The sequence below is a fragment of the Carettochelys insculpta genome, chromosome 15 (assembly GCF_033958435.1).
Source record: "Carettochelys insculpta isolate YL-2023 chromosome 15, ASM3395843v1, whole genome shotgun sequence".
Taxonomy (NCBI): Eukaryota; Metazoa; Chordata; order Testudines; family Carettochelyidae; genus Carettochelys; species Carettochelys insculpta.
Window position 1 is genome coordinate 15,258,995 of NC_134151.1, and position 121,896 is coordinate 15,380,890.

A 121,896-nucleotide genomic window follows, 5' to 3' on the forward strand; every position below is an offset into this window, starting at 1 on the left:
GGTTGCTGCAGCCCAGGATCCACCCATTTCTATTTCTCCTACTAGTTTTTCCCTGTTTGTGAGCAGCAGGTCAAATTGTGCATGGCCCCTGGTCAGTTCCTTCAGCACTTGTACCAAGAAGTTATCCCCAGCATTCTCTAAAAACTTCCTGGATTGTGTGTGTGCTGCTGTATTGGTCTCCCAACAAATGTCCAGATGATTAAAGTCTCCCATTAGAACCAGGGCCTGATTTGGAGCTTCACTTAGCTAACTGAAGAAATCCTCATCTACCTCATCATCCTGATCTGGAGGTCTGCACTTCATGCCTCTAAGCTTAACCCAAAGACAGGCAACTGGATTTTCTCCCTCCTTATACTGGAGCTCTGAGCAATCATACTGCTTCCTCACATAGAGCACAACTCCTCCTCCTTTTCTCCCCTGTCTGTCCCTACTAAACAGTTCATAACCCTCCATGACCGTGCTCCAGTTATGCGAATTATCCCACCAAGTCTCCATTATTCCAATCACACCATACTACTTTGACTGTGCCAGGGCCTCTAATTCCTCCTCTTTGTTCCCTAGGCTTCTGGCATTTGTGTACAAGCATCTTAGAGGAGCGGCTGCTTGGCCCACTTTCTCCTCTTCACCCAGGAAACCTGCTTGATTGTTTCCTCCTCCTTCCCCACTTACCTCAGGGATTGTGTCATCACCCCCCAACGATCCTAGTTTAAAGCCCTTCTCACTAGGTTTGCAAGCTTGCCTGCAAAGATGCTCTTTCCTGTGTTCTTTAGGTGGATCCCTTCTCTTCCCAGCAATCCCTGCTCATGAAAGAGAATCTCATGGTCAAAGAAACCAAATCCTTCCCTGCTACGCCACCTATGCAACGACGCATTTACCTCTGTGATTCAACGATCCTTACGCGGACCCCTTCCTTCCACAGGGAGGATAGACTAGAACGCCACTTGTGCTCCGTATTTCTTGATCTTCCTTCCTCGGGTTACGTAATCCACCGTGATCTCGTCAAAGTTGCTCTTAGCTGCATCATTGGTTCCTAAATGGTTTAGGCAGGTGCAACCTCTACTCTTGTAGGCATACTAGCAGAGCCACAGTTTATACTGGCAAAAGAATGCTTCTGCTCCTCTTCTCCACATAAAATCATCTATGCCAGCCAAAGAACTTCTATGCTACTATATCGTGGTATGGATGTGTTTAAAAATCAAACCCCTATACTGGCAAAAGTTTCTAAACCTAGTCCAGGGCTGGCATTTGCCCCAGCAAGAATTCTTCTATCACAGAGCAGTTGGCTTCATGTCTGAGGGGTGTGAGCAGCATAGCTGGTCTGCCATTCGTTGTTGGTGAAGGACCAGAGTAGAGTGTCAGAGAGTGCATAACAAAGTTCTGTCTCGTGCAGATGGTTTGTTAACTGCCAACAGCCATTGCAGAAGAATGGCCAGTGGACCAGAATAAAAGAGGAAGATGCGAACAGAGGGTTGGAAAGAAAACAACTTCAAGATTTTCAGAAGAGGAGGTAGGCAAAAAACTGGAAACACGGCAGAATCCCCCACTACTGCTCAAGTGAGACTTGGGGCTGACACAAACATTTCCACTTCCAATAATCATGCAAGGCATTCAGGAAAATTGGTACGATGGAGCTGACCACCACATTTCATTTGTCTGAGCCAAATCCTGAAAAGAAGTAAATAACTGCAAAGCACTTGCATCCTTCACTGATATCAAAGAGCTGAGAGTGTTCAGGATTTCACCTCTCCCTTTTTCCATTGAAGGGATTATAATGATATGTCCAGTTTTAACTTTTGAGTATGATTACTTCCTAGCATCTCCAGGACTCCTATGAGGACAAAAGAATTTTCATATAAAGGGTGATGCACTGGCCTAACCTTTCTGAAGAAAAAGGCCAATGGATTAATTCAAATTTGGGAACCAATTACATAAACCCAGCCCTTTTACTTTATAAGATTAATCATTTGTTGCTACAAAAAAAAAAAACAGACAAAAGAATCAAATTTGGGAAAATTTTAGTCACACTTAAAGATGTTTTAATAAGAGATAATGGGCTAGTTTTGTACTAGGAAACTACAGATAATCACAGAAATGCTGAAAGCCTTTTAAAATAGTATGAAGATGTTTACCTCAGTGTCAGAGAACTATGTGAAAAACATTCTGTTTTTTCCTTGCCCCCTCCTAGCCATAAACCAGAGATAGGTATCATTTCATTTTTTTAAATAATTTTGATACATAATATCAATGTTACTCTTTAAGCATTCTTTATATTTTAACAATTTAAATAATCAAACAGAGGCCAAAATATGGACAGGTGAGAAAATAATTATTTAATTTCAGTAGCCATTGAGATTAAAAGTTAAAACTTTCTAACTGTTAAAATTATCAACATCCCATCAAAATAGACAAATTAAATGTTCTTAAATCAAACGGATAATGTCTCAGGCAGCATTTTGCTTACTTTGCGTATCTGTAAATTTCTCGTTAGAAATATTTTCTCAGCCATTCATGTGAAATCAATGTTAACAATAAAAACCTAGTCCTTCCAAACCAAACCACCAAGAATCTTTGACATACAGAAAACAATTAAGGCAGTACATTAAACATCTACGACTCAAAGAAATAATTAGCATAATTCATATGTATTTTTGGTAAGAACTGAAAAGCCTTTTCTGTGTCACTGCAACACAACAATCAATTACCATTCTGCAGGTTTAGAGTCTCAGGAAGGACCATACTTAATGTATTATTTTAATCGATAGAACTAAGCAAAAGTGGACCTTTCAGCACTTGCATAATATCACAAGAAAGGACTTGAGAGTGGAGTCAGTAGACCTGGAGTTGTTGGTACTTCCCTATTCTTGCACAATGATCACTCTGACTTTAGCTAGCTCAAGGCTGCAGCAGAAAAACAAACAGTAGGCAATGTTCAGATTCTCACATTGCATTCCTGCTTTACCATGTAAATACCTCTGAAAAGGTAAACAGGGCTGGATTCACCCAAAACATAGGGTAGACACAGCCAAAGAGTGGCAGCTACTGCAAAGGCCCCAAGAGACAGATCTTTTGGGATGACCCTGGAAAACCCAAATGAGAAACAACAAAGTATAGAAACAATAACTACATCATTTTCACCTTCTTCCTAGAGAGATGAGCCAGGGAGGAATCTGGCTTATCAACTGAATTGTGTCAGCTAAAGTGAATAATATGCCAATATTTATGGGACTTGCAAACCAGCCAAATAAACAAATAAACAAAAAGTCCTCCAGACTGAGTATTTTCAGTTCTGGCTGTTTTACTTCTTGCTGTACAATGTTTCTACATTTGCAGACAATCACAAAGTAAATATTTAAAGGTTAGGCATTTAGTTTCCATCTGTTACTTCCTTCAACAGCTCAGTGTGCTATCAGGTCCTATAATTAATATACCTGTGTGTTAAGAGGACTCTTTTGTCATAGGGAAGGTGTGGTTACTTTTCTTACATCCTAGTGCCATGCAGCTATGATCATCAGTACATCATTCACTTCAGTGAGGTGCAGCAGCCTGCAGCCTGCTGGGCTTCTGCCTGGGGCCCTGAAGCACTCCTGCCTAAGCTCCGCCCCCACTCACCTCTCACGCCCTCCTGCTGCACCCCAGCACTTTCAGAGTGCGTGAATCAGGTGATTTGTGGCTTCTCCAAAAGTGCTTGGAGAGCAGGGCAGGCATACAAAGCGCTGGGCTCTGGTGCCCCAGTGTGTGACAGACACATGGGGGAGGGGGATAAATAGGGGTCTGTGGACCCTCCTGTGGAACCCCAGTGGGCTGTGGGCAGCTGCATCCCACTGAGGGGAAAGAGGGTCATTTATGCAGCACATTCGCCATTTATGGTTACCCGTCTGTGCCCTCTGTGGGGGACTCAAAATGCCAAGGCTGTTTCCCACCTGTTTTGCCAGCCCAGCATGATGGGTGAGTTTCAGGTGGTCCAAAGGTTTATTTTGGAATGCGTGTTATTCAGTGCTCATATTTCAGAACCTCTTGGTTCTGGACCTTGGGTCTTTCTTATGGAAGCTCTGTCTTGGCTGGGGCCCAGGTCCTTTGGAAATAGCCTTTTTCATAGGATTTTGGCATGTCCATTTGTGGTAACAGATTCCAGAAAGTGAAGAAGTACATAGGCATTTTAAAACAGAGTGAAGATATAGTGTGAGGTCACAGGAAAACTACAGGCCTGGGCTCTATGCAGCTTATTTTATCTGAAGTGGCTCCCTAATCTCTATGTACCACAAGGGTGGAGCATAACAACAGGCACTGGGCTCTGCTATAAAATGAGGGAGTGTTTCTGCTTACAATATTTACTACTGATGACTCTTGGGTTTTGGACTGGAAGACGCCTTTCCATCCCTGAATGGCAAGGAACTGGTGGCAGTGGGGTACCTTGAAACATACAGCGGCGCGCACAGTTCCAGTTTCTGATCTCAATAAATGGCTATTTGGATCTCAGTCAGGGGATCTGAGAAATCAAAATTCCTGCAAGGCTTAAGCAAAAGGCATCCTTTCTAACCTTTCAGGAATTAGCGAATTGGGTGCATCGTCGGTGAAGAGATGTTATCCTCTGGGTGCAGGCTAACCACCCCTCCTGATTTCCCCTGTCACCCTGCAGGGTTTTACTGAGACCTTTTGACTCTCTATCAGCCTCTTCAGCCTTGCGCCCATCTTGGGCTGGAGTTTGCTCCTTAAAAGTGTCTGTGCTGTGCTGTCTCTGGAGAAGATCGGGGACGGAGCTGGAATCCTCACAGTTCCTCCTCCAGTTCTGCCATGCTCCATAGGAAAGCAACCACCAGGCTATTTTGTGTTTCTATGCTAGTAGCAGCTTACTTCACTGTCAGAACCCGCTAAGCTGGTCCGGCAAGTGAACTGGGGACTAGGGAATCAAAGTGCTGCTCACCTGCACAGGCAGGCAGGCAAGTAGTAACGGCTGTTCTCCCCTTAGAAGTGTGACCTGTGAAGTGCACAAAGGAAGGGGGTCACTTTGCACCTTTTTACTTTCCTGCTAATGGGTCAGCGCCCTGACTTCTTAGCAGCAACTTATTTATGCCTTTAATTGTAAAGAACAACAAGAAGTCCTGTAGCACCTTATAGACAAACAGATTATATTATGTTATATTACATTATATTATATGTTCGTCTATAAGGTGCCACAGGACTTCTTGTTGTTCTCAAAAGATACAGACTAACATGGCTACCTCTCTGATATTTAATTGTAAATGCAGCTGCACCTTCTTAATCTTGATGCAATGCCTGGTGGAAGCAGCAAATTTGCCATCCTATCAGCTTCTCCTCCCTCCACTCTAGAAAAATCCATTAATGAGCGGGAAAATAAGAAACAGAAATTAAGAAGATGGAGGAATAGGAATGAGATGGAGCATAAGGAATGAATACAGGTGCAGTAAGTCAGAGCCACGGAAATATCAAAATTAAACAGGCTCTGAGCATGCATCAGGAATGCATAGCTCACAGATCAACTCCTATAATCAGGCCTCACTGACAGAAAGCTCAGTCCATAAATATCTATCTAAAATTGCTATAATCTGAGTTTACAGTATGATGCACGACTGGGGCCTAGAATCAATACTAAAACAGATCTTAAAATTCTCATAGGATTGAAATATTACTTAAATAATCATTGGGTGCACATATATCTCCTCATTTCCTCTTTATCAAATCATCTTCATCCTTCCCTCTTCCCCCAAGGCATAAATAGGGGCAGTAGAAATACGAGCAGTCTCAAAGTCATATTTTCCCATTTAAAAGAGACAAAATATGACCTAAAAATAAAACTACATCATCAGCTCAGCATCCGCTTCATAAAAATCTGTATTCCTCCATATTAATTTTCACTTGTGAATGTCTTTCCCCTCAGGCAGTGTTGGGGAATCTGGATATCCAGTTCACCTGAAATGAAATCATTTGGTTTTGCCATAAAGCAGAAATGATAAAATTTTGATCTCCCTGAAACACAGCTAATGTGGGAAGATAACAAAGATGGGAAGGTCCCACCTAGGTTATTACCCTCTCACCTTTGCTCACTGTAGCACAATAATCTCAGGTTTCAGCTCTTTAAACTATCTCTAAGTGTTTTAGCTGCGTAATGAGAGATTGTATTTTTAGGGTGATTATACCTCCCACTTTGTGTGGGACATTTTGGGCACCAGAAAGATGTCCAAATTTACTGATACAAAGGGGCTAAGTGCCCCGTATTCAGGCCCCCTACTGGCTGAATCAATTTACCTGGGCATCCTCACAGAGGGAGGTTGATGGGAGAAGCTGTCCTGTCAACCTCCCTTACTCCTCACGATACTGAGTGGAACAGGGGTCAAATGCCAACCCTAGGTAGTTCAGTTCTGCGCATCCCTACCAGGTGAGTGAAATCCAACTCTGACTGGATTGATCTTCTGGGTAATTAGACATACCCTCTGATTGTTCTGTCAAGGTTACTAGTTTGAATCCTCACACTAGGCGTACATTGAGTACTGCAAGTGATAGAAGAGAATGGTAGCATCTCACCATTCCAAAGATGCTCTCAATATACAGTGTTTAAACCACTACGAAAACAGCAGCAGAATTCCAGACAGGTAATGTTTGAAAATAAGAGTGTGTCTGTTGGATGCTCCCTATGCTGTGCACTGTGACCTTGACATTGGGACAGGGCCATGCATCCCTTCTGAATACAAGTTTCTAGCTGATCATCCCCAGGAGAGAAGGAGGAAATCAAAGCAATGGAACCAATGAAAAGCAAAGCTCTGGGCTTTACACAGGCAGTAATGCTATGGTTATAATAGTAGCTCATCAAGAAGACCAGATGCTTTTACTGATTTCTTTCCCCTGGTCTTTCAAGCAATGAACAGTGAATTTTATTTCTAATGTGCCCAGCTGTGTTTTCTTTATCCCAAAGGGGTTTTTTTTTCCCCTACATGATACACACAATACTAGATTGCTAGGGAGCTCGTTTGTTCAGCTGAGGGTTTGCCAACCAATTTTCTCTTTGTTGCCTATTTTATTTGCCTGAAGATGGCATTTGTGGATCCCTTAGAGATGCAGCTGAGGCTGGGTACTTGGTACCAGGCTAAGAATAGATTAATTTAGAAGTGATCCCTGGATCATCAATGAACAAAACCTTACTACAGTTATCCCCACCCCCCAATTGTTCAGGGGTGACAATGGGCTGGGAGGAGCCCTGCATTGGCTGGAGTGGAAAAGCTGGACTAATTGCACTGAGTGATACCTTCTGGACAGTTTTTGCAGAAGCTTACAAGAAGTCTGGAAGGAGACTAACCCAGGCTTTTTTAGGCAGAGACAGGGCTCTGTGCTGCATTGCACAGCGGACAAATACAGGAACATAGGTTGGAAGGTCCCACGACACTCCTATTCCCCTCTCCTAAAAGATGTGTGATGATGTGACCTATAGTCAGAGAATGAGTCAGGGGCCTCACACAGTGGCAAAGCCTTCACATCACAAAATCCATCATCAGCTTGTCACAAATTGTTTCCCTGTTCGGCAGTCTAAGCAGAGAAGCTAAGGACAGAATAGGTCAGAGATGCCTCTCTCTTTTAGGTGGTTTTTTAAGGGCATGTCACAGTCATATTGATGGAATAGTGTATTATCTTTCAAGGCAGCTGTACGTGTTCCTAGGAGTTGCCAGATCTGCACTTTCCCCCAGCTTTAAATTATCTGTTAGTAAAGTTAAAAAATAAGGGACAACTAAGAGGAAGTCAGGCTAGGTGGAGGATTTATGAATTTCTTTGCACCTTAGCAAAATCTGACTGAGCCCCCTGCAATTTACAGGGCTGCAATTGAGGCCATCTGTTTGTTTCCTACCATTTGCAGTGCTATTTTGACTTTATGTAGGCCCTGCCTCGGCACAAGGAGGGTTATCACTAAAGGGACAAAAGGGACAGGAGGGCTCACGTGAGCAATAAACCTGCAGAGGAGCACATGAAGAAAGGCGGTAGGTGTCGGCCTGAGCACAGGACAGGGAGCCAGGAACCAGAGCGTTCTCATCTCAGATCTAGCAGTGACTCTTGTAAAGTGGGAATAATCCTTATCTACAGACCACAACCTATCCTGATGACCAATATTGTCTCAGTGTTCCCTTGTAATCACCAGCCAGCCTGTCTTCTGCCTCCATCTAGTGTTTTATATTTAACTGTGAACCGCTTGAGGCAGGGACTGTGTTTGTGTTCTGGGTGCATACAGCATCTAGTGCAAGAGACCCTAGGCTATGGTAGGGCCTCTAAACACTACAGTAGTGCCCCTATCAAACAATATCTGCCTCACAGGCATGGTGTGAGCTTTATTTCTGTGTGGCTCTTTTTAACGCTGCTTATGACAACACAACACTGAGATAGCATTTCCCATGGTGCAGGCGGAAGTACAAATATGGCCAAAATGATCACAATCCTGAGGGAGGTAGGACAGTATCACCACCCCCCATTTAAGGTGGGGAAACTCCTGCATGAGTTGTTGGTTTGCAATCTCAGTTTTATTAAGACAACTGCTCCAGTGATAGAGAAATCCATAGCTGTGGGCCTGCTCGCTGAATCTGAGCCTTTACTCTCAACTTGCTCAAGAACGTGGCCTGCTGAGTCCAGAGCAAGAGGTGAACGGAGCTGACGGTTTCTGTGAATTCAGCTGTGGGAGCAGGGAAACAGGGGATGCATGGAAACAAGCACAGGGCTAAAAACACTAAGGGCTTGTGTCCACTGGCCCATTACTGTGCTGTAACTTTCTGGCTCAGGGGTGTGACACCCTCCCCTGCGCCAAATGCAGCAATTTACAGCACTGTAAAGTGCCAGTGTACACAGGCTCCCAGCACTGTAAGCTACCCTCCTGTGGAGGTGGTTTACCTAGGGCATAGAGAGAGCACTCTCCCAGCACTCTCGCAATGACCACACTACCCCACTAAAGTGATGCTGCAGCTGTGCTATTCAGCATAGGAAAACAAGGTCTGACGAGCAGAAGCGCTACTAAAATGGCTGGGGTGTGCAACAGGAGGAGAGATTAAAATGGCTGGGGCTGTTCAGCTTGGAAAAAAGACAGCTAGGTGGGGCCATCATACACAAAGCAGCAGAAATGTAGCACTTTAAAGACTAACCAAATGATTACTGCAGTGAGGAGCTTTCATGGGACGGACCCTCTTCATCAGCTCTGGGGGGAGGGGGCAGAAGCTGTCTAGCTGTGCGTGTGCCGAATAATACCTTCCCTTTTTCTTTCTAGTCCATTCCATTGTTTCTTTCTACGCTGCTTCTGTCCTTTCCTATGTATTGTCTCTCTGTCTTTAAGACATGGATGGGGAAGCCCTGGCCCACAGTCCGGATCTGGCCCACGGCTCATCTGGATCTGGACCTCAAGGCTCAGGGCTCCCCTCCATAGAATCTGGCCTAAGGCGGGGTGGAGGGTGCAGAGCCCTGAGCCTTGTGGGCCAGATCAGGCAAGCTGCAGCCCAGATGCAGACTGCAGGCTCTGCTGGGGGTGGCAGGGCGGTGGGAAGTGGCTCCAGGCTCCATTGCCAGTCCCTGCTGTTCCCCCAGCTGGGGGAAGGGAAGGGGTGGAGCAGAGGCCAGAAGCTTCCTACGGCTGCTCCGATTGGCCAGTAGGAATTGCAGCCACTCAGAGCGCCAGAGGGCAGTGCCAGAGAACAGTGGGGAGGAAACGCAGAGCCATGTGCATCCAGGGGTGCTGCAAATGTAAGGGCACCCCCATCGCCTAGACCTGCACCCCCAGACAGCTTCTACACACCCCTCCCATCGAGAGCCCCCACTCCAACCTCCTTCCTGCACCTCCCTCTCACCTAGCTCCTCACCTGCACCCTGCTTCTGCCCCCTCCCACCCAGAGCCCTCACTCCCACCCTGGCAGCACAGCCCAAACCCTCCTGTACCCTCTCTCTCACTTGGACTCTCCCCCCAGCCCCCTCCTGCCCCTCCCTCCCACCCAGACTCCATCCAATTCCCAGTCTGCTCCTGCCCCCTCCCTCCCACCCAGGCCCCCCTCATTTCCAGTATGCTCCTGCCCCTTCCCTCCCACCCAGACCCCCCCATTCCCAGTGTGCTCCTGCCCCCTCCGTCCCACCCAGACCCCACAGCCCTGGCCCCAGTACAGTTGAGGACCACATCAGTGAGGTTCCCTCCTCCCAATTTGTCTACGGGTCACTGACCCCTAACCCAAACAGGTTCCTCACCCTCAGTTTAAGACAATGTCTTAACTAACTCCTCCACCCTCTTTGGCAGGGCCTCTCAGAAAATGCCAGAGGCCTGGCCAATTTTGAGTGTAGAGGCCCCAGCTCCAGGTCCCCAATGTATCTAACTTCTCATCCACAGGGTCCTACTAAAACCAAAAGAATATATGAAATTGAGCACTTGAGCCATTCATTTACTAACAATTAAGTCACATACCAATAGCATTAATGTTAACCATGTAACGTTAATTGTGAATTTCAGCTGCACTAAGGAGTCCCTTTCCAGCATTGTCTTCATGGGATTACTATAGGGTATTGTACTGAACAGCTTCCTTAAGTCCTGCCTTGTTTACTGTGCTCATCTGTACACAAACATGTCTTGAATACCAGAAATTTACTCACTGGCATGAAAAACAAGCAGTTATTTTACATGTATGTTATCGTTTATCTGAGCACTCCAAAACACACGGAAAAGCTGACAAACATACAACCGCAGCATAGTCAGGCTAGTTACTGGTAATGTGATTATAGTTTGTTTGGTTAATATATTGAAACAAGCAATTCCACATTCTGTGGAGAAAGGACCAAGGCCAAGAAACATGTTTTTCTGCATTCATGTTTAAATCTGCATTCGTTTTCCATATTCTTATTTGCTATAGGATATTTTTCTGGCAGGAACACTTGACAAATACCCAGAATTAATGGACATTTTTAAAAATGTCAAACTTAATCTCTGTCTCAGTTTCCCCAACTTTCTCATGTCTCTTTATGACTGAGAGTCATGCATCTTGCTGGCAACCACTGTTACAGATAGCACATCCTTTGTTTGTTGTATGTTCTAGAAATAGAAAAGATTGAGAAGATTCATTTTGTCACCCTCAATAACAACTAATATTTGTACATTCGCAACATTTCTTAAGCGCTATTTAGCATTTCTTCTTTTTTCAGTATTTTCTGCCAATTTCTCATTTCAGTGGGGCTCTGATTCTGCATGAAACATACTGCATAGTGTGACACTAACCGAAAACTAGTCTCACAACCAGACCTACAATACAAACAGAGAGCCGTAATAAAGAGCTAAGGCTGTCTTTAACACAGTTAATTAAATAAGACTACAGTGTTAAAATGTTCAGCTACTAAATCAGGGTGAGACAAAATAGCGTCTTCGAAAAATATGGCAGGCTGCTTTAAACACTTCCTACCAGTTGCACCACCATGGTCTGCCACCCTTGGAAGCTGAGTGGTCTGAATGAAGTATTTTTGACAGACCATGGGAGGCTAATGTCCCACCCCAGTTCCCACTCTCCAGCCACTGCTGCTGGCCTTCCGGCCATAGCCCACCACTGGCACTGACTCCCCGCCTGGGGGAAGCTAGTGCTCCAGCCTCCTGTGGGGCTGCCAAGGGATGCCATCTCTGGGCCCAGACCTGCTGGCCCCTGCAAGGCTGCTGGGAGATCCACTCAACTTGCCTTCCTACCCTGAGTCTCTGGACCAGGCGCATCCCTGGTCCTACCAGATTATGGATATTGCTGGATCACAGAGTGCTGATTTTAGGAAGTACAACCTGTTTTGCAGTCATGTCTGTGGTTGGGAGGGGGCCAACAAGAGGGCAGACATACTGTTGAATTACTCTGTGTAACTAATAAAATCCACTTAATAACTTACCTGTATTCACTGCCTTGTGTTCCCAGTCTATTTCCAGAAAAATTGATTATTTTTAATGTTGGAGTTTTGATTTGGGAAGAAAAAATTGAATGGATGATCTGGCAAAACAAACAAATATTTCAGGGAGATGTAAACTTACTTAGGACAACTTTGTGAACCCTTCCCCCACTGGTAAGCACCTATCACACAGAGCCCCTTTGAAATCAAATTGTAACACCATCCTGTTGGGCCAAAGTGGCTGCAAATTATTCCATCAGAAACAGATTTAGGTGAACAATGTCCTTTCCTCCCCACCCAAACCAAAATTTTTGAGGAAAATTGTCATGTCTTTTTTTTAAATGATCTAGTGTTTCAATAAAAAACTGCTGGAAAACTGAAAAGGCTTCAGTTCTTTTATTTTTTGCCCAAGACCAGAAAAACATCTGTAAAATCTTGTTTTCAAATTTTTTCAGCTATTTCCACCCAGCTCCACTGTTTTGGGTACAGAACAAGACAAAGGCTACATCTGCACATCAGCATTATTTTAAAATAAACCAAGCTGGGAGAGATTTTCCAGAAGTTGTGTATATGGTAGCAAAGATATTTTGAAATAACAGCTGTTATTTCGAAATAAGTTTGCTGTGTACATACCCAGGGAATAACCAACATCTCTCCTGCTGCTCTTGGGTTCTCATTTGAAGTCTCCCATCCAATAGGCTTAACCCAGCTAAGCTTATTAATGCTGACAAAAATAACTGCCCAAGGTGGGACGGACTAAGATTGGGCTGAAATTTTGACCTCATTGAAGTCAATGGTAAAACTCCCATTGGTTTCTCTGGGGGCAGCATTTCACCTAGAGTTTTGTATGTTCAAATCATCATTTTGCTATGCAGCTTTCATTGCTAAAGAAACACTGGATTAGACTCCTCTCCTTTACAACAGTCAGAAGTTACTCCTGGCTTTTCTGAAGCATAAAGGGCAAGACCGTAAAAATCATTTACTCCCAGTGGTGAGCACAACTTCCTGTGAGCAGCTAAAAGAAAGAACACTGCGTCCATCTTGATGGCTAATTTAGCTGTGTAATGGGGAGGGAGGAGATACGTGTCTGCCACTAGGAAGCTGTTAAAGTGCTCACTGAATGAGGGAAATAGCTGCCCTGCCTCATTCACTCTGCAGTAAAAACACTGAAAAGAAGGAAAAAAGAAAGTTATAGTAATAATTCTGCACATAAAGGAGACGTGCAAATGCACAGACACTTCTTGAAATCTGAGCCTGTATTCTCACTCACATCACTATGCAGTGGCAACTCAGTAACTGCATCCTAGGAGCTGGGCCAGGCCCTTATGAAGGAGCACTGGAGCACAGGGATCCCTCCATAAGGCCTAAGTTTCAGAATCTCTCCTGTTTATTTTCTAGCAGATGCCAGCCTGGTGCAGATTTTGAGGATTATGCCCTGCCCCATCCTCTGCCTTTCCACTGGCCTCACCTCTGACAGAGCAGCACAATGCAAAATACAGGCAACATACCTTCCCTAGAGAGAGGAGATATGGACCACAGTCTTAAGAACAACAACAACAACATCAACATTTTTGAATACTTACGTTGATACAAGATATCATCTCTGTAGTCTGGAGCTGCTCTGTGTGGCAACAGACAACACTGAGTATCAATGACCAGTAAAACATTAACTGAATTTTGGGGACGGAGATGGGTATGAGACAAAGACACACTATGACCATTGCTTCCAAAAGAACAACTTCCTGTGGCCTGGTCCTACCCTTGTTGAAGCCAGTCAGATGAGTCTAGTTGGAGGAATGTGATTATGACACCGATGAACTAGGCAACAACTCATTTCAGGGCTCTAGGCATCCGCTAAGCACTGACAAATTCATAGCTTGAAACGAGCTCAGGTCGCCTTTGTGTTAGTACTGTTCAGGATAGGTATTAGACTCCAAAATGTTTGTAAATTGCTACATGTATTAATCTCATTCATCTGTAGCCCATGCTATAACATAACATGTATACCGTGTTCTTTTAGGCATGTTGGTTCCACAGCATTAGAGACAAGGTGAGCGAGGTAATATCTTTAATTGGACCAACTTCTGTTAGTGAGAGAAACAAACTTTGTAAGCTCAAAGCATGTCTCCCTCACCAGCGGAAGTTGGCCCAATGAAAGATATTACCTCACCCACCTGGTCTTTCTAATAAGGTAATATGTAAGTTTCACTTTACAGCGATACACAATAAATTATAACTATATGCCTGCTCTGAACTTGAGCTCAGGCCAGAGGAGTGGTTCCTCTGCCCATCAAGCAGGGCTACCAATATTAAACAGGCCATTGTGAACCATTATTCAAAGACTGGGATCTCTCTCTCCCCACTAAAGGTCCTATGCTTAAGGAAGCTGGTCCCATCAACCTGAATTCTGGAGAAGGAAACAAAGATACCGGATGTGAAAATGTTCGTCTCCTTGCTTGTTGGACTCTCACCAAGAAATAAAAGCAAAGGTGCATAGGGTTGACTTGCGTTAGCCCTAAAAGACATTCAGTGCTCACAGATTACAACTCTGCCATCTTTTGGAACCACAGACTGTACTGCATACCTATGTACCGGGTGCCTGTTTTAACCTGTAGATAACTTCTTCATTGCTTTTTCTTGGTTAATACATCCTTAATCAGTTAACTGTTAAGTTGGCCGCAAGCTTTGTCTTTGGTGAGAGTGTTGAGGCACAAATTTACTTGCCTCCTGGGGCTGGGAGAAACCTGTGCTCTTTGGTGCAAGTGGCTATTTATCACTAAGTCCAGCTTGACTATGTGGCAATATAGACTGGAGCACACAAGGGGGCTGTCTGTGACTCCATGAGAAGGCTGTCGTAGTGCTTCAGGAGTTCACACTTGTCACTGGGTTGGTGGAACCTGATTACAGTGCCTCCAACCAATATGAGGTGTCTGCCCTAAGGCTGGCTAGCACTCATGCTCATGAGCTACTCTGGACAGTAACTCAGAGTTAGGTGGCCAGGATGAATTCTCACCTTTTCCATTCAAATGCTACTTCCCCCAAATACTCTGTGGTATGAACGGAAATGTGCTGCTTGGGGAGTGCTTCTGCTGGTCAATCCCTTTGCTAGTATTCAGGGATGCAAATGCAGATACACTCAAAGCAAATCTGTTCAACATGCGAACAAATGTTTGGGTGGAATGCTTGATGCGGTGGTACAGCTCCAGTTCTGAAGGAGGAGAAAAGCGCTGGGATCTCTGTTCTTTAGCACGGAGGCGGGGAACGAAACAGAACAGGAAAAAAAAACCACCACTGATCTGCCCCCCAAGCGAGGAGGAGGAAAACCCCTCACAGATGTGGCCTCCAACTGAGAAGCAGGAAAAAAGAGACACTTCCCTCACTCTCCTCAAGCTCCAGGCCCACGGGGTGGGGCGGGGGAAGCACCTAGCTCAGGGCCTTCCCACAAGGCTGGATTAACTCTTCTGGGGGTCTGGGGCTAGCGGATTACATGGGGACCCTTGGCTCTGGGGTGGGGCCCAAATGAAGGGGTCAGTGTGTGGGAGAGGTTGCTGGTGAGTGGGTGGGGTAAGGATGCAGGGTCTGGGCAGGAGATAGGGTGCAGGAGTGGGGGTGGGGGTGAGGGTGTGGGGTCTAAGTAGGAGGCCGGGTGCAAGGTGTGGGTGGGAGGGGGGTGGAGGAGTGGGCTGGGGTAGGAGTGCAGGGGCTGGGTGAGAGATAGCTTGCAGAAGCGAAATGGGGGTGGGGGTCTGGCGGAGAGATAGGGCACAGACGTGGAGTGGGGGCGGGGGTGCAGAGCTGGTTGGGGGGTCTGGGAGAGAGGGAGGGTGCAGGAGTAAGCTGGAGGCTTGAGGTCTGGGAGGTAGTATGCAGACGGCTGCGGCGCCCATCTGTTGCTGCTCTCCGGGGGCACAGCTGTCTTTATGCAGCTCTGTACACTTCAGGGAAGCACTTCCTGCAGGCACTGTCCCCCTGCTGCTCCCATTGGCCATGATTCTTGGCCAATGGAAGCAGCGGTGGGCAGTGGCTGCAGGGAGCACTTCCATGCAGCATGCAAAGCCGTGCAAAGCCACTTCCTCCCGCAGCTATCCACAGGCCCCAGGCTGAATCAAGCCTGTGGCTTGCTTTGATTGGGTCTACAAGACTCAGGGCTTTCCGCCTGCTCCCCAGCAGCATGAGCAACCCCCAAGCCTCACAGGCTGGATCCAGCCCATAGGCTGCACGTCCCCACCCCTGCTTTAGCCCGGTGCATAATGGTTTCCCAATGAACAGCTTTGAAATGCGGGAAAATAAGGAGGCTGGTTAGTGGCATTTGCATATAACATTTCAGCAGTGAAGAGAAGAAAGGGATTTACCTGTTCCTCTGGGCTTGGCTCAGGAACGAACCTGCAAGGATTGAGAGAATGTCTTAGAAGGTTGGCACTGCATTCGCAATGGAACAGTCGACTGGAATGTGCTGCTGCGGGGGTGGTCTTCACCAGTTGCTCCCCGTACTTTTTCCTCCCCCGAGCAGGATGAATTTTCTTATGTGATGCCACATTGATGTGTAACTGCCCTCAGGCAGACTTGAACCTGCGACCTCTGGAGCTTAGTGCAGGTGCCTCTACAGCTTGAGCTAAAAGTCACGTGGGGCTCAGCTTAGGCTGTAGAGGACATGTTCTTTCTCTGTGAAGTGGTCTAGATACCACTACTTGGGACAGTTAATGACACACAGGTGTGTGGGTTACAGATGCACATAGAATTTGTGTGGCAATGGTGGGGCCATGGGGTTCTGACTGTACGAGACGGCTCAGGGCTGAGGTAGAAGAGTGGGGTACAAGGCCACTGGCTGGGAGTGCAGGTTCTGTGGTGGAGCTGGGGATCAGGGTTTGAGGTGCAAGAGGGGTTATGAGCTCTGGGCTGGGGTACAGGAGAGGATATAGGCTCTGTGCTATGGGCTTGGGAGTAGGGATGAGGATGAGGGTCGGGCTGCGGATAAAGGCTTTGAGGTGCAGAACGGTGCTCAGGACTTTGGGAGGCTGAAGTTGGGACAGCAATGGGGGCCACTTTCCCCTGGCTGGGACAACTCTGTGCTGGGGCTGTACCCCCTAGCAGCTTCAGGGCTTGAGGAGAGATCTCTCTCCCTGTTGGGGCCCTAATGACCTGTGCAGGGCATAATGGGAAGCTGCACAGCAGTGTAGCTTAGGGAGAATTTCGGCCTTCAGCCCATTATTAGAGGCAGATCTGAAAATAAGAGTCCAGTGGGCAAAGGAATGGGGCTTTCACAGAGGTTTGAAAAGGGTGAGGTTAGAAATGCTGGGGGAGCTGGAAGCTGACTGGGACAAGGGGCTGAAGGACAGCACACCTTGGCAGATGGCATAGATCTAAACCCTGGTCCCTATGGAGAAGGATCAGAATTCGCAACACACAAGCAATGCTCAATTAACTAAACCAGGGAGCTATTGCACAGTCCTTGATGAAAGGCAGCCATTTCCCACTGCCGACCAGTAATGCTCTGTCTGTTACTAGTTTGGGTAGTTTACTTACTTTGCACCACTCGTTTCAATGAATCCAGTTCTGAGATATAAGCCTGCGTCCTGCTTTTAACATTTGCAATTGTTGCATGATCCAGCTGCAGTGCTAATACTTCCATGCTGTCCGCGCTGAAATCCTGATTATCAATCCTAGAATACCCAGACAAGTAATTCAACTGGTGATCACCAACAATCAATTATAAGGTTGACTATCACTAAAGTTAGGCAGGCACCCAGCAACTAACAGAGCACATTCAGAGATGAGAGCCCTTCAGCAACATAGAGTCCTAAAGAACTGTTCGGTGTTACAATTATTCTCACCATTATTATGAGTAACATTATGGAGTATTATTATTGATTACTGTTGGATGGAAATATTCACCTTTTGAAACTGAGGAAAAATGGGGCCACATTTTTTGCAAACATTACTGAATGTTATTATTACTTAGCTGAGTAACCATCAATGTAATCAAAGGAGAACACCAGACACGCTAAACTGTGTCAAACTTCTGTGTTAGACATTTAAGGGCTAGATTCTGCACTGCCTCAGAGGTAGCCCTGGAGAGCACTGGGACTCAGGTAATATACATGCCCTGTCAGTCTGTCTACATGGGAAGATTTACCGACACTCTTGCACTGGTATAAGTGTACTGTTATAGTTATGTTCTCCATAAGGATACTATTATCCTGATATAAACATGCTCTTTCTGGTGTAGCGTAAGTCACTTTGTAAGTGGCATGAATAGCAAACAAAACAGAAAACATAGTCCAAGTCTAACCCTGGTTCTTACAAGGTGCACAGGTGACATTTTAAAATCCAAATCAATGTTCAAGCCAAATCACTGTGACCCTCAAAGGGACTTTTTATCACCTCACTGCAACACCAGTCTGTGATATGACTTAGGTGATTATTAGTGACCACAGGAGAGAGGTGAGCCAATAAGAAACTCACTAACTGCCTGTGCCAGGAAGTTTCAACGACACCAAAACTATTATGATGTCCTGAAAAAGAACTGGCAACCCAGCCAGTGTGGGGAGAGTGATGAGGCCCCAAACTCAGCCAAATGAGTCAATTAATTCCTAAACCAGAGTTCTGCATCTTGTTCTAAACCCAGTAGTTCCACCCCAGCACATCACACACACAGGTGCGTACACATGACAGAGCATCTCTTTCAATACACTGTGCTCTCTACTTGCCTCTGGAAAATTCAAGTATGAGTTGATAAGCTCCAGTGGGTTCCCTGAGAAGGGGGTGAAACAAACTAGGCAGTGGCTCAGGACACTGAAAACTACCAGGGCACTATTGGTGTTACACATGAATAGTTATCCATCCATATTTTGGGAGTGGTGATTTTGACTCAAGGCCAGGCCTTCGTTTGAGGGGCACTGGGCCACAGAATGAGGACTAGGGATACACAGAAGTCTGAGTTTTTACAGTTGTCAGTGCCACATTGCATCAAGAAATAAGATAACCCTTTTGGGGGAGAACTTACCTGTCTTGTGCCAGTTTCAATTCCTATAAATTATTTAAAACAAAAACAAAAATGATTTTAGTGCAGGGCAAGCACAACCATTTGAATGATCATTTGTGAACCAGAACTAAATGCTGTGCTTACTCTAACGAAGAGGAAAGGGTCCATTTGCAATCCCAGCATCTGCAAATCCTGAAGATGCCGCTCAGCCTCATCTCTCTTCTTTTCTGTTTGCTTCTTCAGCATCATGATGTCGGACAGCTGATTTTTTGCATTGGATTGTATATCAGCCAGGATCTCTTTCTCCTTCTGCTCCACTTCTGCCTTGATCTCTTTAAAGAGGTTTGACAGCTGAGCAGTTAAAGTCTTCTCATTGAGCTAAAGGAGCAAATAAGGCACTGTCTCAGGAATTCAGCACCACAGCTGTGTGTATTTATTTATTAATTATCATTATTATACCCAGTATTTTGTAATATCAGATTTAAGAAAAAAGTGGACAATAAGTACATTGCACGTTTCCTTGGCACAGCCAAGTAATCAGTGAAAACTGAAAATTATCTGGGTGTTATGAAAGGGAATAAAGCGGAGAAAGTTCAAATAGGTCACTGTAGTCTAAGAATTGAGTTGGTTTACTCTGAAAATTTCATATTTATATACAGCTCCTGTTTTAACAGAGAAAGAGTGTTTCAAAAATATTGTCATGGGAGTGATTAGGTGTGTGCAGTGATTTGACAAAGGAGTTGCAAGTCAGACCCCTGGTTTCTATTCCTGACTGGTTACAGAACTTTGCTTAAGGCAGTTGGCTGCTCTGTGCCTCAGTTTGCTCATTTGTAAAATGGGCATAAGTATAATAATGATCAACTAACCAACAATGGAGGCTTTGTTAAAATTCATTAATTATTGGTTGCAAATGGCTAGATTTCTTCAGTGGAACTACCCCATGTGAGTAATTACTCACATATATAAATTAAGGTTGCACATTCAACCCTGGAGTACTTTGAGACCTGTGGGAGAAAAACCCTACAGAATGCAAACCAATATTCTTTGCCTATGACATTTTTCTTCACATTTATGACTGTTAATATTTTTAAATTGCAGTCATATGACTGTTGGGAGCTGTAGGGCCCCTTAGTGGGGTCTTATTGCTACAGGTTTATTATTATGTCCTCCTCACGGCTTGATCAATCAGAAGAGATCACTAGTGATCATTGATCAGCAATAAAGGAAGAAACTGAATAATCCAGGGACAAACCTGCAGCTGATTCTTACTCTTCTGAAGCTCCTCTAATGTTTTATTCAAAGCACTTTTGTTTTCCTGAATCATTTTCACAGTGTGAGAGAGAACAACCTATTTAAAAAGGAAAAACAGCATTAAAACATTACAATGGGAAAGTAACACTGATCCTTTCATACCACAATGGCACTTTCAGCTGGTGAAATGAACAAGTAAACCTTTTCTAGAGCTCCTCTCACAGCATATGTACACAAATTTGTTTCAAATGAGCCACATAATAAGTTGTGTGCTTCCTGCCTCCCCTCAACCAGCTTCGTAAGATGTGAGACCATGGATCAGTTGGAAAATGGAAACATACTTGGAATCCTGAGTTCAGCTGGTTTTAATTTTACCATAGACAGACAGATAATTTGTGTTATCGTAGCACCCAGTAACCCCAGTGATGGACCCCCCATTGTGCTTGGGGCTTTACAAACACATAACAAAAGAACAATACCATATTCATTAGACTGCTTAAAAAGGAAGTTGTACAAGTTTCGGTTATCAGTTAATATCCAGCCCTGCAAATCCTTATGCATGTATGTAACTTTATGCAGGTGAATAGTCCTGTTACACTATTTACAGAATCTGAACATAAGGTAGTAATCATTGATATTTACCTGGAACCTATCTAAGGGTTTGTCTGCACAGTAAGTGTACTGCACAGCGAGCTAAAGGATGAATCTACTGCATATCAAGGTGGCATGCAGTCAGGTACCGTGTGGATGCTACTACACTGACTGGAAGTCAAAACTGCTTCAAAGCTCAGTATTCTGCACTGCAGGACTTTTACTATAGGCTCTGGGTGACTCCTGCTGCACTCACTGCTTGAACTGAAATCTTCCATCTGCCTTTAACTGAGTGTGACGCAGCATAAAAATGATCAATCCAGGGGCAGCTCGCCCCCCCCCCCCCCCCCGATTACTACAGTTTTTACTTTTGGGGTGAACGCTGGGACCAGCTGGGGAGTCACCTCACTCTTCCCATACCTCCTGAGCTAAATTAGCCCAGGGAATCCTTCCCTCAACTGCCTAGCACTTCCATGCTGATCTGTGCTATCGCACTGAGTGTGGCTGTACATAAAGATCCCCTGTGGAAATTGTGTCCACCAAGCAGAGATGCAAAAGCCACTTACCTGATCCTTGTCATATTTTTCCTTCAGGGTGATGAAGGTGTGGCCCTTGTGGGAGCCTGTGATAGAGCACATCATACACGCTAAGACCAAGTCATCTTCACAATAACACTCCAGCAGCTTGCCATGCTGGTCACACTTCCTCTCCTGCAGGGAGTCCTGGTAACTGGTGTCTACCAGGACATGGTCCTTCTTTGCAGCTTTGGCATTGTGTTTGCTCAGGTGGGAAGGACAGAGAGAGGCCTCACAGGTCAGACAGATTTTCACTGCTGTATGAGGCTGCTCCAGGCAGAAATCACAGGTGATTATCTCCTTCTTGCCTTGTGGAGAGGCTTCTTGCTTGCCCTGCTTTCCATTTGAAGAGGTGGCCAGGAACTTCTCCACTATGCTACAGAGCTGAAAGTTCTTACGCAGCTCCAGTAAGGGCCCCAGCTCGAGCTTGCACATAGGGCAGGAGTAGGTGGCCTTGGCTTTCTGCTGTGCAGCCAGTGCTTTTTGGATGCACTCCTTGCAGAAGCTGTGATGGCAGCTCAGGGAGACGGGGTTCTTGTAGAAGCACAGACAGATAGGGCACAAGAGCTCGTCTTCCAGGCCAGCAGCTGCTTGGAATTCTTCATCTGCCTCTGCCATGGCTTCAGAAACGACGTCCAAGCTAACCAGCAAGAAACGAAACCACACAGGAAGTGTCTGGGCTTAAGGCCAAGTTGCAAACTGCCAACTCAGGCAGACAGAAAAACAAGAGCAAAACCAGTGCAAAGACCTCCTCTCCGCTTTCACAGGCAAACCAAAGAAACCCGCCCTCTGAGCTATCTGTTCTGTGGCTCTGGCTCTGTGTGTGGGATGCTCATTGATGTAGCATCTGCAGCTTTGGAATGTTTCCTCTCTTTCTCTCTGACACCGCAGAAAGTGACTATGGGGCTGACTGAGGGCCCAAGTGAAATGTGTTTAAAAACACACATAGCAAAAGCAATTATTGTGCAAAGAGAAAGGCAGACTTCAAATACCCTGTGCTTGAGGGAGTCAACTTTTCTTGAGCAAGGCTTGGCTGGTTTGAACAAGAAAGGTCCCTGACTTCATTCGGCCTGAAGTCTTATCATGCCCCATGTAGGGCTGCAGGGAAAAGTATATGGCTGAGGGAGACAGGAAAGAGCTTTTACAGAGATCTCTCCCGTGCCCAGACAACTTTAGAGGAGGTCATACACCATTGGTAAAACCTCACTGCAAGTGGTTGTCGGACTAGCAGCTTATCCCTTTACATCGGGGGTGGGCAAAATGAGCCCCCAAAAGACTGATCCGGCCCTCCAAGCATTTCTCTCTGGCTGCCCAGGTGATCAGCAGAGCGTGCATACCTACAGCCAGCAGCATGTGTTCAGCTGTCCCTCCCCTCCCCGTGTAGGCCTGCAGCCCAGGTGCTCCTGGGATTCTCCTGCTAGCTGTGCAGAGAGGGAGAGGGTGAAGAGCAGAGGGTAGTGCTGAAGTCAGCGTCCTCCCTACCCCTGTACCCCATCTCTGCAGAGCTGGAAATGTGGAGGAGGAGATACAGCAGAGTTGCTCCAATCAGCAGCATGGGTGGAAAGTGACTCAGGATTACAGAGGGGTCGGGGAGGCAATAGAGCTGGACAGATTTCCTTTAAAGAGACAGAGTGTAGCTCCACTCAGAAACTTATCCAGCAGCATCCAGCACACACATTGTGTCACTGTCATACACACACTGCAGCACACACTCGAGCTGTGTCACAAAGTCTGTCTCTCCCACAAAGTGTTTCTCTTTCATAGGCACACTCTGTCTCTAGCTCCCAGCCCCACTCCTTCTGCCCAAAGCCCCATAACCACCAGGGGGGCCCAGAGCCAGCCCGCAACAAATGCCAAAATATGTGGAGTGGCCCCTCTATGCAAATTACCCACCATTGCGTCACATACTTTGTGAGCCCTCCGGTGGCGCTCACTGTGTTCTGTGTCATAAAAACAACAAGGAGTCCAGTGGCATGTGAAAGACTAACACATTTGTTGGGATCAGAGCTGTCCCAGCCATAGGATGAGGTGGGGTGGCCGTTTTAGGCCCTATGCTTTTGGGGTGCCACAGCAGCTACCCTAACCGTCCTATGGATGGGAGAGACGGCGGGGGGTTACCTAGGGATGAGGGCTGGGTAGCAGAGGCAACGGGTGACACCTCCTCTCCCCCCCCGCCCCCAGCACTCACCCTATAGGCAGTGGGAGCAGCAGCCTTCTCTGCCCTGCTGTGCTGCCTACTTGGCCCACTGTGCCCTCGCTTCTTTGCTGTGGCGGGAACTGGACTGTCCAGTGGTAGGAACTGGACAGCTCAGCAGGGTGGGGCAGGCTGTGTGATGAATGTGGGGGTGGGGGAGGAGGCAACGCCTGCTGCCTCTGTCACTGGCCCTCAGCCCCACGTACCTCTGGGCCCCGTTGCCAGTGGGGATGGAGTAAGAGGGCAAGGCAGGGTAGGAGTGGGATGGGGCCTGTGGCACAGGGTAGGTTGCCTTGGTCCCCATGCCTGGGACACTCAGAGGAGGCTTGCCCAGGCCCCATCCTGCTTCGGGACAGCTCGGGTTAGGGTATTAGGGCATAAGCTTTTGTGAGCTACTTTGTGTTCACTTTTGATACAATCTCCCAAAAGCTTTTGCCCTCACAAATGCCCTGGGACTCCTGGTTGGTTTTGCAGAACCAGAATAACATAAGACATCTGAGACTAGTCAACAACAGCTAGAGAGGGTGTGTGTCTGGGCGTGTTCCGCATGCGTGACGTGTTTGACAAAGCCTGGCATGTTTGTGCACAGTTAAAAAAAAGACAATTATTACTTACCTGCGGAACTGGCATTCTTTGAGCCGCGTTGCTCATGTCCATCCCAATGGAGGTGCGTGCACTCAGCTGCTGGGAAGTGTTTCCCCTAGCCAGTAGCCATCAGGTCAGTGCAGTGGCCTCTGGAGTGGCGCTGATATAACACCCAACATAGGCACCACCCATCCCACTACCCTGCTCAGTTCTTTCTTGCTGGCTACTCCAACAGGGGAGGGTTTTGGGTCAGGGTTAGGGTGCTGAGGGCTGTCATGGAGCACGGGAGAGGCAATGCGCGGTCCAGTCGGTGCTGAGGGCTGGCAGCCTCCAGCCCTGGGTTTTCTGCCAAAGGGCCTGCCCCTTCCGGGAACACGGAGCCAGTCACCCCTCCCACCCTGCTCAGGGGCCTGCAAGTTTATCTGCCCCCTAGACTGTTTGGTGCCCTGTGCAGCCCCCTCTTGGGGGAGAGTGGCTGCTCCATGATGGAGGCATTCTCTCCATTGGGCGGCTCCACTCAGGGCTGAGGAGGCAGGGCATGGAGGCCACAGGGGTCAGGCCTGCTCCTGCACTCACTGTCAGTGGCAGGAAGTGGAATGACCCAGCCCCAGCCTAGGCCGCTCCCCTGGCTCCCAGCCACCTACCTGAGGGAGGATGGTTTGGACGTGGGGACGTAGAACTGCCTCCATTTGCACTGGCTGGGGACAGAAAGCAGAGACGTGCGGCTGGGAGCTGGCAGAGCAGAGCGGGCTGAGTCACTCCCCTTCCCACTGCCACCAGTGTAGTTTTGGGGATAACGGGGGAGCCCAATGCCTCTCCTTGTGCTAATACATATGCATCAGCTGGAGCTGGTGGTGGGCTGTTCTCTGTCCTGCCACTGACACCTTCAACTGTTTCTCTCCAAAACTGAGGTAATTTAGTAATGAGGAAATGTGTGCCTGTGACATCCCTAACAAGCAAAGCCCATGGAACAGGCAGCAGCAGCAGGGCAACTGTGCTGTGCACTCTTTCAAGCTGTAAACGATCACACACACACACCTTCTTTTTCTGCAGTAAGCACCACTTATTTCAATGTAGCAAGAAACTGGATTCAGCTCAAATAAAACAAGCAACTCCTTACACAGGGGCTTGCCCTGGCTTGTAACAAAATGAGTTTAAAACACCAATTCAAAGTAGTGAAACAAAAGGTAAAAAGCAACAAATATCAATAAAGAACCACTCCTGGCTATACAATTCCTTCCATTGGTAATACCGAGTGTAAGGAATTACCTGCATCACCTACTTTTACTGCAAATACTCAAGCCCGCTAAATGAGCGGGTGGCCATAGGAAAAACTTATTTGTGGAGGAACATACATTTTGCTTTGCAATTTATCATTCAAAATCTACCAGAGAATGAGGAAAGCATTTCTTTGCAACAGATGCCATCTCCTCCCTGAACATGTACACGTGGATTTGCATCAATGAACTGAAGCATTATCAACAAAGAGGTTTTTTTTTTTTACTTCATAGTGTGTTTGTTATAGTTTATTTATAGGCAGATCACTTCACTATTTACAGTACATGAGCGTAGAGATTCTACAGTCTTTGTGATGTAAACAAGTAACTCCGCAGTGGGGGGAGTCTGGAAAAAGAAGCCAGTTCTGAAATATTTACACAATTTAAAATAGAACTTTTATACCCACCAGATAGATATAGATAATACATTGAGCGATTTGGTTAAATTATCTATGAAACTATAGAATCTGACAATGTAAAAATACAAGAAAACGTTCTCTCATTTAGACAGTTAAATCACACTACAAATAAATCTCTTTTTAAAAACAATAATAAAGGAAAGGCATAGGAATTCATGCCATTCTTAAGGTTAAAGTATATTACATAAATAAGGACACAACGGAATATAACTGGGAAAGAAATTAAGTGAAATATAAAAAACCTCTACCAATTTAGAACAAAAAATGCAGCCAACTAAAAATTTGATTTGTAAATCACACAGGGATCAATTCTGCTTTTTACCTCCCCCAGGAGCAAGTCTTTACTTACCCAACATGCGCAAGGGTGGCAGAATTGAACCCTTAGAGTTCTTAGCAGTGTCCTTTAAAAATTGAGAATTTACTTTTATTATAAATAACAAAGGAAATGTGCCCCTTTTTAGGTGAAATCCTTACACCTTTCTCAAGAAATGCATCAATTTAATCTTTCTCTCTCTTTCACGAACACACACCCACACACACACACCCAGTTATTAGATTAACTTTGTTCAGGTCTCTGATAAATAATGCCCCTTGCAGCACCTTCTGGTGTATTACAACCAGACTTGCTAAGCCACGCCTGATGATAGAATCTATATAGAAGAGCAATGGAAACGTGAAAGCTTTATTTGGTTCTATATTGCTCATGATTGTCAAGGATGGACTATACTGGCAAGAACAAAAGAATTTAAAGGCTCAGCTACAGATAAAAATTCATCTGATTTTCAGAAAGAAAATTAGTATAAAAAAATCCCCACAAACAAAGCTGGTTCTGTAAATCTTCTTTACATGGGCCAGTAGAGAAATCAAATGCTAACACTGCAACAGAGGGACCTGAGCTGCAGATAACGTAGCTCAAAGTTGCACTGAGTAGGAACTGGGGATGGATATTTTTTTCCAGGGGCAATATCAGCTCTAAAATGCTGCATTCCCCAGCTGTCCCTCTCCACTCCAGACATTCAGAAACAATTGTCAGCTTGAGGAGTCATGGGAATACACTAGATTCTGCCACAAGGAACTGTATCTCATGCAAAACAATGAGATTTAATGGGTCAGTGCATGAGGAAAGGTGACTCTCCATGTCAGGTTGTGCACCTGATTTTCTGTGTGTCTCTTTATATATATATAAAAATAAATGCCCCTTTCTGTTTGGCTATTATAATACACCGTTTTTACTCCCACCCTAATCCAGAAACAAAATTCTTTCCTTATACAAATCCCTGCTTGCTTCCTAGATGCATGGCTTCTTCCGCTTGTTGGCATCATGGCTGCCATTACTGCTGGCACTGTAGTTATTACTGGGGTTGGAGGGAGAGAGAAGTGGACCCCAAAAAGCAAATGAGGGGAAAACTGGGAGAGTGTCCCTTTAGAACGTGGGCCTGTGTGTAGAGCAGGCTGGAGAAAACAAGAAGTGTTGCCCCAAGGAATCCCTTCCTTGTTTGGGGTGCACTGTGCCACTCTCTGTATGGGGGGCATCCATGAACGTGCCCCAGCCTCCTTGGTGTTCCCCTGCTCAGCTGAATGCTGTTATGCCCCTAGACATTGTTAAGTCTCTCCCTCCCTGTACAGTGTCAGCTCCCTTCTGACTGCTATTTGCCTCCCCTTGAGTGGATACCACATTCTCAGAATAGCCTTCTCCCATCTCCAGAGAAAAGACGTAGCTCCAAATGTAGGGCCCAGTCCTGCAAGGTGGGGAGAGCCCTCAACTCTGGGTGACTTCTGCACCTCCCTGGATTGAGCCTTGATCAGCAGCTTACCAGGAATCAAACTCCATTCTCTAATAGTCCCTCTGCACAATCACTGCCCTCCATGGCCAGGAGAGGATCCACCCTCCATTGGCAGTGGGCATTCCCATCCAGTCCACAGTACCGTAGAGCTCTTACCCTAGAATCTCCTCCTACAGATTGTAGCACCGCAAGCCAAGGGGAGCAAAAAAACCCTCAGCCCAGAGAGTACAATTTTTACACAAGACCTCGAATAAGTAACAACCAAAGTGAATATTCATGGCTACGCACCTCCAGTTGAACAACCAACCTTGGGAGCCACTAAGATAAGCCACAGATGCCAGTGTAAAATGTGCATACATTCCAAACCACAGCCCCCTCTGGCTTTACATTCAGCATTACTGGATTCACTGCGTACGTGGTCACCAGCAGCACCAACAGGAGCTCATTGCCCAGCTCAGGCCACAACCCTACGTGTGTGCGTTTGTGCACCTGAGTGCGTATTGCATAAGTCTTTGAGACGTTTCTTGCAAAAATAGTTTATAGGCTTCAGGCAACACGAAGACCACTTATTGCATCTCTTCCTATCCTAGGACTGCAGTACTGATTGGCCTGTGCATCGTGGGATCTTCCCTGAAGAGTATTGTCTCACTTGATACACTGAAGTTCTGCAACTGTCATTGGCCAATGGCCAACACAGGAAGTCCAGTCTCATAAAACAATATGAGATTTAAAACTGGGTGTACTGAAATCAAAGTCTGTGAAACGAGTGAGTGATTCACGTGGAAGGAGGCTCCTTCCAGGGACCAAGAGTTCTCCTTATAGCATTCAACCCTTTCACATTCTTAACGTTTGATGCATTTTCCATCTCTGACCAAAGCCAGCCTTGTGAGCTTTGATTCATCCTTGTCTTGAGCAAGGAGATGGAAGAACTACACTTATCGGTTTTGATTGATCGTTTTCTGAAAAACATCAGCACAGCACAGGACAGTACTATTCATCCTAAAAGTGTCGCTATATACATTCTACAGTAAGCTCTATAGCAATCACATGTAAACATCATTGTTGTGAGGAAATACTAGGACAGAAAAAGGCTAAGCTACAATGAGGCGATTGCCAATAGCAGACGCTTAATCTAGGCCAGAGGTACTTACGTAATTTAGATTGGGATGAAGAGCAGCAGAGGAGGCCATGACTGTTTTACAGTAGTGATGCTATTGGGTAATTGCTCTGAAATTTCATGAGGAAGATGTCACAGAAGTGCTCAGTGATTAACCCGTTAATGAAGGTGGTGGAAGTGTAGCTAGGTAGCTCATAGTCTTTAGACCTCTGAGCTCCATGGGAGAAGACAACTAATCAAATAATTGTCCTTGGGATATATAGAGCCAAATCCTCGCATCCTTCTCCCTTTGGACAGTTCATTATGTCACAAGTGGTACCACTGGTGTCAGCGGCACGTGGTACAATTCAGCATGAATTGGGGTCTCAGAATCTAGACTTTTTGGCTACATATGGCCTGTACGATGAAGTAATATCATTACAATATATCAGTGCCATGTACTAGGGGAGACCTTATGGGAATCTACTTCTAGTGGCAGAATTTAAGGCTAGTATTCTATCTACAGGGGATGGCTCAATCCCTGTGGTCTCACCATGTATGAAAAACAGACTGAAAATGTGGGGGCCATCTGTGGCATCAGCAAGGTTGTTTGGGCCCCTCTGTTAAACACTGTCTCTTGACTATTTGTTCACTGACTGCCCGATCTCTCCCCTGCTCAGATGTGGAATGGCTTTAAAATCTGTAGGTCAGCTCTTCAGTGCTACTGCCTGCAGACCACACAAACCATGCACCTTAAACCCAGCACCACCGAGGGGCTTTGCAAGGACCCTGGGATTAGGGCTCTCTGGGAGAGACAGGCCAGGGTTAGTGTTACCCAGCAGGCAATGCACGCAGCAGGGCTGCAGTACCTCCATCGCTGGCACTCTGCCAGTCAGGAGTCTGGCCTGGGGAAACGGGGAGAGATTGTGATAGCCAAGAGGGCCAATAGGGAGGTCAGGTTTGTTCATCCTCGTGGGACTGGGTAGGTCTATGGCTTATCAGACACCACTCAAAGGCAGGGCGGCCCACAGCGTGGGGCACAGGTGTTCAGCTGAGCTGCCATGCCACGTGGCTGCCAGTCCGAGTGAGAGGAGAACTTTCTCACCCAGTTCCCGTGTGTGTTGTGGAAGCAGCTGTGCACAACGCACCTAGTGAGTCACTTTGTTCCAGCTGAGCCGGGCAGCGGGGGGAGCTTGGCCCAGCAGCACCACACAAAGGCTTTACCCGATCGTCTAAGACAGTGGAGATGTGACCCTCACGTACTACGAGACCAGCGTGCCTACTGCATCTCGGGGGATAAACCCCTGGCATGCTCCTTTGGGTGGGAGGCTCCTTGTGGGCTTCCAGCACTTAACTCTCCCAGGCGCTCAGAGCAGGACAGCAGTTTCACTGGGTGGTGCATGATACTACCACCAATATGGCCTGTAGGGATTAACTCCCATGCCACCCGATTTTATAGTTTTCATATCCATCCATAGAACTCCCCTTCCCCAGCCCCACAACGCTTCACTGCTGCACCACAATGCCAGCTCCGAACCAGGCAGTGCCACACCACTAAGCTCATCACTCTGGCACATTCAACCTCAGGCAGTTTGAGACTCAGCACTGGAGACCCAGGACTTCCGGCCACACAAGCGGGAAGAATGGCTCTCTCAGCACACGGGAGTGCCAAACGTTAACCCTGTCCTGGTCCGGTTCCCCTAGGGCTGGGCCCCGGGCTGGCTCACTTCATGGCTGAGAGGGCAAATTCTGGTTCAGTGCTTAATCAAGGCCCCTACCACCAGACTGATGCCCATCTGCTGAGTGGCTAGTGCCTCATTACAGTGCATAGTTAAAAATCAAGGAAGCGATACAATAAATCTGAATTACAGTACATCTGAGCCATAAATACATTTTAAGTATATACTCTTTTCTTCTATTAAAAATTAGTTTATAATCCTGATTCTATTCACAATTAACAGTTTCATCATCACACACTACAGACAAAAAATGTTATGGTGAACACAGCTGCAACTCCCCTATGGGAGTGTGGGTGGATGGTAGAGGACCCAGGGAGGGTGTGTGGGGGGAACTTGAAGGCTTACAGGGTTACTCCAAAACAACCAGTCAGAAGCAAGGATACTAATGTATGGCAGTGGAACATCAACACCATGGGGACTCACAGACAGAAGCAGCTTTGTTCAATGTAAACATCAATTTAAAGGGACGGCAGTCTGTCTCGACCTCTCTCTCTTGTTTCATATACTTAATTTCTTTGAAAACGTAAACATATTGGAAGTGCCTTGACTGAGGTATTGAGGTGTTCCTCCAAGGTTAAGGCTGTTATCGATGCAGGCTTCGCTGGGCCTCCTGCAGCAAGCTGTCAAAATCCATGGTCTCAAACTTGCTTTTCAAGGGAGCTGGGGACGACTCCTCTGCGTTGGAATCTGGGTAAGGCAGGGACAGAGTGGGAGAGAGTGAGGGGTACTGGACATCAGCAAAGGCCATAAAGCACTGATATCCTGCTTCTATTTGAAAACCCATGTAGTACTCAATAGTACTTAAGACTTACAAAGCATGTCACATGGGTGAACTAGTTAATTGGCACTATGAGGCAGGTTCTGCCTTATTTAACAAATGGGGAAACTGAGGCACAGAGCAGTGTTGTGACTTGCTCATTATTATTACGATGTGTTAGAACTGGAACTAGAGGCCCCAGCCACTAGGGCTTTTTGTGCTGGGTATTTGTACAAAACACACAGTGAGTGACAATTTCTGCTGCAAAAAAGCTTAATCTCGATAGGACAAAGGGTGAAAGAGAAAACTGGTGAAGTGAATTGACCATACTCACATAGCAAGTCAGGGGCACAGCCAGGAACAGAACTCAGGACTCCTGAGTCCCCTGGCACTAAATCAAACTGGCTCCCAGTGAATTAATAGCCAAAGCCAGGATTTGAACTCTAGCACTCCTGAGTTCCAGTTGAATAACCAGTTCATGCAGCCTTCTCAAAAGAGAGAATTGGTTTCTTGGCTTAATTAGAGGGTGACTCTCATACCCCTTTAACAGTGATCTGACAAACTCACTGAGAGCCTAACACATCTGGTAATAGATGAGCTCACTTTCTCTTACCTCTAATCAGTCAGACTCTGCAGTACTCCCTCCGCCCTGGTTTAAGAGAAAAGCCTTTTTTCTCAACAGAGCCAAGAGGTATTTCTCGTGAAAATCCTGGATAACTACTTGTTTTCTGTTATAGTCAGAGCCGGCAGCAGAACCTATAGTTAAGGGTGCCCCTTGCTTTTCAGTATAAGAAACTGTTTTCTGTTGATTCTAATTTTGCCAAACTTTAGTCTGAAATTTCCTGCGCTGGGTGTCTAACTCAAGCGAAAAATTTTTGAACAAGTTTCAGCTAAACCAGTCCAGCCATTTCTGAGAATGAGACTAAGGAAAAAATACAGTGTTCTGCCCTGCTTAAAACATTACGTAGGGCCAATTCATTAAGACGCTCTCACATCTCCCTGCTTTGGAGCAAGGCCCTGAACTTTGGCAGGGGGGTCACTCCAGTGTCAGGAGTCATGCCCTCTCCCATGCATGTGAAACTGCATCTACCTTTGGGCAAGGTATGAGCCTCTGAAAAAGTTCAGCTCAGCCATGATCAGTACAGATTAGTTACAGTCTGGCACAGTGGTGACTGCTGGTAAGGGGCATAAGGGAGGCACTAGGTACATGACAATCCCCCAACAGCATACCACTCCTCTCCAGGTCACCCCTAGCTCAGGGGAGCACCTGGCCACTTCCCATTCCCCTTTACAAACAGCTCCTGAGTCCCAGCTGGTTGAGAACCTCTGTCCCCAGGACCTTTGCCTCGCTTGGTACGGAACATGTGCACTGACTGATGGAAGAGACAGGTTGTTCTCAAAATTAAAGCAGATGAACACTGGCCTAGAGACCTGGATCCTGTCCCTGCCTCTGCCACAGGGGCCCAGTGTGATGCTGAGCCACCAAGATTTTCATAAATGGCCCCTGTGTGTCCTTCATCTTCTGGGGGTGGGACTTGATACCCTGGGGTCTGATTTACAAAAATCCTCAGCACTCCCAGCTGTCACTTGGATCCAGGGGAGATTTCCTCCAGACTGCCACAGTGTTCTACATGCAAAGTACTCCAAGAGAATTGACCTCTGAGCATCTCAAGCCAAATTAGGGGACACTTTGAGAATTCTGGCTTTAATCTCGGTGCCTCAGGTCCCCACACAGCAATTCCCCCTCCCCTCACAGGGATGCTGTGAAAATAAGTGCATTGAAGTTTGTGGTGCATGCTACTACTCCACTGATGAGAGCCACAGAAATGCCCAGAAGGGTATTAATAATATTGTAAGCAGGCAAGGTTCAAACAGCGTACACTAAATGTAAGACGGGGACCCATACACTCAATGTAGACGATAAAAAGAAACATTCAGGAACTATTCATTCACCAACTGAGGCAGGGATCCTGCAGTGAACACAGTCTCATGATGTAATTAAAGATTTTAATCACAATCCATACACACAAGGGGGCTGAACTAATTTCTGAGTACTTGAATTTGCAAACTCAATTGCCTTTCAACATCTTTTTGGTCTGGGTGTTTTGGACTACATGTACACATAAAGCGTATGCAATCTGACTACACAAATGCATCGCCTGGAACCCCTCTGAATCAGATGTCGCCAGCTGAGCCACACAATCACAGAACAGGGGCTTTCCAGAGAGAGGCCTCTGTAAAGATTCAGTTGCTGCCTGTAACTCTGATGAAAGACATGTGGTCTATTGGTTAGTTCCTAGGACTAAGATTTAATAGTTCCTGATTCTGACCCTGACTCTGTTATGAAGTTACTTTGTACTCTTGGGCAGGTCATTTTTTGCTTCTCCGTGCCTCAGTTTCCCAAAATGCAAAACTGGATTAATAATTATTCACGTCACAGGGGAATTGTGAGGCTTTAATTAGGGCCTTTAAGTTGATTGTTACAGTTCTGTTCAGATAGTTTGGCCACGCTACACAAAGCAGCTCCCCAGGAGAGCCTATTCCAGCCACTTTTCCCTGCTGGTCCCCATGGACTGGTCTGCAGCATTCAGCAGGAGCAGCTGGAGTGTGGGCTCCATTGAACCTTGTCTGCTCCTCTGCTCTGAAGACTGAATGCTGCCCTGCCCTGGGCTGCCCTTTCACCCCCAGCTTGGCAGAGGTGTGCCTCGCAGCCGGACTGCTGTGCTTCCCCGCATGCTCTTTGACATTCTGCCATTGCCCAGTGGTGCTGCACCTTCGAGCGGTGGCGATTAACTGACCCCCTGGGGCACATTGCTAAAGGAAATACCTGTCTGACTGGGGCAATGAATCCAGACCTATGAGTGTCTACCGTGCAAGGCAGGTGCCTCCTGGCTGACTTCACTAGAGGACACTGAGCTGGAGAGCTGCAGGTCCCTGCTGGGGAGCTCTGGGCCTCAGCATTCGCCCAGGGCCACAAAACAACCTCTGCCCTCAGGAAACGGGAGCTTGGTTCACTAGCGGGGCCACCTGTTCTCTCACCCAAGTCAGTGTATCTGGTCCACAAGTTGCCCAGGCCGCCATAGCTGAGCTGGAATAAGGGCTCGTTCCTCTTCCTGAGCGAGGCGCCGTTCTTCAGAGATAAGGCGGCGTGTTCCGAACAACGGTAGGTGATGAAGCCGTATTTATCTCCCCTGAGCAGCCAAAGAGAGGAGGTGACTGACCGGGGGGGGTGGGGGAGGTGATTAGCTTTATCACCAAAGAGGCATCACAGTTCTACTGGCCCCCCACACCCAGCTTGGCCCCCGGGGAATGGCGAGACAGCTCTGCTTACCCCTGTGAGCACTGCCCGGGGATAGGCCTGTTTTAAGGCCATCCCTATGCAAATCCCTAAAAGATGAGGCTGAGTCAGCCAGCTGTGCACTCTACATCCCAAAGGCCCAAAAAGCATTTCCGCTGCTTTGCCTGGCATGGGCTAAGCTACGCGGCTCACGCTTGACGTACCTGTTGTTCCTGGTGAGAACCCGACACTCGACGATCTCCCCAAACACCTCAAAGCGCTTCTTCAGTTCGCTGGAGCTCATGCTGCTGGAAAGATTTCTGACGTACACCACCCGGCCTTCACCCTGCACAAGCACAACCAACGCAGCTCAGGCCCAGCCTCATACTAGGCCTTCCTGTTGCTGCCCTGGGGAGTCCTGGTGCTGGGCAACAACCCCAAGTCTCTGAGCACAGGCAAAGCCAAGATCCGACCCCTCTGTGTAAAGACTCTGAGGAGCCTCCAACAGCTGATCTCTTCACCTGCACTTGCTTTATTTTAACCTTCTACTGCATCCCTTCGGGCTTTGCAGCTTCCCCCTCGCGGCAGTATCGCTGTTAGAATGTTACTGAGCAGTCCTGTCTGTAGAACACAGCTTGTGCAGAGGAAAACCACCAGAGCTGTGTGTGGGTGAGGTGGTGCGTGGGGATGTACAAGACAATACAGAGAAGCCATAGATTACTATCATCACACACACAAAGGCATTCTATGTATAACTGTTGTTTTTATATGGAATGAGGCTCAGCTCAATAATCTCTGAGCAATTCCAAGCATGCCCCGAGTTCCCAGCCCGAGCTGCAAATTCTCAAGCATGCTGACGCCCTGGACATAGGATGCCCTGAATTCCTCCAATGCCAGAATTCTGTATACTGCCGATGGCAATTGCATTCTCCTTATCTTTGCCCTATACCCTGGTTTAAAATTGGTCCCGTACCCAGGAATAAAAAAGCCAGGGCCAATGGACTCTGCTGTCTCTTGTCCAGTGGGACAGATTGAGGGGCTGTGAATTGCTTTGTCCCAAGACTTAAATGGGCTTCAGCATGAAGATGCTATCTGCTCCCAGGGGAAGTCCTGCTGCTTCGGCCTTGTTCAGCACGGCACCCCAGCAGGTCACTTACAATGGCCTTGTCCTGTCTCTTCTCAGTGTGGTCCCGGCTTGTGTTTCCCTCTTGACACTGCTCGGTGTATTCACATCTGTTTGGAAGCAAGCAAGCGAGAGATCAGTGTCCAGCAGGGATCCTGCAGGGGGAGCTTTGGCAGTCATATGGAAATGGAGGTGCAATCTTGTTGACCAAGTCTGGCACAAGCTTTTTAAAACTCCCTAACTGGGGAGACTCCTGCAGAGCTGACTTGGGATGGGGACCCTCCAGAGAGGAGCCTGGTTTTCCAAATCAAAACCAACCCTCTCTTGGCCTGGTTCTGGGACTTATGCTACCAGGAAAATTATTCTTTACAGATACTTCATGTGGCTCCCTATCTCCTGCTGACTCCTTGTAGCTCTCCCCTTCCCCAGGAGCTCTCGGCTCCTCCCAGTTCCGGCTGTGATCTTTGTTGTTGCACCACCAAAGAAAACCACCATCAGTCAAATGAAGCACTGTGTAACTGACCAGTGTCAAGCGGCCACTGGAGTATTATCACCACGGATGTAGCATTGCTTACTCTAATGAACTAAAACAAATGATCAAAACAAAAAAGCAGTCCAGTAGCACTTGAAAGACTAACAAAATAGTTTATTAGGTGGTGAGCTTTCATGGACAGACCCACTTCTTCAGATCCACATGCCCAGAAAGGGTTAAACAATCTCAGGACTAATGACCAGGGTCAACCTTCAAAGACAAGTTGAGAAGATGCATAAATGATAAGGGGGCTGTTAAATTAGGTTAGAACAGAACTCTGAAATGTCAGCTTGCATTGTTAGAGCAGTAGAATGGCAGGTGTTTGCTAAGGTCTTGTGATGTGAACAAACAATCCTAGCCTGTTACTACAGCTTTTATTCAAGATGAGAAGAAACTATTAACACTGAGGATGAAAATTGTTTGACGTAGTATTGTTGTTTATAGGTCTCTTTAAAGATTGTGATAAATCATATGTGAACTGTGTAATGGATAAATTACCTGGTGCTAACTGCCATGATGTTTGGGAGATACGAGGTTATGTCAAAAGCCTGTCCCAAGCCAACAGGCTGCTGCAAAGGTATAAAGTCCTTTTGGATGGGAGCTTTTGTTTCATATCTGCTTGGATGGTCAACCAGAAAGCTAAGAGGAGTCCTGTGGCACCTTAACAGAAATGTATGAGCATAAGCTTTCGTGGGCAAAGACCCACTTTGTCAGATGCAGGTGCAGAAAGCTGTAAGCCTTAAAGGATGAGATCCCACGAGATCTTGGTACCCTTATAATGAACGCTGACTTAATAACTCTGGACTGATCTGAAAAAATCCATCTGTAACCACAGAATCACCAACTCTGTTACGTATCTGAACCTCAACAACTGAGCTCATATCTGTCTGTGCATATATTGACCTTTTAACCAAGACCTTTTCCTTTTTTAATAAATTTTAGTTTCATTAATAAGAATTGGCTATAAGCGTGCGTTTGAGATCAGGTCTGAAATTTTCATTGACCTGGCAGATAATGTGCCCGGTCCTTTGGGATGGGTAGAACTTTATCTGATGAGGTGTCTGGGTGGCCTGTGTGTGGTTTGGACTCTGACTGACCAAAGAGGTAGTACAGAAGCTGTTTTGTGCTGGCTTGGTAAATATAAATAGTGGAATAACCACCAATGATGGACACTGGCTGTCCCATTTCTTGCAGTGCACCCAAACTGAGTGATCTTAGCAGGCTCCATTGGGACCCCACGTATTACAGCTTGGGAAGGGCTTGGATGGGTATGAAATGTATGCATGCACAGACTAGGTGTGCTACATGTTCAGGCTGTGGCGTGATGATCCGTCATAACTCTGCAGCAGAGCATGTCCGGGCTGATCTTTGGGGTGGAATGCTTGGACGTACCCCAGGGAGTTGGGTGGAACTCCTTGGTTTCAATTTGGGGTCCTTGTGCTAGTAACACTGACATGAGGCTACCGCTTGGCATGTTTCTAGCGCCTGCTCTTTGGTATCTCACAGTGCTTCCGAGAAGAAAACAACCTTATCCTCACTTGACAGATGGAGGAAATGAGGCCCGGAGAGATGGAAAAGTGACTTGCTTAGGGTCAGACAAAGAGTTTGCGGCAGAGCTCAGGCCAGTGCTCTATTCACCTGCCTCTCTCATATCCCTAGTAGAATACTCAAGGACTTCTTTTGCAGACTGGGACTCATCAGTTCCACCCTCCCACCCCATCCTCGCCAGCCACTCCACCGTACCTGACAGTCCGTCTGTTTGCTGGAGACCTGGACCTGCAGCACGAAGACCCAGAGCTGGATCTGCTCCAGGAACAATGGTGCAAACTGGACCTGGCAAGTGGGTTCCTGCGCAAACACCGCTTGGATTCCAATGGGCTCTCACAACGTTCTTCCTCTTCCTCCTCCTCTGTGGGGGAGCTGCTCTCGCTGCAGCTGTCGTCGAAGACGGTGTCATACTCAGGGCTCTTGCAGAAGGCCGTGTCCTCCTCTTCAAAGGCGCAGTCCAGGAAGCCAAAGTGCTTGGTTAAGCTGGCTCTGATCTCCTGGTCTCTGAGCTGTTTGTTGCACTCTTTCCAAGGGAACTCCCCTTTCCCCTCCTTGCTGCCCTGACCCAACCCCTTGTAGTGTGCGTCCGGCACTCTTCGCTTGTGCTCACCCTCTGCGCTGCTCTGGGGCTCCCAGGATTTCAGCACTTTCCTCTGGAGTATGGCCTCAGGTTTCTGCACCTGGCAGTAGTCGTGGTCCCCGAAAGAACGAGAAAAGGGCCTCTTCAGCACCCCCTGCTGCTCCGAGGGGGAAGGGCGCACAGCGGCTCTGCTCAAGTGAGCATAAAGCTCTGTTCGCGCTGGGTGCTTTTTCATGAGTTTCCTGGAGGCGGTCACATCAGTTGGTGCTGCTGAGGTTCTAGGCCCTGGAGTGGAGGGGGTGGTGGTGGTTTCCTCCTTCACTGACCCATGGGGAATGTCTGGCTTATACAGATCCTCCTCAGCAGGCTTGTATGGTGGAGTTGTAGGCGGTGTGAGACCTTGACACCCCCCCACAACAAACCACAAGTGTGAAACTCTTTGAGCAGGGCTTTCCCTTTCTGGCAATCCCATAACTGACCATGGCATAAGGTGCTACGTCTGGATGACTCTATGGAGAGCTACTAACCCTCTGCTCTGTAGCCTGAGGCTCCCTGCTACTTACTGCTAGTCGCCCGTCTTCAGAAGGAGGTCACTGCAATACTGAAGTGGTCTGCAGCTAGAGGAGGCTATGGGACCCCTCCCACCTACCCTCCCCAAAACCTGTGGGTGAGAAAGGCCTTTAACTAGATTGTCAGAGGAGCTGGACACCCATGTGCCAAATGAGATCAGCAGGCACTCTACGCCTCTGAAAATATATCTACTTACTTACTCCAGCGTATACTTAGTCTGCAGTGGCTGCACTTCAGTAGAGCTAGATAACTAAGCAGATTTGGGTCTGGGCAATGCTTGGAAGGGAGACCTCCCTTGCAAATACTCTCAATGGCAGACAAGTTGTGAGTCTCGATTACAAACTTCTTGTCAAAGCCATAGCAATTTTTGGAAAAACAAGGATTTGGGGCCTAATCCAGCCCCCCCAGTAAAATCAATAGAAACACTCCTACTGACAGTAATTTTATCCTTGAGAACCTGAGCACATTAAGTGGAGAATGTACAGTCTGGCGTCTTGTATTTTCCAGTTTCAGTTCAATACAAGATCCCTCCTTGCTTCCTGACTGAAACTGTTACGCAGTGTTGCAGTGTACCACTGAACAGCTGCTATGTTACACCCCACAAGCGGCTGCATTTCAGTGGTATCTGAAATGCTCTAAATAAATAGCTGTAAAGCACTGAGGCATCCTTTCAGATGAAAGGCACTGGCTAGAGGAACAGAGATTTCTATTACTAAAATCTGTTATGTTTACTCTGGTTAAATAACTCCTCCAGTTAGGAGGGTTACCATCCCATCTAGAAGCAGTTAACACCAAGCTATGTCACACTGAATTTTTGGTGGTGTTTCCCCTTACCTCCCAACGTACCCCGAGAGAACCCAAACAGAGGAAGGCTTACCAGCAGTCCCACACAACTCCACAGTTAGCACCTGCTCGAAGCTCCTCTTCCCAAAGGTAGGATCTCTGGAGGGGAGAAGAAAATTAGACGAACAGGGGAGGTGTTTATATGTACATCAGACTGGAAGAGCAGCACAGGGACCCCATCCGAAGGGGAAACAGGGAGAGGAAATGTAACCCATAAGGAAGCCTAATCTGGCCCTCTCCAACTCTACAGGGCATCACGGATAACACATGATACAGTGACTGGGTGGGGGTGAGCAATGTTCCCGCTAATCTTTTTCCATTCATGGTTACATCTACACTAGCCAAAAACTTCAAAATGGCCATGCAAATGGCCATTTCGAAGTTTACTAATGAGGCGCTGAATATGTATTTCAGCACCTCATTAGCATGTAGGTGGCTGCGGCACTTCGAAATTGACGTGCCTTGCCATCACGCGGGTCGTCCAGACGGGGCTCCTTTTTGAAAGGACCCCGCCTACTTCCAAGTCCCCTTATTCCTATGAGCAGATGGGAATAAGGGGACTTTGAAGTAGCTGGTGTCCTTTCGAAAAGGAGCCCCGTCTGGACGAGCCGCGCGGCGGCGAGCTGCGTCAATTTTGAAGTGCCATGGCCGCCCGCATGCTAATGAGGTGCTGAATATGTATTTCAGCACTTCATTAGTAAACTTCGAAATGGCCATTTGCATGGCCATTTCGAAGTTTTTGGCTAGTGTAGACATGGCCCATGTGTGGAATAAATTTTTATGTGTGCTAAGAAATGTGTGAATGTGTACCACCATTAGAAACAAAAACCAAGCTGTGAGGCTCTGCTAGTCAGCTGGTCAGCCCTGGAATCTCTCCTGAGTGACTGCACATATGCACAGCTTACAGGGAGCACTGGTAGGGGGCCAAAATCCAAGCCTCTGAAGCATTTCCATTTTCCCTCCCAGCTGAGACCGAGGAAATGGCAGCTAGAGAGACACTCTGGCAGAACCATATCCCACCTAGCCACAGCTCCAAGTCCCTATTTCAAGGAAATATCAGCCAAAGGCAGGGGCTCTTGCTACCTTTGCTTCAGCCTACGGCTCTTCTTCAGACTTTGGTACAGAAATTCACAGCATAACATGCCCTGAATTTGAGGGCCCACACTATGCTATCACTTGCATTTAGGGTCCCAGTCCAGGACACGGAACTTCAAACACAGGCTGAAGCTATTCAAATGTCTCCTCCCTGCCGCATGTCCTGCTCACCTGACTGGTCCAAGTCCTGTAGTTTTGCCTGGCTGGCTGTAACTTTGAAATTTAAAAGGAACATCCATCCAGGCAAAAGTACGGGCCGCTTGGCAGACATGCTGGCTCAGGCTTGGGTTTACGCTGCTGGCAAATACTGAGTGTTACACTTACGTTTGGGCCAAGGACAGCGTGAGACACGGGAGTGTTTCTGAAAGACATGGAGAGAAACAAATCACCGAACAGGCTGATTGACTGCATCGCAACCAGAAAGAGAAGGCGGCATGGGCAAGCAGATTAGGGAGGGCTTAAGTGTCAGGTGCTCTGACTTCTGGACCTAGCGTAGCACCTGGACCTACTGTGGCCTGGGTCAGAGACTTTGCCTCTCTGCAATTTGCTCTCCCCAGCTACCCAACAGGATAATACTTGGTTATGTTGTGAGGGTGAATCACACAATGCTTTCAACAGGCACATGCGAAGATGCTGCTGATAATTAATAGCACTAAAAGGAGCCCCAGGGGCATGACCACTGTGCTCCTAAGCTGGAGGGCTGCTATTCTCGGGGATGAGACAAGTGAGAGAGCCCTCATGGATGGTTTTGCTGTGATTCACTCGGCAATGTCTTGGAATGAACATACATATTTGACACTTACCTTGGGCTTGCCATCCATAGAGCTCAATGTACTTCACAAACAAAGATCTGTCTCGTTACCCCCATTTTAAAGATGGGGAAGCTGAGAGATGGAGAGGGGAAGCAACTTGCCCAAGGACACAGGGACCCAGTGGCACAGCTGGGGTCCTGAAGCCCAGCCCTAGCCCTGCTCAGTGGACCCCCACAGCTCACACAGATAAAGCCCAACAACGCTGAAGAAGTTTGGGATTTGCTCCACCAGCTATGGGGCTTGCAGTGCTCAGCCATTTACAGGCATGTGCACAAATGTTTTCTGTGTCGGCCAGGCACCACTACGAGGGATGCACAGCCCAGCCCGTGCACAGCTCTAACATGCAGGGCTAGTGCTTAAAACACAGCAGGCCTGCCCAGCCTGTGTTAAGGCCCTCATGCACTCACAGCCTGGGAAGAACAGAGCTAGCAGAGCTCCCTTTATGCATGTGTTCTGGCACTGCCAGGTAAACACTGGGGCTAATTTGCCTCGAGTCCCCTGCACCCTCCCCGTCCTTACCTGCTTCATGCAATGGGGTGCAGGGCTGGCTTTTGCCCACCTCACCTCCTCCCCACTCCTCCGGGCTCACCAGCAACGGGGTCTGGGTCTCTGCTGCGTGGTTCTGACACCCATTGTCCTTGTCATCTGTGCCGCCCACCTCCACCACTGCCACCTGTTCTTCTGCATCAAAGTTATTCAGGGCTGAGCCCAATGCTAGCGGTTTGGAGGCAAGAGCATCCTTCGCCTGGCTCTCTGCTGCCTCTCCCTGGACAGACGGCTCTGGGGGAGGCTCATCAAGAAAGGACAGCCAGTGGCTGAGCTCGGGATTGAGTCTTTTAGAGCGCCGAACAGCATAGACATTGCTCTCCTGCTTCCGTCCCCACTTCCCCAAGGTTAGCTGGGCTGGGAGAGTTGCATGCTTCCCAGTGGGATCCTCTGGGCTGCTGGTCTCTTTCTTGGCTTCAGACTCAGCCTTGGGACTTTGCCTGAGCTCTGCTTTCTCCAGAGGCAGATTGGCTCTGACCTTACATCTCCCAGGGGAGCCCTCCGTCTCCTGAGCGGGAGTTCCAGGAGACTTGGAGCTCTGAGGCTTGACCAAGGAGGCATACATGGGTTTGGCCAATCTGTACGGCTTGCTCACATCACACGGCAGGTCCCGGGCCAGTAGCTCTTTCAGGATGGAGAACTCAGGCCACGTGGCTCGTGACTTCTTGGAGCTGGCCGTTGTTTGCCAGGTGCAGGCTGTTTGGCTCTCCTGGCTGCTAGGGGGAGGTACCTGTGAGGGGCAGTCTGGCTTTGCCCTTTTGTACGGGCTGTTACAGGGCTGGTGCTTCACATCTGCAGGGTCTCTGAGAGGCAGCTTCCATGGAGGAAGGCAGTAGGTATGCATGTAACGGATGAGCTTCACCACTGTGTGCATGGCTTTCTCGCTGGCGCCATCCATGGAGACGAGGGGAGGCGTCCCTGGGGCCTCACTGGTGCTCAGTGAGTCTTCGCTTGAGTCGCTGTCCTCTGCACTGTGTGCAGAGCGGCTCAGAGGGGAGCGGTTGCTGCTGCTGCTGCTGCCTGGGAACCCCTCCGAAGGCCAGGTGGCCTTGGTCTGCGGGCAGTGTACAGTGGAGGTGAGGTGCTTGTGCAGCTCTGTACAACTCCGACTCTGAGCCTGGAGAGGGCTCAGCTTTCGGTCGCGGGGACCCTTCAGAGACACAAGAGAAATACCCCAGTGAGAACAGGCTGCCCCCAAGCCCCAAAGTGAGGCTTTTCAATCTCTGCACCCAGACTCTCCCTTGCGGAAATGCATCCTGTGGGGGCAACAAACCCACTAGGGACACAGGTGCTAGGTCTGGTTATTTCATTGAACAATGCTACAGGGGAAAGAGAGGCTGGGCCCATTTTCTCACTCTCTTTGGGGAGCAGGACCTGTTTCTGAGCCCTCATTGTGAGTAGGCCTTGTTAGTGCAGGCTGCTGGCCTTAGCTCTCAGCAGTCTCCAGTGCAGAGGCTGGAGAGAGTTCCCGTGTTCCCAGACATGGAAAGTATACAACATTTATTAGGACATTATGAACAATTATAAATAATTAACCTGCGACGTCCCTGCGATAATGCAAAGGCTGAAGATACTTGGTGTTCTGAGTATTATCCTTGCCTGCAGTTATCTGCAATGGCTTCTTGTTCGCCCTCCTCTGCACACACCCGGCCACACACAGCCATCAGGCAGGCGCCACTCTGCCTGGACTCACGAGGCTGATTTGAAACAAGGGCTTCGGGTTTGTTAAAACTCAGGTTGAGCTCTCCAAGCTCCTCAGAACAGGGTAAGTGCAAGGTTACTAATGCAGGCGCAATCATCCCTGTGTAACCAAGAATCCTCACATCATTCAGTGTTTCAGGGATTGTTTGTTAGGAGCGAAGGAATTCATCCAGCCTCAGTAGGCTACTGGGATTTGTCCTAAAGGTGATGACAGCAATGGAGACCTCTGCTCTACGTATGCCCACGTCATCACAGCTAGCTGAGTGGCCCAAATCGCAGCTCATTACATCCCAGTGGGAACAGGTGAACTTTCTATAGCAATGGTTCCTTCATCTGCTGCCTGGCCCTCAACTGTAGCCAGGTCTAATCCCTGAGCTGAGACGACGGGTCGGGCAAGGCAGTGCACCAAGGGCCTTTTCCTAGCCTCTGCTCTTTGGGGAGAGTGGATGAAGGTTGCTTTCCTTCACTGAAACATCCAGGGATGAAGAACAGCCTCTGAGTGATGCCTGAAGGAGAGTGATGAGTACTGGCTGTGAATGGATGAGGAAACAGCCTTGACCAATGAGGAAATGTCTATACTACAGCTGGGAGTTGTGATTTCCAGCCCAGGCAGACATGCTTGGGCTAGCTCCACTCGAACTAGTGCACTAGAAATAGGAGCATGGACATTGGAGTCCCAGCTACAGCCAAGGGCACACAACCCCAATTCTGAGCTCAGTCAGCCACCACCAAGCCCCAGCATCTACACTGGCATTTTTACCAGGTTGACCCAGCTCAGGTCTGCCCGCCCACGCTGGGAAACACACCTCCCAGCTGCTGTCCTTCACTTTATCATGGTCACTCACACTGTCCTGCCTGTCTTGTAAACGACAGGCGTGTATTCAGCCAGAGACAGAACGCAACCCTAGAGTCACTCCCTGCATGCCCACAATGGATTCTATCAGACTCGACACACTACTGTAATCGCTGTAGTGCAAAATAGGCTTTGTCACTAGGCATCATTTGAAAACTGGGGCCTTGCTCGTCAGCAGTGTCAGGGTAAAATGTGTGTAGCAATTGTATGAGTTCCCCCTAAACGGCTCATGTTCAAACCTACATAGTCCTGACTGGGCAAAGCTGGCCAGGCAGGCCCATCTTAAACCAAGGGATGTGTATTTGTCTCAATGTACACACAAGAAACAGGGGAAAAAACATGACAAACCTGCAACTGGCACAGCCCCTCACTGGTGTGGATTCCCCACACCAAAAAACGTCCTATCTAGTCAGGTGCAGAGCAACCCCAGACTTCTGAATGGAGTGCCTCTCTGCACGAGGGGGCTCCATCTTCAGACCCCTTCTGGGCTTAGCTTCTCTGTTGAGGCTTCCACCAGAGCTGCCCATCACTCCCATGGTGTCTCTGTGAGCTGAACAGACTGCACATCTTGCTCTAAAACTTGTTTCATTCAAGCTGCCCAAGAGTCGGCACAGGGAACTGGCTTTTGATTGCAAGACACCTGGGCTGCATTTGCAGCAGCTGCCTAGAAGAGAGAGGTACTGGCACACAGAGCCTATTTCCTGCACCCTGCAGCAAGGCTTGGATAGCACCTGAATCCCTGAAGCACCCACTTGGCTCCTGAGGGGTCTCTGCATCTCTGGTCACTCAGTCCAACAGTAGAACAAGAGCGTGACTTAGCCCACCTACATCTGCAGCGGTGCTCCAGCTGTGTCAGCCCCAGGATGGGAGAGCCACCAGGTGGGTAAGGTAATATCTTCTATTGGAGAGGAAGGGCTCTGTGTAGCACAAAAGCACGTCTCTCACACCAACAGAATTTGGTCCAATAAAAGATATTTCCTCATCCTACTGAGCCCCAGTAATATATTAACATGCTGCTCTGCTTGGGCCTCTGCGTGGCGTCAGTTCTATGGAAACCTATTAGACAGATCAGCTAGATAGGCTGGTTACATGGAAGCAAGGACATGGATTCCATCAAACACAGCTGATCTCTCTCTAGCAGGTGTCTATGACAACACCAGTGCTTTCTCTTTGGAACAGCCCTTCCCCATTACAGTTGACACAGAACAATGCCTCTAACCCACTGGCCTTTTCCAAGCAATCTAAGTCCACATTTCTAATGCACTGCTCACTTTCTATTATTCGAGTGGGAAATCTTTGACGGTGGCTTACGTTAGATTTCAGGAGATTAAATGACTGGTTAAGTCAAGTCAACCAATAGCAAGTTCCACTATAATTTACTGGGAAGTGGGTTTTTATAAATCAGAGCTCCAAGGAACAGATGCAGTGAAACTGTGAGAGTCTTGCACCTTCAGCCCTACTGTGGACAAACGGCACAGTGTAAGTGGAATCTCCCGAGAACCCCTTTGGGATTAGACAGTTCACACTGAGGCTGACTATTTCCCCCTGCCACAGCTCTTTCCCTTCCCCTTCAGATTGCGATGCCATCAGGCCAAGTCTGTTTTCTGCCAGTTTCATCCCCAGGACTCATCCTCCCCTAGGAGCTTCTCTCAGCACCTGTTTATCCCTCCATTGGAACCATCATTTGGCTGGCTGGTTTTCTGAAGGCCATTCTTGAGCCTGGCTGATGAGGAGATAGGCAGGCAGGAGCCTGCTTAGCATTCTCTGCAGGAACAGGGCCCCGGCATCTGGGATGGGAAATACCTTTGTGCAGGGTCGCTGGGGTCTGGATTTGGGGGGCCCCTGGCGTCGTGCACTCCCTTCTCTCTGAACCTCACAGCTTGGAGGCACATGGGATGGAGAAAGAAGCAACTTCTTCAGCTAAAAAAGAGAAGCGTTGAGAAAAAGAATGGGAATTTCCGTGCAAAGAGAGATCCATCACGTGCCAGTCTGTACTGCACACCTGGAGGTGAATTCAGTGAATCGCCAACAACTGAAGCCAAAAGCCACAAACCATTAGTGTGCCTGTATCTGTGCCTTGGCTGAGACCCACGCTGTCAGCCCATGCTGTCAGCCCATGCTGTCAGCTGTGAAGAATATAAAACCAAACAGGAACGAACGTCAGGCCCCTCTGCAGGCTACTTGGCTGCAGGTAAAGATTGTTAAAGCCTGTGGGCAGAGCAGTTACAATGTAGCACTTAGCACAGCAGTGCTTTACCTCTTCCCAACACTTTACAAACTTTGACCCATTGCTCCTCCATCCCTGACACCGCTGTAGCTATGGGAGATGGCAGAAAGCACGCCCACAGAGGTGCAGTTACTTGCCCCAAACCACACACTGCATTCCACGCCTTGGCACCTCCTCTTAAAGTCACTAGAACTGCTGTGGCACTAAAATAGCCCATGTTGTCCCTGTCGGATGGGAACTTTAGTTTTACGAATGCATCTGAGTTGGGCAGCTCACATAAGTGCCCAGGCCAAGATTATTTGGTAGGAAAGATCCAAAGGGGCCTGGATTAACCAATTAGCTTGCAAAGTGTTTTGAAGATATAAAGCTCTGCGTAAGTGCCAAGCATATACTGGGGCTCTGGTCCAAGATGACCCTGTAATCCCATCAAGAGGGTCTGGTGACGACAGCTGAGCTGGAATCTCCTGCGATTACAGTCTCATGGCATTTTCATTTCTGATCATAGGCTTAGCAAATTTTTCAAGGAAGAGTTTTTGAACATGCCATGGTCCACGTGCGTTGTCCTAGTGCCGAAGCCTGAATCAATAACAAGGCGACTGCTTAGGCTCTGTGGGATCATACAAAAGTGCAATAGCTAGGGGTCGACCTTCTCAGATGGCAGCCTGCAAAACTGCACTGTAAGACCAGGTCCATGACAATGGTTACTAAGGTGGGAAGTTTACACGACAGGGTCTCAGGGATCTCAGTCGGGCGCTGCAGTGAAATTTAAACAGGGGTGCCCCAGGACTTTACTGTGCACTTCCCATTTATAGTAAGTATAAGTGCTTTCCCCCTGCAACGTATACATCCTATATATTCACAGACAGATTGTGTGTGATATATACACCCACACACACGCACTTTGGTGTGAAGTGGAAATGCACTTTCACCACTAGATGCCGCAATGCACTTTTATAAACCATGCCGTTCGGTCACTACACAAGGAATCTCTCCGGGAACCACTGCTCTGGCTGGGAAACGAGCTACAGGTGCAGCTCAGTTAGAGGGATGTTCTTTGGCCCTGCAAGCCTTGTACCACCTGGCAGCAATGTGAGGGGCCCAGTGCTCGTGTTGTGGGTGAAGCTGGGTTCCAAGCCATGGCGAGACACCCACAGGATTTATGGGAAGGAGTCAGAAATAGGACTGAAACCCAGAACTTCGCAAAACCAGAGAGGGGCCTCACTGAGGGCAGACATGTGCAAGGGCCTGCCTAATGGGCACGGGGGATGGCAGGCTATGTGGGCCCAGGCCAGAACACATGCTGCTCTGGCTGGGAGAGAAGAGATGGGCTGCTTTTTTGTGGGGAGAACTGGAGGGGTGATTACAGCCACACCTCCCTTCCCCACTTCCCTGCAGGGTGACTAACTTGATGGGAGGTTCTCAAACTGAGGCCACAGCTGAGGCGCAAGGGCGAGGATTACAACTGGGTGCAGCCCCAAACTCCAACCCAAGACATGGTGAAGCTGAGGAGCAGTGCCCCCTGAACGCACACCCAGAATATAAGGGGGAAGGGCCAGCCTGCCTGGTGGTGATTTAGGGGTCAGGGAAATGGCTGTGCACTGCCCCTAGCAGCTCTAGCAGGATGTAGATGAATGACGAGCAGTTCTGGGGTGGAGGGAGGACAGGAATTGACCAGAAGGGGCACCTCCCCCCTTAACCCAACCGTGACAGAGTTCAGATAAAGTGAGGCACCAAGCCAAATCCTCCCTGGTTTGGGGCAGCGGTGGCTGGGAATGGGGTTATGCCCATCTCTGCTCTCATCCACTGCCCTTTGCCCGAAGCAGCAATCAGCTTGTTCCCATGAGGATGGTGATGGGGTGACAGCAATGGCATGGTGCATGTATACGTATACAATACAGGTATGTGCTTTGTATTGATTGTTAAGAGTTTTAAGCCTATAATGAAAAGATTCAGACCTTTGCTTCCTATCATACCCATGCAGCCGGCTTATCAGAGGCTCATCCAAATCCACCTTAAACAGTAGGAAGTGGGTTCTTACTAGAGACAGCTCATCAACCTCAGGGGCAAAAGGTGGCCCCCCCGGGGTGGGGGCGACTGATTTGGGGGGAGGGGCTGGCGAGGCACAGGTGTGGTTGGGCGTATCCCTTTCTTCCATAGTTCGGAAGGCAGCCAGGCCCATGTCATCTTCCTGTATTTCATCCAGGGTTTCGGTGAGGGCCGCCAGCAGTGCTTCATTCTCACTGTCTATTATCTGAAAAGAAAGAGATGTGCACAGAGCAGTGAGAGCCAGCAGACATTTCCATTACAGGCTCCCTCTAGGGGTGTAAGTACAGTGCCCACAAGCTACCCTGACATACCATTTGAAGGGGCCCGATTCTTCCCTCACTGACACCAGTTTTGCAGCTATCCCACCCCTCTGATTTCAGCAGGACTGCTCCTGATTTCCCCCAACGAGAGAGCAGAACCAGGCCCAAGAGCAGAAACAATCTAGTCTATTTTATGCACATGTATTTGTGCCCTTATGATTCCCAGCAAGTTGCCCAGGCAGGTCTCAGTAGGTCCAAGTGTAGGCACCCTACAAGCAGCCAGTTTGAGAGCCCCTGGCCTAGTCAGCCATTCCTCAGTGCTGATTTCCAAATGAATACTGTTTTATCTGTTTACAAGGGCTTAGTACATGGAAAGCTCATTCCTTCAACAGACTTGCTAGATTCTTTTTGGATTCACCAAACATCTGGGAACAGGCATATTTCTGTACCAGGGGTGTGAGGCATAAGTTGCAAAGTCTTAGCTGTAGCCTTCTGAATCACACTTGCACCATAGCATGTAGGTTTTTTAAGACACCACCCAAGACAGTTGCCCCTTCACACAAGCAGCTGCTGAAGTGGATTCCCAGCAGTAGCTTCCTCTCTAACTAACTTCCATCCTTCCTGTGTTGGGCGTATTTCAAACACATCTGAAAACACGGACGGAGACAAAGCGACATGTTCTTTCCCCAGTCTGAGGGCAGCTGACATGAAACAGTGGCTTTCTTGCTTCTGACCAGAACTTCATGAGACTCACTAGAGCTCAGAGGGGTGGGAGGCGGAACTGGCATGCATAGCTAAATGAGGCTTTGGGCTCAAGGCTGTCCAGCTGAAAGGAGTCTGTGGGGTTGGCTTCCCGGCAATTCGACACCAACCTCTCCAACATCCAGATCCAGGGGAGCACAGGAATGACACTTAAAAGGTGGCAGCATTGCCCCAGCTGGCCTTTTGGGGGGCTCGGTTTAGTTTTGGAATTGGAAACTCGCAAGTTTTAGTTAACACTAAGGAAGTTTCTAGCCTTTGTGCTGGCATAGAAGAGGTTGAAAATGAGACTGGTGTGAACCCTAAAGCTCAGACATCAGAAAGCACGGACAGAGGACTCAACAGATACTATTGTTTTTAAACTCATGATTTTTAAGCCACTCTCATGTTTTGGGCACCTGCCTTGTGATTGTTGAATGCCTGGGGGAGGCAATACCACGACTGACCTGAGGCTGTCCTCTCACATGTCGTGACACTGTGTCTATCTGCACTCTGATGTTTTGAAGAGAAAGATACAGCTGCTTTATCAGGGTTTGAAAAAGCACTAGAGAAATTCATGGAGGTTAGGCCTATCAATGCTTATTAGCCAGTGTGTGTAGGCTGGAGTCCCTAGCCTCTGTTTGTCAGAGACTGGAAACAGATGACAGGAGAGGGATGACTCAATGACTACCTGTTCTGTTGTCTCCCTCTGGGGCATCTGACGTTGGCCACTGCTGGAAGAGAGGATACTGGGCTCGATGGGGACCTTTGGTCTGACCCAGCATGGCCGTTCTTATGTTATGTACTGGCTCAAGGGAAACTAGGAGGGTGAGCCTAATAAACATTGACCTGATCAACAGAGGAGACCTGATAGGGTCGCAGACTTTTCCATCACAGCTCTGCTGATACACCTTAGTCCTGACCTACACCGCTCACCTGCTATTCCAACCTGAACTCCCAAGCTCAGCTCTGCTGATGCACCTCAGCCCCAACCTACAGCCACTACCCCATCTATTCCAATCGGAGCCCCTTCCCACAGCTCTGCTGATGCCCCTGCCCTGCTGTAATTACCATCATTTCAGCTGGTTTGCCAAAGGCCAAAAGTGGGGCAAAACCTCAGAATGGTGGTCATAATAGTGTAAAATGAATAACTGCAGTGACCCGACTCATTTCTTTGGGAGGTTTCGTTCCTGTGGGATTATTTACTGCAGCGTTCCTGAGATAAATCATGTGCAGTAATAAGCAGGGGAACAGCAGCTCTGCAGGCAGCAAAGGGAAAACGAGATCTAAAACGCAGGCAAAATGTATTTTAGCACCTGCTAATGAGAATTAAAATACTCTTTCCTTCAACCCGCTAACCCTGTTAGACATTTCCACCACAAGACCCAGGGAAAAAGCATCCGGATGCTCCGTTTTGCTCTCATTATTGACCAGCAGCTGCTGAGCATCGAAGTTCACTGGGGTACGTTACACTGTCCCTGCTCGCTGCTAACAGGCCTGTCTCTTGAATTTCTGTTCTGTTTATCTTTTCCCCAGGAAGTTCAGCAGAAAATACGCATCTTGTGAGGAAGATCTGTCTGCTGCACTGGAGCCTTTTCAAGCACAGCAGCGGCGCAGAGGAAAGGCCGGAACGCTGCTGCTGTTATGGTTAAGTTAGGAGACACTGGGGCTGTTTAAAAGTCTCCAAAAAATTAACCAATGCCAAGATCAACAACTGGCTGCTAATGGGGGGCAATAAGCTGGACTCCAACACAGGCGCTTCGCTACAGGTGGGAGGAGAAAGGTCAAGGTCTTCTCACAGTGTGCAATCACCACCTAGGGGAATGGGACATTTCGTTCCCAGTCCAGAGTGGACGGGGCACATCAAGGCCACTGGTACAAGAGAAGGATGATCCAGTGATTAGGGCATTAGCCTGGGAGTTGGAAGTTTCAAGTGTAATCTCCTGCTGAGCCACAGACTCTCCGGGTGACCTTGGGCAAGTTCCTCAGTCTCCCCACTGCATGAAGATAAGAGCCTAGGCCTAAGTCACAGGGGTTTGGCAGGCACCTCAGTTACTTTGGCAATGGGGGGCCACGTATACAGACATACAGACAGAAGGGAGGAGACTTAATGCCCATTTCTGCCTTTTCCCCCATTCTGTTTGCACTTGTTACCTACCATCACGTTCCTCCTGCACTGCCCAGAGGTGCTGCTTGTTGTGGTGCCAAGCGTTTCTCGAGGAGACACGCCTAGTGCATCTAAAGAGCTCCCAGCCTCTCTCCAGCTACACACCAGATCCGACCAATGGGCCAGCCAGTCTCCTGTCCCACCTCAGGCAGTGGCCTTCACTGATGTTTTGGGTGAAAGAGCCCTTACTCCGCGCAGTGCTGTGATTCCTTCCTGCTCTTATGCTGATGACCAGATGCCCCTGAGTTGTGCATACACCTTTTCTTAGTACGTCAGCAGCTGATTTTTATTTTATATTCAGCCATTGACTCTGTGGCTTTCTGTGACTCTGATATGGAAACTCCTTGATTGTTGAAGGGGATAATCCACTGACTTGTTTTAAAGCATCAGCTCTGTTTCTCCTATGACCATGCAAACAGATGTGCCTGCTCTAGAAAGGCCCCAACCAAGCAGGACAGTTGACCAGCATGCTGTGGAGCTCCCTCGCACTGGAAGATCTGATCCAGGTACGTAAATACTTGTGTGTCTGCAGGAAGTAACCCAAATGTAACTGAAGGCTGGATTTGGATGTGCAACTTGGTGGCTGTGACCAGATCTAGTTTGTAAGCAAGGACTTTATGACTATCAGTCTGGTGCGTCTGGTAATGTACCCAGCTGACCTGTTTATGTGCACGCAGCATGAACACACATAGGGACAATGACATAGCAGAGTGCTAACACTGTGTAATGCCAACAGACCTGGGCTGCCAGTCCCAGGGATAGAACCTGCGAGCGTAGGGGCTAAAGCCCTGCACTCTACCATGTGAGCTAAAGGTCAGCTGGCTCTCAGCCAAGGCTGTACAGCAGAGACTTCACTCACCTCAGATGAGGCCTCAGTGCCTCTGGGTACTACAACTGCACTTCCTGACCATACACATCAAAGCCCTTTGGATGGAGAACGACTTTCATCACCCCCAACTTACAAATGGGGAGACTGAGGCAGGGAGAAGCTGCTGGCCTGGGTTACACAAAAAGCCCATGGAACAACTGGGCTGCACAGCAAGAGCTCCTGACTCATAGGCCTGTGTCCCGTCCACTCACTGCCACGCTGCCTCCTGATTGCACAATGGTGACATGGAGTCTGGAGTGACAGGGCAGCGGAGGTAGAGTGTGAACTAACATCCAGCATAGGTCCCACATTTAGTGGACTGTGTGGATCCCGCTTCCCCACCCAACAACCCAGAGCGCCTCCCCTCAAATGCAGATCAGCTGTGAGCATGATGCTTGCAGGGCTATTTAGAGAGCAATTCATGGAGAGGGAGCCTCTGCTATAAATAGCCATGTGCGCAGAGATGCAGAGGTGATGCTGAAGTTGGAAAGTCAGAAAAAAAAGGGAAGCTGTTTTCCGCATTAGCATTCCTGTGACAGACCGCTCCATGCTGCTGCGGAGCCTCTGAGAAACCACAGCCGCCACCCGCCCCAGCACAATCTGTCAGCCCTAAAATCAAACAGGATACACTAGGCACTATCCTGTAATTTCCTTTTAATAATACATCACAGGAGGATCAGCTCAGCAGCCCTCTCCTGTTCTTCCACCTCCTGCTCACAGCCTTACTCCGTTTGCACCATTTAGAACAGGAGAGCAGATGAAAGGAGCACTAATCAGCTGGAGAAGAGATATGAACAGCCCCTCCCGCATCTCACCCGCTCTCCTCTGCTTCCCCACGCTGGTCTAGAAGGAAGGAGATGAGGTGAGGTTACCTGAGGAGAAGCCCACAAAAGGCTCCATCCTGAGCCTTGGCTGCAGATCGGCAGCACTGGGCAGTGACCGCCTGTGTTTGTGTAGGGAGGTGTGTGCACGTGACTGGGTTCCTGTGCTGGCTCCCTGGGGGGCAGGCGGTGTCCAGCGGAGCTGCTGCCAGCCTTTGCATTGTTCTTTACTGGCAGGGGCAGTTCAGGGAGTAGGAAAGCTATTCCCAGTGACTGCACCCCTCAGCCTCTTGCAGTAGGTGTGGGACTGCCTGCTGCCATTGGTGGGAACTGGATAAGGCCATAGCAAATGGCCAGGACACTCCCGTCTCTACTGCTCTCCTTCGGCTGGGATGGAGGACAACACGGCACTCCTCCACCCTCCCAGGCTGCTTCCTCCTGTCACTGCGCCATAGGGACAACATCAGAACCCTGTAACTGTAGGTGGGGGCCAGCAGAGGAGAGGGAGATTTGCCCCATAGTGAAAGCACTGCTTGGCAGCCTCAGCCTTGGGCCAAGGAGCTGGGCAGCAAGCGGTACCTGAAGGAGCTCGGAGTCGTCTGTGCTGTACTGGCTGGAATCGGTCTCGGAGCGCTCAGCACCCCACTGCAGCTCGCTGAAGCAGCTGGCGGAGTCAAAGTCACTGGCATCCAGCGGGGACAGGTCAAGCTCCAGGAAATCAGAGTAAAGGTGCTCCTCGCCGGTCACCTCGTACTGTGAAGAGAGGAGAGGGGTCAGCCTGGCCAGCTTCTCCGCCGCCTGTCAGCATCAGAGAAGCCTGAAGCAGGAGGCCAGCACTCATGAGATGCCCATCTGTTATACATGGGTCAGGCTGCATCTGACTCAGAGTGGCCAAACTTTGCCCGACCATGGGCTGCCCTGACAACTTTCCAGGAGCCCAAAGATCGAACCACATCGTCCTGAAGTGAGCAGATTTCAACACACTTCAATTCGGATGTGGCAGAGATGCGGCCTGAGAGGATTTAAGTTCCCAGCATGTAATACCCCATTCTCTTTTCCAGTTGTACATTAAGACAGCGCAGTGCATGCTGGGAGCTGTAGTATTAATACGTTACCCCCAATATTAAAGTTAAGAGCAGCTGAGGGAAGCAAAACTAAGTATTTCGGCTCCTATTTATCCCAGGGACAGCTTACTGGCATATGGCCCAGTCTGGAGCAATTACATGACACTAAGATAGCACAGGGGGACTTCCTTAATTGCAAACTTTGCCAGTCAACTAGTTGTACCCCCATCACTACAAGTTCACATCAGAAACTCCAGAAAGCTGCCTTGCAGGGTTGTACTTCAAAAATAAGCCCTCCAATATTTGTGTGCAGGTTGTGCAAGTGCAGCAACGGGGAGCTTTTGCAAGGGATTATCTTGGCCTTCTCTAGCAAACACAAGCTCAAAACCCTACAGGCCAAATACTGGCAAAGGGGCAGTTTGTGCCCTTCAGAGAAATTTAAGCCACCCCAGCCTTTGGTGGTGTACTGCAGACAAACAGGGCTTATCCCACTGCCCTGATAAATCAGCATCTAGGGAGGAGGGCAAGAGGCTTACAGGGCACGTAAGACAGCCCTGTACTGAGCAAGACTGGTGGACGGTTTCACACCTAGTCAAGTCAGCTTTTCCATCTACCCAGCCCATCGTTCTGCCCCTCTACCTCCTCCCACCTGTCACTTGGCTCAGACTCTGTAGCCCCAGCCATCACTAAGTCACTTCAAAATTATCCAGCCTTCAGGAACAATCCTGTGGAGTCAATTTCATGGTACCTCTGCAGGCAAGTCACTAAGGAAGGCAACACATTCTTAATTCCCTTTCTCTCTTTCCATTGTGTCCAACCCAGTGCATGCAGACACTCAAAAAAAACTAGTACAGAGAGGAATCAATTCCTGGCGCACACGGGCCCATCTAAGCTCTGGGAACAGAGCTAAAAATATCCATTTAATCACGAAAAGCAGCTGAGACCTGCCCCGTTTCCACCTCCTTCCTGATAGCTGCCTTGCTGCAAAGCCACACAGCTCTGAGGGCCGGAACTTCGTATGCATTACACACAACGGCACACCAGAAGCGAAGTGGCTGAGAGAAAGGTCCCCACTGACATGCCGGTGCCCTGCCAGACTGACATGGTGGGTACGTGGAAGGTATAGCGGTGCTGGGAATGCGTGCAAAGAGGAAACAGTTTAAAGCAAAAAGTATCACAGGAGCAGCCGAGTTAGTCTCTATCTTCAAAAACAACGAGAAGTCCTGTGGTACCTTATGGACTAAAAGATGTTTTGGAGCATAAGCGTTCATGGGCAAAGACCCGCCTCGTCAGATGCTGACAAAGCGGGTCTTTGCCCAGGCAATCTCACACACCAGACTGGATCTTACACCACTGAGGTGGCTCAGGAACCTGGCAGGCGAATGCAGGACTGGTTTGAAATTAGCGCTTCATTTGACAACCCTGAAGGCCTCCTCTCCGCCCATGGGAGCAGGCACAGCCTGGTAGGGAAAGCCTGAGCTTCCCACACACGCCATCCACTGTAAATGAGTCTCCTTTCTGCACTGGGGTGAATATCCATCAAACTCCACGGCTCATTCATTCTCTGATCCTGCCTCTGCTTAAATCAGTGGTTCAACACCCACTGACTAAAAGGGAGCAGACTCTCCCTCAGCCCCTTCCTTCTGTGCAGGGGGCACCAGCTCCTTTTATGTCATTCACCACTCACAAGTCATGAGTAGGTCATTCCTGCCTGCCTGCACTAATGACCAAGGAAGGATTTGAACCTAGAGTTGAAGGGTCTGACACAATTCTTGCTGCTATGGGCTAATCCACAGGTGTTTCTGATGAACAGGGAAGCAAGTTTATTTATAGACTGAGTGCATTTCAAATCAAACGTTTGAGCATCTGAGCGGCTGTGGAGAGAGAACATCCCAGGCACTGCCTTGAAGCGCCCTGAAGAAGCACAGTCTTTTTAGGCTTCAACAAGTAGAAGTAAAATTGACTTCACAAGAAGTTACAGAAATGAGAGAGACAGTTTCACCGGTTTTAATTAGGATAATCTGGGATTACTGGTCTAATTCCTGAGGCTGGGGGAATGAGACTGCATGTCCTCTCCATATTTTCCAGCCCGGCCTAAGACACTGCATTCCACAAGCAGTGAAGTTAAGACCTCCCAGCTTCCTTCTCTCTTTATCAACATCACCTGGGTGCTCGCAAGGCAGGGCAACCTCAAGGAGCATTCTCAGCGGGTTTCACGTGGCTGGGCACCAGAGCCTTAAATAGAGGTAGACCCTAAACAAGCACAATAGCAAGGCTCCAGGTACCTTCAGACAGTGACCACTGTCCTGTTCAACACAGGGCAAAATTCCACCAAGAAGAAGAGAAACCGGTTTCAAACAATTAATGCTTCTGAAAGCATCGATCTTTCTGATTGCCAAGGCTGACTTACAGTGTGTGTTTCTGTACGGTAGGTAGCGCTCTCGTGCCAAAGAATCACTAAGTTTTTTACAGCTACACTTGCTTGGCTACCCCAATAAAGCCAATATGCCAATGATTCCAGCAAGTAAGGTGAACAGGAGTGGACCCATTACTACACCTCTAGAATGCACATCACACCAAAAGGGTCAGCCCAGGGCTGGAAACAATATGCATAAGAGAGTGGGAAGGAGAAATGCTGACTAAAGACACCAGGGCAAACCCATACAGAGCTGCAGGATTTTTTAAATTCATGCAGGCTAACTAGAGCCTTGGCTTTTAACACCTTGCCCAGCAGGCCTCCCACATGGTAAACTGCCCAAACTCACTTAGTAGGACAAAGGGTCTATGCGAGGGGTCAGCAACCATTCCAAGGCAGAGTGCCGAAATTTGACCTCTGTATGGTCCCAGTGCCAGTGATACTTTTTAAAGCCACTAATAGTCCTACTTACAACAGCTTCATTAGTCAATGGATGAAGATGCAGAGCTTTACCATTTAGGTGGTGGTTGGTAACATTAGCTGGTCTTTTGTTAACCCGCAGCTCTTGGCTGCATGGGAGAGGAGGAGCGGGGCTGGGTTCCCACTTCGCGTGCCGGTGAAAAATCGGCTTGCATGCCACTCTTGGCACCCATGCTGTGGGTCGCTGACCCCTGGTCTAGGCAAACCTGTGGGTCCAGGGAATCAAAAGGTTTCAAACCAGAAGGTTCAGATTTCCCCTAAGCAAACCCCTCATAGACTTATAGGTATGCAGTGTCCTGTCCCTCCAGTCCCTCCTCCCCTGCATCTGCTCTTGGTGGATATAGTTTAGCTCTGGCACATGGGTGCCCTTTGGCCTTTCAGATACCCCCACCACTGGTTATGGTTCACACCTGATTTTCTTCCGTGTTGCATGTGTTTGCTCCCAGAAAACGTCTGTTTCCAGCAATTGCTCTGACTCCCTCCATCCCCCAAATCTTCCATGGGAACAGAGGCAACAGTTTTTTATTTTTAGAAACCCCCTTTTTAGATACATTTTCAATTAAAAATGCCAGACTGTCAGATTCTCCTGTTCCCTTTGATATGCCACCAGGAAAAAGATCCTAGTGCTGAGATCACAAGAAGCAGCTGACACCTGCACTTGGGACATCTTTTGATCTCTCTACGGATGTGGCACGTACCCACTGGCAACAGAGCTGTGGAAAAATAAACTTCTGCAACCTAATGCCTCTTGGAAATGCCGAGCTCCGTGGCTGGTACTCAGGTGCGAGGCCGCAGGAAAGAGGGCAATCAGCGCGCACTGCCACGTTGCTCAAGTCCATTCCAAGGGACCGGCGTGCTCAGGGTAGTAGGAACCACAACTTCATACCCAGCTCAGGTTGGTTGTGCCCAAAAGTCATCCTATTCTGACTGGCATGCGGGGGGGTCCACACATGATAAGTGGGGAGCGCCTAAGTTCACTTCCTAGCAGACACACAACACAAACCACCACCACAGCTAGTGCTTTCACTGGCAACATTAACATGGACGCCGAGGACTGCATGAGTTCCCTGCTGAGACACCCTAGTATCCAAGCGGAGTTTGGCAGAAAGAAGCTGGCAGTGCCGGTGCGGTATCAGCTCTGTGGACGGAGGACATGTCTCCAGGGGATTTATCAATCCAAGCAGTTTTGCCCAGTACAAAGTTCACTTTAGCAATAAGAAGAATCCCAGTCTGGCTGCCTGCCATGGAGGAACAGAATAAAGGCACTTGGCAGGAGGGCAGGCGATAGTACTTTCAATACTTCCCCTCCCTCCCAGCAGGGAGGGAAATGTTAGGTAGGACCTGGCTATGCTGGGTCTGGTGCCCTTGAAGACTGGGTCTGAGCTGGTCCAGCTTTCTCCTTCCCCACTCTGTGCCTTTCCTGCTGGCTTGTAGCAGTAATAAACTGCTCTAATTTCACCCAGGAGTGCACAGAAAAAACAGCCGCTGGTTCTTGGCGTGCAGCCAGCAGATACCAACGGTGAGAGACTTGAAAATTCTGGGCCATCCATCAATCATTCTCAACACACGGTTCACGTGCACTGGAGCTCAGCAAAGTTCAGAGATCTGCCAGGGAATTTGAGAATCAACTAATGTCCACTGCAGATCCATAGGGGAAACCCACCTGACTTCAGTGGGACTGGGAACCATGGGGGCGACCTCATGACACAGAAGGACTCACTTTGTTTTGGAAATGATTCCAGAGTCTCACAACCCACCAGGGGGGCTCATGAGGCAGCCATGACAGCCCTGGGTAGGTACCCCGAGGGCAGTAACCATATGGCCACAAATATACGGAGGTGAAGGCAGAAGCAAAACTTCTGAGGATAACTCAGAAACATCGACATTCATGTTTCGATGTCTCACCTAATGGAGGGGTTTCGAGGTGGAATGGCTGGATCTGTGCTTGTCAAATTCAAGACCATATAATAATAACAACCCTAGCTACGACTGCCTGGCACGTGAGCATCAAGGCTACTGCAGAGCCTGTCAAGAATATCAGATATGCAATTTCAGAGGCCCACAGGACAGTGACTTTAAGACGGCTTCCAGGGCTTTTCTGAAATCATGAGTCTCCTGTGTGCTACTTTCTGAAAGAAAAGATCTCAGCTATTGACTAAAGTAGGACAGAGAAGCTGCCAACAGTCGGATGTACATAGCGAAGAGCTTTAGGGTGGCTTGAGCACGGAAACTATTATTAATTTACTGTTAAGCACCGGGAGCAGGCTCCCTGCTGTGAGCAGCTTATAACTTAAATAGACACAGAACACACCAGCCAACTCAGGGACAGCCTCTCCTGGAGCATTTTGTAGGTTTTTTTTTTAAATTCTCACCCATGGGTGACAGGCCAGGAGAGTCCCCTCTACCAAAGCAGAAAGCCAAGCTCTCCTACTCCACCCGCCCACTCCCGGGAACAGCTGCTGCCACACACAAACGACTCAGACAGTGAATTCACAAGGCAGGAAGTGCTGCTTTCCCTTGGGTTCCACAGACTGAGGTTGGCTCTGTGGAAGGACCAGGAAACCACAGCTCTGCTGCAGGAGTGCCCCTTCCATATGTGACCCTCCTTTGAATGGGGGATGTACAAACTGCGAGAGGCTTAGCTGCAATTAGCTCTATAGATTGATGAACAAGGCTTATGCACCAAAGTCCAGGACACAGCCAGTTCTAGAACACCAGAGGCAGAAGTTTAGTGGTTTCCCAGTAGGATTTTTTTCCTTCTCTCAGCAGAGCCAAGTAAAGCGTGGGCTGGATGCCCGGCGGGTGCAAGTTAAGAGCTCCGCTGACATCAGAGGAGGAGCTGGTCCTCACTTTTAATTATTTGGATAATCTCTCTCTCTCTGGCTGGTGTTTCCCTCTGCCCACATGGGCACTCTAGGAGAACTGTCTAAGCTAGCCAGTGCCAGCTACTCTGCTGCCTTCCTCGAAACAAGACAAGAGAAGAAGCCCGTGGTGAGACTAGTTGCTGGCTTGACGGCGCTTCTCAGAAAAGCCCGCCAGCAGCAATTCTGAAAGGTGTTGGAGAAAAACGGTGTTTGACATAATTGCTGTGGACTGTTCCAACAGGAAGAACAGGGCTGGGAAAGGCAGCCTGGGCTGCACTGACATGCCAGTTCATTTGATTGCTGACTTCTTTGGCTTGCAGCAGAGATGCTCCGTTGACCAGGGCTATGTCTGAAGAAGTCCCTGATTCAGCAGCTCTTTGACCCGAACTCTGCTCTGGATGCCCAGGGAAGAGTCAGTCTCAGTTCTCTTCACCACCCTGGAAATGAAGCTGGAATGGGACATTTATCTGGAAAGCGGATATGTCTGAATGTCCCCTTTCTAGAGCTCATTAGCCCACACGTTAGCACGTAAGAGACCTTCTCTCAAAAGCTACGTGAAGTGGTTCCCCGAGACCAAATTCAATCCAAATATGGGAATAACAAGGCAGGGATTCTTTTCTTTTCTTTCAAAATGTGAACTAGGGCTCTCCCCATTAGACAGCCGCACAAAGGCTCTTACCCAGACTGTGGCAGGCTTCAAGCCCACATCCAGAGTTTTGAACGTGCTGGCTCCTTCAAACCAGGCTGGGATGAGCAAGAAAAATTTTTATCTGCAGCTTCCTTTCTACAGCTCAGGCAAGACGCTCAGTCAGAAGCAGGAAGCCTAACTCATTTGTACCCTAGCAGCCAGCTCCTAGCGACGGTTGATGCCACACGTTCAGACGACACACTTCGGACTTTGCTTGCAAGGCTTAGCGTTGTATTGAGAAAACTGGGGTAGCATGGAGCTAACGCATCTGGAAGCAAGCCACGTACCCTGCAGACTTCAAGACAAACATTATGGGCTATGCTTTTTTGGCTTACCTAATGCAGGCTGTAGAAGGCAAGCTTTAACCCAGAGTCTTTCCAAGCCAGTCTCTGAACTCAGACCCCTGTCTGTAATCTGTGCACTTCCTTGGACAGAAACCCAATTTCTGTACTGTTTCTACATGGTCTCTAAAGAATTGTAACTTTGCTACCATGGGGGCAGCTAAAATGGTGCAGGCCAGTGTTTCAGAAGCATCAAGCCAGCTTCTTCTGCCTGATGCCAGAACCCACTGGGCAGTCAATGTTGAAGTCCTCCTCATGTTAATGCTTACCTGAGCTTTTAGCTTCTGGAAATGCTTACTACCAGGAAGAAAGCCTGCCCTCTCAGGGTGATACATACAAAACAACCGTGAGGACAGCTGAGTCTATAGTGGGATATTATCTACACTGCACTGAGGGACTTAGTGGAATGAGGCACATGTAGGTTCTGCCTACGCTGGGATTTTCTCATCCCAGGTACCTATGCTAGGGTAATATGCTGCACGAGTCCCGCTGTGCACTAGTATTGTGAGTGTGTTTGTCTCATTATCATTATAAAATTACTTTAGTGCAACGTTCCCTAGTCCAGCAAACCTCTGGTTCCAGCACCTTAAGTCATGGCAAAATACTCTGCAGTGCAGCTCCCAGAGCCCTGGGTAAGCAAATGCAAATTGCACTCAGTTTAGCAAGGCTGCAAGTTTAAGCTTCTAAAATCTGCTGCCGCTAAAATGCTGCTGGACTGGCTGCAACAGCTTCTCAATAACTTAATCCTGTTTAAGCCTGGAAGGCCAGATTTACATTGCCATTTGCATAAGTGTCCCCAGGATGCTTTGCAATAGGCTTGTCATTCAAACGCCACTTTACGGCTCTCTGGGCTGAACAAGAAAAAGGAAGAACAGTACAGGACCCTGGAGAGGCTGCAGGAAGCAGTAACTCCAGCCAGAAACAAGCACCCATTTACTCAAAGAGCCACGACTTCTGCAGTGACTCATCCAGCCCGGTTCAGAGCCTTCCTTTAATGACTAAGCGCCAGCTCAAAGCAGTGAGAGATAAATATACATTAGCACTGAGGAGAGAGCCCCAGATTAGCCAGTAACATTTTTGGTTGGGTCACAAATCAACATCAGGCCAGCAAATCCACTGACCATGTCATTTCAGTGACACATGCCAAGCTGGGGCTGGACAGCAGCAGAAAGGTGACACAAGCAGGTGCAGGTGAATTTCTGGGTGTCTGAATGGCAGGGGAGCTTGGCCCCCACTCTGGCTTGTTTCTAGAAAGGACAGAAAATCCTTGTGCAGGGATTTTGGCAAGAGCTGTCTGGCTTACCAGGGAAATCCATAATTACCAGCAGTTTGAAATGAGAATTACAGACATCCAGAGAGACAGACAGGGAGACTGTTTTGCCCTGTTGAACTTCTGACCTGGCTCTTGGGATGAGCTCCTATGCAATGTTTCTGGCCCAAGTATCTGGCCGCAAGAGGTGCCAAGCACCCTGCTGGCAGAGAGGGGAAGCCCAGGACCTCCAGACCTTGCCGGGGGCTGCTCTGCTGAAAGGGCTTGTTTTTTAGAAGTAGGCATTTAGCTCTGGTGAAGGAAGGGGGGGCGCGTGCGTGACTGGAGGAAGTATGTGGCTAGGGCTTGTGGGGATCTGACTTGTGCATGCAGCTGCAGGGGTGGTGCACACAAGGAGTGTGTTGAGTCTGGAAATGGGGCTCTTCAATAGACAACGTGGGCCAATCTCTGCTCTGGAAGAAGGGTACCCAGTTCCCACTTCAGTCAGAGTGATCCCACCCTCCCAACCAGGGCTCTGCGTGGCCCAATTGGTCCGGCCTCCTCAGGGGAATTATACTGTTCATTCAAGTCCCCTGGGCCAGCAGCGACCAGAAGCTGCAGAGAGCTGGGCAGTGCAGTGCAATGTGGGGGAGCATCTTGTGTCGACCCCGAGTGACCAGCTCTTCTAGTGCTCAGAGCTGCGGTTCCCACCACTGCCATATAAGCCCAGGAGTGCTGGGGAAAGGCTCAAGGCACAGAAACAGCCACGCCGCGCTAGAGCTGAACCAAGAGGTGCTGGAGGACTCTCTGGGTATGGCACATATAGAATATGCAAAGCGTCCCAAGCCAGGAGTTGAATAGGCCTGGCCCAGCCTCAAAGCTGCCGTGTTGTAAAATCCCAAAGAGAGGAAGAAAATGGTGCCACAGCCATACAGACAGTAGAACAATCATTACCGTCCTTTTCCTGTATGAGGCTTTCCCACCCAGATGTCTGGTGCCTTCACTAGGAGAGAAAGACTTTGCAAAACCCTCCTAATCCAAGTGAGTGCCTTCAAGAGCCACAATTTCAGACTTATCTGATGGAAGGCCCCTCTCACATCTCCAGAGTCATCCACTCTGGGGAAAGCTGCCGGGCTCCTATGTATTACTGGAACCCTGAAGTAACTAGCCTGTCATCAGCATCCTCATGTGGGATTCTGATCCAGGGCCATCACTCGGCCCAGAACATGGCTCTCCCATCCTGGTGGGTCAGAATGAGGTGGTGGGAGTAGGGGAGAGGAGTGACTGGTGCTGGGCAGCCCTGGAGAGGGAAAAGGAGGCTAAAAATACATGTTCATGCAGAGAGAAGGCACCTGCCAGAGCCATGAAGTTCACTGGCACGTGGCGGCAGAGAAGTAAAGCTCTGCGATGGCATTTGACAAAATGTCACTCCAAGTGGGTAGCCGTGGTGTCAGGTTGTGTCTTTTGTCAGGCTGCCCCTCTAGATGGTGGGATATTTATAGCCAAAGCTCCAAACACCAAGGGCAGCCACTTCTCCTGGGGAGGAGGCAGTGGGAGGCAGTGACCGAGCCAGCACCACTTGCAAATATAAATATTTGACTGAGGGAAGGAGGCTGCAGGAATGCTGCCCTGCTGGCCTCCAGAAAGAAGAGATGGGTTCCCTTGGAGTGGAGAGAGCCCCCCACGGAGGGCTTCTGCTGTGCCCTTCTCCTGGCAGAATGCAAATCTGCCAATGGGAGACCAGGCCAGTACTCCCAGGGGGTCCGATCTGTAAATGCAAGAGGCCAGTGAGCAGGAAGCTCTCTCATTAGGCTGGCATAAGTTTCCACCCTCTGGCCAAGACAGGGACATGAAACAAGAGGCTGAAAGCAACTAAACCTGTGGTGCAGAAAGCACAGTGTGAGACAGGATGCTGCCTCCCACACACGCCTGGATCTTCTTGTCCTTAGGCTAATAGGGAAGGAGCCGCCAGAACTGCCAGCCTCGGGCAAGTGAATAAAGGGATTTCCAAGCATGGATTTCCTCACTACATTTTGGGGAGATGTTGGATCCTGTGCACTTTCATTGTGTTTTTACTTAAATGAAAATTACTTTTAAAGATTCAGCATTGCTTTACCAGGAAAAATATAACAACATTATGTAGGGCAAAGTGAGCAACACTTTTATGGGTGCAGGGCACACCAAGTCTTACACTAAGCCTAACAGTGTATTCTCAAGTTAGCTAAATTTTACAGATTGGGAAACTGAGGCACAGAGTGAGATGACGTGACTCACCTAACATCTCATATTGGATCAGCAGCAAAGCTGGGAACAGAGCTCAAATTTCCTGGCTTTTAGCCCCGAGCTGTAGCCTATAGTACAACTCACACAAATACATATAGTGTACTTGTATAATGACTTTTGCCTTATATAGAAAAGGACAACCCTAAAAAGTACCACCAGATAGGAGCAACAGAAAATATTAAACATTAGCCTAATCTGGCCAAGTACTTTTTTTTTTTTTTTTTAATAGTTTTGTCTTTGATATGGAGCAGAGATGGAAGTAATTACACCAAAGCATCCCTGAGTCATAATATGTATCGTGGAAAGGAAAAAACGGACTTAAAATACTGGTAAAACATGCTGAATAAACAAAGATGAAGCAGATCCTTGCTCAACAAAGCTGTGTTGAGCTTGGGAAGGGTTGTAGAAAAGTACGTTTTGCCACAAACAATCCAACTTTATTGATTTCAACTTCCATTTAGTCATATTTTCCCAAATCACACTGTCCACTCTGTTTTGTTGTGTTAACAATGACACCCACAGTCAATGCTATGAGGCATACCTAAGGTTACTGGTGACAAAACCCCCAGGCCCTCCTGATTCCGCCCCACTTAGGAGCTGATTAACCCAGAGAAGTAATAATACAGTTCTATTTATTTAGCACGTTTCATCCCAGAGCATCCCGAACTGCTTTACAATCTTAAACCGATATACAGATCAGATTATTTCTGGAGTCTGATTCACCCAGCACTGAGATGCAGCGACTTCTGCAGTGGAAGGTGGCAGCTGCTTAACCTCATGCGACAATGATGCACATGTTCGGACAGAGAGGGGAGAATCTTTCCTCCCACTGAAACTGCACGACCGAGTCGGGGGAGACAGAACTGCAAAAAGGACATTCCCTAAGCATGAGTCTCTGAACAGCTGCATATGGAAATTAGACCTTTTGCTTGGAGGCTTGCCGCTGGCACTGCCCTGATTTCTATGGGATGCGCAGAGCTGAGTGAACAGCCTGCACAGGAAGAATGAGCACATTCAAATAAATACAATGCACTGACAAAGAGGGGCAGGAAGACATAAGGCAAAATGCTTCCTCCAGAGGTCCTGGAGCTTCCACTAGGGATGAGTTTGACTTATGCTGGCTACATAAGGTGACTTTTTATCCAGCCTGAATGGGCACATAATAATAAAATAAAATAAAAATAATAATAATAATAAAGCCTGGTGTCACAGAACACCAGCCCCACATTGAGCCCTAAGTGTAACAATAGGTTGACAAGAGCTGCTCCTCAGGGTGATGGAGAGCAGCATTCCCTCTCTCTGAATGCACTCACTCTCCTGCCGGCGTGCTCTCGCCCAGCGAGAGGAGCACTGCATGCACACACACCCCTTGCTGTGCTACTGTGACGTGCCAGTGCTATTGCTGGTGGACTGTCCCTCTGGCAGGAGACAACCTGTGCTTGCAATCCCAGTGTGGCTGGCACAGCTCCACTGGTCTGAATCCACTTTGCCCATACTGACAAAAATGCAAAGCAAAGGGGGGCCAGGCCTGAAGTCAAATTGCTGAGATTCCCAGATGTGCCTCTGAGCCCTAATGGTATTTTCTAATAATTCTCCTGCGATCAGCCACACAACCACTAGCAGGATAAATAAAGAGCAGTCAGAGTAACCATGCGCTGGGTAAGGCACAAACACGCGAGTGAGAACTGGAATATCAAAACGGGAGCAACTGACTCAGGCAGCTGCAGCAGCAACAGCTTGTGGCTACCAGTGGGTAAGGAGAGAAGACACTGGCAGGGCTGGGAAATAGCCAAGTATGGCAGGGGAATCTGTCCAGCAGGCGAGCTCTTCCTACCCACGAGGCTTGAATGTCTCCAGGGTAAACTTTCAGGAGTCAGGGAGAGAGATCTCACAGCCAAGAGAATCTAGTCTTGGAAACAGAGAAAGATGGAGATCCAACTCTTCAGTTCCAGTGCAAGGCACACGGCCTTTCTCCAGTAGGAATGCACAGACTGCCCAAGGCTGAGATTCCTAGGGAGAAGGGAGAGGCAGAGGAAGTAACCAGTATCTATCCTGAGGAACGTCTGTATAAACACAGAGGAAGGCCCTCGGGATCCAGTCTGTTTTCCTGGATCTTTAAAGTGAAGACTCACCTGATGTGACTAGTGATACACAAGCCCAGCTGGTACCCTCTGCTCAGTGGCGTGAGGGGCCTGAACAGCCTAGCAAGTCTCTCCACCCTTATGGTGGCTCAGAAGAGTTTTCTGTTCCAAGGCTGAGCTTGCTCGCTAGGCAAATCCCCTGGAGATTAACCCAGAGGCGGGAAGCCAGGAATCCCATCCTACAGAGCCAAGTTAAAACCAATCAGCCAAGGTTCTGCCCATCCCCTGCCTGTATCTTTCAGAACTGGCCCTCCCTTGCTGGTCAGGGGACAGTCCTCTGCGCTCTTGAAGAAGCCAGGAGGACCTCCAGCTTCATAACACCCTTGTTTTACAGCCAGCAGCTCCTCCAAGACCCTGCCAGCAGCCTTCTGAGCATGACCTGTCCACCCGATCCTCCTGGCTCACCCAGCACCAGGCATGCAATCAGTGTGCTGTGAGGAGTAAGTCAGAGAGAGATGTCACCATGCTCGGGCTGGTAGCTCTGGATGCCCCAGCACCCTTCCATGGCCCATCCAGGCTCTTCCAAAGATGGAAAGATGCAAGGTCTCTTTTGTCAGGACAGCTCCTTCCCAGGCAGCCGCCTGGATTCTCTCCTGCACCTGCATGAGTGAAGGATGACTCCGCCCCATTCACATAGCCAGCCCACACATCTGGAAAGCTGCAGGGAAAGCTTTGGCTGCAGCAGCAACAGATTGGAAGGAAATAAAACCAAACAAGGTAACAAAGCATCTGGGTCCCCAGCCAGAGCTGGGAGAGCTTCCGCTGCATCCCCACAGCTCTGCCAGAAGCAGGGGGAACTAGCTCCACAGAAGAGGGGGCAAAAGCCTGACTCATTCTGGAGCTGACTATTAGCCAAGCCCGTCTGTCACAGAAATTCCCCCCACACCAGCTCCTCCCTTGTTCTGCAGGGAACAAGTGACTGAGAAATATTTTAAGACCTTCCTCATCTGAGTGTCTGGGAGCGAACAGCCATGTGATGCGAGGGGTGGGAAGGGCGACTGTGTGCAGGACACGGAGAAATCGCTGGCCCATGCAGCCACCACTCTAGCCCCCTTCCACCATCAGATCCCTGCTTCCAAACTACCCCTCTGCCATCTTTAAACTGAAGACACTCCTGATGTGATTACAGATACCCGAGCCGAGCTGGTACTCTCTGTTCAGCGGCGTGATGGGCCTGAACAACCTAGCTCTGTGAGGCTTGCGGCCCTGCCAACACAATACAAATGTACTACAGGCCCCTCAGTGACTGTGGAAGTCATGAGAGTTGCACTGTTGCCTGGGCCCCTGTCTACAGTGGGGATGTTTAGCAAAAAGCTGTCCCCTCTTCCCCCACACTGCTCACACCAGTTCAGCTGTAGGGTTGAGAGCCCTAGAATAGACAGGTCTCTGACACCATAACCCTGGGTCTTCTAATGCTGCTTCCAGATGACCTAAGCAATGGTGTGTACAACGATGCCAGAAGGTAGCAGGCACTCAATGCTAGGATGCTTGCTGAACCAGAGCGAGAGTTTGGGGAAACGGGTGAAGTTTCCCCAGGGAGCATGGTTAGAAGACAACAATTATCAAACTCGCTGACTTTAAGGGTGCCCCCCTCCCAGTGAGGGCTTATTCCCACCCTCGCCCCAGGGATGTTGCAATAACCAAGAGGGATGGGGGGTGTGGTTCCCCCTGTTCTTGGTGTGCTTGCGTAATTCTTCTGTCTTTTAAGAAATGCCTGAGGTCCTGGGTGAGGAGCCAGGAAATACCAAAATGTGAATGTCACAGGGAGTCGGATTCCCAAGCATACAATACATGCGTGTTTCTGTGTGTTTGTTTTCCCTCCAGGACCACAATCATGTCTTATCACACCATGTGACTTCTTCCCTATAAGTCCTATTTCAAGGATTCGGGGAAAGCTGTGAATGCATTGCCAACAGCTCTGTTCCCTGCCCAGCTTCTCTCTCCAGCAGGTGTCCTACAAGAAAAAGAGAGGAACCAGAGAAACACCGTTTAAAAGCAGCTCGTGGGGTGGGACGCCTGGTGCTTCAACTGCGAAATGCCAGCAGAGCGCAGGGCAGCATAAGAGGTACTCATGTTATTTATATGTAGTTCTACTCCAGATTGGGAAACAGAACACAGGACTTCATGGGCAACATCCCAGTCATGTGGTATAAGGGTTCAACACACAACTCTAATTCTCTGTCCATTACAACCATAGGGAAAGATTACAATTTTCCATGAAATTCTCTGGGATTTTTCCACATGCGACAGCCTGTATCAGCAGACCAGCAGCACACACAGGGAGACGAGACTAAGATCACTTTCAAACTCAGACCCTTTCCGCACATCTGACGTAGAGGCAGATAAGCCACCTGCAGTTGCACAACAAAAGAGGACGTTATAGAGAGGGCTTAGCCGGCAGAGGTACATTCACACGGCCTCTGTACTGCCAGCACACCCCCTGCCGACAGTAAAATCTCACGTGGCTATGCTAATTAGCCATGTGAGTTTGCAAATCCTCCTCCATTGCAATTTCATGCCCCATCATTAGTATAGTGCTGCCAGCAGCAGCACTGTGCTAAACAGCCGTCTAGACGTAGCAGTGGTAGTCTATATGGAAGCTGAGGGTCACCAAGAGGCCTGTGGTAACCTGTACCATGAGAAGGGCCTCGGTGAATGACTGTCCCTTTATCAAACAATCGTCGAGGTGGCGAAGATGATGACCCCATGTCAGTGCAGGTGGGCAGCTACAACTGCCAAAGTCTTGGAAAACACCGAGGGAGCGGTGGAGACCCCATATGGGAGGACTCAGTACTGATAATGGTGGGGGCCCACCATGAACCGAAGGAAGCGGCTGTGCACTGGGTGGATGGCGATGTGGAAGTAGGCATCTTGTAGGCTGAAAGCTGAGAGCCAATCATTTCTGTCGAAAGCCAGGATAATGGTCACAAGAGTCACCATCTTGAACCATCGATAGAAAATGTATTTGTGGAGTCTCCTGAGATCGAGGATGGGTCTCCATCCCCCATTTTTCCTTCTGATTTAGGAAGTAGGTGGCATAGAACACCCTGCCCCAAAACTCCATGGAGACTGGCTCGATGGCTCCAAGATGGAGGGGTGTTGAACCTCTTGCTTGAGAAGATGATTGTGAGAAGGGCTACTGAAGAGAGATGGGGTAGGGGAGCAGGTAGGTGGGGTAGAACTAAATGTGAGATAGAGAACCCTTGGGCCACTAAGTCCAGGACCCATTGTCTGAGGTAACAGTGGCCCAGGCGGGGAAAAAGGGGAGGAGACGGCAGTGAAATGGGCAACTGGTGCAGACCGTGTGTTGGTTGGCCCAGAAAGACCTCTCAGACTCTCAGTCATCCCCTCAAACTGTTGTCTAGGTGTTTGAGGGTGAGACACCGAGGACTGCTGCTGGTGCCGTTCATTGGGTCATTGCCACCAGGCTCTGTGTTGTTGGCGCTGCTGCTGGAACTGTTCCTGTGGTCTTTGGCAGGGACAGTAGCGAGCCCACTTGACTGAGGGAATATGCATGTCCAGCATACAGAGCATGGTGCAGGAATCAGAGGTCTGGTTTCTGATGCATACGAGAGTCTCTGGGATAGGCACGGGGACATGGGAGGTACCAGGGAGGCCCAGTGCATAGAGCTGAGCTGTGCCAGACTCGGTGTACTTTCAGTGGCAAACTGGTTCATCTCTGCTTCAATGCTGTGCTGCACTCAGGTGCTGACGGTTCTAGCAGTGTGGTGTCCCAGTGCCACCTCGGTGCTGTTTCCAACGCCACACAGGCATGGGGCAATGTGTCATCCCTGGTGCTACGTGGTGCCATGTCGAGGGACTGTTTTGAGTGGTGCAGCAACTTGAAGTGGTGCCACTTTCGCTCCAGGTCCGACGCAGGGGTGGGGTCTTGGTCTTAGACCTCTTGTGCCCTGGGGTCAAAGCAACCGAAGCCGGAGGTGCCAACAGTGTCAGAGATGCTGAGTGCTTATGGCTCATTTCTCACAGCACTCTCTGCAGTGGTGTGAGCAAGGACAGTGCAGGGGAGGCCACGACAGGTTTCTCTGTTGACACAGCCTGTGACCATGGCGCTGTAGGCCAGGAATGTGCCGGAGAGGGATCCGCCACTGCAGGAGGGGTGCCAACCCAAGCAGAGGGATGTTTAGAGTCCATACCTTTGGTCTCCTGTGCTGAGCCCTCAACAGATGGCTGCTCCAGGGTCACTGGTTGGAGGGATTATTCGTACAAATATGTTTTGAGCCCATTGGCTCAGTCCTTTCTAGCCCTCGCCGTGAGGCTGGAACAGTGGGTACAAAACTGAATCTGATGTGCCTCACCCAAGCATTTAATGCAGGAAGAATGGCCATCAGAGGCTGGCATGGCTTCCCTGCATGTGGTGCGCAGCTTAAAGCCCGGGTATGTGGCATGGTGGTGACGCAGCAAGAAATCTTAATGCTACTGAACTGTTTTGTTTTTTTTTAAAACTAACTACGTTCATCTCTTAACAGGGAGAGTACCTTGGACAGGAAGGCTACAATAACTAACTATGGACTAGCTATCTAACCTGGCTGTTTTGCAGCGAGGACAAAGCTCCATCTACAGCTGAGGATGGCAGAGAAGGAACGGAGGGGTCCCACGCTGTGCGCATGCCAGACAATACAAGGAGGTGCTACCATGCATGCATGAGGCAGAAAACCACAGCTATGGAAGAATCTTCAGGTGCTGGTGTGAGGATGCACCAACACCCAGAGTGGAGCACCCACTGGGACGCTACTCGAGGAAGAAGCTGTGCTATCACTTTGTTAGGTCTATGGTTCTTAATCTCGCAGATTCCTTCAACTTCCCAAAGTGGCCTGCACCTTCTCAAATCTGGCATTCCCTTACACCCCAACCAGTTCACTTAGACCATGCTCTCCCCGAGCCTGCGTCCCATGATGAAGAACTTGTAGCACACAGGCTGGGAAGCTGGATGACCAGTACGGAAGAGAAGAGCAACTCTCCTGGCTACCCGTGGTCAGGTACCACGTTTCTGAAGTCCCCTCATTGCGCAGAAGAAACGACAGAGCCCTGAATTCATGGGGGCCTTGTCCACAATATCATGTTTTGTTGACAAACTTACATTGATATCCAAAAGTCAACAAAGGAAAAGTCAACAGATCATAACCCACACAGGGAGGCGCCATCATCGGCAGTGTGAGCGATGCATTTCGGGTACGTCCCCCACGGTGCAGTGGTGTGGGAAGGCAGAGCTGATCCCTGAGCATCCTGGGATTCCCTGACTTCTCCCACAGCCTCCTCAGCGCCTGGGAGCAGCATCGTGAGTAGCTCTGTGAGTGCTGTGTGCCGAGGAGAACGTCAACGCAGCACAGCAGCCTGTCCTGCTGCGATGTTCCTCGTGCAGGGCAGAACAGCAGAGTCCCGTGATTGGCTCTTTGTTCCCCACATGAAGCAGCACACCAGAGCCATCCTGTCCATAAGATGGTTCAGCCCAGGTCCTGTACTTTGGGGGGGTCCCATGGGACTAGCAGGGGACCTGTGGCCAGAAGCAGAGGTCAGGTCTGTCCCCTGCACCAGCCGTGGGAAGTGGAGCAACCCAGCTGAGCCTGCTCTGCTCCCCTAGCTCTCAGCCACGTTGCTCGGGAGAGGGGACTTGGGGAGCGCCTCCTGGCCGGGGGAAGCAGAGCAATGCAGCTGGGAGCAGCGGAGCTGGGACTGCACCCCTTTACCCAATCCTCCTCCCACAGCACTGCAGCCTGGGTAAAGGGGTGCAGTCCCAGCTCACTCAGCCTCCCGCCCACTCACCGGCAGCGGTGAGGAACCGAGGGACCCCAGCCCCAGCCTGCTCCTCCAGGTCCCAGCCATATCGCTCGGCTTCCCCCACCGGCGAGAGCAGGGAACGGTCCCGCTCCTTCCCCTGGAGTACTGCGCTGTCACTGGTCAGCGTGGGGGCAGCCCCAACCCCCGTGGCTGGTTTCAGGCCTCCCGGAAGTTCCCTGGGCCACGTCGCTCAGCGGAGGGAGCCTGGGGCAAGAGGTGGAACTGCCCCGGTCACTGGCAGCAGTGGGACACAAAGCAACACAGGTGTGGGATTGGGAGAGGGGGAGTGTGGGTGGAGAAGAGGCGGGGAGAGGGCAGAGGAGGGGTAGGGCCTTGGGGAATGGGGTGCAGCAGGGGCAGGAAAAGGCAAGGCCTGGGGCACTGGGGAAGTTGTCCTGGGCCCTGCAGCCGCCTAGGGTTGTCCCTACAGCACACACTGCCATCGGCTACTTCCTGGAGCTTGGAACGGGGAGGGGCGCACACCTGCTGGGGTGCAGAGAGCTAAACACTGAGCAAAGCCTCAGGGCCAACACTGGGAGAAGAGAAGTCTGGGGGGGGAAACCATCACTCGTGGGGTGGGAGTTTTCTGTCGCTGACACTGGTCATTCTTCCTGACAAATCACAGTGCAGCGCATGTGCTCTCACTGTGTATGGTGTTTTTTGGTGACAAAACACGGCAGCGCAGACAAGGGCTGAGTGTCACAGCCTGCGACAAAAGGAGGTAACACCTTGTCTCCTTAGTGCTAATCAGAACAAGCAAGGAGATAGAAGAAGGTTCCCACTCAAGTTCGGAAAGCACAAAGAATATTTTAGCATCTTCTGTCCTTCCTAACAGTAGGGTGCCCTCCAATGGCATGAAAACCCTAAGGCACCTGGTGCTGTACGTACACGCAGATCCATTAGGTTCTCCCTGCAGCAGCAAGGCAACGTAGTGACTGTGGGCAAGAACCAGGAACAGAGAGAAATTCCTGGCGTATTTGCAGGTGAACATGCTCCTTATTATTGGTGTCTGGGCAAAGTGGCCAGGTCCTGGCTAGCTGCATCCGGCACAAGCCCTGACAGACCTGAATCCTGCCAATTTGCAGCTTTCCGTTGTCTCCTGTCCTTCCCCTTCTCCCAGGATAGGAGAGAGCTGGAAACTGGCCATTTTCCACCTAGGAAAACACATACAACTGCCAAAAAGCAGGAAATGGAAAATTTTAGAAGGGAGAAAGAAGGGGGAAGAATTATTGTGAGCAGCTGAATGAATCAGAGCTGCAGAGCTCATGGCTGCCTCACAGCTCCCCACAAGCTCCACTCCCCGTATCCACCCTCCTGGGCAGCTCTACAGTAACTCATCCCCTTCCCTCCTCAGGTCAGCCCAGCCTGGTACTGTGACAGCGTCCCTGGTCCATCATCTTCCTCCAGGGCTTTGGTCCACTCCAATTTTTATCTTTCCCCACCCCCCAAAGGAACCCTCCTCTAACATTGATGGACAGAGGCAGGAAGGGAACAGAGAAGAAACAGGGGCGTGTTCCCTCCATTCTCTGTAAGTGCAAAACTCCTTTGTCAGGCAACTGAATGGGATCTGCTGCAATCAGCTTCGCCAGCTCCAGTTCACTGCTCCACTTAGCCCTAGCCACCTCCACGAGGGCCTGTGGCCTCTGAGCAGGAGCCCACCAAGGCTGAGGCTAACCAGTTGCACGAGGCAGGTGACTGGGAGACGGAGCCACTTGGTGACACCTCTGCTCAGAGTAGAATGCCAAGAATGCGCTGTCTCACAGCTGGCTTGCCCCTCCAAAGGCACTAAGCGAGCACTCGGTTCCACCCACACAACACGAGCAGGCACTCTGGGGGCTCGTCCATCACTTCTACAGGAGAACAGAGAGCTAGTCCGGGGGAGCTGAGCTACCCCTTCCAAAACACAATCCTAAAGCCCAGTAGCATAATGACCTCCGAGCTGGGAGTGCTTTCCCCTGCAATGCTCAATCTGAATCCGCTCCCTTCCCTATCTCCCTCCCCAAGGGCGTCCTGAGACAGCACGGACCCACTCACAGGGACATGCAGCCAGCCTTGAAAGCAGGTATTGTTCAAAGACAAATGACCAACGCAGGCCTGCATGCCAGAGCTGCTGAGAAGGCACCGTACCCGCTCCACTCCAGGTGTGTAACTCCAGAGGATCCTGCGCTTTGCAGAGCTCCCACATTAAAGGGCTCCGCTAGGGACCAAATCACAAGATGCCCTGGGATTAAAGTCCATTGCACCATTACAAGTGAGAGCTGAGCAGCAAGGAAAAAAACACTGGCACCTTTTTGTACCTCTCTGTGCCCCATCCCATCTCTCTCTGCAGAGTATTCCTACCGTGGCCTATTCATTGGCAGAAAACGAAACAAAGCCCTGGCCAAGCCTCCCCCATTCTTGACTGAGAGACACAAGCAGGTGGTGCTCCCTGGATGACCATTAGCCAAGGACAACATTCCACGTGTCACCTCACATTCACCTCCACTGCCCTCGGAAAAAACGGGGCACCATATTGGGAGCTGTCAGCTCCAGCACTCTGCTGCATGCGAGACCAGGGGAAAACCCCTCTCTCTGAGCACAGAGCTCAGGTCACTTTCCCCTACACAGGAGTCTCTGCCTCAGCACCAGCTCCCCTTCCTATTACACTAACGCCTCACAATGCCACATGCTGGGGTGGAGCACTGAGATTGCTTTGTATGGAGAAGTGACAATCTGGGCAGCAGAGGCTCTTTCAACCACAGCTGAAGACTCTCCTGGTTCCCTCTTTGATTTCCCTCATTAGCTCAACACTGCAGCCTTTCTGATTATATTAGTGTCCGTCTTCTGCAGAGCCCCTGTAGATGTTGTGGCCCAAGCAGATATGTGACCAGCCAGAGCAGCTGCCGCTCCACTCAGCTTCAGTGTGAATACACAGAATGTCCAGGAAATACGACCGAGGGTGCTGCAAGCAAGAGACGATGCCCAGTTCAGAGCCTGGCTAGCCCTTCTCAGCCCTACCCGAGGAGCAGGACCACACTGGAATTAACCACTGCAACTCACAGCACCAGTGCTCCAGTCTCTTCCATTTAAGCTCCGACACTGCGCCTCTCTCCAAGGTAGCTGCGTAGCAGTGCCACCATCTTCTATTGTCCCCACTCACACCTGCCCATGCTGGGCAGCTATGGCTAACACACGACAGAGAACAGGGTGCAACAAATGATGTGGTCAGAATTTCTGACCGTTAGCAACACTGCACTGACAACAGGGACAAGCAAAACTCAGCCCATCAGCTGCTTCCCTGAGGGGTCAGGGCAGAAGGATGCCTGTCCTGGCACATGCCCAGCACAAATGGCTATGCTGAAGGCAGAAGATCAGAAATTGGCATCTGATCTGTTGTGGCAAATGCCAGGTTCCCCAACCCACAGCAATGTCTGGGCTCCAAAGGTGCTGGAGGAATAAAAGGCTGGGTACATCTAGGTTGAAGGAGACAATCTGGTTTCATGGGAATTCTTTTGGTCCATTTACATATTAACATTCTTCTCAGTCCATCCATTCACAGGGATGATTCTGATACGTGATCAAACCTTTTATTTACCCTTTAATTCCCAGTACTTGAGCGATTGGCATGATAGGCAGGATAACAATGCGCAGTTCTAGGAAGGTGGTGAGGAAAGCAAAGACCAGCTAGAATAGTGCAGCTACGTATTCTGGGCCAAGCCTTGGTGAGGAGCCCTTTGCACTGCAATTAGGGATCGTGGCTTTGACCATTAGAACAGATGCTCATGCTGCCGGTGTGGTTACAGACTAGATGGAGGTGAATCCTGGCTTGGGAGTGGTCTGGAATCTCAGTCTCTGGGATCCTGGAATCTTCCCTGCCTCACTCCCACCTCTCTGACTCCAACTCACCTTAGAAAGATACCTACAGACCTACACATGAAAACATCACAATCAGAGGGAAATGCTCGTGTATTTATTAATTATTATTCTATGTAAATAAGACACACACATGCCCAGAGCTCCCCTCTCTTCCAGGTTCCCTCTTGCAGGAATCCACGTAAACCTAAAAACAAATAACTCTCTTCCCACAAGTCCTAAGAGCTCAAAAGGGAAGGAATCTAAAAAGAAGAGCTGCTAGTCTGAAGCTGAAAGCTGTTTTTTATCCACAGCTGCCTAGATCAGGGATACTGGCTTCCACTGTCTCATGCAAAGGCAACAGGCCAGATAATAGTCCAGAAATGTCTCTTTTGAAAAGACTTGTGGTTCTGGGGCTGACGGGATAGGGGACCCCTCTCTAGGGGATGCTACAAGATGCAAAGTAGGTACAGTGAGTAACCACTCCTAGGCTAGATGCTACATACGTAAGCATGGCCACAGTGGGTCAGACAAAAGGTCCATCTAGCCAAGTATCCTGTCCAACACTGGGCCATACCAGATGCTTCAGAGGGAATGAACAGAACTGGTAATCATCAAGTGAGCCATTCTTCCATGCTAGTACAGCATGCAACACTGCCGTAGGATGCAAAAAGGGGTCCACCACAGTGGTACTGAGCTGTGTTTCCATGCACTGGGTGCTGCTTGGAACAATGCATAGTGGATGCTCAGGGGGCCACACGCACACCTCCCACAGCATCCCTGCCCTGCCCTCCCCATCAACAGCATGCCACTTCCAGTGAGTGTGGGAGTGATCCCACCCCTCTCTGAGAGCGACGTGTCCTTAGGGGGCTGCACCATTCCCAGGGTGGGACAGGACTGCCCTCATGCTCGCTGGAAGCGATGGATGGAAGCGGAGCAGGAGGAGGGGCAGAGCAGGGCCAGGGACGGGCTGGGGCAGGGGCAGGGGCAGGGACTTGTAGCCAGTAGCAGCCCTCCTCCAGCACCTCCCTCATCAGTCACCACTTGGTGCCGCCACAGTTCGCAAAGCAGAAATCCAGTGGGAACTGAGGCTGGAACACAGCCCATATGGCTTAGAGCGCTAACACAGCTGGCACCACATTGCAACTCGGAACTGAGCCATAGCCATACCCACATAACCTGCCCCAAGTGCTGCACGCTGGGGTGGAGTGAGGCATGGACTCCCAAACAGTTGTTGTTCTCCTTCTTCCCAACTCTGCCCTGGCTCCTCACCTGGCCTCCTCACGGCCATCTAAAGGCACAGGTTCCCCACCGTGTCTGGTTCCATAACTGGCACAGACAGGACCCTGAGCCAAACTCTGCCATTGGCTCCTTTGTCTATAATCTAAAACCTGGAGCAATGTACTCTGAAGATGCTTCACTCTGGATCCAGTCTTTGCAGCACAGGCCCACCTCCGATTCGTGTGAATGGGAGTAAAGGCTCCAGCAGATTGCATAGACCTGGTAATGAGAAGCATGCTTCCTCACACGCCTGGCACCTCAGCCAGCAGTAGAATGGGTTAAGGTGGCTGTTCAGCATGCCACCTTGAAGAACTTTGAAAGGCATCAGGGAATGCTTGCGAGTCATGTGAGCAGCTCCAGTTACCTGGGACACAATCGTGCAACCTCGCTTTTAATCAGCTCCATCTCCCCACTCAAAAGAAGCCATCAGTCTCTCTCGGCTGCCTCTGCTTTCTGTGTCAGGGGGTGGCTGGACGCTGAATGCAGCTGGGTGCCCTTGAACGGGCAGTTTCACCTCCAGTGTCACCTTGGAGAGAAATGCTGCAGTGCAAACTTTGGAGAAGGGAGGAGGGGAGCAGGGAGGAGGTAAAGGGAGCGCTGTGCTCTGCTCCCAGCTTTGCTCAAAGAAAGCAACTCTGATCCATCCCTGTCACCATTCAGGGACATGCCGGCAGGACCCTCTGTAGCCTCCTCCTTCCTCCCACCCCCGACCCGCCAGGCAAGCAACACAGGTGGAGAACATACTGAACTCAGCAGCTGTGAATTCAAGTGCCAAGCCATGTAAGGCTTGTGCCCAGTGGTGACCCAGCAGCCAAATCAGGGGCCGTATGCTCTGCGCCTGGGTACACATCTCTGCCCATCTGAAAACTCCTGCTGCAGCATCCTGGGAAGCCAGCACATTTCTGCAGCCCTGTGCCAGCACCTACCCTGCAAAACAGGCTTATTATCAGGGTCCTAAGTCCTGAAATTCTGTTTTAAATCACAGCCAACCTTGGAGGATCTGAATTGTCACCTCCTAGGGGCTGGATAACTTCTTTCCTATGTACTGTAAACAGAGGCCACTGTAACAATGTAAATTAGTTTGGCTTCTGCCTTTCCCTCAGGGAGTTACTTCCCGGTCTCCTGAAATGGACTCCCCTGAGATAATCAGGATCTTCCTCCCCCGGCCCCTGCATTTTGCTGTCCTGTGTGCTGAAGGATCCCCACAGCTCCTAGCGATCATTGCACAGGTTTCCTGACTTTCCCTTCCATGGCTTCATGCTTGAACGGAGCCACATGGCACGGAGCGGCGGCTGTAGACCACTGTTCTAGAATCTCTCTACAGTCATAAAGATGCTTTCTCTGCACCATGCATTGTAACGTCAGTAGCAGCTTGGTACTCCACAGTAGCACTCTGCTTTTTGCATGGTATTATAAAAGGTGGGAGCCACTGGGGGAGGCACCTGACAACCAGCCCTGTCAGCGCTTTCTCAGACCTCGAGGTGTCCTCTAGCATTACGATATTGATGATGCGAGCAGTGTGCCGCCAAGGCTGATTGGAGGAAAGAATTTGCTGCTGTGCATGAACAGCTGATACAAAGTGGCCTCTGCTCTGCTGCTAGCTGTGGACAAAAATCCATGTGCCATAGAGATGGAGAGGGCCCTTTTCAGAGAGGAAAGATGGTTGCATTGGAGTGCTCATTCCACAACAATGGCATCTAACACGACCGCTCTAACTGGGCTCTCCCCTCACTCGCTGCATTGCTGAAGACCCAGGTTCACATCAGTTTCGACTGCAAGCAATACACGTGCGCCGAACTAATCAGAGACCTGAGACGACCCTTGTGCGCCTCACCAAACGACTGGGAAATGAACTGTTGGACAGTGGCTCCAGAGAGGTTCAAGCCTGGATTAACAGAAAATGATGCAGAGGTGCATTCCAAGAGCTGAGGTGGGGATGAAAACAAATACTGTAGGAAGTGCTGCTGTAGGCCAGGACCGAGATATGTCAGCGGAGATGTGTGGGAACCACAGACCTAGACTAGTTCTGAGAGCCGCAGGTCAGGACTAGCTCCTCTGGCAGAATTGTATGAGGATACCTGACTGCAGGAAGACGATGCTGCTGTGTTTTCAAAGGAGTGCATAAGCCAATTGGAAGACGCTCTGCAGTGCCTAGGACAGGGGTCAGCAACCAAAATAGCAAGAAGAGCCATTTTTTTTGGAATTTGGTAAAAATTACGTAATTCAAGAGCTGCAGTGTGTGTGAATACGAGAAGGTCCTTAATAAATAACATCAACCCATACATTTTGTAACCCCTATTTTAAGAAGAGTGTGAACACAATGATTTGTAAGTCGACACATATTTACCGCAGGACAGTCACAAACTTTTTACATGTTCTATTTTCTCACACCTTATGTGTGTGTTTGTATCACTGTCTTCCTGACTTTCACTCCCAAACCCACTTTAACTATGTTAATTCTACCTCATGTTTAATTTCAGTTTTCTTTCCTAAAATCCTGTTGTCCTTCACAGCAGGCATGCGGCAAGAATCCTTTTCATTATCAAAATCAGGACTATTAGCAACATGATCAAAGCACAGGTACAGTATCATATCCCACAATGCATTGCACATATTAAAGGAGGGGTCATCCAACATTTCAAGGTCACATATTGTTTGCTATTTAGATATGAATTGTTCATTGCTGGGCATTTAGACATTCATTATCAAAAATAATCAGAAGTGACTTTTTTTTTTACTTTGCAATTATAGTGTCAGGAGCCTTAAAGAAGTCCTCAAAGAGCCGCAGGTGGCTATGGAGCAGCATACTGCAGACCCCCAGCCTAGCAAATTTCAAAGCCAGGCTACATTAGACAGGCTGTGGTGGTACAATTCTACCAACAAACCTCCCCCAGTAGCTGTGAATACCAGCAGAAGTTATTTGACCAGTGTAGTTTCACATTCCTAATAGAAACAGCTATGCTGGCAAAACAATGGAGCTTAGACCTGGCCTCAACTCTGGTCTTTAAAACTGATGCAGACTGTTAATAGACTAATGATGCGGGGAGGAGAGAAACAGGCATCTATCCGGACAGTGTTTGTTTCAAAGGATCCCAGTTGGGCTATGAAGCAAAGACAGATCTGGGCTTTACAGGGAGTTCATTCATTGTGCATCCCTGGGGAGACCCCACAACATGACCCTGGACTCTTGTGCACCCGAGCCCTTGGTGGTATTGTTCTAATTGTACTGGGAATGACTGTGTTGGAAGAGAACTGTGGTGTTGGCTGCGAGTGCAAGACATGCGAGGTTCACAGCTGAGTGCTCCCTGCCAGGAATTACCCGCCTCCACTGGCTTGATCTGCCTGTAGCACAGCCTGCAGGGCATTTAGCAGGCAGTCCCTGGATGAGCAGAGCCTCTCTGCTCCTGGCTACACAAAGGTAATGTTGCCAAAACATCCCCCCCCGCCCCCCCCCGTGCTCACCCTGGTTTATTGCTAGCCAGGACAGGGACGCGTGCTGCTGCCAGCCTTGTAAGCCCCCAAAAGATTAGCACGGCCTTGTGCTGGGTTAGCTGACACAATGCAGAAATGGCAGCGGGAGCCCACGGTTCATTTGCACTAAACAATCCCAATGCTGCAACCACAAGTGGTGGTGCACCTGCAGTAGCAATAGAGAGAAATGGGGTTTTTTGCCCATTGTAGAGTTTCCACTGTGCTGAACTTGTGCACACAGCTCAAGGCTGTGGGCAGCAGCAATGCAGCCTTTTGTAAGAGGAATAAGAAATCAATCAACGAGGGCTGTGCAGAAGGAGGGGCGCAGGATTCCCGCCTGGCTGAGCTACTGCACGTGCCAGGAAAGCAAGATGACCACCAGGCGAGTGTGACACAGAAGATGGATCTGTCCCAGAAACACATTTCTTTGCTATTAAACTTCCTTGCAAATAAATGAGGCCTTTTGCCAAAGCAAATGGGCTCCCTGCCACCTTGCCCCACCCTCCCAGAGCTCCACAGAGCTGATCCTGTTCTGACCATCCTTAACTGAACATTAAATCCTAGGCGTGGGTTTTTTTTTTTTTTCCGGCTGATGCTGGATTGCCCATAAAAGTCTTCAACAAAGGTGGCACTGAGAAAGAGAGAAGCAACAGCAGGAAGCCAAGGAAATCTGCTTGGGTGGTGTAGTAAATCTGCTGGCAACAATGTGACAATGTAAATCTAACATCCTCATTTATTACTGGGCCTCCTGCTGTATTTGGCACAAGCGGAGCCAGGAGACCTGTGACAACACCTTCCCTTCCATTCAACAGCCCTTCACTAGCGAGAGCAATGAGCCACATGCATGGGGACAGGCACTGACACACTGCATTGATCTCCAGCTGTCTGGTGGAGGACCGAGCTGCTACTCCAGAAACACAAAACCCACAAAGAGGGGGAGTGAAGGAAGGTTAGTGATGTGGGTCTGGCCCCAGGCACCCTGCTTCAGCCATACCCTTCCAGCATAAATCAAAAGCCAAAGCCTCAAGCAGCCACTAACTCCATGCCAATAATATCCATATACATATCTAACTGTAGGACAGACCTCTGCAGAGTCACGGGTTCTGCAGGGTGCTCAGATACTCTGGAGCAGAGCATACAATCAGACAGGCAGATTGGTGTGTGCAAACTTGTGCTAGGCCGTAAAGTAGTTGTAAGCCTGTATTTTTGGAGGCACATAAAAAATCTGCCCCTACAAATTAAAAAAAAAAAAAATCAGCACGTACAGGAAGTTATGAAGAGATCTGATTGGTCTCCCACTTTCATTTAATACATCAGAATAATCTGAAAGGAACGTGCAAGCCCCAGGGCATTCTGAGATTCATGGAGAATCTGTATTTAAAACACCATCCATGTCCGCACTTGTGTAGAACCTGCCGTATGTTAGCCACTTGGACAATCGTTAACTAATCTAAACTACCTGGAAACAGCCAGCAACAAGTGCAGCAGTCGCAAGAGAAACTTTGTTATTCATCAGTGTAAAAATAGACAGTGGGCAGCACTGAAATTAGTCATGACCAAACGGGAGAAAACATGGTGTGCTTGTTCTGCATTCAGCACTCCGTCTAGGGTCCCCACCGCTCTGAAAGGGGGACAGCAATGCAGAGAGCACAAAAGCTTAAATTTGATCCCACTTATAATGACAGATCAAGGCTATAAAGACTGCCCTATGGGGCGGAAAGACAGCTGCTCCCCCGTAGTGACAATACAGCATGGTCTTGCCAGAAGAGAGCAAAGCAGGTTCATAGCCCAGATTAAAAGTCCACGCTGGGCTTTGGCCCTGACCAGAACTGCTCTTTATGATCCACTTCTGGCCACAAGGGAAATGAACTGTCATGCTTAAGCCCAGGGACTAAACATAGTTGCTTGGAAAGTGTAAAATCTTGGGGGTTGGCCCACAGCGCTTGCAGCATTTTAAAGACGGTGCCAGAGCCGCAGATTTAACCCTGATGCTTCACGGTGCAAGCGTCTTCCAAGAGAATGGACCCCACATCAGCATCTCAGACCAGAACTTGGCTATTCACGACCTCAGAGGTATTGGAATTAGCAGGGAAAGGGCATTCCCTGCTCAGGACAGCGGAGCAGCTAAGAACCATGAGAGCCTGTTTTATGTTGTTTTCTGCTGCTGAGGTTTGGCACGTTGGTGCATTTCACAATCCAAAAAGCCAGGCTGCCAGGGGTCAATCTGGTGGAATTAACCCACCCCCTGGGGTGCAGGGCTCGGAGTCATTGCTGCCAAATGCCTTGAGTTGCTCAGGTCACGCAACAATTTTGTTTCTACAGCTCTGATTTCACAGTGGGAGAGAAAATTGGAGCTGCATGTTTAAGGGTGCTCCCTTCCTGGGTTTTCTTCCCTCACGACACTCAAAATCACTGGGTGCCCTAGGCCTGTTCAAAGTTCCAGAGCAACTCCTGATATGGCAGGCAAAAGGGCACAATTCTTAAATCTGACAGCAAAAATTGAGAGCTGGACTGGCACCATCCTACCCTGTCTCCCCACGCACCCAACCATCTTTCAGCCACATGACAGTTTTGTGTCGTTGCAGAAAGAAAAGGGTGGTTAGAATGGCTCTTGATGAAGATCTGAGACAGTCGTGCTGTGGAGACTGGATCTGGAGGGCGTGGGAGACCTGAGAACAGAATCAGACACCCCAGCGCTGGGCTAAGAATGAGCCTTCCTATTGATTTCCAAGCTAATATAGAACAGATTGGAATTAAAAGCACATGGGTAACTGCACTAATCTTTCAGCCCAGTGAGTCACCATGGAGCAAATGTGGCTCAGTCACACCTGAGAAGAGAGTAAAGCTGCCTCCCTGCCATCAACAGATATGTCTGCACTGCAGAAAACAGGCTGTTCTTAACTCAGCTAACTCAGATTAAAATAGCAGTGGAGACAGGGCAACTCTGCTTTCCACTCAGGTCAGCAGGCTCAAGGTAAAACTTACAGGGCAGCCTGAAGTTGAAGTCGAGATGATAACCTGAACTAAAGCCAAGCTGCTATGTCTTCACTGCTGTTTGAAGCCAAGATTTTGTTTTCTGTGTAAACACCCGAACGTGCCAAACCTTCAGACCCACACACTTCCCTGCCCCATTTCCCTCCCCACCCACCACCCCTGCTTCCCAAGCACAAAAGAAAACAATTTGGGGCACACTGGCCATGGGCAGTGTGCTCCCAGCACCCATCAGGAAACAGGTGGATTCCTGCTCAGACTCACTGCAAGCCAAGTCCAGAGTGGCAGAAACCATCACCCCACTGCCGTGGCAGAGCTTCATGATACTGAAGACACCTAAAATCCAGCAGCAGCAGGTGAGAAGCTATTGCTGCATCCCACACACAGCAGCAAGCGAGCCAAATGCTCAGCAAGGTGGTACCTGCCACCCCTGGAGACACAGAGCCCCGAAACAGGAAATACACAGGGCTCTGCTGTTCCCCTAGGAGTAACAAATGAGACAGCACAAAGCCGAATTACAGGAATTCACTGCAACAGCACCCAAGTGCCAGCTGTGGTTCTGCAGAGCCCATCTAGACGGGGTTGTCCGCACCGGGCTAGGCACGAAGGGTTAAAACAAACATCACCTTCTAAGTGCACTGCAGAAAGGCCTTTCCCATCAAATCCTCCCTAAAGCTGAGCATCCTTCCCTGCTGAACTGGGCACTTATTCAGCTCAGCTGGAGGCACATTCCACACTACAGCCAGTTCCAAACCCTGGGAGGGAGACAAGGAGCAAGGCTGTTCCGTGCACACCCACCTCCCCACAGAACACAAGCCAGGAAGGAAACACACTGTACCACAGGAGAGCCCAGTTTCCGCACCTAGGCAATATCGTCTTTTCAACAACTCAGGTTGCCAGGGAGGGGAGTCTGAAGCAACCTGGGGGAATTCCCAGGCCAGGAATGTGCTCGTCAAACTCCACAAGCGAGGGGCATGTGCAGGATGGAGGAGGGTGGAGAAATCTGCATATCACTGGCTGGCGCTCAAGAGGCAGGCATTCGGTAAACTGCCCACGCACCACTCCCTGGGGAGCCAATCTGCAGCACCCAAGGCTACTGCAAACCTGGGCTCTTATACAGCTCTGCCAGTGCCCTTCTCTCCTGACCTGTGACCACCCTGCTGATACGTCCTAGATGACTGCCACCCATACCCCACTCTGCCTTGCCCCTAGCCTGAGCCATGTCCTCCTGTTCAACCCCTAGCCCCCAGCCTGAGTCACGACCCACAGCCCACTTCCCCCCACCCCACCTTTGCATGCAAGGCTTCCACCCAGCAGCAACAACTCATAGCAAAGGGGACTGTACGCTCCTCCCCTGTGGACAACTGGTGGTGGAGGGGTGAGGGTGGTCCCACGTTCCTCACAGACCCAGGCTGTACTTGTCTGGTCTTGCCTCTCAGTGGCAGGGGCTTCTCTGATGGGGCCCTTAGCAGAGGCTCCCTCAGCTCTGTTTTTAGGAGGGAAGAGAGGGAAAGAAAGGGAGGTCTCTTGCTGTTGCTGACCAAATCTGTTCTAACACTGGAAGTGTCTCAAAGAGGCAGCCATGTTATTACCAAGTGTAATTCTAACACGGCCCTTTTCTGTAGCCACAGGAGAACAGCCTCTATATTTATCAGTCCAGTGTCACCTTGTCTCCTCAGGGGTAGCTGGGCCAGAAAGGAGCCCCACTCTCACCTTAGTGACTAGAAGAGAGGCGAAGGCTGTGGACGATCAAATCTGGGGTCACCTACCTCACTGATGCCCATCATCCTGGGGGATGAGAGACCCCTTCCCTTTCTCAGCTACCTGAAGCTGTTCCTGTGGCTCTGGCCTGATGGCACAAGTTACATGCCACTGCCAGTTACATGACCACCATCACCAGTGGGCCTCCACAACTTGGGTGGTACCTGAGGCAGTATCGTCCTGCCTGTAAAACCAGGAAGGCAAGAGAGCGGAGCCCTGGCAGCTGCAGTGTGAGGCCAACACCCAGGCATGGAGACAAAGCTACCAGAGACAATGGGCTGGTGATGGGTGGTGCTGTTGAGTGGGAGGAGGCGGGATTTAGATTGCAGACACCGAACTGTATATCTGGAGCTGCATCAAAGCGCAGGAGAATGGGCTTCCCCTGAACCATGAGAAGTACAACCAATGGCAGACCATACTGCCCTACCCTTACCTGCTTCCAGCTGGGTCCCAGTGCAAGCAGCTAATTCTTGGCTGAGACAGAGAGCTGAAAATCAGAGCAAGGCAGCTCTCCTTAGGATGCGCAGAAATATTGCCCTGAATGAAAGCCAGGAGCTCATCACCCTATGCACCCACTCATACCAATGGGAGACGTCAGTGCTCAGTACCTTGATGGAGGAATCCAGTATCCCACAGGGTGGGCCCTACGGAGGACTGTACATTCTCACCCTGCCTGGAGCCCCTGCAGTCAGACTAACACCCTTCAGCCTGTTCCCTCTGCAGTGCTTTTTTACTGGGCACCAACATAATGTGCATGGACAGCGAGAAGGAAACATTTTCCATTTTGGTCACAATGTGACTGAATCTCATTACGGTTCTACCGTGTCTGTAACCCTCCATGCTAACGCTAACCAGGTTCACACACTCTAGGTTTCTGTAACCTGGCTTCTCACATGTGATTTGTCTTGCATACGTTCCCATAGGCTGAACGGGGACTCTGACAGATGCCCTACTACATGGAGAGACCTTCACAACGACTCACCCCCAGCGTGACATGGGAGAGAACAGTGGTCTTCGGAATCAATACTCAGAAAAATGGGAAAGCCAAAAAGATGCCCTAAATCCCTTCTCTGCTACCCAGCACTCACAGCAAAGACCCACCTGCTGAAGAAAGAAAGGCCAGAGGTCTAGGCCCAGACCTTCAAAGCTCCTGAGGCTCTCAACTCTCACCAAAATCAGTGAACGTTAGGTGCCTAAATACCTTTGATGATCTTGGCCTTTGTGTTTATACAGTAAAGGACCCTGGGTTCATATTATCTCTGAGCTATGTGGGACTTTGGCCCGGTCGGCTGAACTCTTTCCACCTGGGCCACTCCCACTGCTGGGTGAAAACGGGGCACATCCCTGGAAGTTAGTCACCGCCTCTGCGCTCCTGCTGAGCTTCGGAAGCCTGGAGAGGAAGCAGCTCTGCTGGATGTTTAGAGTAAGCACCCTTTGCTCTTGGCGTGCAGTCCCATTGACTCAGGGCCTAGGAGGACGGAAATGCCAGGCACCCTGCCTGCTAATGCCAGTGCGTCCAGAACACTGGTTCAGGCTGGGACACCTGCTACATGGGAGGTCCAAGTGTCTGTGCTCCAATTGGCTGGCAGACTTCAGCAGTGTTGCTATTCCATGGCAACATTTCCACTCAGAATATTCCTGCCTTGTGACCAGCCAAGAGGAACGCCTCCCGCCACTGCTTCCAACCAATGATCAAAGCCAACGGGGCACAGAGGAATGTGTTAAACAATTAATCACCAGCACTAAAAATATCTCAGTCTGAAAGCCAAAACACTGCACACCTGTCCAGTTCTTTGGAATAGTAACATCACATAGACATGCCTGATCTGTCAAAAATGTAGAGAGAAATTTCACTCAAATGATTAAAACCACTGGAAATGACACAATTCAGATATTGGAATGATGTTTGCTCTCTACCACGGTAGCATCTGACTAAACAGAAAGATCTGATGTGCATAGGTCCAGTCAAACAAAAACTCACTGTTGCAGTGATTGTTTTGCTTCCGATACGTTATAAGGCACGATTTGTAAGCCTGTTAAAACTTCCCACAGAAACAGCCATTTAAAGAGGATGTATCTGAGTCTAGAGACATGCAGCAAAGAGATCCCTGCATCCCCACGCCTATGCTACAGTTGCACCGCAGCCGGCAGGCCCGTTTGTAAAATGCCAGCAAGGGCTGCAGTGCTGCACAAGGCAGGGCTGATGGTCAGGGCACGGCGTTATTCTCTCAGAGGTAACAGTTAGCACGTCACCATACCAGTGAAGTAGCCAATACCATGGGAGGGCTTGGCAAGCGCAACTTCCCCGGTGGAAGGATACCCGTGGTGAAAAAGCTCCACAGCAGTCCCTCCCTCCTAACTTTATATCGAGTATTCTTGAGTGGGGGGGCAGTCATTGGGTCAATAAAAAATCCCAGGGGTCTATAGCAATGTCTGTGCTGCAGCACGGGCAGAACGGTGAAGCTGCCTGATGCAGAATGTTCTCTCTCTAGAATGCCCAGCTCAGTGGTCACGCTCCACCACACACGGTGCTCACAATGGCTAAGGGAAGATGGTAACGTTAGGCACACTCTAGAAGCCTGTCCCATCTCCCTCTCCTCTGGGGTTAACTTGATTTAACTGCAGTGCCCAGAGCTGTGACTATTTCCCACCCCATGTGACTCTCCAAGTCAAGCAAAGCTAAGGGGAGTGGGAGAAACGGTGGCTCCAAGTTATATTCATAGAATCATAGAATCCTAGGGCTGGAAGGGACCTCGGGAGGTCATCAAGTCCAGTGCCCTGCTTTAAGCAGGATCAACCCCAACTAAATCATCCCAGCCAGGACTTTGTCAAGGTAGGACTTAAAAACCTCTGGAAAGGAGATTCCACCACTTTTCTAGGCAATGCATTTCAGTGCTTCACCACCCTCCTGGTGAAATCGTTTCTCCTAGTATCCAACCTACTCCTCTCCTTCTGTAACTTCAGACCATTGCTCCTTGTTCTGCCATCTGCCATCACTGAGAACAGTCTCTCTCCATCTTCTTTACAGTCCCACTACAGGAAGTTGGAGGCTGTTCTCAAATTGCCCCTCACTCTTCTCTTCTGCAAACTAAATAAGACCAAATCCCTTTTATAGATGTTGTGCTCCATCGCCAAGGCAGCTGCATGTCGCGGGGGGGATGTAAGGGGAGCCCCTTACACATCTAAATAACATCTTCCGTGCACCTACCTGTTGCACTGTCAGTGCCTCTGGGTGAAGACTGGCTGTTCTCCTGTGTATCGCACAAGGCTGAACACACCGTCTGCACTCACAAACACACATAGCTCAAACTCAGAACAATCCCACACAGCACAGAGCCCACACAGATGGGCAACAATTATCCAGTTTTGAAATTCTGACAACATTTTTAATTTTGGACTTTTTTTTTTTTTTTTTTTTTAAAAGAGGAAAACAATGCTGAAGGGTAATTTCATTGTCCTGAATTTCCCCACTGGGTTTCAACCACTCAGCTCTTCCTTTTTCAACTCCTGATGAAATTTCTAAATACTACGATTCTTTTTTTAGAACACAGGGGCAGGAAGAGAGTGGATTTAAAAAAAAAAAAAAAAAAAAAGAGCCACAAAAATTCCTCCCCATTTCCCAGCCAGCTCAGTGACCTTGTGACTGCAGTGGGGAGGATACTGAGGCATAAAGCAGTGACTGGCCCAAGACATCAGAAGGAATCACTAACACAGAGCTAAGTCTTCAGAGAGCTCCTATTTCCACTTCCCAGACCACCAGACAATGCTCCCCTCACTAACTTACACTCCCTCTCTTGAGAAGCCCTAGGGGGCCCTTCAGGATCAGCGCTGCTCCGTCACACAGAGAAGCGTTTAAGTTTGCCGCTTGTGCAGTGAATTGCACATGGGCAAGCCACACACATGCAGAAACATGATCGGAACGGCACATGCCAACTGGGACAAAAGAGCCTTCCCTGAGCCCGGCTCCACAGCCATTGCAGCCAGAGGTTCTGTGCCTCTCACAAAGAATCGACCACTCCTGGCCTTACAGGCAGCTCTTTGGTCCTACAGCTGAAGGGTCCTGGCACAGCAATAACGGTACGAGGAGGGTCAGCACGCAAGAGCCAGGCACCACAGCTGAGTGTGTGGCCAGTGCTCCCTCTCCCCCACCTCCCAGAAAGTCCTTTGCCCCAATTTCTGCTCATTTACAGGGCGAAAAACCCTTGTGGCCATGTGAGTAGTTGGGCAACAGTCCACTGAGACACCAGCCAGGGACAGCAGAGAAACGGTGCACTAAAATAGGAGTTGGCAGAGGCCAAGCTGGGCTTGGCAGTGATTGAGGGAGTCGCTCGGAGCAGGAGGGGATGACAAAGGGAGATCTGGCTCCCTTAAAAAGAGAAAGGCCTGGCTGGAGCCATGAGCTTGTCTTGTCTTCCTTTCCTCACCCCACATCCACCTCCCTCATACCCACCCTAGCATCCTACCTCCCCCTACCCATCCCCAGGCTCCTTTCTTCCTGCTCATGACCCTCAGGGCATGCAGATTTGCCCAGGAAATGGCTCATAAGTGGGTAGCACACTCGGCCTAGCCAGCGAAGTCAGGATGGGAATGAGGCTGGAGTCAAAGTGCAGCTAGAGAGGGTCACCACCCCATCTGGCATCTCCAGTCCTCCTACAAATGCAAGAGCATCAGCCACAAGCAACACACGCTCCAGAAACTTTCCCACGGTCGGTCAGCAAGTAAACATGCCAGGGAGGCTCGGGGACCCAGCCGTCTGTGTAGCAGGAGAGGAGTGCTAGGGAAGAAGCTGCAGGTAGAAGCAGGAAAGGGGAGAGAGGAGACAGGGGAAGACAATGTAACTCCAGGCCCAGAAAGTATTTATGATTCTGACCTTCCTGTGCTGGGACAACTCATATACATTGGCATTAATCTCCATAGGCAAAGCTGTGCGGGCTCATGACCCAGCCAAAGGACCTGTTTCCATCCTCAGAGTTCATCTTGACCTGTTTATTTCAGACGGTGACATTTGCAGGCTGACGCCTGAGCTATGGTTCATCCCAGCTGAAACACCACCCTCCTTTGCTCTCCACACCACCACACACACACACACACTGCCCAGACCTTGCTCCATGGAGCTCCCGGGCTGGGACTGACCCTGACAATGACTCAGGCTTTGCTCTCCCATGTTTGTATGTTTGTTTCACCTCCCATTACAGCCATGCTGGCCAAGCCAAGGCCAGATACTCCAGGGAGAATCTCACTGGTCTGCAGCCTCTCTTGCTGGACAATGTGTTGCAAGCAGAGCCGGTTAGAAATGTTTCGTCTAAGTATTTTTTTTATGCAAAATGTTATTTTTGCACAAACTGAAATGTTTTAGAAAATATCTTCATTTCTACAAACATTCCTGAAAAGAGATATTTCAAAACTAATAAAAAGTTATTTGGGGAAATCCCAAAATGTTATGTTTAAATGCAATATTATTTTCTATTTATACATTGCTTTATAATACATCACCAGTAGTTGTGCACCACATGAGGCTGCTGCCATAATAATTACAAGGAGTTGTTCCTTAGCACTTATTGAACCATTTTACCTTCTTTTCTAGAAGCGTCTACTTTTGTGTTGTAATGAAGCAGTCTGATACTTTGATATAAAGTGTCCAATTCAAACAAATTTCAAAAATGCATTTCAACATGTCAAAATTCTCCACAAACCAGAAATTCTGAGTTTCAACTGGCTCTAGCTGTCAGACCAAGGCCACACAATGTATACAATGCTCAGCTCCGCGCCACCACCCCGAGGCGATGCTGTGATCAGGACTAATGCAAACCTTGGAAGTATAAATGGGAATCTCGAGTGGAAGCAGAGAGGTTGCTTCACCTCTGTATTTGGCTGCTGGAATCCTGTGCCCAGTTCTGGTGTCCACAGTTCAACACAGACGTTGATAAATTGGAGAGGTTCAGAGAAGAGTTGTGAGAAGGACTAAAAGACCTGCCTTACAGCAACAGAGGCAGGGAGCTCAGTCTAGTTTAACAAAGAGATGGTTACAGGTTACTTGATTTCAGGTAACAGGCTCTTCCACTTAGTAGCCAAAGGTACAGCACCATCCAAAGGCTGGAATATTAAGCTAGATAAATTCAGACTGGAAATGCGGTATACATTTTTTAACAGCAGGAGTCACATCCATGGACCAATTTACGAAGGGATGTGGTGGATTCTCCAACACTGGTAAGATGTGATTTCTTCCTAAGAATCTATTCCAGGAATTATTTTGGGAAAGTCTATGGCCTGTGCAATATAGGAGGTCAGACTGTATGGTCCCAGTGGTCGCTTCTGGCCTTGGAATATATGAATCTATGCTCAAGGCTCACTGGTGCTGTTCCAATGCAACGTCCCTGTCAATATCAGGCTCACATATTACGGGCTGCTGGCCTGAGACATGCTGCTGCTATAGGTGCTGGAGCTAGGATCCTGGGGTGGGGGTGGGAATGTGGCAGCATCCCCAGGTTTGAACTGGCTTCCATCACATACAAGGTTTACAATTCAGGTCAATGGTTCTCAGCACCCCCACTATGCAAATTGTTCCAGCACCCCGACTGCAACTATCAACAACCAAAGAATATCGCGACCTCTCCCTTCAGCAGGCTGAACACACAAATGGCTGCAAAGAGCTTTCTACGTGCTAAGCACTATACTCCTGGAAAGCCAGTTGGCACCCATCTTGACTTCTGGCAGATAGGAAGATTGATACGTAAGAAACTTCTGCAAATCTGCTTCCCTGCCCCTGTATGGGCCATAATCCACACGAGGGGACCCACTGGGCGTCACGGTAGGCAAACAGCTGTCAGCGGCCTTTTCTGCCGCTGTTTTTCTGTCTGCTTCACTGTGAAGCAAAAGCCACAGCCAGGGCCCTGGAAAGAAAGAGGGAGGGAGCGAGTGATGGAGCTCGGAGCAGGGCGGACGACCAAAGAAGGTAAGGAGCAGGACAGAGCAGACTATGGGACTTCCTTTGCTAGTCAGCCCATACTGTAAAAGGAGTGGGAACAGGGACAGACTGGCTAAGGCCCCAGCTGTGCTAAGATGGCTTGAAGCTGCAACAGAGGAATTAACCCTACAGGGTTCACACTGCTGTTGGATCAGCCGGGGTTGGATACAGGTGCAGCCATCCACAGCTGGTGGGTCAGTTACTTCTTGAAAAGCCACCTGGGTCCTTTAAACTGCACCTGCAAGGACCCCCAGCGGCACTCACTGCACCAGCATCAAATCTGGAGCCTTCACGGGTGACCAACCAGGTGCACAGTCCACATCCGACAGCTCAAAAGCAAGAGGCAGTTCCCTAAGGTGGCAGATTGGATGGGCACACGCAGGTGGACAGGCTCGGGCAAAGCGTAACAGTGCAGCCATACATTAGGCTGCTTCGGGGGTGCTGAGAGTCATTGAACCAAACTGTAACTGCCATGTGTAATAGGAATCACTACCAGACAGATCAACTGGTAGCGCCTATCAGCTGCTTCCAAAGGGAAAGTCAGGACAACTGTAGCTCCCGCAGTGTAACACAGTTACATCCCCCGGTCAAGCACTCACACAGGTGCAACCAGGACAGAGCCACCTCACCAAACTTGCACTTGGCTGCACACATCCCGCTCACCTACATTCTCCTGCTAGGCAGGACTCGTCTTCATTTTCTGCCCTAAACTGCCCCCGAGCAGAGCTGCCGCATTCCATCCCAGGAGTGCCTACGTGTCAGCACTAGCCGCGGTGAAACCCATGTATTGTTTATGTGCCAAGCTGCAATGTGTCTGATTCCTTCAAATGAGGGACACTATAAATTCAGAGCCTCAGCACAACACAGGGGTTCAGGAACTCCCAACACAGACTGGGCCACATTTTGCAAGAGACAATATTTTGAGGGAAAAAAATGCAGACTGAGCAACACTCACAGATTACATGGACTCCTGTTGCTTTGGCTGAATTGTTCATCTTAAAAAAAAACAAAAAAAAAACCAAAGCCAAAAGAGCCTGAATGCTTTGATTTTCCTACTCAAAATGACATTTCATTTTGAAATTCCCTCAACTGTGTTTTATTTGAAAATCGTTTAAAATGCCCCCAACCAAATCAAAACAGAACACTTTTGTTCAATCGGAAAGAATTATTTTTGTTTTTCTTTTTTTAGATCACCAACAGTTTTGAAAAACTGTTTTCAGGTCAACCTGAAGCTTTTGTTTCCCCCCCAATTTTTCAGAATTGCCAATGAACCAAATCAATCAATCAATCATTCACACAGCTCTACTTCCAAGTCTTCACTGTAGCACCACTGCCAACTCCCTTCTAAGCCTTCGCCAAATGCTTTCTCCTCTGTGTGTCTCACCTTCCCCACCTGGAAAACTGGAGCAACACCACCAATCTGTTTCATGGGTGCAAAGTGGGTAAGAAAATGTAGTAGGTATTGCCAGGGACGTGCTTAGTTCTAAGAAACCAGCTATGACAAAGAATGTAACTGTGACTGTATGAGCTGAAAGGAGCCTGCTGGGGTTTGAGCCACTGGGGCAGAGTAAGAGTGGAAACTACAGTGCTGCTGCTTTGCAATGGTCAGACTGGTGGGGATGTCTCCAGAGCACAGCACTATAGTAGCGCATCCCCATGACACCTGCCTTCTTGCACGCTGGGAGACAGAGCCAGCTGGGGAGATGGAGATTCCACTGCTCTTCTTGGCTGCCCCATTCTAACCACCGGAGGGAGCCTAACAAGGAAAAGAGCCATTCAGACTCCCACCACTGCCTGTTTCTTGGGAGCATGATCACTCCTATGACTGAGGGCTGGGGAAAACTAAAGGCTGGGAGATACACACACGCCTCACAGGGACCTCGGGGGTCATCGAGTCCAGTCCCCTGTCCTCTTCGCAGGACCAAGTACCATCCCTATTTTTTGTTTAATGGCCTCCTCAAGGATTGTACTCACAAGCTGGGATTTAGCAGGCCAATGCTCAAGCCACTGGGGTCAGAGCCACCTAGAAGAGGAAAGGAACTAGCTCAGAGAGAGATCTGCTTGTTAGGTAAAGGGCACAAACAATTGACTCCTGCCTACTTGCTGCACATCCCAAGGACTTCTTCAAATGGATTTGTGCCCTTTTTTGGTTCTTGATATGGTTCTTGTTTTTCTCATTCCCCGCCCCCACTGCCCCTGTGCGCGCGCGCGCGCACACACACACACACACACACACACACAATTTTTCTCCTGTTTAGTGTTTCTTCCCACCAAACATTAAGAACCTCCAGCTTGGTTTGCCCCGGTTTTGATGGAGAACTTCATGGGGGTTTGAGACTTGTGAGAGTGAGCTCTGGCACATTAGACGAAGGAGCAAAGATGCCAAACCTTTAATGGAGATGCCCTATCTCCCACTCTTGGTCAGATATTAAAATGGAAATGGTGTGACACAAAGCCATTTTAAATGGCATTTTCAAAACGTACAAATTTGGTCAGCAGCAGAAATCAACAACACAAGCGCGACGTCTTACGATCATTTATGCTCCCCTTTTCATGACGAAAAGCTCCCATAACTACCCTCTTTTCCACTAAAGGACAGCCCTCTGCATGGCCTCTGATGCCCCTTTAGCCAGCTGTGCCACCCAAAGCAGCCCCCAACAGAGAGGATGAAGGACCAAAACATTGCTCAAGGTAGGCAGGAAAAGCTGGCAACTGGAATGCATTCGTAGCTGCTATATACAGATGTGGGGAACCAAGGCTCCTTGATCACTCTGTGCAGGAACCCCCAATATCTGTAGGAGGAAGTGCTGTGGGCCAGGGAAGCAACTGGGGCAAATTCTGCCATTGTAACACTCCACTGGCCTGAACACACCAACTCCAGACGGAACCAACGTCTCCCATGTCAGAATCTGGCCTGGTATTTCCCTATAATTTCCCTCGTTCCATAAACTCTGCAATGAGCTGTTCAGTTTCCCGCCACTCTGTAATGTCCGTCACAGGGGTGACGGAATACAGGCCTGCAGGAGTGGGTGTCCAATGCTCCCGCAAGCCAGATTTTTCCCTTGTCTTTCACCCAGCACTCTGCTTTTCGGCCCTGCCGTGTGTTAACAGAGCAGCGAGGTCTGGGTGAGGGTGCAGACGTTCTGTGTTGTAACGTGCATTGCCACAGCGTGAGTCGGTTGTAACGAGATCACAAGCGGCCTCACATGACTAGCAGTTCAGTGCCTGCCTGACCTTGTCCCCACCTGCCTTCACATACACACCCCCTCCAGCACTTCCAGCCAAAAGCAGAGCAGAAAGTGTCTGATTGTGCAATCGCCTGACACAGCGCCAGCAGCACTCCCTCTGATACGACTGGGGAGTGACCGCACGTGCTAACGGCTGTGGCACGGCACGCAGGCGGTGCCTGGCGCTGCAGCTCTGTCCCAGCAGAATCCGGTGTGTGCTGAACACGCAGCCCAGAGCCCTGGGAAAGACAATATCCCTAGTGAACAGGTCACAGAGAGCCCTGTGCAAACAGGCAGCACTCAGACAGCCTGGAGTGGGTCAGAGCAGCTCCAGAGCTGCAGATGGCTCTTTAGGGAGTCAGTTGCAGCTCCGGATGCTGCCTCCTCTGGTGGCTCCCTGCCATGCCGCCACTGAAATAATGGAACTAAATGTAATTGGTTTAACAGCCAGCAGGGGGGCGGGAGGGATCCGGCCGTTACACCAATTACATTTAGTTCCATTATTTCAGTGGCGGCAGGGCAGGGAGCGCTAAGCCCGCAGGAGAACTGTGGGGGAGGAGTGACTGAGTCTGCCCCTGCTGGAGGTGCACAGATCCGCTGAGAAGGCAGCGGCGACTGTGGAGGAACAGCTGCAGATGGAGAAGCTCGTCAGCTGAGGCGGGTTAATCCCGGGGATGTGGGGGGAGAGTTTGGGGCTCAGAGGGGTTAAACCTGGGTACGGGGGAGGAGGGGCAGGTGTGCAGGATGGAGGGGTAAAGCTTGGGGATGGGGGGCAGATATGGGAGCTGAGGGATGAGGCAGGTAAATCTGGAGATGGGGGGCAGGTTTGGGGGCTGAGAGAGTAGAGCCTGGTAAGGGGAGGGATGGGTGTGGAGGCTTGATGTGAACATTGCTCCTTCCTGCTTAAGAGCCTATCCCCAGGTGCAGCATTTTGCTCATCCTCATTTGCTCCCCAATCCAGGGGTGAAAGCAACTTAAACTTTCTAACCAGTAAAAATCACTGTGCACGCTCTCCTTAAAACAGGGGTTACCAAAAGTACAGTTTGGGGTTATTTATTAAGGACTGTCTCATATTCATGCGCACTGCAGCTCTTGAAATATTGACTTTGTAACGCAATTTGAAAAAATGACTTTTCTTGCTGTTTTGGGTGCAGACCCCTAATCGGGACGAACCCCAGCCATCCCCGCATGTCCCAGTCTCCAAACTGCTGTAGGCAGTCTCCTCTCCTTACCTTAGAAGGTCACTGGTTGCACTGTAGGTCAACATGCAACAAAACTGGACTTCTACCAGCTCCTATGCCCCTGAGAGAGATCTCCCCACTGACATCGCCTGCCAAATGGCGGCAAATCAAAATTCCATCCAATAAGTACTGGAGCCAACCAATGCCCAGTCCACTACTGTGTCCCTCCTCTTGCCTCAGCAGAGCAGGCCAATGGTCCATCCAGTTCCCCATCTCCTGTCATGCAGATGCAGGACAACGATTCATCAAGTCCACACTGGCACAGACCTGGTCCTTCTAATCCGATCTGTCCAATAGGGGTTAGGACTGAAAGCTACAGAGCTGAAAGTGTAGCACACTCCCTCCCACACACACACCTCACATATCTACATGTGCAATATTCGGCCAGGGGCATCCCTTCTGGCGACCAGCAACATGAAGCATGAGAACAAACAGTCCTTGTGATTTCAACCAAGCTAGTGCCATTTCCATTGTGTTTTTCTTCTCCAGGTGTGTTTCTGATCTTTTCCAACCTCACTCAACTATAAGCCTCAAAATGCCTGGTGATGGTGAGATCCACAGGCAATTCTTTACACCCTGTTAGCCTGAGGAAAACGGTTAACTTCTAGGCGTCTGTCACCAGGAAGCTGGTGGTTTCCAAAGGCTCTGCTTTCTTTGCACGACTCCCCAACTCCCCATGATCCTCACCCCTCCCCTTAAGCAGAGAACCTACAGAAACAGAGACAGGAAGCTTCCTGCTGGGAAGGCTGAGCCAGCAGATGGAAGAAAAGGAGGACTGCCCAGCAGGCAGCTGGCAATGGAGTGACTGGAGACTGAGCCACCAAGGTCCACTCTGCTTGTAGGGAGGAGCAACAGCTATGGGGTGGGAAGCTGCTTTGTCTTCAGTGCTCTGAAGTTTACCTGCAACAGTGTATTGATGCTCCCTTATTTCTGTCTCTCTACAGCCCGTGTAAACAGCTCCATCTCGCCTTTTAGATTGCAGGCCCCTCTTCCCTCTCCAATCACTCTGCTGGTCCTCACCTTTGCTGCGTATCCCTGGTGGCAATCCTGCTCCTAGGTACCACTTGTCTGGGCAGCTGCCCCTCCCTGGGCTGTGCTCCTGAGGCAGGTCAGCTGCACCGAGCAGCACAGCGTGCCCGGGTCTGAGCGCAACAGCCCAAGACCTTACACCTCAGGCTGGAAGAGGGTGATGCACAGACAAACGAAGGGCCTTATTTAACACCTCCAAACCCCACAACAGTGGGCAAGATGCCGTGCTGCGGAACTACCGGAGGAACCACTCGTCGAAGGCCCAGAGAGCAGAGAGGGGACAGCATCTCCTGCATCACTTCCAGGCAAACACTTCACCTGCACCTGGGTGGTGCAGGATGCTCTGTGTGTTGCAGCATGTTCAGGAGGAGAACACCAGTGTTGTATTTAATTACGCACATTGAACCTGTGTGCAAGGTGGTCCATCTCCGTACACCCAGGACAGAGCTTAATGCATTGGTCCCTCATCCACCCTCCTCCACCCCCACACCTCTCATGTGAATAGGAGACCGGCAGGCAGAGCCTGGAGTCCTACAATATCAGTTTCATGACCCCATTCCTGGGAGCCAGCCCCTCCTGCACAGTTTGAGAGGAGGTGGAAGGACTGAAAGACAGCTTAACCCCTGGGGCCAGGCCAGGCACACACGACCATTCACATGAATACACACTGCTGCTGACTCTGTAGCAACCTAGGAGCTTTCTGAGTAACAAGGGACAGTCAACAGAGCTTTAGAGAGAGGGAACTGGGAGCCCCCCATCCTAGCAGCAGCATCTCTGCAAAGACGACTTTTTTCAGCACAACCCCACGCTCCATTTCCCTCTCCCCATCTGGTGCTCCAGCTTCTGTTCACAGGGAACCGTCAGCTTACCATAGACATGCTCTCCTGGCATCCAACCTCATGTGCAGGTGGCATTATGGTCTCTGTCCCCCTCCGCCTGGTCTTGAACGCACCCTGGCTTATTTCTAAACAGGCGCTATTCCCTATCTAAACAAGTCCTATTTCGCAATAGGCACTATTCCTCGTGCAACGGGGTTTACCTCTTTCGAAATAAGCCAACCCGAAATAGCTGTTGCATTGTGTGGATGCTAGGAAAGTTATTTCAACTTAGCTATGTAGACATAGCCATACTCGACTTCAGCCACTCAGCACACACACACACACACACACACACAGCACAGCTACCAATATGCACCCACTACGGTGCAGCCTGTGCTCATTTTGACCCACAAAAATCTGACTTCAAATACAAAAGGAGAGCACAATCACAGTTATTTAGCTGCTGAGAGAAAGAGACTGTGGCCCTATGGGACTGAGAAGCACGTTATGAAACGAAAAAGGCCCTGGTCCTCAGAGTTCCCTCTTCTCCTGGGACACACAGCTCCTCCCATTCTGTACATTTTCCTGGTTCTTCCCTGCTGCTCCCACCCTGCTTCTGCTTTTTCCTCCTCCTGCTGCTTCTGCGTAATCTTAGTCTGGTGGGGCTTGTACAATCTGGCCCTGGTTCTACAGAACTCTGCAGGTAGGAACTGGGAACTTCTCTGTGGCTTAGTTGCATTGCCAGTTCTTTATGATTGTACTGCAGAGTCCAGCAAGAAGGGGCACTTCCCAGATTTTGCCCAGAAAACTGCAGTAGCAGTTCAGGGACTGTGCGCATACAAAGAGGGTGTGCCGCAATCACCTTCTCTTCGACAGCGGAAGTGCTCTACCCTCATCTGGCAGGCTGGGAACACTGTCTCTGTGGAGTGTAGCTCAAGCTATGTCCAAACCACAGCTATGGATGTCCCAAAAGTGAGTTCCTCGAGGCAGACAGTCTGGGGAAGGGACAGCCAAGGTCTGAACTCTACCATCAAAATAAAGATCCAGAAGCTTACCCCAGCCCAGCCAATCAAATCTACTGGACCCTTCCCAGCAGTTCAGAGAGGGCTCCCTCCTTTGCTCAAGCCACAGGCTGGACTTCCCCAGAGGAAGTGCTTGGCGATTTCTCTCCGTGGGGTCTGAGCAAGAGCTGAGTTGATGTGGGAGGGCAGGAAAGGGGAGGGGAGGGGAGACCAGTTCAAAGAGAGTCAAGAGGTTAATGGTCAGTAGATAATACAGCACAGAGGAAAAAAAGAACAGCCTGTTCCCACTTCAGGGGAAGAAGATTTGTCATAACTTTTATTTAAGCATCAAAATGTGCTGGCAAGATACTGAAGTGTGAACTCTGTCTGGCGAATGGGAAGATCTCACCCACACCCCCGCCAATCCCATTGACTTCAGTGGAGCCACTCCTGACTTACACCAGCACAAGACAGAAGAATCAGGCCTGTCTCACTGCTCTTATGAATGAAGGTGGGAACAGGGTGGCTAAAGATAACTTTGCAAAAGGACTCTATTAATAGTAATACTTTGCATTTCTATAGCAGCTTTCTGCAAGGCTCTCGTGCAGCTTGGCAAACACTACTGGATCAGGCCTCACTATAGTTGCCTCGGGGGGTGGGGGTGGTGAGGCCAAGTGTCATCACTAGAAGTTGAAGCTAGACAACTTGAGGCTGGAAATGAGGAAAGAAAGCACACTTTGTTAAGAAGGGTAATTAACCACTGGAACAACTTAGTCCGAGTTGTGGCGGGTTCTCCATCACTGGCCATGTTTAGATCGGATCAGATGTTTTCTAAGGATCTGTTCTAGTTCAATCAGCAATAATAATTCAGTGTTACACAGGGCGTCATTTTAGATGATCACAATGGTCCCTTCTAGCATTATAGTCTAGTCCAAGAATCTGTGTGTTATCCTTGGGACATAGATGGGGACACTGAGGTACAGGGAATGAAATGATTTGCCCCAGGCTATACACCAAGTCACAAACAAAGATGGGAGTGGAACCCAAGAGCCCTGATTTCCAGTGGAACCACTGCTTCCCCAGTTACAAATGGCTCCTCACGAACTGGTGGAGGGCTTTGACTGGCTCCCACCAACAAGCAGTTCTCCAAGACAATATTTCTAAATTACTGGGCTATCATGCACTGGAGCTGCAGAACAAGACTGCAACCCTGCTGGTTACCATGACTACATCACCTCGCCTGCTTGTGATGGAGATGACAGTATCAGCAAGGGAAGGAGCTGGTGTTATCCTTCATCCTGAAGGAAAGTGATGGAACTGACCCAAGGCTGCACTCAGCTGGCTACATGCTAAGCTAGCTCCACAGAGTGCCTTACTGCCATCAGTTACCCTCATGGGGGAACTGCTCAGACACACAAAAAACTCTCAGAAAGAGTAAGCTGTTCCGATAGCTGTGCTAGCAGGCAGCTTCCCTAACAGCAAGGGACCCTGCTACACCAGTCCCCCAACTTCACCTTCTAGTGAACAGCGGTGCCGAAGTATAAGTTGCACAGATGATCCCCCAGCATGCAACACTCCAGACTGCTTTGCTGCACTGCACGCTGGGACCTGCTGCACTCATGGACCATACCTCCTCAGTCAGTCTGAGAGTGGCTGCCATCTGGTCCAATTTATGCTGACCAGGTACAGTCCACCAACTCCCGGTGAGTCAGTGACATGACAAAGTGTGGGCGCCATCCAGTGTCATTAACCTATTCAACACAGCTTTGCTTCACTGGCGACTAAGGTGAGCAACAAGCCCCACAAGGGGTGGTACAACTCTCTGCCCTGCTCCAAGCCCTACACACACACAGGGCACAGTCACATGGCTTTACTGCTCCACCCCAGGCCCAGCCACACCATATCCCCGAGGATTTAAACCACTTCCTGGGCTTCACATAGCTCTGTGCAGAACCTCTGGCCAGTTACTCTCCAACAACCTGCATGCCCCAGCCTGACCCTCAGGAAAGCCAAGGAGCTACGGTGTGACCAACTAGGTGCCTGGTGCACGGCAGCGCTCGTCCACCTCACTCCTGCATCTGTCTGATCTCCACGTGAACAACGAGCTCTAGAAGGCAGGGACCCTGGCACCAAGGCCACCATTATCCCTGCCCAGATAGTATCAGCAATGAGTCACTGCCTTTCAGTTCAGCTCCTATCATCTTTCCGCCTAGATCCCTGCTCCGCGCTGGCTATACACCAAGTCACAAGCAAAGATGGGAGTGGAACCCAAGAACCCTAATTTCCAATTTCTGGTACTCAGACAGGAATTCACTTCATGCCTGACACTTACTGGCCTTGATGTAGACAGGCTCAGCAGGGAAGAACTGAATGGGCCATGGCAAATCTAGAGAAACCACCTAGGTAGGGCTGGGGGACATTCATGAAGAACCTTCCTTCCCAAGGCTGTGCCTCTTCCCAGATAAAGTCAGGCCTTCGGGCTCTAGGGCTGAGCAACTAGCACCTTTTCCAGCGCAAAAAGTCCCTGCACGTTGCTGGGTGTAGGCAGCCTCAATGAAAATCTGCTTTTTCCCACCCTCAGTTGCACGAAGAGGTCCATAGAAGGCACTCAGGTTCTCCTGGAAACGCCAAGCTCCTGCTGACCTATGGTCAAAAATCCCATCATTGCTGCATCCAATTGATATTCAGAGACGTGAGCCGGAGGAGAGGGGAAATTAAATGCACTACATTTCGTTCTCAGCACGACTCAGGAAATTGGCACAGGCCCCCACAGAGCCTGCAAAAGTCACCTGAACCCAGCTGAGCGGCAATTTCGAGAGGCCCCTTCTCTCCGGGGCATCCCTTGCCTCTGTTTTCCCAAAACCCTGGTAACAGAATGTACTTGGGCCTGCTCGTTTGGAAGATCGCACAGCCGGTTAGTGCTGCAGCTGGGTCCCTGCAGCAAGGCCTCCATTAAGTCCTTTCACCAGAGCCGTTTACTTGCATGTGCAGCACCCTGCAGTCTTCCCTTTTACTACAGCATTGCAATTAGCCCTGCCGACCTCTGAAATCCTCAGCCTCTCTAAGCAGCCGTGCATTAAATCCTGGATTCAAGAATGGAAATAGAGCTCGTAAAAGGCTTATGGCCCTATTTATTACGTTATACGCATGAGGGATCCCAACACTACAGCATAATACCTCATTTCATACATTGCAGTCATTGCTTGCTCTGCCTCTGCGCCAAGGCAGACAGACAGACATGGTCAGGCAGGTAGTGGAGAAAGCAGCAGAGCCTTGGCAGATGTCTATCACAGTCCACCACTTGCATTGCTAAGGAAGCGTGCACACACAAGAGGTGACTCTAAGCAACACGTAATGCACTGCGTATCTGCCACACAGGGCAGGTCACAACATAAGCTGACCACGTGGGAGATCGTACAGACTCAGACTCTTGCTCTGGGTAGGCCTCTCCCTTGGACAGTGTGTTCGAGAGGCTGGAAGCTCACTGGCATGGCAGCTCTTCGTTCCTGGTCCTCCGGGAATGGGCTGGTGCCTGGAGACTGAGTGAACACAGAACAGGCCTCGTGCTGCTTCCTCTGGTAGAGCTCCAGAGAGGTATTCACGCTGTTCCATGCACACACGTCTATGACAGCAGCTGTCAGCCCCATTCCTGGGTCCACCAACATAGGGCTGCCTGGCACTGCTGACTTGAAAAATTAAACATGAGAATGTCTAAGGTAAAGCATTTGCTAACCCTATAAATCAATGAGACTGGATACAATCCGCAGCAGCCCAGTGCTTGAGAAATGCGTGCTGCAGACAGCACCCTCTATGCACTGCAGCACCTCAGAGGTCCACAAGCCTGCCAGCAGCACAGCTGGGGCACAGTTTCTCCTTTTGCAAGGCATGCCTTGAAAAGGAAACAATAAGAAACTCCCTGAGCATAACAGCCGAGTAGCTAAGGAACCTTCCACATCTCTGTGGAAGAGACACACTGAAACCTCCTAGCATGTTCCAGTCAGAGACCGGATCGCAAGTCAGGTCAGTTGGCACGTCAAACACCTCAGCTGAACCACAGAGCCTAGCTCAGGGTTGCCTGGGTTTGAGTATCAGCTCTGAACTGGAGGGGGCACGTGTCGGTGCCCCTGTCTATACACCTATAAATAGATGGGTACGGCGACTCGTGCAGCCAGTGTTCTTAGGGCAGCCACACGGACACACACTCAAACGGAGGATCCTACATGAGGAAGAGTCAGACCCTAGAATCATGATGCCCAGGCTAGTCCTAAATCAGACCAGAGCGGTACAGGTGAAATCAGGGGCCGCATTACACCTCTATGGGGTGTGATCTGTCCGCAGACACCGAGCTCACGCTTCAAAAGGGCTTTACATCTGCGTGTAGTTACAGCAGAATCCCCACATCACGTGGGAGAAAGGAACTGTACATTGCAGTGCGATTGAGGGACATGGTTGTCCCACACTGACCGACACTTGGAGCCTAACCCTATGCTCAGGGTTTAATTTGTGGCTCCCTCTGAAGACTGCAGGAGCTCTCTGTGTGTATTGGGGGGCAGAATTTGGCCCAAGTATGTGTCTCAGGAGCGACGTGTGGCGTGCATACAGGCTTGTGACCCAGAAAGAGGAATGGAGCTTGCAGGCTACACTAATGACCAGAATTCAATCTACATCCTCAGGAAAGTTCATCTCATAAGCCACAGCCACTTTCATGCTCTCCTTCCAGATGCAGTGACTGAGACTGAATGAACAGGATCCTGGGCCCCGCAGGGTGACTCTCTCTCTCATAGGACGGGAAATCCTGACGCTGCTCTAGACCTGTCTCTCTGGTATTTCTCAGGGTGGATTCCAGTCCCTTGCACCGGCCACACACCTAATTCAGCCAAGCAGTGCAGTAGTGCAAGGGCCACAAACAAGATATTACATGAAGCTACCCCAACTAATAGAAATCACACACGTTGAGACTCTTTCCATCCCATAAAGGGCAAACTGCACGTTTTTTCATTAAATGAGCTAAATGCATTTTTAATGTGCTCAGTGCCACAAATACCAGGGCAACAAAGGGCATTCGCCTTGGCTATTGTTTCCCTTTCCAGCCCCAAATGTCACGCCTGCTGGCTCCGCTCTGATGCCCTGGAATTCATCATCCTGAGATGTCACAGCCACAGTTCCCATTAGAGCCCTGCTGAAGCAGAGAACTTACAGAGATGCAAAGAAGTGAAGTTATTTAATCCTACAACACAGTTTTGCCATGTGTATTTCTGAAAATGATTATTTCATCCCCACTGGCATATAAAATATTAATGAAAACACACAGCCAAACCTGCACTCTCGCCTGAAATTATATTTAGATATTTGGAAAATAAATTTGCAATTCACCTTTAGACACTTTTTTATCTGGGGCCCCCACTTAGAATGCCTGTTGTTGCTGGTAATAGCAATGAGACTAATCCCACAGCGTGATAATGACACAGAACCCGAATTTTCAAAAGAGCCCAGCTGCCCTTTACATGCCTCAGCAAACAGCCTAGAAATTACAGATCAGTCAGCTTAACTTCAGGACCTGGAATGATAACAAAGCAAATAATTTAGCAATCAGTTTGCAAATATCTGCAAGTTAATGAAGTGATAAGCAAGAGTCAGCACAGATTTGTCAACAACAAATAGTGTGAAACCCAAGTAACTTTCTTTGAAGGGGTAACAAGCCTTATCAGTGGCAAGGGGAAAGCAGTAGATGTGGTGTAGCTTGACTTTGGGAAGGCTTTTGATACTGTCTTCCAACACCTTCTCACCAACAAAATGGGGAAAAATAACCTCGATTAGGGGAGGGCAATAAATTTTGTGGGGGGGAAGGGAGACATTCCAAGGATTTGGTAAGTGGTTACATGCCACACTTCTTTATTATATCAATGAAGGTGGGTGGGGTCAGGGTCTGGGATGGACTTGGATGCCAGAGAGAGCTCCAGAGAAGAGACTGAGGTGGAGGAGGGGCTGTGGGGTCGGGCAGGGAGTTTGGGTGCAGGAGGGTGTTGTGACCTGCATCAGGGAGTTGGGGTGTGGGACGGGGTACCAGGTGCCTGGCTGGGAGATGCTTACTGTAGGCAGCAGAGGACGTACGCAGGCTGCTTCCCTGCATTGGTCCCACACCCCACTCAAAGCAGATGGCTGCTGGGGTAAGCACGGCTCTGAACACCCCTTGAGGAGAGGGGCAGCAGGTCTCCACGTGCTGTCCATGCCCTCAAGCACTGACCCTGCCGCTACCCCTGGCCAGTTTCCAACCAGTGGGTGCTGTGAAGATGGTGCGGAGGGGCAGAGGCAGAACATGGAGATCCACTGCCCCTGCCTGCCAAGGGGTACACTCTCAGAAACATGCTTGCCCCAGCCACTTTGAGCAGCACACAGAGTCAGGGCAGGCAGAGAGAGGCCTGCCTGCCTGCGGGCCTGTGCAGCATTAGCCTTCCAGGGGTGATGGCATTATGGCTCAAAACGTTTGGCAGGCTAGATCTGGCTCACAGGCTGTACTTTGCCCACCCATGACTTCGACGGAATGACCTTACAGTGGGTTCATTGCCAGGAAATCGTTATGAGAGGTTCACAGTCAAGAGGGAAGGGCATAACGAGTGGGGCCCAGCAGGAATGAGTTCTGGACCCAGTTCTGTTCATAGAATCCTAGAGCTGGAAGAGACCTCAAGAGGTCATCAAGTCCAGGCACCTGCCTAAAGCAGGACCAACCCCAACTAAATCATCCCAGCCAGGACTATGTCAAGCCAGGACTCAAAAACCTCTAGAGATGGAGACTCCACCACCTCTCTACATACCGCATTCTTGTGCTTCACCACCCTCCTGGTGAAATAGTTTTTCCTAATAGCCAACTTACATCTCCCCCTCTGCAACTTGAGACCATTGCTCCTTGTTCTGCCATCCATCACTACTCAGAACAGCCTTCCCCATCCTCTTTAGAGCCCCCCTGCAGGAAGCTGAAGGCTGCTACCAAATCGCCCCTCACTCTTCTCTTCTGCAAACTAAATAAGCCCATCTCTCTCAGCCTCTCCTAGTAGGTCATGTGGGGCAGAGGGGGTGGAGATCATAGTGAATTATGAGTTGACTATGAATCAACAGTATAACACTGTTGCAAAAAAAAAACCCCATCTTTCTGGGATGGATTAACAGAAGTGTTGTAAGAAGACATGAGAAGTCATTCTTCTCTTCTTCTCCATATTGATACAGCCTCAACTGGAGTACTGTGTCCAGTGCTGGGCACCACATTTCAGTAAAGATGTGGACAAACTGAAGAAAGTCCAGAGGAGAACAACAAAAATTATTAAAAGTTTAGAAAACGTGGTCTTACAAGCAAAGACCGAAAATACTGGATTTTGTCTTGTTTTGAGAAGAAAAGATTGATTGGTAACAGTTTTTGAGCATAAAAAATATTGTTACAAGGAGGGAGACGGGCTAATGGGAAGTATAGCTAATAGCATCCTCTGAAAAAGTAAATACGTACATATTATTACAACATGGTGTTTTCACACAATCTGCTATTTGATTGCAGCAGGCTAAGTAGCAGAGAGGGAAACAGGATCTAGGCCTCCAAGCTACCAATCTTTCGCTTTAAAGGCACGCTGTCTTCTGTGATTAGTGGGCTTCAATCTTGGACCTCATATACAGACAGCAAATCTCAAGACTGACAGTTTGAGGACAGAGGGCCATGTGCATGAATTCCCCATTGAGCCCTAGATGAGATTCCTCCAGGTCAGAGTGATGTTGATGATTTCTTAATTAACATTATTTATTTAAACACCAAGAGTACAGTAAGTGCCTTACAAACAAATAGGGAACTAAGGTTGGTTCGCTTGGTTGGACAGTATAGAGAGTCTTCACTTGTGTTCTTGACCAGACCAGGTGTCGTTCAAACAACATGTCTTCAGTCTCCAAGGGTATGTCTACACAGAAGCCTTATTTAGAAATAAACTATTTTAGAAGAGCTATTCCAGAATAAAAACGATGAAAAGTCCTGCGGCACCGTATAGACTAACAGATATTTTGAAGCCTAGGCTATCATGGGCAAAGACCCACTTCGTCAGATGTATGAGGTGGGTCTTTGCTCACAAAAGATTATGCTCTGAAACATCTGTTAGTCTATAAGGTGCCACAGGACTTCCTGTTGTTTTTGAAGATACAGACTAACTCAGCTACCCCTCTGATACTTTTTCCAGAATAGCTTCTTTTGAAATAACTCTGCTAAACACAATACATTTCAAAACAGCACTGGACTATTTCGAAATGCAGCGTCTACACACATAAAGCCTATTTCAAAGTAGAGCCATTGAATTCCCTGTGGCTTATTTTGAAATAGGTTCTGTACCTGTCTACGTGGCTCCTATTTTGAAACAGCTACTTTGAAATAGGTTCTATTCCTCGTACAAGGAGGCTTACCAAGTTCAAAATAAGCCCACTGCTATTTCAAAATTAATTTTAAGTCCTCCCTTTCCCCTGCACTAAACTCTCTCTCTCTCGCTCGCACGATAACAGACAAGCAGACATAATCTGCGAGAGAAGGACGAAGAAACAGGAACACTGAGGCACTCAGAGCCCCAGGGAAGACCAGACAGCAAATAAGGTCTCCAGCTCAGGCCCTTTCAGCTCACACTCGCCCCATAACTTCCCCCAAAGCACTCACAGTTTGGCAAGAAACACTGCAGTGTCTTGCCCCCCCGGCCTCTAGTTTCACTCAGGTGCCCCTTCAGTATGGATGCTAAGAGGGAACAGAGAGTAAGCGCATTAGTTTCTCTCTTGCACCTCTTACTCCTTGTCACTAACTTCAATTGTAAACTCTACAGTGTGGGGCCTTTGCTTCACTCCAAATTTTAAAGCACTGAGCATTCTGCAGCCTCAGTCCCTGAATGGGCTCTCCTTGAAAGAGGAGGGTGAGAAACTGTTCTCAGTGGCGACAGATGGCAGAACAAGCAGCAACGGTCTGAAGTTACAGAGGGAGAGGAGTAGGTTGGATATTAGGAAAAACTACTTCACCAGGAGGGCGGTGAAGCACCGGAATGCGTTGCCTAGAGAGGTGGTGGATTCTCCATCCCTCGAGATTTTTAAGTCCTGGCTTGACAAGTTCCTGGCTGGTATGACTTAGTGGGGGTTGATCCTGTTTGAAGCAGGGGGCTGGACTAGATGACCTCCCGAGGTCCATTCCAGCCCTAGGATTCTATGAAAAAAGTCTAGGCAAAGAGGCAAGTGGGAGGTTTAAGGACGTCATGAAAAAGTTGTCACTGGGCACATTTATTTCTGCTTCATAAAACTACGGTCTAGATCATGGGTCGGAACCTTTCCCAGACGGAGTACTAGTATTTGACCATCTGACCTCTATGTACGGTCCAAGTGCTGGTGATACTTTTTAAAGTCACTAATAGTCCTACCTACAACAGCTTCACTAATTAATAAGTTAAGATGCAGAGTTTTACTGTTTAGGTGGTGGTTGGTAGCACTAGTTGGCCTCTTGCTAACCCACAGGCAACATGGCTTTGAGCAAGCTCCCGGCTGCATGAGAAAGGAGGGCTGGGGTTGAGCTCCTGCCTTGCATGCTGATGAAAATTAACTCACATGCCACTCTTGGCACCAGCTCCGGTGGTTGCTGACCCCACGTCGGGATGTTGCACCTAATTTGGACTGTGAGCCATTTCATCACATCCCTCTTGCACGACACAAAGCTCCATCAGAGGGAATTGTGAGAGCTGCCCTAGGCCGGCTCTAGGACGGTTAGGAAAGGCCGACAGCTAACTGGATATGGTTTTACAGGGTCCTACGATTCATGAATGGTCAATAAATTTTTTAAAGTAAATTTAACAGGAATGAAAATGAAAGGCTTAATTAGCTTAACACCAGGGGCTAGGAAAGCCACAGCCACTCTCTTTAAAGGAGGAGAACCCAGCCCCTTATTGTCCTGCCTGGGTCAATTCCCTAGCACTCAGTGCACAGGGAGAACAGACTGGAACAGAGTTTGCCAAAGCCTCACTGGAAACCAGGCAAAGAGCATTCACGCAGCCGGAACAGGCTCTGTCAGCTGGTAGAACACAAGTCGCTCTGCAGTTCCTCTCTGCTCAGGTGTGGCCCGAGTGTCCCCTGAGGAAGGTGTGAGGGGTATCAGGATGACCCCGCAGGGCACAGAGACTGAAATGATTAACCCTTGGCTAAAGACGTTGCTCTCAGAAGTGGCAACAGCACTGCCTTAAGCAGATGGCAGATTTTCCCTGGCCTTGATGATGCATGTATTTAGGACACTCAGGCTGCTCAAGTTAGGGTTGCAATTTGCCCAAAGCCAAAGGACCACATCTCGTTCACATAACATGGATCAAACTGCAGTAGCGAGGCAGCCCACTGAATCTGCAGGGCCCACCTTGAAATGCTCTGTCTTTATCCTAGAAGTGCTTTCTATCAGAGGAAATGTAAAACTAAAGCTCCCCCAGCACTTGCCTTCAGTGTGAGCCATGGGGGTTTCATACCGTGTAGCCTGGTTCTTACCGTTACCTTACTTTATACATAACAACCAAAGTAGGTTAAATGCTCTTCAAAACCAAGCCCGCTGGCCCAGTAATGGATGATTATATAGCCCTGGATAGACTCTCCTATGCATACAAACAGCACAGTCACTATGGCATCTTATCTCTGCAACATCTATTTCAACAATTCAGTGCAACATTTTCACTTTCAGGGTGCATCTACACTAGCCGGCTCCTTCAAAGTAGCCGGCACAATGTCGAAATAGCATGCGTCACATCTACACGTGCCGTGTGCTACTTCAACGTTGAAATCAACGTTAGGCGGTGAGACATCAAAATCGCTATTCCCATCCAAAGATGGGAATAGCGCCCTACTTTGACATTCAATGTCGAAGTAGGGTGTGTATAGATGATCCACGTCCTGCTACTTCGAAATAGTGGGGTCCTCCATGGCGGCCATCAGCTGAGGGGTTGAGAGACACTCTGTCCAGCCCCTGCAGGGCTCTACGGTCACCGTGTGCAGCAGCCCTTAGCCTAGGGCTTCTGGCTGCTGCTGCAGCTGGGGGTCCATGCTACATGCACAGGGTCTGCAACCAGTTGTCAGCTCTGTGGATCTTGTGCTGTGCAGGGCAAGTGTGTCTGGGAGGGGCCCTTTAAGGGAGCAGCTTGGGGCTTTGCTGGCCCCTTATTTAGACAGGGAGCACTTGTGTGTGTGGACGCTCCGCATTTCCTTCCAGGGCGGCTCCTTTCAATGTTCCCCGTCGCTACTTCGACGCTGAACATCGATGGCACCAGCCCTGGAGAATGTGTAGACAATATGTGTCGAAGTAGCCTATTTCGATCTCCTTACTTCGAAATAGGCTACTTTGACAGTGTGCTAGTGTAGACATAGCCTCAATGACAGCTAACGTCTACTGCCAAACATTCAACTAGGTTAAAAACAGTCCAGCAGCAACAAGATGGGAAAACGAAGTGTTGCGTACTGTCTCCAGACCTGGAGGGTTGATGCTGACCTCACTTAACCAGTGTAGCTCCACTGATGTTAATAGACTTACACCTCATTTATGCCAGAAATGAAAGCAGAAACAGGCCCACAGGTTGTGCTCAGACAGCTTGCAAACACCACCCGCCAGGGATAGAAATAAACCCGATTATATGGGGACAGGCTTCCTGGTGTGTGCATGTGTCTCAGCTATGCACAGCAAGGTGCTCCTCTGCATGTCTCTGACCACACCAGCCTCGCGCTACGGGGGCAGGCAGGTCCTGCAGCTTGGCAAGGACATTCAGTTCACCTGGACAGAGCTGTCAGTGTCAGGATTTCCTTACCATCGAGCTGCTGGGACACTAGGGCTCCTCAGGAGAGGTGAAGGTGGCGTTTAGCCTGGTGAATGCCTAGCCAGCCTGACTGGGATTAAAGGTTACTTGCAGCATTTCTGAATAGCAAATGTGGAAGCTGCATCAAGCAGCAGCAGCAATGAACTCCACAAACTGAAACAGGAACTGAGCTGTCTGACCAGCAAAGGCTCTCTCACCGGAAAGGGGCTTTATCTTCCCGCATGCTTAGTGCTGCTGCTGGGAGCAAGTTCACAGCTTAGGAGCAGAGCAGAGAGAGAATTGAGCAAGTCCGTCTCATCAAAATGTAATTCCCCACCATGATTTTATTGCACACGCTGGAGGCACTGCCTTCATCCTAGGCTGCCTTTTATTGCTCCCCGTAGCAGCAAAGGAAAACAGCTGTGTAAAGAATGTGTCGTCTGGTCCCAGGAGGCACACAAGGGAAGCATCACATCAGTGTTCCCAATGCTCCCGTCTCTTCCACTTACGTTATGAAGAGACATGAGAAACCACAGCCCTTTGGGACTCCCCTACGTCTGTGCTGCTCCACACAGCAATGGCAAGGGGCCTCACGTTCCACAGTTTCCAGCTTCCCTTCCCAAAGCTGGGAAAGCTTCTGGGAAGGGAATACGAAGACATAGCAGGGGCAGCACTTTAGGGAAAGAGCTGCTGAGATGCACCAGCCTCCTCTGTCTCTTACGGCTCCTTCATCACCCGTATCTCAGACATCAGCTTGCTGCCCCACACGCAAAGCAGTGACCTGCTATTCAGGTTAGAACGCTGCAGCGTTTTGAAGGTGGAAAGCACAAAAGAAGAACTAATGGCCAAATTCTGCCTGTTCCTGTCTTAGGGCTGGGAGAGAAAAGAACAAGGAGAGGATAAATGAAAGATGGCCAAGCAGCACCCTAGCAAGGTGCTTTATTGCCCAGAACAGGAAGCCAGGCTACAGGCTAACAAAGTGCTAGCCACAGCTGTAGCGGTCCACCCAGCACACCTGACACCCCCAGGTTCATGCTCCCCCCATGCTCGCATACATGCTGGTGTCCCAAAGCAAGCACAGGTGGGAAGAATCCCTGACTCCATTCAGCTTCTGCAGAAATTAAGGCCAGTGAGGATATCTGCAGGGTTTAATTTCCCTTTGTGAACTCTAAGGCAAACAAGGTTGGGGGCAGGGGGAGGGTTATAAACCATTGCAATCTAGTACATGAGATGCTGACAACGAAATGGAGCAGGAGCAAAGGTGGAGCCAACAAAATCATAAGCACTTGCATGGCAAGAAGATATAGATATAGAGGTGTGTGCGTGTGCAACAAATGCCTGCCACATCCTGGATTTTACTGCAACACAGACAATAAACGAATTGCAATGCGCATCCTTTCTCATTCCAGGCTGAGAGGAGTGTGGAAAAGCAAACCAGTGGAGCAGTATGTAGTGACAAGTGCAGGTGGTGCTAATGAGCCCAGCTTCAATGAAAATAGGTCAATTTACACCAGTTGATGACTTGGCCCACTAATGTTAGCCTGCCAGCACGCTTTAGCAGTATAACTTCAGCATTTTTTTAAACTCCTTCTCTACATCTCCTCAACCTGGTACTTGTCCAGCACACAGCCTGGGTGAGAGCACAGGGACTGTCCTTCCGATTCACATAAACTTGCAAGGAAACTGTGGTTGACAAGAACACCATTTGCGACTTGGTGGCTGAGCCAATAGAACCTGGTTCGCCAGGCCCCATTCAAGAAGAGAAACGTGTTGTGTTGCCAGGGCTGTGTGCCACAGACAGCGATGCTGTTCAGAAAGCCAGCTCCTAGACTGGCTCACTGGCAATTGGCAGTTTTCAGGGTTTAAAGCCCATCTCTCTGTTAAATGTCTTTATCCTGCCAAACCCTCACGAGAAACATAAGCCTCTACAGCGTTGCCATGGAGCACAGCTATGCCATGGAACCGGAGGCTGAAAAGTGGATTCTCCTGACCAAAAGCGTGAACCAGTGGAGGCCTGTTCTGTGGAGCATAAGAAAGGAGTCCGGTGGATTTCTGTAGACAGACATCCATAGTTCATCACATCTGGCTCCTGGGCTGGCAGCCTCAGAGAAAAGACCAAGAACTGTGGCTATGGCCTCAACCCAAAAGGCAACAAGAAGTCCTGTGACACCTTATAGATTAACAGATATTTTGGAGCATAAGCTTTGGTGGGCAAAGACCGGCTTCATCAGATGTATGAGATGAAGTGGGTCTTTGCCCACAAAAGCCTTTGTGCCAAAATATCTGTTAGTCTATAAGGTGCCACAGGACTTCTTGTTGTTTTTGAAGATACAGACTAACTCGGCTACCTCTCTGACACTTGTCAACCCTAAAGGCAGTCCTTCCAGGGAATGAATGCCCTGCCACTCTACCTGCACTGTGAACAGAGGGATTCAGTCCCTGGGGCTATCAACCTGGCACTCAATTCACACCTCAAAGCAGCACTGTGGTGAAAATGCATTTCAGTACAGTGCATTCTGCCCCCTGCCTTCCAAACTCATAGGACTCTGAGTTCATGTCAGTTCTTTATGTTCACTGAAGACTCAACTGAAGTAGAAGGGAAACCGGAATAAGCATCCACTTTGGTTTCCCGAGAGGAGCAGAAACAAACTCGAGAGGTCTCGCTGAAGATCAGGGTCTTCTCCAATTTCCCAATTTCACCAACACAAGTCATAATGCATCCCCCGCCCCCCATCAGAGCACTCTCCCTCCAGGCAAGGTGGGTGAATCCATTCCTGACCACTCGGAGCCCATTAATCCTGCTCTGTGTGTTGGCTAGAAGCTCACTAGCAAATTAACCATAGAGTGCTCCTTCCCGGCCTTCTGCCTCTGCTGGTCTGGAACAAGAATGCCGACTGGCCACAGGACAGAATGCTGTTGGGCCAGTCCCTAATTTAACTAAAGGAAACCAAAGGACACTGTATGAAATCTCAGTGTGAGGAAACACACTGCCACCCTCCTGGCTTTTGTGTTGTAAAGCACAAGAAAGCTGGGTGTTTGCTGGAGAGTAGAACAGTCACATAAAATGCACAGCAACTTGCTTCCAGCCTAATCCTCCAGTTTGCTCAAAATAGCAGGAGTCACCCACGGGGCCATGGAAAAGGGAACATGTGCATAGCAGAGTCTGTGGTCAGCGGTCAAGTTGCACAGTAGCACTCTAGGGCAATGTCAGGCTCGAGGCTCAGCGGTTTAAAGCCACTCTCCATAAGGAGGCGACGAAGAGGTTCGTTTGGAAATGAGCTGGGACAGGAGGGAATGCAGGCATGGGGATCCTCAGTGTTTTTAAGCCCTACCGAGTTGCTGAATGAAACCCTACAGGGAACAGGACATCTCTTACTATAAACAGCAACAAAGGGTCCTGTGGCACCTTATAGACTAACAGAAAAGTTTTGAGCATGAGCTTTCGTGAGCACAGACTCACTTCATCATCTGGTCCAGCATCTGACCAGCATCTGATGAAGTGAGTCTGTGCTCACGAAAGCTCATGCTCAAAACTTTTCTGTTAGTCTATAAGGTGCCACAGGACCCTTCGTTGCTGTTGCAGATCCAGACTAACACGGCTACCCCTCCAATACTCTTACTATAAAGAGACTTTTGACCCTGGAAAGGTTAACATGGGCAGGCGGGCCAGAACAATTTTTATAGTGGGGGTGTAGAGAACCACTGAACTGAACTGTAAACTCTGTATATCCTGGAAAGCACTTCAAGCACAGGGTTGTGGCTCCCCCCAGCGCTCCTAGTTCCAGGGCCTGTGATGTGGGGTACCAGATCCCTTTGCTAGAGACAACTGGTTAGGACCTTACTTATTCACCAGGGGATAGATTTCTTTGAATTACAGCATGAAGGAAAACAAAACCAGCCGTCTTGTAGCACTTTACAGACTAACAAAATAATTTTTTAGGTGACGAGCTTTCGTGGGACAGACCCAACTTCTTCAGATCTGGAAAAGATAAACAAATAACACAGCTACCTCTCTGTGACTGTTCAGCATGAAGTAAGGAAAGGAATGTGCTGGTACAACACTGACAAAACCCCAAACTCACCCCACGATGCAACCTGTAGATTCCTACTAGGGATAGTAAACAGATGGGAAAATCGCCAAAAATACAAGACTTGAAAGAGGGCTGATCTATCTGCACTCAGGTTCTGAAAAGGGACCAGCTACCAACATGCTCACCACGGCCCTACCTCTAATACTGGTTGAAGCTCTCTTAACCCAGGACTCTCTCATCCACCAACATCCATAATCTGGCATGATTTTAATTAGATGGATGACTACTTACTATGGGTGTGGCCAAGTTTCTCCTGGTCCCATAAAGTTTACTTCCAGCCACCTGACCTGGCTCTCAGTGTTCTGTGCTGTTATTTAGCTGTAATTTACCCCTAAATGTCTTCTATCAGCCCAGTAAGCAGCGTAAGTGCTGGTAATGCACTAGACAACGTTGACCACCCATGGTCTGACAAACTCTCTCATCCAGCACCAGTCAGATCCTAAGAGTGCCAGATTAGAAAGGTTCCACCTTACACCTGTAGTTAGTATCTCACCCCTGAAACTGACAATTCAGCAGCAAGCTGGGTTTTTGCATTCAGCGCTGTGATATAAGCTGCTGGTGCAATTAGGAGCAGTGGCTACCTCTCCACAGTGATCATAAGCACCATTTTGCTTTGGGTGTGCTGAGCTGCTCTTTGATCAGCTCAGATCCAGTAATAATCATAACACTCTACACTTGTTTGCACCTATTCTCAGATCCTCCTTCGCACCTCTTCATTGCTTAACACTAGAAAGGAACATACCTGCATGCAATCCAGCAAAAGGTATGCTTAACACAGGTGCAAAGAAGGATCGTCTTTGGCTTGGCCTAATTACTCCAGACCTCAAGACCAAAATCTTTGATAAAGTGCTGTTGAGAAAGCCTGCGAAGAGTAGCTCACAAGAAGTAGAACGTGAGTCTGAGCTATAACAAATAGCTAGAGTTATGCTTGGACCTAGAGGAGAAGAATAAACTGCTTCATGATTAACAGTAATAATTAACCTGCCATACTGCTTTTCAACTGAGAACCTCAAAGTGCTTTTGTGTCCATTAATGAATTAAGCTGTTAACAAGGTGCAGAGAAGCTAAATTGGGAATAATATATTTCAGTCCTTGTGATCTTTAAACGTCTCCAAGGAGCAGCCTGTGTTATTTTTCCTTTGTTAATTTTTAAACAAGTCAAAAATGTAAAAGTCAGATTTATCCTCATTATTCCAGAGAATCAAAAAGGGTTCCATAATGCAGCTGATAGCATTGGTAGCATCCATTATGCCTGGCTGCTTCCAACACCTGATACCCTTGAGAAATTAGCTACAATTGTTTTCATCCTTTAAGATGAACTAAGTAGTGCAGAATGTATTAACTTGGCTATAAAAATCATATATTTCAGGTCACCGCAAAATAAGCCCATTTTGGTAAGGCAAGTGAAACATAAAAAGAAAGCCCTTTATTCTCTTTCTGTTGCAACCCAGTTATGGTGAGAACCATCATTGCCTTCGATACGTAAATAGAGGTTAACATCACCCTCAATGCAAGGCAATCCTGAATAATTAAGACAGAGTGATGCAAATGACCATGTTCAACTTGTACTGTGCCTCTCTGGGATTTTGCTGGTTTAGCTGTGCTGAGCCCACTAATCATCTACTGCTTTTTAGTACCTGCAGTGAATTTCTGCAATACTAATACAACAGAAAGGAAAAGAGAGGCTGATGAGGGAGAGCTGAAGTCCTTCAGGATTTCCATGAAGGAAATGGATAATATTGATGATCTCATGGCCTCCTGACATTTTAGCCTCCTCGGATAATCTGATCCTGTGCTAGAACAGTGGGGACTTTGCAAGAGCAGCTTTCAGGCTTCATTGAGAACTCAGTAAGCCAGTTGTAAGCACAGGCTAGTACAGTAGTAATAGGGAAAGACGTCAGAGGCGAGCCTGGGAACCGCCTCCCGTTTATAGTTCTAAGCAAAGCATGTGACTGGAGCCCTCACTGCAGTTTTCATCAGAGGTTAAAGTACAAGCAGAGCACACAGTTACAACTTCAATCATTTCTCTAACAAAAGCACACAAATCACACGCTGGGACTTTCACCCTTCTACACATGTGGGGAGGAAGGGCAGTGCAACCAAGTTAACAAAAGCTCCTTCCACAAGCAGACTGCATAACATTTTAGAAGAAACTTCCAGTCTGCAAAGATCTGTTTGCCGCTGTTAGCATTGTACATACAACAGATGATAGATTAGCAATATCACCATGTATGTACACAGTGCTACTATTAAGTTACTGTGTATGTGAGCATACATACACACAGAGAGAAAGATATAGACACACAGATTTAGATATGACAGATGCAAACTCAGCAAATATTTCAAAAATATCATGGAAAAAATACTGCTATTACATCTCAAGCCACTGCCCAGTTCCAAACTTTGGATTTTCATGATCTGGTGGTGTTCCAGCAAACTTACAAACTCACAAAAATGCCTGCACTGGGATATAGAAAAGAAGAGCTGGGGGAGAAGCCTTCTTATTGGAATAACATTTTTAGATTAAAATGTAAAATGCAAAAGTTTCATCCGTCAAAGTGCATGAACAGCAGATAATTAGTTATTTCCTATTAAACTTGCAGAAAAGATGCATTTTGTAACAGGGTATTATTTCCCAAGAACTTTAACCTGTTCAGAGAGCAACCACACTTTTACACACTGTAAACGTTCTGAAATACTTTGGTTTTGTAGATTGGCATCTATACAATCTCATATTCTCCAGTATCTCCTCGTCACTATTCCTCTGGCAATAATGAATCCATCCAACCAGAAAATGCAAACTCAGTTTATAAAATACACTCTCCCTTCTCCTCCCGGTTTCAGACACTTTATCTGCAATCGAACCATCAGCAGCTCACAGTTAATAATGTAAATTGCCACACACGTCCCCAATGCCCCTCTCCCATGACAAACTGGAAATCTCCAGCGCTGGTGTTTGCTTCAGGAGCCATGGAGAACACATCAATCTAGTTTGTGGCAAGACCTGCCTGGTTCTGTCTGGCACCAGGGGCAAAGGAGATTGACTAAGTCTCCAACTATTATTTGTTATGCATCCAAACAGCAGCTCTGTCCCAGCTCCTGCAGTCAAACACATAAACCAGTAAAAGAAGAAGGGCTGGTATTTATGTGGCACTTCCACAATCAAAGCTATTTTGTAATCTGTGGTTATGAGATTGAGGGTGTGTTGAGGAAGGGGGGTATAAGTAACTATGGAAAACTCCTTACATTGCAACAGGCTCTGGGCACATAAATCTGGTAGCAAAATGTGTGGTTGTGCTCCAGATCAGTCACAGTTCCAGCTACTGCAGTTTATTGTTTAGCCCCTCTCCACCACCCCCAAAATGGAAAAGCATGCAGCCCTCAGACATCTCAAGCACGCACCCTCTCGTGATCAGGCAGGAGCTGCCAAGGAGACAATCTGATTTTAATATCCAGCTCCATCCAAAAATTAGCTGCTCCAGATTTTTAAATTGCTTATTTGCAGCAGTAAGACCCCTCTTGCTCCAGCCCCCAAATCTCAGCCTGCGTACATGTAACAGACACACAGCATGACTCATCCCCACAGCCCAATTCTTATCTGCCCCCACACCACACAACCCCACCAACACCATAACTCTGGAATAAGGAGCAGCGGTAACATAGTCCCTATTCCAGCTACCAAACATCAGCCCCAGCATTCAGGCCAACCTATTTGTGGGATGGGAGACGCCAACCCAGGCAGGCAACCACCAAGTCCCCTTTTGGGCCCTGGGCCCTTGACCTGCTGTTGCCCTTTTCCGAAGAAGGAAAAACAGGCAAGCCCACTGGGGAGCTGGAGGGTGAGCAGGAATGGGGTGTTAACCTGAGGACTTTAAGGAACTCTGCACCCCAGGGTTCTCAAACTGGGGTCATGCCCACGCAGGGTGTCAGGAGGCTGTTACATGGGGGGCGGGGTTTGCAGGCTGTCAGCCTCCACCCCACAGCCTGCTTCCCCGCCACCGGTTATGCTAGGGTTACACATGTGAAGAGGTGCCGGGGTGCAGAGGGGCACTCCGCGGTCTGCTGCCTGGAAGGGGTCAGCCCTACAAAACTTTGAGAACCACCGGCTCGACTGCCCTTCCCAGCACCTCCCCCCCCATAGTCTCCTCCACACCCGGCCCCCGCTCCGCTGTCGCCCGCGTACCCCCACAACTGCATTTCGCAGACTGCGGCCCCCCACGCACAATCCCCCTGCAAAGGAGGGCTGAGCCTAGGCAGGGGCCGTGCGCCTTGTCCCTCCCCTTCCCCTGACCTCACCCCCCCGTGTCCAGCCCGGCCTGGCGGCGCTGCGTGGCAAAAGCATCTGCATCCGAGGCGGCAGCAGCAGCAGCACCCCGGAGTCCACGTGCGAGTGGTGCTGAAAGTGCACGAGCTCCGCGAGCTTCCCCCCGACACCAGGCTCGAGCCTCCTTGGGCTTCTCCCCAGGGGCCAGATCCCCCACTGGGGCAGGGGGGCTTTGCTCCCGCACCCCGCCAGTCCGGGCTCCGGCTGCACCTCCCATGCCTCTCCCGCGGGGGCCGCAGCCGCAGCAGCGTGCGCCCCGGGTACCCCCCTCTCCCGTCTGCTGCACGGAGGGATCACGAGTCCCCGCGCCCCAAGCGCCCCCTCCCCGGTGGAGGGCGGGAGTCGGGGCTTCCTGCCCCCGCAGGCTTCTCTCTGCCACGGGCGAGGGAGCCGGACTGCCCCAGCCGCGGTGCATGGAGATACCGGCCTTTCTGCACCCCGACTCCCTGGCGCGGGGTGCAGGGTGCGGGGGGGGGCGCTGCTGCACCCCCAGATTGCCCCGCTCCTGGTGCACGGGGCTCGCGGCTGCCTGCCCCCCGGGCGTGGCGGATCCGGGCTCCCTGCCCCTCGCAGCGCCCCTCTTCCCGGTGCATGGGGCGGAGGGTCCCCCATGCCTGGGGGCGCCGGGCTCCCCGCGCCGGTACCTGGCTGTCGGTGAGATAGCTGAACACGAAGGAGGAGAGCTCCTCGTCCAGCAGCGCGCTGCAGTCGGGCGCCGGCTCCGCCATCTTCCAGCTCCGGCTCCGGCCGGCGGCGGCACCAAGCATGCGGCGAGCCCAGAGCGGCGCGGAGCCGGGAAGCCGGCGGGGCGGAGCGGGGCCGCGGGCCGGGGAGGGGCCGGAGAAGCCGGCCGGGCGGGGGCGGAGCCGGCGCCTTAGGCGGGCTCGGAGGCAGGGCTGGGAGCTCCGCCCCTCCGCCTGCCGGTGGGACGGGCCACGCGCCGCTGCAGAGCCCGGGGAGGAGCCGGGCCCGCTCTCTGTCCGCGTGGAGGTTCCTGGGCCCCGCGGGG

At 49.4% G+C, this 121,896-nt stretch overlaps 2 protein-coding genes across 5 annotated transcripts; both read right to left on the reverse strand.

The window, feature by feature from the left end:
* Positions 1–10,139: 10,139 nt before the first annotated feature.
* LOC142021183 (E3 ubiquitin/ISG15 ligase TRIM25-like) lies at positions 10,140–21,926 on the reverse strand. 2 transcript variants are annotated; one of them, XM_075009718.1, is made up of 9 exons: positions 21,262–21,926; positions 20,106–20,201; positions 18,998–19,231; positions 18,875–18,897; positions 17,395–17,531; positions 16,224–16,254; positions 13,455–13,492; positions 11,875–11,972; positions 10,141–11,047 (listed from the first exon to the last, which is right to left on the reverse strand). In XM_075009718.1, the coding sequence occupies exons 1-8, from the start codon at positions 21,886–21,888 to the stop codon at positions 11,902–11,904; spliced, it is 1,257 nt and encodes a 418-aa protein (XP_074865819.1). In that variant the 5' UTR covers positions 21,889–21,926; the 3' UTR covers positions 10,141–11,047; positions 11,875–11,901. The 2 variants fall into 2 exon arrangements, with proteins under 2 accessions (XP_074865820.1, XP_074865819.1); XM_075009719.1 differs by lacking the exon at positions 20,106–20,201 and having other exon boundaries at positions 10,140–11,047.
* A 3,341-nt stretch (positions 21,927–25,267) lies between these two features.
* On the reverse strand, positions 25,268–121,681 carry PPARGC1B (PPARG coactivator 1 beta). Of its 3 annotated transcripts, XM_075009388.1 has the most exons (12): positions 121,532–121,681; positions 54,308–54,481; positions 48,867–49,079; positions 46,405–46,521; positions 42,021–43,197; positions 41,014–41,050; positions 39,629–39,693; positions 37,797–38,580; positions 35,556–35,631; positions 34,623–34,744; positions 34,161–34,312; positions 25,268–31,051 (listed from the first exon to the last, which is right to left on the reverse strand). In XM_075009388.1, exons 1-12 carry the CDS (start codon positions 121,652–121,654, stop codon positions 30,948–30,950), a joined length of 3,144 nt encoding a protein of 1,047 aa, XP_074865489.1. In that variant the 5' UTR covers positions 121,655–121,681; the 3' UTR covers positions 25,268–30,947. The 3 variants fall into 3 exon arrangements, with proteins under 3 accessions (XP_074865489.1, XP_074865491.1, XP_074865492.1); XM_075009390.1 differs by lacking the exon at positions 46,405–46,521; XM_075009391.1 differs by lacking the exon at positions 25,268–31,051 and having other exon boundaries at positions 34,175–34,337.
* Between the last annotated feature and the right edge of the window lie 215 nt (positions 121,682–121,896).

Bases quoted from the DNA above. Each gene is read 5' to 3' on its own strand.
- LOC142021183 (XM_075009718.1), bottom strand. From the start codon at position 21,888: ATGGCAGAGGCAGATGAAGAATTCCAAGCAGCTGCTGGCCTGGAAGAC. The intron at 13,493-16,223 runs GTAAATCCCTTT...GTTGCCACACAG, and splicing joins AGCCAAGCCCAGAGGAACAG to AGCAGCTCCAGACTACAGAG. The intron at 11,973-13,454 runs GTAAGTATTCAA...TTGTTTTGCCAG, and splicing joins AGATGATATCTTGTATCAAC to ATCATCCATTCAATTTTTTC.
- PPARGC1B (XM_075009388.1), bottom strand. From the start codon at position 121,654: ATGCTTGGTGCCGCCGCCGGCCGGAGCCGGAGCTGGAAGATGGCGGAG. The intron at 49,080-54,307 runs GTACCGCTTGCT...CTTTCTTTTCAG, and splicing joins ACGACTCCGAGCTCCTTCAG to ATAATAGACAGTGAGAATGA. The intron at 43,198-46,404 runs GTATTTCCCATC...GTGTCTCTGAAG, and splicing joins CCCAGCGACCCTGCACAAAG to GGTCCCCGCGACCGAAAGCT.